Below are 144,179 nucleotides of genomic sequence, written 5' to 3'. Positions count from 1 at the left end.
CTGAACACATATGCACACATTTCAACATATATACACCATCTGACATGTGTATCTTCTCACATGTGAACACACATACATACTACATTTGAGAATATAAATAAATAAAATATTCTCTCCTGACTCATACACTGTAAGAGTTTTAAAACATTGTTAAGCCAAAAAAAAAAAAAAAAAAAAAAAAAAAAAACCAATTAGAGCTAAAAGTTCAAGTCTACACGATACTTACCTAAAAACTCTCCCATAATTCCCATGTACTTTATATACACCATAGAGTCGATCAGCTACTCTCTGAAATATTTAAAAGAAATTGGCATTAGGTTGAAGTTACATACAATTAACGTTTTAAAAGTCCATAAGTCCATATATATTTTTAAGAGCCATGGAAAAAACCCAATAATTATACTCAGTATAATAGACCAATAAAATATAAAAGAGAAAAATACCCTTCAAATCACATCATAAACACAGAACTAGTGCAGCCTGACATGTTTACTGTGCTTACACAGTTCTTTTTAGCAGTTTTTTGGTTTGCTTTTTCATTTTGTTTTGTTTTTTTTTTGAGACAAAGTTTCTGTGTAGTTTTGGAGTCTGTCCTGGCACTAGCTCTGTAGACCAGGCTGTCCTCAAATTCACAGAGATCCACAGGTATGTATGTTCGTGTGTGTGTGTGCGCGCGCGTGCACACGTGCGCACACACACATACAGCCTTTTCATGAGAACTATGAGAGTTCTGATGCAGAGCAGCAGTACTTTGTGTAGCAGTTGACACTAGCTTTAATCACAGCACATGAGGTAGCTGTACAGTCATGGAGTCCACTGGCTCCCTTTCCAGGATCATAATGCTGCAGAAGCATCTCCAAGAGGCAGGCTGTCTGCTTCAGATTGTTTCCTTATGAGAAAGTCTGCAACAGAAGAAATCTAATGGCACCATTCTGATCACCCTCCCCGCCTGCTGCAGGGCTGAAATACAGATAACCTTATTGAAGTGACGACACTGGAGAAGGACAGAGTCTATGACACACTATTAGATGATGAACTTTAAAGATCTGAATATTCACAGCTTTTTCTCTTTTGAGTCTCCTAACAGATGTCAAAGATTTTAGCTGGGCCCTACACATGCCTCTAACACCAGAACTAGAGGAGTAGAGGTAAGTGCATCTCGGTGAATTCAACGACAGTCTAGTCTACAAAGTGAGCCCTAGCACAGCTAAGTCTACATAGTGAGGCCCTGTCACAAAAAAGGAAGACTCCTGATATAAGTGGTTTCCAAAAGAGTGTGTGTGTTCTCTCCTGACACCCTCTCTGACTGCGCTGCAAACACCAGACATGACAATATTTATAGACAACTACACAATAAATGTTAGGCATGGTGTCAGTAACTATAATTTGCATCTTTAGAATTTTAGCAAGGTAAATATGTTTTTAGTATATTAACAAGGTTGCATTAAAGATGTGATTCTGCCTGGAGAAGAGGAGATAGAAATATGTAGTTGAGTTCAATTTCTTTCCTTGTTTAAACGATTTATTTAGAGGCTGGAGAGATGGCTCAGAGGTTAAGAGCACTGGTTGCTCTTTCAGAGGCCCTGAGTTTGATTCCCAACAACCACATGGTACCTCACAACCATCTATAATGAGAACTGGTGCCCTCTCCTGGCATAAAGGCATACATGCAGATAGTGCACTCATCTGTAAATATAATTTTAAAACTCCGATTTACTTTTAGTTACATGTACATGTGTTTGCCTGATGTATGCCTGTGCATCAGTGTGTGCAGTACAGAAGAGGGCACTGGTTCCTCTGGTTATGAAGCATCCTTTGGGTGCTGGGACTGAGCCTGGTCTTTCACTACAGCACCAGGTGCTCTTGACCTGACCCATCTCTCCAGCCCCACGAGTGCAGCTGTTATGTAGAGCTGTAAGACTAGAGTACTCCAAATCTTTATGCTGTGTCTTTCAGATAAGGACATGACCTCCATCAGGTGACTGTGCCAACCAGGGCAACTCACTGAGTGTCCATTTTATTCTCAACCTTTGTCCATGTGGATCTGTAGGTGGCTAAGAGCATAGGCTCCTGAGGCAGATTTATGGTCTCATTCTGGATCCCCTTATCTGTCTACTGGGTGCTATTATAGCATATTAACTTCATTCGCCTGTTTCATACTGTATAAAATGGAGTGAAAGGACTGTCCCCACAGGGTCATTAAGTGAGGCTATCCTAACATGTTTAGCATCACAGTACATAAAAAATGGTCAAGAAAAAGTGTTACCTTTAATGTCTTTTGCTTTAGCTCACAACAAAGACTACCTTACTGGAGTCTCATTACTGAAAGGCACTCATCCACATAACAAGACTTAGTTCCTACCATGTGACAGGCATGCACCGGTCTCCTTTTTTAGAAAGAAATTCTGAAAGATGTGAACAGCAGAGACCAGTTTCAAACTCACCCCTTCTTGGCCCTAAGGCCACTTTCTCTGCCTAGTAGTTCTGTCTGACTTAAGTGTTTAACTAAGCCCCAGCTGTAATATCACCTTTACCTTTACACGGCTTTAAAAGTTTTCCTCAACAGAGAAGCTAGTATTTCCATTCATTTCTTCATAACTTACCATGTGTCTTAAACAGCATCTGAGCTATCTTCTACAGCTGACCCTGGGAATTAGGAAAAGGCCCATGGAGCTTTCTGTGTGATGGGTCTTTAACCTCTCATCCATATGTCCTGTTTTCTGCTGTTACTGTCCATATTCATGACCTTTCTCTTAATTTCAGAATGCTACTTTAAAGCCCAAGTTAGTCAGAAGGTATTACATGGTTCTACTGATAAAGTCAGAACTTCAACTTGACTCATACTCAACATGTGGAAATTTCAAGGAAATGAAAGATCTAGATTTCACCCAAAACCCTTTCTAATATTCAGTTCTTGCTCCCAAGTAAGGGGATAACAGGGACAGTCACCTACCAAAGTTGACTTTCTTTTTGTTTGTTTGAGATGGGATGTCTCTGTGTAATAGTTTTGGCTATCCAGGAACTCCATATGTAGACCAGGCTGGTCTCAAACTCAGGAGATCCGCCTGCCTCTCCCTCTCGAGTGCTGGCATTAAAGGTATGCAGCACTCCTGGACTCAGTTTAACTTTGTTTACTTGGCTTTTACTGTTTCGTGAAGGAGTCTATTATGGTTTGGTAGTTCCTATATGGCTTTGAGTGTTGGAATCTTGGTCTTTAGCCAAATGTGTAATTTAAAGAGGTGAGGGTTAGTGAGAAGCATTTGAATCACTAGGGACATTAACTCTAAAAGGCTTTAATTACCATGGGATCCTAGCAAACATCGGTTAAGAATGAACTGTCAAAAACTGAGCAAGGTGGATCTCTCCCCAGCCTCTGGCTTCCTAGGATCTCTCCCTTTAACACTGACACATGCTCACACCATGATGTCATCTGTCTGTGCTAACTCAGCCAGAGGAACCTTCGCCAGAGACATATAAAACTATGAGCCACAAAACCTCTTTTCTTAATAACGGTAAAGGCATTTTGTCATACCAACCAAAAGCAGACAACACAGGGCTGAAACAGCCCAACAACTCAGCCCACGTGAGGAAAGGTTTTCATATTTATCCAGCCTTCTTCCCTCCCTTCCTTGTGCATGGCGCACACCCACAGTGTATATATACTGCACGTGTAAGAGAAAGCCAGAGAAAACACCGAGTGTGCTCTGCCACTTCAACCTAATTCCTTTGGGACAGGGTCTCTTGCTGAATCTGAAGCTCGTTGTTTTGGCTAGGCTAGCTGGCCAATGAGCTCCCAAAATCTGCCTATCTCTGCTCCTCCCCAGTGCTGGGATTGCAGACACACACAGGGCCATATCTGGCTATTATGAGGATGCTGAGGATTCAAACTCAGGACATCATGTTTGCAGAGCGTATGCTTTACCACTGAACTGTCTCTACACCCGTAGTCTATCTTATTGTGTGTGTATTGTACATGCTGGTCATATACTTTACCATGCAGCTATACCCCCAGTTCTATATTTCTATACTATCGTGGAAAATTTCAAATATACAGAAGTATAGATAGAATAGGGTAGTTCAGAGGTAGAGTACTTGTCTGGTGTTCACGAGGCCGTTTGTTTGTCTCCTATGACTGAGACAAAGAAAGAATATAGAGAGGGACTGGAGAGAGGGCTCCATAGTTAAGAGCACTGGGTGCACCCACTGGGAAAAACTCACGACCATCTATAACTCCAGGTCAAGAAGATTCAACACATGAAAAAAAAAATGTGTGTGTGTGTGTGTGTGTGTGTGTGTTTAAATGTATAGTGAGCAAGAGTATTCCTCCATCTCTGATAGAGAACAAAAGAGTGCACATGTACTACCTGGCACCCAGCTTCAGTAATTATTATACGCCCAACCTAGCTCCACCCTGCCCCCATGCCCCAGTCTTCACTGGTGGACACTCTTACTCAGTGTATTCTCCCGATACAGGGTTTCAGCCGACATGATCTGACCCTACACCTGGTAATCCTGCCTCAGGTTCTAAGGTCTCTGGGAAGATTAAATGACAAACTTCCAGGTACTCTATTTACTGAAAAAATATTTTCCCCCACATTCATGTGCAAGTACAATACTTGTCCCTCCTCCCTGATTCATGGCCTTAAGTAAGTTTACTCAGTGGGATTTAGGAGCACAGCCACAGAACCAGGTGTGCTGCCCTACATACAGGGAAGTCTCTGAAAGGACCACAGACACAAGACGTCCTAACATACATAATTTATCCCACAAAGCTTCAAAAAACTCCAAAGGCTGAGGCCTGATTCCACAGAGTTTAAAATCCTACATTATTTACATTGCACTCTGAAATGGCAGGCCTTTTGATAAGCTATCAAGTCAACTACAGCATTACACATCAGAAGAAAACAATGGGCTCAAATTCTCCAAGCTGTTTCTAACAGAAAATCCTTCCTACTTCTCTTATTACGCAGTTTGGTTATACACATACTAGATTTAAATGTAAAATCAGTATCCATCATAAATGCCACCCACTGCCTAGCAGCATGGTAACTCGGTGACAAGCACTGTCCTTAGGACAAGCTCTGGGTCACTTACAGCTCTGACTCGAAGAAGATGTGAGATGACGGACTGCAACTCATCACTGTAGTGCTTCAGCTCAGTAAATCTCCTGAAACAGGAAACAAAACAACACTCAAGAAAACAAGCAGCCAAAGTTTGTGTGCAAAATGGAAATTCCTGAAAATAATGAAACACATTCTATTTAACCACATTCTGTCCCTGAACATTACAAACCAATATAAACAAAAATACTCTAAAATTCAAGCAGTACACACACACATACCGAAAGACAAGGAGAGATGCAAACTTCTTAATTTACACCATGGGACTAAGGTAGAGACAAAATCTGTAGGGAAAATTGTTTTGAAAAAAAAAAAAAAAAAACCAGGAAAACATTTATGATGCTGAAAAAAATATATTGCAACTTAATTGCAGTCTCTAACATTCTTAATGAGTCTTAGTAACCTTTGTTGCCCATTTTCCACAAAGACCCAAAACTTTACTCCCTAAAGACACCATGGATGTCATGGATGTCCTAGAACTCACTCTGTAGGCCAGGCTGGCCTCAAACGCTCAGAGATCCACCTGCCTCTGCCTCCCAAGCTCTGAGATTAAAGGCATGCACCACCATATAGATTTATAATTTTATGTGAATGTTGATGTACAACTTGCACTTTCAGTGCCCATGGAGGTCAGGAGAGAATGTCAGATGCCCTGGTACTGGTTTTACAGTTGGTTATAAAACATCAAATGGGTGCTAGGAATTTAACCTGGATCCTCTGAAAGAGCAATGAGGGTTCTAAGCCACTGAACCATCTTTCCAGCTCAAGACACCAAGATTCTTATGTCACTGCACAGACAACAGAAGACAGCAGGTAGGAAGGACCTCACTTTCACTTCTGCCAATCAATTTAAAGCTCTCTCAAATCTACATTTCATCCTTTCCTTTAGAATTAGTTTCCACCCTGTGCTCTAGATTCTACGCTTTGTATTATTTCCCAGTTTCTTTTCACCAGGTAACCCATGCCTCTTACTCTCTAGTCACCCTTGAAGTTCTTCCTCCTGTAGTACTCACTTTCTTCACTTGTATCTAAATGTTGAAGAATTCCTAAAATGTCTTTATAAAAAAAAAAAAAAAAAAAAAGCCTACTGAGAGGGGCTGGGGAGATGATTCAAAAGGTTAAGAGAGTTTGCCAGGAAAGCAAGAGGACCTGAGTTCAAGTCTCCAGCACCCACATAAAAGTCAGACATGGCCATGTTTTTAACTCCAGCAACTCAGCAACTGCAGGTTGTCTATGGATGGATCCTGGGAACACACTGGCCAGCTAGGCTACCCAAATGGCGAGCTTTAGATTCAGTGAGAGACACTGTCTCAAAATATTAAGGTGAAGAGCACTAGAGGAACACCAATGTCCCCTTCTAGAACCTGCACACATATATTCACAAATACCATGTATACACACACACACACACAGACAAGGAGGGAGGGAGGGAAGGAGGGAAGGAGGGAAGGGGAGAGAGAGAGAGAGAGGGAGAGAGAGAGAGAGAGAACAAACTAGGCTGATGGTTTACATTTATAATCTCTCAGCACTTGGGAAGCTAAGACAGGTGGCTCACTGTGAATTTGAGGCCAGCAAGGATTACAGACTAAGGTCCTAGCTTTAAAACAATAACATTGAAAACCCAAGCCAAGCCCATTACTGAGGAGTCTCACTGGGGAGGCAGGCCCATGGCATGCAGGGTCTCTCTCACCCAGGGTGTCAGGGGCTGGATACCCTCAGGTTACACTCTTGGAAATGCTCAGGTTGTGAGTGTTCTTCAGATGTGAGTCCTAGACTCTCAGCCATTTTCTCATCAGTCTTTCAATAAATACATTCATCCCATGGCTTGTTTGTAAGGCTTCATGTTATGATTATGAATGGCATGCCACCATATTCAAAATTCTTACCTCCAATCCAGAACTACACCCTAGATTTATGCCAGTCTCTGAAGAGAGCACACTTATAGTTACTTTCATATCCAAAGCTAGACACTCCTTTCCTTTCCCTACCTCACCCCAAATCCTTACCCATGATCCACAGCAGTCTTACAGCATGATGCCTGAGAGCTACCTGTATTTTGTCCTTGTCTCCTTCACCCCATACCTCTTCTATATGCCCAGCTTGTCTGTTCTACCTCTTAAATATTGCCCAGATCTGTTATGTTGATCTGCCCTTTCTGCTGGTACCTTAAGTCAATATTAGCACCATCACCTCTCACCTGGAATTCTCTTCCTGACCAGAATGGTCTTCTAGTCCACCTCACATACTCTAATCTATTGCCCACTCTGCTTGGACAATCTAAAGTCAAAGCCTACACAATTCCTCTGTTTTTAAGCAGGTTTCTTCCTGGTTCAGGATAGCTACTGATCCTTAGACAAAACCTAAATTCATTTTTTAAGATTTATTGTAATTGTGTGTGCATGAGACTGAAGAGGTCGTAGCTGTTGATTACCTCTGGAACTGGAGTTACAGGTGGCTGTAAGTCCCTCGATATAGCTGCTGGGACCCTAACTCAGGACCTCTGGAGACAGTAAACAACTGCTGAACCATCTCTCCAGCCACAAAGTCTAAATCCTTTAAAGCAGCAGCTTAGGAAGCTGCGGAACTCCTGCAGATGCTAAGGATCATCTAATCAGAAGCTGCTGGCCAGCCTCAGGGAATCGCCTCTACTACACTCACTCCTCTTAAGACAGTGTTTCTCATCTAAGAAACAATTCAGGCACTAAAGGGCCGGCAAGCACGACTGTCATTAAGAGTCAATCCCTACTGGAAAGAAAGGTTTTCATCCCAGCAGAGAGGCAGACTCTTTAATGCTGCTTACATTTGTAGACTAAAAATCTAAAGACTGTTGAGGTATCAAACTCTGGGGAAGAAAGTGAGAATAGACAGACAGACAGACACAAAGTGAGACTTTTCATTTATAATATTCATATAGCAACCTACATATATACCTGACAAGTTATTAGAGTATAGTATATAGTCAAGCAATTTTAGATGTTTAAATTACAATTTAAAAAAAAAAGAATATTATCCTTAACAATTGTGAACGGCTTTCTTTATACAGAGCCAATGTCTGGCTGGTAGCATTTTTCTGCAGAAGCTTATATTTACACTGAATCATTAAACCTTGCCAGTCCTTTATCAAATCTTAATTATCTGTTTTTTGTTTGGATTTTTTGTTGTTTTTTGTTTTTGAGACAGGATTTCACTACACAACCACAGCTGGTCTGGAACCCAAGATGAAAGATGTGCACTATTTTTCCCCCCTCGTTTTTCAAGACAGGGCTTTTCTATGTAACAGCCCTGGCTGTTCTAGAACTTTCTTTGTAAGCCAAGCTGGCCTCAAACTCAGAGATCCACCTGCCTCTGCCTTCTGGGTGCTGGGATTAAAGGTATGCGCAATCACTATTATTTACGTATAGCCTCTACCAAATTGTGTACTGGGACAAGGAGTCAGAAATTCCTTACAGGTTTCCTCTGGAGTCTCTAGGCCTGGCTCCCTATGGGCCTTTTTCCTTTAGAGCAAGTGTGACTATAAAATGTCACAGAGGGTTATGAAAAATTTCAGAAGACTATAAAACAGTTGAAGATGCAGCTCACTAAGTTAACTGAACCAGAGGTCCGTACATCTCAGTGACAGAATGCGCAAGGCACACCGCTGTTTCACCGTCTGCTTTCTCTTAAACAGGTGGATAAGGAAGGGAACAGGATCCCCGTGGGATCAGTCATAGCACCAGAGTCAGAGTGAAGACTCTAAACACCCACAGTACTGTTCAGCCGAACCCTGCATCTTTGGAGAAATGAGATACTGGGGAATGGGGAGGTTTAATGGTGAAAACTGAAGAATCCATCAAGCCTTAAACAGCAGGTAAGAAATGGAGGCATGGATTTCCCAGAAATGAGGTCTAGATCCCTTGCCAAAATCAAAATCCACCATGGTTTGCATATAAAAATAAGGACGGTTGACTCTTAATGACCTGCATGACAAAGTATTGTTACAAAAACTAAAGAAGCATACACAATGTCAGACCTGTCCTCTCCCAACACTAACCCTTCAATCCCTGATCAGAAGCCAAGCAAACAGATTCCAACATAAGCCTGAGGCTGTCTAAACCAGTGCAGCCTACTAGAGCTTCTATTCCTTTCCAAAGAGTCCCATTGTCATTACAGTCCCAGGCTGCCTTTCATCTTCCCAATCTCTGCATTCTCTGGTTTGTGATTACTGTACCCTCTCAACCTGGACAGATGCTCCCCTGACCTAGCAAATCTCATTCACTATTCAAAACTCAACTGGAAAATGACCTCCCCACAGGCTTTTTCTGAATGTTTCTACTCAATATGAGAGATCTAAGGCACAAACACAGTTTGGAGTCAACTGTTGTGGATTTCATGTTGTTCCCTTATTTTCTTACACTTAAAAGTCCTATCACACTTAAAAGTGTTAAGTCATACAAATTCTCTTAAACATTTTTAAAGTTTTATTTAAAAAACAAAACAAAAACCACCACCACCAACAACAACAATAAAACAGGCATAGTAGAGCACCCCTTTAATCCCAGAACTTGGTAGGCAGACAGCAAGTGGATTCAAGAACAGCCTGGTTTACTCAGTGAGTTCTAAAATAGCCAGATACAGTGAAACCCTGCCTCCCCAACACACACACACCAAAACAAAACAAAAAAGTTTAACGAATTATCCATTTATTTGTTTATTTGTTAGTTTGTTTATTATTTCGTGTTACAAGAGATTCTTTGTCCCAGCTTAGGTCCTGCTGCTGCTTCAGCCCCAAATAAACACACAATGATATATTAATTATAAAACTGTTGGCTGGTGACTAGGGCCTCTTATTGACTAGCTCTGTCTTAATTATTAACCCATTTCTATTAATCTATGTATTTTTACATGGCCTTATCTTACCAGAGAACACCTGGACGTCCTACCCTCCCAGGCTCCACATGGCGACTCCTTCTGCCTATATTTCACAGAATTCGCCTGGTCTCCTAGCCCTGCCTATCTCCTGCCTGGCCAATCAATATTTTATTCATTAACCAATAAGAGAAACATATATACAGAAGGCATCCCCATCAATTTTGTTTATTTATTTTGGTGTTTTGAAGCAGGGTTTCTCTGTGAAACTGTTCTGGCTGTCCTGGAACTCACTCTGTAGATCAGGATAACCTCAAACTCAGAGATCTGCCTGCCTCTGCCTCCTGAGTGCTGGGATTAAAGGCGTGCCCCCCCCCACCTGGCTTTATTCACTTTATTTTGCTTGCATGTATCTATTTATACCATGTGTGTGCTTAGTGCTCACACAGTCAGGTCAGAGGAGGGTGTAGGATCCCCTGGAACTGCAGTTACAGATGTTTGTGAGCCACCATATGGGAGCCTGGGTACTAAGCCCAAGTCCTCTGCAAGAGTAACAAGAACTCTTCCCCACAGAGTCATCTCTACAGGCACCACTTTCACCTTTTGTATAATCTGCATGATCAGCCATCGCCTACAATAAACCCCAAAGAAAAGGAGTTCACTATACTGAGTCTGTGTGACTACAGGAAATCACACATGTCAGCTCCCAACCTTCCTCTTCCAGATCTGCATTTCCAGTTCCTACTGCCCTGCCTATCTAGAGAGCTGTTGCTTGATTTTTAATTTTTTTCTGTTTATTATTACTGTGTGTTTGAGTGAATGTGAGCATGGCTGTGCTATGGCATACATATGAAGGTCAAAGTACAACTTCCAGGGCTTAGATCTTTCCTTTTGTCAAGACTAGCTAGCTGTGAATTTCTGCGAGATTCTCCTAATTCCACCAGCCATCTTACCATAAAAGTGCTGGGGTTACAGGTGTACACCATCACATCTGGCATTTATTTATTTAACTTTATTTTATGTGCTTTGGTGTGAAGGTTTCAGATCCCCTCCCCACAATGTGGCTTTTTAACATGGATTCACAGATTAAAGTAAGTTGTCAGGCCTATGTGGCAATCATTTTACCCACTCAACTATACTGCAAGCCCCTGACCTGAGCTGCTTAAAGAAAATTCCAACTCTATACTAATTCCTATCCATACTTACTGCTCCAATTAATCTGGAAACTCAAAGCACCTAAGAAAATCTTAATTAAATATCTGACCATGTGGTTTGTTTTCCTTGAAAAAAAAAAAAAAGATGGTTTTATATGTGATTTAACTGGTCAATATGTGTTTTATCAGAGGAGAAAGATTTGCAATTAAAGCCACAGTAAGTGAAACTTCCGGGCAAGGTTATGATGGGCACAAGATTAGAACTGTTTATTTATACAAAACCAAACAAACTAGTAGATTTAAAAATAATTAGATAGGGCTGGAGGGATATAGCTCAGCTGTTAAAGGCTAGGCTCACAACCATAAATATAAAAATAACTAAATAAAGAACATGTAACTCATGTAATCTGGCTGATTTATCCTCTAGATTCTGTTTTAATGTATTTGGTTTATTTGCAACACGATACAAGCAGGCAATGAGTGTCCACAAATCAACCTTAGGTATGTCAGAACAAGGCAAATGACATTTACAGGGTCCCTAAGGCAGCAACCCCTGGAGGTGTCAAAAAACCATTTCACAGGGTCGCCCAAGATCATCAGAAGACACAGACATTTACATTACAATTTATTATAGTAGCAAAATTACAGTTATGAAGTAACAATGCTAATTTTATGGTTGGAGGCTCCCACAACATGAGGAACTGACTGTATCAGGATAGGAAGGTTGGGACTAAGGTCAAGTAAACACAATACTCCAGGTCTCCTTTCCTGCTATTTTAATAGTCAAGACAGTCTGGGAGAAAGTACACTTGCATGAAGCAACCAGAAGCACATTTTGGTCGTCTCTCTGAAATAATATTCTGGCTTGGGGGAATTTAGGGATTTAGGGGAAAAGAATAAAACTTTTTTGTGATGCATACTATTTTAATAATGGCATGATTATTTTTAATTATTATTAATTTGTTGGGCCAATCAGACCTAGAACAGGGAATTTATATATTAAGAATATTTTAAAATGAAACTTAAGGCAAATATATTTCCTTACAACTAGACACTGATTTTATACTTTGACAATATTACTGACCATAGTCCATCTAAAATTCTAAAAACATACAAACAATATGGATAAATAAAATCCAGTAATTCAAATAACTTTGTAAACCCCCAAAATGAAGAAATTCAATTGACAAAATCTTTTTGAATATACTGATAAACATTTAATAATTAAAGTACCAATAAAAATAACAGATCCTGTCAGGGATATATATCTACCAATGTCACAAACTTGTTTGTTTCTTTTAGAGTAACTTATAATTTTAGTTCTAATCTACAAAACACCTACTATTTACCATGCATTTCATTATCATACTTATAAAAAAAAAAATCTCACTGGGATCTGAAGGAAAGTAGCCAATTTGAAAGGCTACCTATTACTTGGTATGACATCCTTAAAAAGGGAAAACTAGCCAGGCAGTGGTGGTACACACCTTTAATCCCAGTACTCAGGAGGCAAAAACAAGAGAGTCTCTGAGTTCAAATCCAGCCTGGTCTAGTGAGAGAGTTCCATGACAGCCAGGGTTACACAGAGAAACTCTATCTTGAAACAAACAAAAAATTGTAGAAACAGTAAGAATAAAAAGTTACTTGAGCTGGGAGGAGGTCATTAGAACATCTACCTGTTACAACTATTGTACATGATATTACAACAGTAGACACACTCATCTCAAATCACACACTGTCCAGAGAGCCACAGTGAACTAGTATACCAATAATAAACTCCGTCTACCCAGTGTTCTGCTGTGAGAGGCAGAGACTGACAGTCTGAGGAGGAAATGGAGGGTTCTTCTATACTTTATGCTCAATGTTGCTGTAAACTTAAACTTGCTCTATAAAATAATGTCATAAACAACCAACAACAAACAAGCAAAACTTGAAGGGATATAATGACATAAATATGTAATCCCAGCACTCAGAAGGTACAGACAGGAGGACCAGGAGTTTGGGCCACATGGGTTCTCAAATATAGCTAAGTATGGTTGCTGATCCTAGCACTCAGACATACACATACAAATAATTAAAAATAAAAATAAAAACAATAGAAACAAAAGCTCAGTGGTTATCATTACTATTCCTAATTACTAAAATCTTAAAAATACTCATTTATATTTTATATTTAAAGTTTATGATAAACTGGGCTGTGGTGGTGAACACCATTAATCCCAGGAAGTAGAGGCAGGTGGATTTCTGTGAGTTTGAGACCAGCCTGGTTTACAGAGCATGTTCCAGAACAGCTAGGGCTGTTATACAGAGAATCCCTGTCTCAAAAAACTTAAAAGTCAAGAAGGTCAACAGATTTAACTTGGTGGCATGCAAGGTAACTTGCCTAGCATGCAAGAGGCCCTGAGTTCTATCCCTATCACAAAACAAGCAAATCAGAGACATTATTGCTAATAATGTCAGTTTATAAATTACAGTTAGATGTGACAAGTTATTAAAATATGCAAATCTGGGTTTCACTTGATAAGAATTTAGCTTACAGAGAAATTTGTGCTGAAGGACTCACTAGAGAAACCTTAACCCATCTGTATCTATCTAAAGAGGTGCAACTACAAACCATCTGTAGCAGAAGCATGCTTCCTGTGAAGGGGCACGTAAGGAAGAGGCACATAAGATTCAGAGTGAGGAAATCCTAAATCTCCAGTACCTGTCTTATCCCAAGAAGTAATGTTGCAAACTCCACATGTAGTACAGAAAAGCTCTCAAGAACACCAGTCTGCCAGTCTGGTTGAGGACTTATATAAACACAGCACCTCAGGACCCTTACACTGTGCATTTATCCTCAGTTAGTTTTAGCATACAAACTAGACTGTTTTCATATATAAATCATGTAATTTTCTTAAGCTGTTTACAATGATAAGCAATCACACAAGAAAAACGATAGGAAATTACTTTTCTCAATTTTTCTGGTATCATCAACATTTAATGAATCTTTCTAGAAGAAAAAGCAATGATCTAATTTTCTATAACTTCAGATACAACCTTAAACTCAAATTACCAAATTTCAAAATCAGTTTTAGACTTTAAAAAGGTTTCACTAGATGTAAATAATTATTCAAACTATCTAGCAAACTAAGTGCATACATTCAGAAATGAAAAATTAAACAGATTGATAGGCACCATTCAAAACAACATTGTAAACTGTTATTAAAGCAAAGCCTTACTTGTCTGGGTTTTTCACTCTGAATGTTGCATTAAGCGCTTTTAACCTGGAGTCTGCCTGGAAAAAATAATTTGTTGACTTAATACAATTACATTTCAGGGTATAAAATTCAAACAGTTTTACTTTCCTTTCAGAATTAAAGTGCTCAAATATATGTTTTTTAAAATCATTTCTTGTAAGCACATTAAGCATATTGAAAAAGAATCACTTTTTTGAGTATACGACATAAGCATGCTATAAATCAGAATGAAAATGTGACCTTCAGTGATTCCAAATAAACCACCACAAACACCAATGCACCAGTAATAGCAACAGCTCTGCATTATCTCTAAGCTAAGAAAAGTGATGACCCGCCTAGGCGGCTGTGAACCTGATGCTTTATAGAGATCCTGTGTGATCTGAATGAACTTCTCAGGTAGAATCCAAACCAAAAAATAGGCCTTCCTTTTTCTTGTTATCATAATCAATGTCTCAGAAAAAGAAAAATAAGTAACTATATTAAAGTAATGCTATGCTAAATAAAGCAAGCTAGATGGCAACATGTTAGCTAGTTCAGTGTTAAAGACATCCTTTTCTTTTTAGTTTTTGAGACAGGGTCTCATGTAACCCAAGCTGGCCCTAAACTCCTCCTCTTAGCTGTGATTCCCTGCACTAAGATTTCAGGTGTGAGACAGTGTGGTGCCTGGCTTACAAAACAACACATCTCCTTACCTTTACTTATGTCTAGATAATTGTTCTCTGAGAAGAGACCCAGAGGTGAATACTAAATATGAATTTCATTGCATGAGATGTATACTTAATATATTCAAATCCTAATTTTTTACTTGAAAAGAAAAGGAAAATTGAGCCAAGCTAGTGGTGCACTCCTTTAGTCCCAGCACTTGGAAAGTAGAAGCAGATCAACCTCTGTGAGTTCTAAGCCAACCTAGTCTAGATAGTGAGTTCCAGGGCAGCTAGTGAGGACTATGTAGAGAGATCTTGTCTCAAAAACAAAACAAAGGGTGGTGGTGCACAACTTTAATCCCAGCAGTTGGGAGGCAGAGGCAGGTGGATCTCTGAGACCAGCCTGGTCTACAGAACAAGTTCCAGGTAAGGCAGAACTACACAGCTTGTCTCCAAAAAACAAAAACAAATAAACCCCCACAAATCAAAACCAACCCAAACAAATAAAGAAAAACCCAAAACCAGGATGTGGTAGAGACAGCTTAGCAGTTAAGAGCACTTGCTGTCCTTGTAAAGGGTCTGGGTTCAGTTCCCCGCACCCACAAGGCAGCTCAAAACTGCCTATAACTCCAATTCCAGAGGTGCTCATGTCCTCTTCTAGGCACCATGGGCTCTAGGCATGTATGTGGTGTACATACATACAAAATACAAGCACAAATCTTAAAAAAAGTAAATCTTTTAAAAAAATATTAAACTTTTTTTTTTTTGGCCTGAGGCACAGGAATTATTGATCATCAAAAAAAGTAATTCAATTATAAATCAATATCAAAATGTAGTTTGGCTTTTTAAAAATATCCCTATCCTCTCTATTCCAATTTCCAGCCCACAATTACAAATACCCTCAATTAACACAACAAAGTAAACCAAAACCACCAGGATATCCCAGTTACTTGGCTAAGAAAACAGGAACAAATAACAAATGAGCTCTCCACACACTCAGTGCTCACAACTCCAGAGGCCAGAGATCTGCACAGCTAGCCAATGAATACTGAAAAAGCTGTGTTTAACTCCTTTTATTTCATGTGTATGAGTGTTGTGCCTGTGTGAATGCATGTATACCACATGCATATTTGGTGCCCAAAAGCAGAAGACTAAACTGGAGTTACGTGTGTAGGTGCTGGAAAAAGAACCCAGGTCCTCTGCAAAAGTAGCAAGTGCTCTTAATTGCTAAGCCATCTCTTCAACCTCAAATCTTACTTTAACATAAATAAATACATTTATTACTTTATTCATGCTGGGGGGATGCTCTGCCTACATGTATGTCTGGCACATCTGTGCACCATATACATGTTTGGTGCCTGTGGAGGCTGGAAGGGAGCACTGGATCTCCTGGGATTGGTTAAAGATGGTTGTGAGCTACCACTGAGTCCTCTTTGAGAACATCGAAACTCTTAATCACTGAGCTATCTCAGTTCTCTCAAACCTCACTTTTGTCTGTGTGGTTTTTTAAGACAGGGTTTCTCTCTGCAGCCCTGGCTGTCCTGGAACTAGCTCTGTAGAACAGGCTGACCTCGAACTCACAAAGATCCACCTACCTCTGCTTCCTGAATGCTGGGATTACCATGCCAAGCTTCAAATCCCCTCCCTCCCTCCCTTCCTTTTTCTTTCCTCTTCTATTAAGATAGATCTATTTATCTATTATGTATACAATAGTGCTCTGCCTGCATGTATGCCTGAATGCCAGAAGAGGGCACCAGATATCATCATAGATGGCTATAAGCCACCTTGAGGTTGCTGGGAATTGAACTCAGGACCTGTGGAAGAACAGCCATGCTCCCAACCTCTGAGTTATATCCCCAAATCTCACTTTTTATCCTACATTTTTTTTTCTTTTTTCTTATTTCTAAACCTTCCTTACCAAACATGTCAGGCAGACCAGGTTCATCCCCATTGCTCATTTTAAGATCACCAAACCAGAGATTTCTCTGAAGGTAACTCTCTGGGGTTTCCTAGCCCACTGCAAAGTCAGGTTATTTTGCATCTACCCAGATGCTCTCTACTGATCATCAAAAATGTCCCTGCCTTACTAGGTAGGGCATTATCTGAAATCACGCATGTATGTGCTTCTTGACTGTCCATTTTTGTTTCAGAAAAAGCATAATTTGCATGCACATTTGACTCTGGAGCTGTTTCACCATGTTCTCCTAAATCATGAAAGAAAACTACCCATCTTGGGCTTCTCTCTAACTGTTCTTTTCTGACCTTAAGGCTGGCACCACTGCAGATCTCATCATTCAGATCTTAACTCAAAAATCATCTGTTCAGTCAGTTTGCCCAAAACAGTCCTAATCTGTGCCTCTTGCCCTTGTCTTAGTAACAGAACCCTCTATATTGTATACCCAAATACCCTACACTATACAAAGGGCCCATCTGGGTAATAAACTCTGCACACTTTTCTTGACTCAGGGTCTCCTCATATATACAGCCTGGAGTGGTTTGGAACTTGTGATTCCCCCTGCCTCAGCCTCACAAATGCTGGGATGACAGCTGTGAGCCATGAGAGTTGAAGATCCATGGTGGGAAATTTCCAGGTCTATGTTGAAGATTATGCAAATTGATGGAAACTTCATGAGTGTACAGCTGGAATGTTCCAGGTTGACAGCCAAAATGGTGTTGGACTTTTAGTCCCTTAGCTAGCCCTTTATTACCAGCTGGGGTAACTGACCTAACTTCTGACTGTCAGGAAGAGCCCTTGGAATAGATTCTTAGCAGACCTCTAACTTCTACCCACCCGAAGGCTAACAATGCCATGGAAAAGCACCTGAGCCCTACTGCAGCACTCGCCTGGCTTTGCTGTAACCTGCCCACCTGCTGTCCCCACCCACATTTTGCAAAGGCACTAAGGTGAGACTGTTGTTCTGTGACAAAGTTCATGCACCCTCCACAGCACAACCTGAGTCTGTGTCCCAGCCAGGCTTGCTCACCTGTACCTTAGAAGAGTTTCTTATTATTCCCTTTTGGAAGATGTGTGTTGTGTTGCTAGCAAATGCCTGGTTTACACTCATCTTAAAGTAATTCCAGAAAACAAACCCTACTGTTTCATTAACAACAATCATAGTCTACTTCTCCTTTGCTGCTTTTCACTATCCAAACTATTTTCCTTCTGTTTTTTCATAGGGTTTCTATGTGTAACCATCCTGGAAGTCCAGGAACTCACTCTATATTGCAGGCAGGCCATGAACTCACAGAGATCTGCCTGCCTCTGCCTCCCGAGTGCTGGGATTAAGGGAGTATACTACCTTGTGACCCGGCTTCAAAATACCTTTTTAAATGACTTACCCTCTCTTATAACTACATTACACACTCCTTAAGAACATGCCAGTCTCGGCCTGTACAGCACTTAGAGGAGTGAGTCCCTTACATTCTGAAGGTACCCAGGCTGTGGAATCAGAGATGAACTGAGGCCTAAACCTTGTCTCTGACATCCCTTCTTCCAAGCAAGAGGAAGGTTCCAGATTTCCTGAAACAGCCTCTACTTGGTAAGACCTGGGCACACACACTAGTGAGCATTCTCATGACTTAACTTAATGAAAACTATTTTATTTTGTGCTGAACTACTTTATGTGCTCATTACTCCAGGGACAAACCCTCTGCTCTCCTTCCACAGAATTACATACCATGAGTATTAATATAAATACTCAAAACATGAAGCAGGGCTTGAGAGGACTAAAATTATTTCTAAAAGTATAGCAGAAAACCATGTTACATCCATCTGAACATTGCAAACTCAGTGTTGCCTGGTTGTAGCTTTCAGTGATCAGTTGAACCATAATTGCTAGATATACAACCTTCATATAAATTAAATGTGTCCGTGTGACTGTGTGTCCGTGTCAGACTATTATTTTAAGGTGTGTGACTTTTGTTTATGCTGCATTTGTTTAACTCTGTGAAGCTGTGTTACTGTGCCTGTCTAAAACACCTGGTGGTCCTAATAAAGAGCTGACGGCCAATAGCAAGGCAGAAACAAGGAAAGGTGGAGCTGGCAGGCGAAGAGGATAAACAGAAGGAGAACTGAGGAAGAGTAAGAGCAAGAGAACAAGGAGAAGAGGAGGACATCAGGGGCCAGCCACACAGCCAGCCATGGAGAAAGAGTGAAAGTAAGATTTACAGAAGAGAAAGATAAAAGCCCAGAGGCAAAAGATAGATGGGATAAGTTAAGAAAAGCTGGCAAGAAACAAGCCAAGCTAAGGCTGGGAATCCATAACTTTGTAAGGAATAAGCCTCCATGTGTGATTTATTTGGGAGCTGGGTAGTGGGCACCTCAAATAGACAAAAGAGTAAAAAACATCACACTGTGTGTGTGTATGAGTACACTCCTATCAATATATGTATACAGTATCATATATGAATGCATGTGTGTATACTTGTGCATTATGAGGTTGTCCAAAAAGATCTCATTTCCTTCATGGAAGAAAGACTTGAAACAGAAAGAATTTGCCAGGTGTTGGTGGCGCATGTCTTTAATGCTAGCATTCAGGAGGCAGGTGGATCTTGTGAGTTCCAGGCCAGCCTGGTCTATAGCTAGTTCCAGGACAGGCTCCAAAGCAATAAAGAGAAACCCTGTCTCAAAAAGCAAAAAAAAAAAAAAAAAAAAAAAAAAAAAAAAGAAAGAAAGAAAGAAAAAAAAAAAAAAAAAGAAAAAGAAAAAAGAAGAAAAACAGAAAGAATTTATAATAAAACAAGCAATAAATAAGTTTCTAAAATATCTTTCAACATGTGACTTTTTGATTAATTTTATATGTTATACTAAGAATTACCTTTCAAATATTTTATAAAAGTAAAACTCAAGCTTTAAACCACAAGGCTATGCAAACAAAAACCATACAAGTGCTTTAAAAGCCACCTGCCCACAAGATTTAAAGAACCCTGTAAACAGCACATTCTGTAATAACATACAAACTTGGATGTTTTCTCAACATCACCACACTGGGGACAAAACTGAGTACAAGAACAGATAAATAAAGTGACTAATAGCCAAACCAGTGATTTAATATCGTCTCATATAACTTGATGTTAGTCTCATCTTTCCTTATTCACTTATAAGATATCTTAGAATATTTGTCAGGAAACCCTCTAAAAATATAAGTTTTTATAAAAGTTTTGAATTATTTCAAATCCATCCCTAAACTAAAATTACAATTTCCCTCTAAGCATTACCAGCTGCTGAATTAACAAACAAGAAATTGATGTCTGCCAATAAAATACTCAACTAGTTAAGAGTCAGTTCATGACAGAATCAGACACATGTTTACATTTCCTATTTATTTTGTGTGAATTTCAAATTCCTATATGCCAATGTCTGAAGCTCCAGGAGTTGTTATGTTTTTTTGTTTGGCTGGTTTGCTTTTTTAATGATGAGTTTCAGGTAGCCCAGGCTATTCTCAAATTTGCTACATAGCTCAGGATGACCTTCAACTTCCAATCCTCCTGCCTCCAACTCCCAAGGGATTTCACTACTTACCACCAAGCCTCACCTGAGGTGTTTTTAAATTACTGAACATAGTTTGTTGTTCTTGTCTGGGTGTACTGTGCTGAAATGATTCATCATTTACCATTTTTTATGAGGGTCTCACTATGTAGCTCTGGCGATCTTGGAACTCACTATGAAGGCCAGGCCTCCACAGATACCAACCTGCCTCTGCATCCCATGTTGGGATTAAAGGTGTGTGCCAGACTCCTGGCTATCATTTACTATCTTGTATTAAAGACAGGTCCAGCATCTCTTATCTAAAATGCTCGGGTCTTTACAATGTCTTCAGACTTTGCCAGCTGAGTGAGTATCCCTTCAAGTAAAATCTGAAATACAAAATATTCTAAGTCTAAAACTGAATTATACCATTAAATTGTTTTAAATTCTGAAATATTTAGTATTTCATAATATTTCAAATTTCAGATTTCCATCTAGAAATAGTTATCCTGTATTTTACAAACTTATGCTATATTTGTCTACCCCACCCACACGATTTACAGCAGACAATTCCTTTTAAGTCTGTAATAACCTGAGCTAGTTGTCCTTCACAAAGATCTGGAGAGCTCCATTTCTTCATCATGAACTCCTCAATCTCCAGGCAACATTATCTTTTGCAAACACCAATGTTAATGACTACGAACCTGCATCACTAGCAGAGACAATTTCACCACAACTCCTACTTCATTTCAAATCAGTTACCAGGTCTCACGCTCCAGAAGCATAACAAAGGTCTCACCCTACTCTACCAATGTTGGAAAAACCAAGTGTGGGTTTCCCTAAGTGTCTTGTTTCACAGAGTAAGCAAATGTGGGATTCAGAGAACAAGTGAAGTAATCAGGTAATGACAACGTAGATGTTCTAATATACTGCAAGAAAATTTACAGATTGAATCCAAACTACTGATTTAAAATATTTTCTGGTAGGATTTAGAAACTGCCCATTATAGCCCAACACTAAAATTACACAAATCAAGGTGTGTTTTGGAAAAGCCAGCCAATGATGCAAATGAAAAGCTGACTCCCACCATTTGCTCAAACAGCTGTGTCTCCATTAAGTGCATGCTGGGGCCTGGAAGCAGATGTGGAGAGTTAACTCTTGTGAACATCCTTACCTTCAGCTGAAATCCAGTCTCATTCACAGTCTCCTTCCAGTTGCCTTCCTAAAAACCAAAGTCAGTTTTAGAGATCATCACTGCAAAGTCAACCAGCCAACACAGAATTTTCTACATGAAATAAACTGAGTATCTATCATGCTGATCTTAATTCAAGCAGTATGGGAGAGGCTAAAACTAAACATACAATGCAAACGCCAAAAGTTTGAAAAAAACACACAAGATTTTAGATAACCAGCCTCCTAACACTGAAGATTAATTTTAAGTTTTCATTTAGGTAATTCTAACAGACATAAAGTCATAGTATCTTTAAGTGTAAAACTCTTAGCTCTGATGGGGCTGGAGAGATGGTTTGGTAGTAAATAAAGAAAAGTTACTGCTCTTGCAGAAGACCCAGCCAGGTTTAGTTTCCAATCCCCACAATGTGGTTCACAACCACATGTGATTCCAGTTCCCAAGATCCAAGGCTGCTTCTCACCTCCATGGTCTCCTGCACCCAAGTTGTGCAGATACATGCACTCAGGCACACATATACACATAAAATCAAATAGATAATTTTTTTTTTCTTGAAACAGAGTCTCTGGCTGTCCTAGAACTCACTCTGTAGACCAGACTCGCCTCAAACTTACAGAGATCCACCTGCCTCTGCCTCCCAAATGCTGGGATTAAAGGCAGGTGCTACCACCACCTGGCTATAAATAGATTTTTTAAAAGCTTACCCACTTATGGGGTGGTGAGATGGCTCAGTATTTAATAAAGCATTTGCTGGCATCTAGGATGAATTCCCAGAACCCATGTAACAGTAAAGGAGAGACAGACTCTACAATACTATCTTCTGATCTCCACGTGTGCCATGACAGGCGTGTCCCCTCCCCATCACACACACACACACACACACACACACACACACACACACACACACACTCTCTCTCTCTCTCTCTCTCTCTCTCTCACACACACACACACTAAAAAGAAAAAAAAAAAACAAAAAAACAACTCAGCTAATGACAGAATCCAATAGCTCCAAATTAAAACTAACCAAGCACAATAAACTCCGTACCAAAAGCTAATTTAAATGAGTCTCAAGAATCAGAATTTTATAATTTTTTAAAAGCCTAACTCAAATGAATATTTTTTTTAAAGACTAATAAAAAGAAAAATACCTGTGTTAAAAACAAATAGAAGATTTTGTCTCTACAAAGGACAGGATGTGAGGCAACCCTCAAGAGAAAGTTTTCTAAGCCTATCCGTCGGCGCTCCACAAAGTCTGGATCCATGTTGTCAGCAGAGAGTTTATGCCACACGAACTCTGCCTGGGTAAACAAAGAAACCATTAGGAACAGGCTCAACCACATGTAAATACAGCTCTTACCCTCTGTCTTAGCTAGGATTACTATCACTGTGACAAAACACCACAGCCACAGCAACTTGGGAGGGAAGGGTTTATTTAGCTAACACTCCCAAATTACTTCATCGTCAAAGGAAGTGAAAACAGGGACTCAAACATGGCAGGAACCTGGAGGCAAGAGTTGAGGCAGAGACCATGGAGGAGAGCTGCTTACTGGCCTGTTCCTTGTGGCTTGCTCAGCCTGCTTTCTTATAGAACCCAGGACCAGCAGCCCAGGGATAGCACCACCCACAACGGGGGGCCCTAACATCTCAATCCCACATTCAAGTAATAACTAAGAAAATGTCCCACAGGCTTGTGTGCATAGAGCTCAATTTTCTCAACGGAGACTCCCTCCCCTCAGATGACTCTGGCTTGTGTCAAGTTGATATCAAACTATGCAGCACACACTCATAAAAAGAAACTTCTCTTTAGAAAAGAAGATGGTTAAGGGAAACCACACTGATGAATATGCAGAGACAAGTGACCCCATAGTGCCCAGCCCCAACTGATGCATCTACAACACATCTCTTGCACCTGAGGCTCAGGGACTATGTTGAATAGGGGTGCAAAGACTGTGACAGCCAGAGGACCAGGAAGTCTGCTGTGAGATTACACCTCCTGGGAATGACAGGGAAGCTATACCTATGAACGAACACAGCTGCCTAAACAAGACCTGCACAAGGACATCACTAATACACATGCAAGCATGGGAGAAGGACATCTTTCTGTTGTTTTCAAAAAACACATCATTCATTCATTCATTCATTCAATTCATTTTTTTGAGGCAGGGTTTCTCTGTGTAGTCTTGGCTGTCCTGGAACTCACTCTGTAAATCAGGCTGGCTTCAAACTCAGAGATCCGCCTCTGCTTCCCGTGTGCTGAGAATTAATATATGGGAGGCAGAGGCAGGTGGATCTCTAAGTTCGTGGCCATCCTGGTCTACAAAACAAGTTCTAGGATGGTCAGGATTAATACACAAAGAGGCCCTGTCTCAAAAAGCAAAATCAAAAAAGGAAAAAGGAAAGCAAGTAAGTTAATGGGCTCAATTCCTACTGCTCTATCTTACCCGCTTTTCTGGAAGAGGTGGCACAACAACATGGGGGTAGTAAACTAAAAGGTAGTTTCTCAACAACTCGAACTCACTGTACCGCCTCCATAGTGAGTCTGTGAGGACACTCTGACCGTCAGCATGCTCAACTGACCTGAAAAGGAGTCAAAGAATATTTCCATTCAAAAACAGAACATATAATACCACCTCCTTTAAAACATTATAACCCTGGAAAGCAGATTTCCTGTGCCCATTTTACAAATGGGGATGCAACTATGCTCTGCCTACAAATACACACTCTGTGTTGTGCACTCAGATCCATTCGAGTCCAAAGCTCTCACCTGAGTACTTTCCTTCTGTTATAGAAAACCCATCTGAACTCATGAGAAGTCACTATATTAGAAACATTCTAGCTGGAGAGATGACTCAGCGGTTAAGAGCATTGACTGCTCTTCCAGATGTCCTAAGTTCAATTCCTGGCAATCACACGGTGGCTCACAACCATCTATAATGAGATCTGGTGCCCTCTTCTGACATGCAGGCATAACAATGTATACATAATAAATAAACATTTAAAAAGATGTACTTTATTATTCCTAACTATATGTGTCTTTTTGTGTAGCTGTCATGTGAGTGCAGGTGTCCTCAGAGGCTGGAGTTACAGGCAATTGTGAGATGCCTGATGTGGATGCTGGCAATTAAACTCTAGGTCCTCTGCAAGAGTACTATATGCTCTTAACTATGAGGCCATCTCTCTAGCCCCTACATACTGGTCTTAGCAATCACTGTTTTCACTATTATCATTTTGAGACAGGGTCTTACTATATAGCCTAGGCTGACCTTAAACTCTTGATCCCCCTGCTCTTAATGCTAGTGTTACAGTTGTGAACTACCATGGCCTACACATAAGTAGTAAATAGATATATAAGGCTGGGCATGGTGGCACAGATGCAGATCAGAGATGGTAGATCTCTGTGAGTTCCAAGACAGCCAGGGCTACAGAGAGACCCTGTCCCAAAAAGCAATAAACAAACAAACAAACAAATAAATAAATAAATAAATCATATTAAGCTTGCCACTAAACTTATTAATTACATATTCATAAAAAGGAAATACAATATGAAATATAAAACACAAAAGTTCCCATGGCAAAAACACAAGAATATTGGATCATAGTCCAATTTAGAGAGGCATTAATCAACTATGTCTAAAAACAACTTCAGATTCTCAACTTCAACGTGAAACATTAATTTTATCCTAACTTACAAATGTTTCCATTGGCCTTGTCTTCCAAACTAGACAAATAATATACTGCATCCCAAGATATCACTACATGTTCTAAAGACAAATTCCCATACTCTCATCTTGAGATGGACCCCAGGCTGCTGAAGGAATTTAGCAGCCCAACCTCCCTCTATTGAACAAGGGCTGCCAGAAAGCCCTTCCCACCTAAAGTGAAGCCCACCCTGCGACCCACCTCGTCTCAATGAGGTAAGCAGTGTACGTTTCTTGCATGTTCACAGCGTTTCTTCCAGTTCTCTTTTCTGCTTCAGAAACACTGATCTCTATTTTCTTCAACCAAAAATCATTTCCTGTCATCTAGACAAAAATAAATGGAACAATGCAGCCTTTAGATGGTACTGATAAGTGAGGGTAATAGGAGGATGAATATGATCAAAAGACACTATAGTCATGCATGACAATATAACAAAATCTATTAGTTTGTGCAATTAATATATGCTAGTGAAAATGGTATTGGAAAGCCCATAAGCATACTAATAAAACCCAGCCCTAATAAGTATTTCAAGATGGTTTGGAAGCTCAATGGGTAAAGTGCTTGCCATGCAGGCATGAGGACTTAAGTTTGAATGCCCAGGTCCTCTGTGAGCAGCATACATCTTTAACTCCAATGTCCCTTCTATGGTACCACAGGAGGCCGTGATAAAAGAACTCCCAGACACTCATGGGAAAACTGGCCCAGCCTATGCAATGGAGAACTGTAAGACACCCTATTTCAAACAAGATAGGATGGCAACCAAGGTTATATTCTAACCTCTACACACAGGCACACCACACAAACAAAAACATATTTTCCAAGTTGTCATGGGTTACTAAATGACAACAAGTGATACCTCTCTTTATCAACACAGTATAGTACATCAACTTCTTGAAAGGTATTTTAATAGGTACCTTACACTTAATTATTACAATTCCAACATTTTGTGTAAGCAACTTAACCAGGAATGACATACTGTTAATTATCATTTTGATAATCCTTGTTGTCATTTTGATAAGTCTTGGTTTCTCTTTTAAAAAGTTGTTTGGGCCAGGCAGTGGTAGTGCACACCTTTATTTCCAGCACTTGGGAGGCAGAGGCAGGCGGATTTCTGTGAGTCTAAAGCCAGCTTGGTCTACACATCAAGTTCCAGGACATCTAGGGCTGTCTCAAAAAAAAAAAAAAAATTGGTTGATATGAGTGCCAAGATACCTTAATATATCCAGTAATCTTACAGGAATTGCCAAATGACACAGGCTCTGTAAGAGCTGACTGAACTCCTGTGGCAATGTTAGATTTAAAGAGATCCAAGGAAACAATGCTCTCGTTTGGCATACATTCACCATTTGTAAAGCAGACGTTAAACAAAGAGTCAACTTGTAATAGAATTAACTCTAAAGACTGGAGAGACTTGGTTACAGCAGTCTGGGAGCCTGGCCCACAATTACAATGGAGGAAAGAGGCTAAGACCATTGAACAATGGAACAGAAACAGAGGTATGAAACTCTCCCAAGATCAACTTCTTGGAGAAAGAGATTATGCTAGAATAGAAAGGCAATGCCTCCGGGCGGTGGTGGTGCATGCCTTTAATCCCAGCACTTGGGAGGCAGAGGCAGGCAAATCTCTGTGCGTTCGAGACCAGCCTGGTCTACAAGAGCTAGTTCCAGGACAGTCTCTAAAGCCACAAAGAAACCATCTCAAAAAATCCAAAACAACAGCAACAACAAGGCAATGCCTACATAATGGCCACATCCTGGCTTTATCCTATGCAGCAGATTTGAATGTCTGGGACAGAATTGAAGAAGTAGGAAAGAAGACTGAGTCATTTACTAAAATCATACAGGGCCCAAAAGAAACTTTTACTGATTTCTTACAAAGAATGGCATCAGCAGTAAATAAAATAATACTAAATTCAGAAGCTGTACAAATGATAATTGAATCTCTAGCTTTTGAATACTAATTCACAATGCAAATGAATAATTAGGCCTTCAAAACCAAGGTCAGCATCCTTGGACACATGCCTTTAATCCCAGCATTCAGGAAGAAAAGACAGGTGGATCTCTGTGCGTTGGAGGCCAGCCTGGTCTACAAGAGTGAGTTTCAGGACACCCAGGGCTACACAGAAAAATCCTATCTCAAAAAAGGGGTGGGGGAGGGATTCATAAATAGGATAAAAGGGTAGATTATTGAATCTGAAAAACAGGGGATGATATAGATATAAGATAAAAAGGTAGATTATTGAATCTACTTTTAAAAAGCAACTACTACTTTAAATACTTTACATTGGATTGATTTTTGTATATTGTATACAAATTTTATATATTGATACAAATTTGAGATTAATTTTGTTAAAACATACTGTACATACATTTCTAATCTTGTTCAAGGTATTGTACTTATACTGCTCATTTAACAATGTAATGCAAATTTCTAGTCCTTGAAAGTTTTTATTACCAACAGTATAATAAGGAAATGCAGGTTAGTAATTAGTCACCTATTATAATTCAACTTGTAGTCATAGTAGGTATGTTTTCAAGGTCAAAAGAGACATATTTGAGATAGACAGGTCACCTTCAAATACTTCAGAGATCTATAGAATATGGCATTTAAAGTGTTTTAATAATATAGGTTCTTTTGGTTTTTTTCTTATGAAAATGAGATGTGACTGCTCCTGGCAGCACCAACCTACTTCAGAGAAGATGGTGAGCATCAAAGAAACTCCACAAAGGGTTTACTTTCTCTGTGACAAAAATAAGCCCCTGGGCAAGAAAGTGTCCTTGCCTTGACTGCTGACAGTGTGCTGTCCAAATTGGACAAGCAGGACACAAAAGAGAGTGACTGCCAAACCTTACCAAGGCAAGGCAGGACAGTCCTTCAAAAGTTCTGCTTCACAGAAAAGTCTGTCAGATATTCTAGGCCTTTATTTAGGCCAAAGACAGATGCCCCAACGTTGCAGAGGAGACTTGGGTGACTGTCTAGGCAGCCGGCTATTTCTGTCATTTCTCACATTTTTTGGAATTCGCTTGCTCACACTTCCTGTTTACTCAGTTAATATTATTTCCTTCTTGGGTCTCTGAGGGAGTTGAAGATTAGATAGTAACTGTCATAATTTTCTTTGTTTACCAAACTCAGAAAAGAAACTCACTGAAGAGTTATAAAGTGTATAAGGTTGAGAAACATTAAAAGATAGTTTTGGTAATGCAAATTAAACTAGAAAGTGAATTAGGTACAACCTTTTAAACTCATCAAGACAGGATAGATATGGAGTATTACCTCTGAATTTGTCGACTGCTAATAGATTAGACATTGTTGTACTTATTGCCTATATATATTATACAGTTATTGTACTTATTGTATAGGTTTTCTTATATCAGTTATAAACTTTTTAAATTTTAGACAAATGGGGAAATAATCTAACAAATACAGCTTGTCTAAGGATCAGAGCACAGAGCTAGCCACACTAGTTAGCCAGAGGCCAGGCAGTGGTAGCCCACACCTTTAATCCCAGCACTGAGGAGGGGAGACAGACGCATGTTTGTGTGCGTGTACAGGACACCTGATGTTCTCCTTTGTTTCTGTGCACATGGGGGCATACCCCCACCACCACACACACACACAAAGCAGATCCTTCATATAAAGGAGAGACTGCAGGGAAGGGGTATATGTAAGCATACACATGGAAACCTACCATAATGAAACTCATTATTTTGCTCATTTGTTCACTTTCAAAGTAACACATAAAAAGAGATATTTTTGCTGTGCTGTTTAAAAAATAAAGAATTCTGGCTGGGCGTTGGTGGTGCTCGCCTTTAATCCCAGCACTCGGGAGGCAGAGGCAGGAGGAGCTCTGTAAGTTTGAGACCAGCCTGGTCTACAAGAGCTAGTTCCAGGACAGTCTCCAAAGCTACACAGAGAAACCCTGTCTCGAAAAAAACAAAAACAAAAACAAAACAAGAAAGAAAGAAAGAAAGAAAGAAAGAAAGAAAGAAAGAAAGAAAGGAAGGAAGGAAGGAAGGAAGGAAAAATGAATTCTGAACTAGGCATGGTGGTACATGGCTACAATGCCAAGGAGAGACAGTGGTAGGAAACCATGAAGTTCAAGGCTAGCCTGGACTGCACTGTACAAAAACAAACACATACAAAGAATTGTATTGCCTGGCACACAACAAAAGCTCACTAGTATCTATTACCCAGTATTTGTAGGTTTAGGTTTTTATGATGATGATGATGATGATGAAAACTAATGCATACTTACCACATAAGCATTTAAAAATTAAGTAACCTACCACAGCTGAAACTAATCACTGTGCTTTTATTCATCTGTGTGCATGACATACTCTTCTTTCTGGGGAGATATCTCTGTGACTGAAATGGGTTCCTTGGAGCTACAACTACACTGATCAGAAATGGACTAGTGTTAGCAAACTCCTAAGAAAATCAACATACAGCCTGGCATTGGTGCCGCACATCTTTAGTCCCAGCACTTGGGAGGCGAAGGCAGAGGCAGGTAGATCTCTGTAAGTCTGAGGCCAGCCTGGTCTACAGAGTGAGTTCCTGGACAGGCTCCAAAGCTACAGAGAAACCATGACTCCATGGGGGCAAGGGGTGGTGGTGGGGTGTTTAATCAACATACAAAAAGGTTTATTTTGGAAATTCTAGTCCCTGACTGACTGTACTGTTTCTGTCCCATAACAAGGAAGTACACTGTAGTGAGGGAGCTGTAGTCCAACACTATCATTTACCTCAGGGCTGGGACGTGAAAGAGTAGTAAACACTTCTCACTGAGGTTCCAAAATCCTCTCAAGGGCTCAAAACTACTGACTTGAAGATGCACATGCACACACTACATCCCACCTCTAATGGAAATCTCTGCCACATTCCAATAGTACCTAAGACTTCAACAACTGGACTTTTGACAACAACTGCAGTGGTTCTGGGTTCAAAAATGGTATGCTATGTGAGACTGAATAGTGAAAGCTATAGCTAACAGGATTGGTTCAGTTTGGTACTACTAGCTACCAGAAGTTGAAGGCCCACAATGTAAGTTTATTGCAAAGTCTCAGACTCTGGGAAGTACAGGATCAAGGTAGTGGGAGATTTGGTGTTTGGTGAGAGCCTGCTGCCTGCTTCATGGACAGACCTATTTCACTGTGTCCTTTATCACATAGCAGAAGAAAGGGAGCTCTAAAAGCCAGCTGAGTGCTAGAACACCTATCCCTTGTTTCCTGTCTGCCAACCTGTGAGGTGCAGCCCCCACCATAAGCTCCTACAGCCCTGATATTCTGCCCTGCACACAGGGTCAAGCAACCATGGATTGAACCCTCTAAAACTAGAGCTAGGACAAATATTTCCTCCCTTAAAAGTCAAATGAGTCAGGAAAAGCAGAAAAGTATCTCTAAAATCCCTTCTGTAAAGTCACTAATCCTACTCATGAGGACTTCTAGCTTGATCAAGGCACTTCTCAAAGGCCCTATCATAAAAAGCCACCACCTTGGGGATTAGGTTCCAATCTACGAATTTGGGGAGGAAAGACATATCCAGCCAACAACAACAACTTAAGGAAAAACGAGGTTATAAACTGGGCATGATGATACACACCTGTAATCCCAGCACCAGGGTGGTAGAGGAAGGACAGATCAGGAGTTCAATGTCACCTTGAGCTACATTGTGAGTTTGAGGTAAGTCTGGATTACCTGAAACCATCTTTTAAAAAAAAAAAAAAAAGGCTGGGCAGTGGTGGCACACCTTTGATCGCAGCACTCAGGAGGCAGAGGCAGGCAGATCTCTAATCTGAGTCCTACAGAGTGAGTTCTGGGACAACCAGGGATATACAGAAAAATCCTGACTTGAAAATAAATAAATAATAAGAAATTGAAAAAGGATTATAATATATTTTCTCCCTTGATAACAAATCTTTGTTTTTGTTTTTTTGAATCAGGGTTTTACTATGTAGTGTTGGCTGGCTTGCAACTTGCCACACAAACTAGGCTGATCTCAAATTTATAGAGATCTGCCTGCCTGTGCCTCCTGACTTCTGGGCTTAGAGGCATAAGCCATCATGCCTAGCCAGATACAAGTGTGTTAAGGGCTGGAATAAAGCTTAGTAGTATAGCACTTGTCTAGAATGCACAGGGTCCTGATTCCAAATCCCAGCAATACCCACACACAGCTGGATGATCTGAATTTCTGATTTCCCTTTCTCCATATTCTGAACGCTGGGATTATACACATGTACAAGCATGTCTACTTTACAGGATACTACAGAACAAATCCAAGGCTTCATGCATGCTGCACAAGCACTCTATAAATCAGCTATATTCCCAACCCCTAAAAAGTATCAATTGTAGCTTAACTAGTATTAGTCAGCATTTTGTCACTAAAAAATAAATATCGGAGGGGTCAATGTAAAAGAATTTATTTTGGCTCACAGTTTTAGAGGATTCAAACTATTAAGCTTGTTCTTGCTTTGGAACTGTAGCAAGCCACAATATATTGGCTGGGGGGGGGATGCTCACTTCATAATAAGAGTAGAGGGATGAGATAAAGGGTAGTAGGGTACTGTGGTAACTGAATGACAAATGTCCTGGCCCCAGTTGGTGGCATGTATGGGAGGTTATAGGACCTTCAGGAGGTGGAACCTTTGGAGGAAGCCCATCACTCAGGTGGACTTTGAAAGGATGTATATATAGCCTCATCCTACTTCCGTTCTCTCTGCGCTCTTCCTTGTATGAAAATCTGATCAGCCAGCTTCCTGCTCCTGCTACTATGCCATACCGTTCCTGACATAATAGACTCTTAACTCTGGAAATATGAGCCAACATATATTCTTCCTTAGGTTGTTTTGGCCATGGTATTTCATCATTGAAATAAAAAAATAACAAAAACAGGTGTCAATGTTGCCTTCAAGGGCATAGCCTCAGTGAGTTAACTTTATCTAGCTATTCCTTTCAGGTTCTACCACCTCCAACCAGTGCCACACACTCAGGAACAGACTTCTAATACATGTCCACTTGGGAGACAATCAAAGTCCAAGCTGTAACACTGTGCCTGTAAAATGTCTCTTCCTGGTCACCTCCCTGAGGAGGACACCCAGGGCCAGGAAGACTCGGGGTCATGCCTTGGGCCAATGCTGCGGTCCCTGGCAGGCGGGAGCAGGCGCTGACCCCCTCCCTGGCCACCATCCACCTTGCCAGGGTAGGTGGAAGATGCCAGTGAAGAAGAAAAGAAGAGCCCCGGGAATGGCAGCGGTGGTCGCAGAAGACGCCGACCTCAAAAAGTGTAAAATCTCCAGCTACTGCAGATCCCAGCCTCTTGCTAGACTCATCAGTGGAGAGAAAGATTTTCCAAGAAAGAAGTGCCTGGCCTGGTTTTATGAATATGCAGGTCCAGATGAAGTTGTAGGGCCAGAAGAAATGGAAAAATTTTGTGAAGATGTTGTTGAACCTGAAAATATTATTATGTTAGTTTTAGCATGGAAATTGGAGGCTGAAAAAATGGGATTTTTTTACCAAGGAAGAATGGTTAAAGGGAATGACCTCATTTCAGTGACTGCACAGAAAAGTTACAGAGCAGATTTTATTTTCTGCACTCACAACTGAATGACATCTCATCGTTTAAAAATATCTACAAATAATGCCTTTGATTTTGCAAGGGATAAAGATCAGAGAAGCCTTGATATTGATATTGCTAAGTCTATGTTAGTGCTGCTGCTTGTGAGAACATGGCCACTCTTTTTAGTATTTTATCAGTACCTGGAGCAGTCAGTTGGTAGTACAACGTATTAGAATTCAGCAGAACAGTTTATGTCGATCTTAGTAATTACCATGAAGATGGTGCTTGTTTCAGAGGGCCTGTTCTAGTTGGTGAATTTGTTGAGTGGCAAAAAAATCTGTCCAACATCATAGCAAGAAGATGCAGAAAGAGAGAAGATATACAGGGTGAACTTTCACTTACGAAAGACTTCTCATAGTACTTATTTCCTTTTTTAAAGGAAGTTTTCTTGTTACATATGATGGGTACTGAGCCACACATCTTCTGAGACTGAATACTGACGTTTTTTGTTTCAAGTTACGTTTTTAACATTTATTTCATAACAATAAAGATTCAGATTTGTGACAAAAAAAAAGTCTCTTCCTTTTTCCATTATCCTCATCTGCAGAGCTCTACTTAAATCTGCCCTCAATCAGGGAAGGTGCTAATTTTGCAGGAGAATGTTAGTGCTGGTTGAACAAACTCTCTTGGTTCTGCCAGCACTCCCAAGCTTAGGGCCCTTTCCTTTAAAACAAGCACTTAAGACTTCCTCAGGCAGTGAGTGATGCCCAGTGAACACAAGCCCCTGTGCCAGACTCTTAACTCACTAAAAGCTTTGAACCTAGAAAAGGAGTGTTATAACCTCCATCCTCTCCAGCTTCCCTTCCCTTCTGCTGTGATATACACTACTTTTCTTATAGATTAGGTTCCTCTCCTGTTTCTTTCTTTTTCTAAATTATTGTTATTGTTTGTTTGGAGATTTTTTGTTTTGTTATGTTTTTATTTTTGTTTCTTGTTTGAAACTCACTCTGTAGACCAGGCTGACCTCAAACTCAGAGATCCACCTGTCTCTGCTTCCTGACTGCTGGGATTGACTGCAGTATTTTGTCTTTTTTGTTTTTTTGTTTTAATAAATGTGTTCTTCCTTAATAGGTGAGAATAGAAAAGGAACTGAGATTTCTTATTAGATAATGAAAAGGGACCAAAGAATCACAGGTGGAAAAACAAAAGATACACACACACAGCACATACAAACACATGTGTATGTCCCTATAAATGAACGTGTACACACAAATTAACATAAACAAATATATTTTTGATTCTATATCGCAAGTTCATATTAATATCTAAGTATGCTCACAAAATAATAAAATTTTATCATCATGATCACAATTAAAGTTCTTATGAAGCAGCCAAAAGACACAAGGCTGTGTGCAGTTCTGTAGTACAGCATTTGCCTGGCATGTGTGAGGCTCTGGGGTAGAGGTGGAGGCATAACCACAAGCTTGGAAAACATTTTTAAAAGACTTATTTATTTCTTTTATGTATATGAATGCTCTATCTGCATGTACACCTTTATGCCAGAAAAGGGCATCAGATCCTGCTATAGAAGGTTGTGAGATGCCATGTAAAAATTGAACTCAAGACCTCTGGAAGAACAGCCAGTGCTCTTAACTGCTGAGCCATCTCTCCAGCCCCTGCTTGGAAAACATATTAAACCCTGAAAATATTCAATGTTCATAAAGACACATCTGGCACTGCTGGTGGCACATAAATTGAAAAAACACTTTGGAAACAATCTAGCACTAACTGCTAGGGCTAAACAAACTGCCACCCTGTAATCCTGCAAATCCACTGTTAAATTTAGAACAAAATCTTGGACACTTTGCAATAAGAGATATTTAAGAGGGAGTTTGTGGTAATAATAACTCTTAAAAACAGTGAAATTTTCATTATACAACTATCCACAAACAGAAGAGATAAACCAATTGTAGACTACATAGAAAAACAACAAAAAACAAAAAACAGATGATATGAAAATAAATGAGCTAATTTTTGAGATAATTCCTAAAAGAAACAATACAGAAAATATTTCATTTATGAAACTTCAGAATCAGGTAAAACTAAGGGATGCACTATTTCAGAGATACTTAAAAGTCACATCACCAAGTAAAATGAAGTTTCAGCAGCTCATACCACCGCTTGGGAGGATGGAGAAGCCTGCAAAACTTCAGGGCCATTCCTGTTTACAATTCAAGGTCAGGAGTTCCAGCCACCCCTGGAACTACATGAAACCTTGTCAAAATACAAACAAGCACACATGAGAATAGTCTAAATCTGGGCTGGAAAGATGGCTCGGTGATTAACAACATTAGGTGGTCTTGCAGAGGACCCAGGTTCTATTCCCAGCATCCACATGGTAACTCACAGCCACCCCCATCTCCACTTCCTCTTCTGACCTCCACAGACTGGCACATGGTGTATATTTACATGTGCACACACATGAATTCAATACCCATGTCAGGCAGCTCCAGTTACTATACCTCCAGAAAGCCACACCCACTCACACTCCCACACAGAGACACATATAATAAAAAAGAAGCTAGCCAGGCAGCACTCTAGAGGCAGAGACAGGAGGATCTCTGTGAGTTCAAGGCCAGCCTGGTCTACAGAGTGAGTTTCAGGATAGGTTCCAAAGCCACAGAGAAACCCTGTCTCAAAAAAAAAAAAAAAAAAAAAAAAAGAGAAAAAAAATTAAGAGCCTAATATCAAAACTATGTATTAGCCAAGCATGGTGGCCCATGCCTTTAATTTTGAGAGACAGATCTCTATGCATTCCAGGTCAGCTATGGCTACAAACGAGACAAAGCTTAAAAGAAAAAGAAAAACTATATAACATTATATGATTGCAACTATATGACACTCCTGAAGAGGAAAACAATGGAAATGATGAAAAGCAAAAGAAAAATACCAATGGGCGAGGGAGTGAAGAGCAAGCAAAACATGAGATTTTAGGCGAGTGACGAGTTTGTATGATAGTATATGATGGATCATGCCATTATACGTATTCCCAAACCCACAGAATGTTGGAGTGAAGAGCAAGCAAAACACGAGATTTTAGGCGAGTGAAGATATACAATAGTATATGATGGATCATGCCATTATACGTATTCCCAAACCCACAGAATGTTGGTCACCAAGAGTGAACTATGGACTTTGGGTGCCAATCTGGGCTCATCGAGTGTAACATAAACCACTGTTGATAAGGCAGGTCTGAATGTGAGAGCAGAGACTATGGTATAACCTTCCCGCTTCCCTTTCTATTTTATGGTGAACTTAAAACTGTTTAAAATTTTAAAGTTTTTAACTCATCAGTATACAGAAACTGTTACGTAGTCAAAACCTCCAACTGCTGAGAAATGCATGGTTAGCTCGTCTCGAAACTTAGTCCTTCCCAGAAATGCATCATTCATAAAAATGCACTGGGTACATTTGCATGGACACCTGTTTGGGCGGGGGATGTTAAAAAAAAAAAAAAAAAAAAGGAAGAGACAGGAAAAGGACCAGCAGCAGCAATATGGCTGGACAGGCCATGCACAGAGGGCGGAGCCTCGGGGCGGTGAGTTCTAGTAAGGGGCGCTACAATCAGCTTCCTAAACGCTTGCATATCAGAGTTTACAAATCTGTGAAGGCCTTTTAATTTGAGAAGGATGCACTCACAAAAATACAACGCCACACTCCCCACTTTCCTCAAACAGTTAAAAGGCACAGGTACCAAAGGGGACTTCCAAAGCTATGACTTGGGCGGGGGTGGGGGGTTTAGATCCGTATCCAAGGGAAAACATGGCACTAATCCCAAATAACGAAATGACGGCCAAGTAAAGAGTGCAACAAATGTTTCTTTGGCTGTCCCTTCTCCAACGTGACGCTGACAGGGCACCAGGCCAAGCCCCCGACACTGCGCACACTCCCCGCTCACCCTGGGTGTAGCCACCTCCCGGCGACCCCCTGGGCCCGCCGGAAACAGCGGCGAGCCTCTCGGTGGCCAGATCCCGGGCGACGCGCCCACTGACAACCCGCGGGCCGCGCCCACGCGGCCCTCCCGTACGCCGCGCCTGTGGCTCCATTTCCACTCAGCTCCGGGTCATCCTCCGGCCGCGGGGGCCGCGCCCACCAGCCCCAGCCAGGGCAGCCCGGCCCGGCCCGCTAGGCCCGGCCCCAGGCCCGAAGCCTCTGCCGCGCCTCTCCTCACCGTGTCGACCCCTGCGCTGTCTTCCCGGGTGCCCTCGGCCTCCTCACTGACCGCGGCTTCCAGCACAGCGCCAGGGCCCCCCAGCGGCTCCAGAGGCGCAGGCTGCAATTGCCTCTCCGGGTCTGGAGGTGCCTGCTCCATGGCTGCAGTTCGGCACCGCGACTCCAGTGCGCCTGCGCCTTGCCTGGCCCGCGGCCGCCCCGCCCCTCGCTGTCGGTAGTCCCTCCCCTGCCCACAGAAGCTCCTCCCAGGCAGCGGAGAATGCCGAAGGCTGGACCAGCAGACAGGATTTGAGATTGGGAAAAGTAAGGGAAAGCAAACCAGGAATCCACAGAGGGACTGGTCAGATACGAAACTGGGAATCTGGGAGAACCTGTGAAGACATTAAAAAAAGAGAGAGAGAGAAATGATGCTCAAGTGAATTCAAGAAATAAGTGCTGAAATCATAGCTGGGCTGTGGCGGCTCATGCCTTTAATCGCAGCACTCTGGAGCCAGAGGCAGGCAGATCTCAGAGTTTGGCGCTGTTCTGGTCTACAGAGCAAGACCCGGGGCAGCCAGGGCTACACAGAGAAACCCTGTCTCGAATAACCAAAAAGAAAGGAAGAAATAAATAAATAAGTAAGTAATTTGTTAAGAGTAGGGATCCCTTCGAGTAAATGTGTCATTCAAAAGAAAGGAAGAGCCATCTCCTGGGCCATTTTCCCATGCAAAGACAAGAGCAGCAACAATGATTAACTTTCAGAGGGTTGAGTAACACACTCAGCAAAAGATAACGCTTGAGGGTTTGAGGAAGGTGAAGACAGGCTACACAGGGCGGAGAGTCCTGCCTTACGTGTTTAAACCTCAGACACAGAAGCGCTGGAGAACAGTTCATTTTCTTCAAAAGTCTCCTGTGATTTCCTGAGCCTACCTCTTGACAAGATTCACTGCTGTGACCTAAAGGGAAAAATGCTCACTGGCTGTAGCCAAAACAAAATATAGGACCTTCGGGTAGGTGTTTTTGTATAAAATCTGGTCTCAACTTTTCAAGAACCCAAATGATCTTTCTGGCGAAACAGAAACAGCCTTTCTCAAGTTGTGAAATGCAATTTCCTCCTCCTGGAATGTTTCTCTCTCTCTCTCTCTCTCTCTCTCTCTCTCTCTCTCTCTCTCTCTCTCTCTCTCTGGGTTGCTGGCAAAGTTCAATTCATACTCAAAGCCTTTTTCAAGTTTTTTTGTTTGTTTGTTTGTTTTTTACAATTTGTTTTCATGTCCTCCCTCAGCTAGACTTTGGACTCCTTTAAAAGCAGTGACCCGACCCAATCATCTCCCCCTCTCTCCCCCACAAAGCCTAAAGTATTTAGGTTTGAAGGTATTTTCTTGTTTACCAGGGATTAGTAATACCAGGCAAACTCCTGGGAAACATACTTTCAAATCAGAAGACTCGTATTAATCACAGGAGGGATAGATTTGTTCTCAGTACCCATACTCCTTTCCCAGCCTGTGATTTCAGAAAACTGGATCCTAAAGGCAGCGGGATGATTGCCCTGCACCCCGGTTTCTCCCAATGGGAGCAAGGAAAGGCACCTGACTTTGTGAGGCAGTCTCTGAAGGAGGTCATGGTACTGTGTACTGTTTTGTTTAAATAATAAAAAACCAGCCTGGAGATGGTGATGCACGTCTTTAGTCCCAGCACTCTGGAAGCAGAGGCAGGCGGATCTCTGAGTTCGAGGCCAGCCTGGTCTACATGGTGAGTTTCAGGAGAGCCAGGGCTACATAGAAAAACCCTGTCTGGAAATAAATAAATAAAACTACAACCTAGTAGATTTCTTGTATACCTTATATCTTCATTCCTTCATACCCCTTTGTGTGTGAAAAACAATTTCAGGACTGGGGATGTAGCATTTGAAATGAATACGAATTTCCTTGTGTTGTCTAACTGATGTTCCCACCAAAATATGTTCATAGTGTCTTTACTTAAGACTGTCTTCTGTTCTGTAATATAAAAGCGTCATGACCAGGGCAGCACGGTGGTAAAGTGCTTGCCTAATATCCCCAAGGCCCTATTGCGCCTATTATGTACAAGGCTCTGGTTCCAATCACCAGAATGAGAGAAAGGCAGGCAGGGAGGGGGTGCCACTCAAAAGGGTGTTGGTTTGGTTGTGCTCTTGTTTGGTAGAATTTGTTTTGAGACAGGGTCTCATTATGTAGTTCTGGCTGTTTTTCAGCTCACAGAGACATGCCTGGTCAAAGGGGTCCTTGAAGAATCTAATACACTGGGCGTTGGTAGGGTGGTAGTACATGCATTTAATCCCAGCACTCAGGAGGCAGAGGCAGGTGGATCTCTGTGAGTTCAAGGCCAGCCTGGTCTACAGAGTGAGTTCCAGGGCAGCCAAGGCTGTCTTACAGAGAAAACCTGTCTTGAAAAACCAAAAAAGAAAAAGAAAAAAAAGAAAGAGCAAAAGGAGCACCCTATGGTTGTACATACCTATAATTCTATAATTCTAGCACTTGGGAACCACAGACAAAAGAATGGCAAGTTTGGGGCTAGTTTGGGCTACAAAGTGAGACCCTGTCTCCAAATAAGTAAAGATTTCAAATTAGAAAATACAGCTTTGGGCTGAGAAGTGGCTCAGCAGTTAGGAGCACTTGCTGCTTTTGCAGAGAACTTGTAGCAGGCTCCCAGACTCTGCAGTCCGCTTGACCTTAGCACAAGCAATACCGTGATGAAGGGACCGTTCAGGCCATAAAACTCAGCACGCAGATGGCACCGCACCACCTGCCAAGACCTAATCCATCATAGTCCATAGTTCTGGGAAAGTCTCTAAATGTACTAATCTTGCTTTTGTCTTCTATAGTTCTGCTTCTGGCTAATGACTGTTGTTTACTGAAGTGTGTCAACCCAAGATGTGGTTTTGTGCCTAAAAACTCACTCCAAGACAGGGTTGGAGCTACACTGGTATCCCACCCATTGTAGTCACCAGATGGTTAAGAAATACATTCTGTTGACTTAAACCCATGCCCAGGTAGTCTTCTCTGGTGGATGCCCCACAAAAGACCTAGGTTTGGTTCCCAGCACCCATATAAGACTATTGTAACAACCTTCTGAAATTCCAGTTCATGAGGATTTTGCCCTCTTCTGGCCACCTTGAGTACTGCATGCATATAATGTATATATACTCCTGCAGGCACTTTCTGACCTGGCCATGGTTTGCTTGGGCAGAATCTCAGAAAGCAAGTTGTAAATAGATCTATTACTACATGATGGCATGTAGAAATCTATAATGAAAAGCTACCAAAATTTAGATGGACATGATAGTTCCCATCCTTTTCTTCTGGTCCTGGTAGCTATTTGCTGTGAGTCTGAAGAAGTAATGAATTGGTATGTGGGAACAAGGAGGGAGGGGTGGGGTGGGGAGGGGAGAGGAACAGAGGGGACCAGAGGAAACAAGTACACAAATAATAACAAGTCCCAGGTTCTTTTGTTTATGTGTTTGTTTTGTATTGTTTTTTATCAAAGCCAGCTAGTCAAGAGAGCCAGCTACACAGCTTCAGGCCATGTTAGAGCTTTCATGGTCCCACCCAGGCCACGAATGTAGAAGTCAGAAGACAGCAATGGGAGCATGTCCTTACCTTCCACCCTGTGGGTCACAGGGATTGAACTAAGATTGTCAGGCTTAGAACCAAGTGCCCTCAACCCTGAGCTATCCTACCCGGCTTAAGTTGATTATTTTAAAGTCCACCGAATGCAAGTTCCTAAAAGCAAGTGAAGCTAGATCATTCGTTGATATTTCCCCTGGTTTCATCATGTAATGGAAGGTTCTGAACCACCTTGCCATTTTCCCTTTGGTCAGACAGCAGAGCTCTGAGTCAGCTGATAAACTCTAGGAACCACAGGCCTCAGGTCCCAAGGGAACGGTAATGGAGGGTGGTTTTTATGTGTTTGTTTTTTCCTTCTGTGGATACATCGGGTATTACCTAATCTAACCTCTCATTTTGCAGGCATGGAGAGAGAATTTTGGCTCTAGTCACTACAAACAGCTTGTTATTACCAGATCAGACAGAGCTCTGATTCCCACAGTATGCTAGAAGGGCTGGGGGGGGGGGGCATCCCACCCAGAGCCATCTGAGCCTCCTTGAAGCATGCATGTCTTTTTCTACAGGAGGCTGAGGTCTGGCCAAATGAGTGAACAGAGCCCCAGCAGCCAGCTAGTCCCAAAAGTGGGTAGGGAACTCTGAACAGTGTAGCCACGCCCAGGCCAGGAGGTGTCAACAGGTGCAGCAGTGTGGTGGGCGGGCATACTTCCCCAGTAAAGGAGAAAGGTTTGGCTTAAGATTCCTGGGAAAAGGAAGAGATGCATGGGTGGCTGAGGGCTGACAGTTCCTAGCAGAAAACTGCAAAGTCCTTCTGTCCTTCCTTCCTCCCCTCTCTTGTCCCTCCCAGGGGTTCACCATGTAATCAGGGCTGGCTTCAAACAGCTGAGTGCTACCACACCACACCTAGGTAGAAACTGTCTACCTAGAAGTACATTCTAGAAAATTCCTGTCTTGTTCAGAGAAAGGCTTCCTGGAAGGGAAGGACCACTCAGTCTTGAGAGCATGATTCGGCCTAGAAGCAATTATTTTGAAAACCTGAGAGTGGGTTTGGATTTTACTCCACTGGAAACCAGGATTGGCTCACACACTCAGCCTCTGCCATGACCAGCCCTTTGCAGCACCGGATGCAGGGGGGAAGGAGGTGACTCTGGCAAGGACAGCAAGCATGTCATGTCTTTGTAACCCACCACATACACGTATGTGCACACATGTTAAAGGGGTGGAAAAGAAAGCTAGAGGGGCTCTGGACAAACTGCTGTTCTAGGGAAGTGACACATGGGCTTTCATTTGTGAGAGCCCTGTCTGTGTCTTCTATGACCCCTCCGCACAAGTCAGCTTTACAGCAGGCAGGGAAAAACAATCAGGGTGAGGTAAAACCCAAACTTTCAGGTGGACATAGGTAACCAGCACTGGGCCAAGACTTCTTGGAGTCTGACCCAGATCATGTTAGTTTTGCCATATTTAAGAACAGTACAATTTGGAAAGATGATTTTAAGACATGTTTACATTGAGATTCTTTACAAGCATTTGGCTTCTTTGACAAGAATGAATACTGTTGACTCAGAGCCCAGGATTGTGGAGATTGACTGAGGTAAAGATAATACCTGTGGGGGCCAGGGTTAGCCTGGCTCTGAAGTAGCATAGAAGTCACTTAGGCTGTTGTAAAGTACAAGTGGCATCACTTAAAAGCATGAGTTTTATGGACTAGAGGGGAAAGGGTCTGGGATTAGTAAAGCATAAATTCTTGGGGCAGAGCTGGGCTCATCAGCCAGCTGAGGATCACAGGATGTAAATTACATCCATTCCCAGCACTCCAGAAAGAGCAGTTATGCACCTCATTTCCACGGAAGAGGGAAGCTGTGTGTTAGCGTTCCTGGCCTCTCCAGCACTTACCTGTGTGCAAAGGATCTTTTGCCCTCTACAGCTTCTGTGCTTGGAATTTTGTCCAGGAGAAAAAGAACTCAAGTACTGCTGGGCAGCTTTTCTCATTCTCTTTGAGAAGTCCTGGGGATTGAACCCAGGGCCTATGGACACTTGAGGCAAGCGCTCTACCCCTGCATTATATCTCCTGGAGTAAGTTTTCCCTAGGTTGCAGTATAAATTCAGCAAGTAGAGTGCTTGCCTGGAATGAGCAAGTGCCTGGGTTTGATCCCCAGAATGGGGTGGGGACCTTTACATACTCTTTCCTTCCATGAAAAAAGTCATCCAGTGGTGTCATTTGAAGTGGGTATGGTGGTCAGGAGGGAGGAAAGGTCTGTCTGTCTGTGTCTCTTATTTGATCTTCTTGGTGCTTGCTGGGTTTGTTTTTTTGTTTGTTTGTTTATTTCTTGAGACAGAGAACCCTGTAGCAGATGACTTTAAACTCCTTCCTGATCCTCCTGCCTCCGCCTCCCAAGTGCTGGAATTACAAGTGTGCACACCCCCCCATGCCTGGCTCAGTAGTGCAACTTTAATTTCCTTCTCTTTTAAATCTTAATTAAACTTTCAGAAACATTAATGCATACCCTAGGGACAGAGGTAGAGTGGTACAGAATACAATAAGGAACAAACCATCCTCTGAGCCAATTACTATAGGATTTTTCTAGAAACAAAGGTATTTGATCTTAGAACTATTGCATACTAGCCAGCCAATAGCTTTTCAGTCTGGTTATGAGGACTTCATAGAGTCTTCTTGGTTCAAAGGCCAATTTATAAGCTAAGTTTAGGGGCTGTAGAGATGGCTCAGAGGTAAAGAGCACTGATTTTTCTTCTAGAGGTCCTGAGTTCAATTCCCAGCAACCACATGATGGCTCACAACCATCTGTAATGGGATCTGATGCCCTCTCCTGGCCTGCAGGTATGCAGAAAGGACACTGTATACATAAATAAATCTTAAAAAAAAAAAAAAAAAAAAGCCAAGTTCAGAGGGAGAGACTCTAACCAGAATAAATACCCCACATTTAGCTAAATTGAGACATTTACATTTCCAGCTCTCATGATAGTTACAGCTATTTTTAACCAATGAAATTATATATGGCCCAGACCTTGTACCTGAATGCTTACTCACAGTCACAGAAAGGAGTTCCAACCAGAGATTTGTAACTCCCTACTTGCATGCTTGGCCTTTTGCAACTGAAGACTCCCAGATAGAATTGGCATTAACATGAACGGATGTCATTACTAGCTGTGCTCTGATATGGTCAAGAGGGGTGAATACTAGATTCACAGCACGACTGAATCAGATCTTACCTAAAACAGCAGAAGAAAAAGTATGTTCTGTATGATTTCATCATACTAAGTTTACAATAATATTCTGTGACTGAACTGAGAGTAGCTGCCTTCAGGACAGTGGGAGGGAAAGCTAGGTGTGACAGATGCCTGTAATCCCGGCCCTTGGATGGCAGTGAAAGACCTGCAGATCGTGAACCTTCGCACTCCCACTCAGGAAAGGCGACACCCAAATCACTCATGAGAAGCGGTCTTATGAAAATAGCATGAGGAATTTTTATTCCAAGTGCACTGGGTCCACAGTCATACGTCATGCGGGGGGGTGGTGGTGGGGAGGACTGAGGACCCCGAGGGCAGAATTGAGATAGCTTTCATAGGATTTACATCAAAGCTAACAAGGCCAGTTTCAAAGCTATCCTAAAAGCAAGTAAGCAAGGTTGTGGACAGTTCAAAACTTGGATGGTTAATAAGGTTTCCAAGGTTACAGAGATTTCATAGAGTACACTGTTTTTACAAGGCGGGATTGTTTAGCGCACCTGCAAGGTTAGGGGGTTTTCTTTCTCTAGGACCGGCGGGCTCAGTGGCCTTGTCCTTAAGATAATGGGGGCAGGGAGAATGTACTCTCCAGTCAGGGAGTTATCTGTATCTATTGGCAGAGGCACTTGTTCTTTCTAGTTTTCCCTTTTTGCCATAAGTCTCATATCTTTTAGTTATTAATTTTCTTTGTGGACAGGATGACCCGTAACAATTCCCAGACTGTTGTGGATAACAACATTCTTCAGAAACTAGGTGGTTATGAATAATAATAATAATTTCCAGAAACCAGTCATCGTGACCAAGCTATTTCATGTTTTTTCTTTTTCCTGAGCTTTGCATGTAGTTAGGGTGATTTTTAAATACATGCTGGTGGATATCTTTAAATTTCTAACTTTTAGTGGTCATTAGAGAGTTAGGCTGTATTTTCATCCTTTCAGTAGAAGACATGGGAGTTCAGGGCCATCCTGGGCTACTTGAGATCCTGCCTCTGTTTCTCTCACAGATGAGCATGTGAGCCCCCTCCCACTCCCACCCCTAAAACACAACAGTAAAAATTCCTGCAGGAGTCCCGGCGTGGTGGCTCATGCCTTTAATTCCAGCCCTTGGGAGGCAGAGGAAGGCAAATCTCTGAGTTCCAGAACATCCAGGGCCATGCATAGGAATGCTGTCTCAAAAACCAAAAATAAAATTGGATAAGGAGAGTAAGTACTCTGTTTATTCAGACAACTATCATCTATCTAGAAAATAGGATCTATAGGAAACCTACCTGAAGTAATTAAGCTGCAGGATACCAGTAAAATATAAATAAATCAAATTGAACTTTTAAAAAGATTTACTTTTAAAATCTTTTTAAAAGATTTACTTTTAAATAAGACTTATTTATTTGGTATGATCTGTGTTGTCAATATATTGTCTGTATGTGTGTTACTGTTCTGTTGCTGTGAAGAGACACCACGACCAAGGCAACTCTTATAAAAGAAAGCAATTAACTGAGGGCTGGCTTACAGTTCAAGATGTAGTTCATTATCATCATGGCAGGGAGCATGGTGGTGTGCAGGCAGACATGGTACTGAACATCCACTAACCAAGAGAGAGACTCTGGGCTTGGCATGAGTTTTTGAAACTTCAAGGCCCACTCAGTGATACACTTCCTCCAACAAAGCCACACCCCCTAATCCTTTCCAACAGCCTGTCCCTGGTGACCAAGCACTCAAAGCTATGATCCTATGGGGGCATTCTAATTCAAACCATCACAGTGTGAGTAGGTACCCACCCTTATGCAGTGGTGGTCTCCTCTGTCACTGCTCATTCCTATGACACAAGGTTTCTCCCTGAACCTGGGACTTGGTTTTTTTGTTTTTGAACTCAGCTAGCCTCAAAGTCACAGACATCTTAAAGACATGTGTGCCACCATGCCCATCTTGTTCTGTATTTTTGATTTCTTAGTCTGTATTTATAGCACAGAAAACACAGTGTGGAAAAGGACTGAGGGGAACCCTTATAGTCGACAGAGAAGCCACTTTACTGTCCCCAACTGGCCCAGAACAGCACTCCCAGATGTGATCAACCTGTACCCACATGTTGCTTCCAGTATTTACGAATAATTTTTGCTTAAGGTTGCTTTCAACCTACTGACTGCTTTCAGCAAATGATTACCACAACATACACACAAATTGTTCTGGGCCAGGAGCACAGAAGAGATCATAGTTTAAAGCTATGTATTTATTTTAGGAATTGGTTAGGAAATCCAAGGCATCGCAAATTTGGTTCCCCCCCCCCCCCCCAGGATAGGCTTTCTCTGTGTTTAACAGCCTTTGCTGTCCCGGAACTCTCTCTGTAAACCAGGCTGATCTTGAACTGTTTGAGGGCCTGGTACCCAACTCCCAAATAAATCACACATAGTCTTATTATTACTTAGGAATGCCCGGCCTTAGCCTGACTTATTTCTAGTCAGCTTTTCTTAAGTTAACCTGCCTATCTTTTCCCTCTGGGCTTTTATCTTTCTTCCTTCTGTATATCTTGCTTTGCTTTCCTTCTTTCTCCATGGCTGGCTGGCTCCTAACCTTCTCTTCTCCTTTCTTCTTGTTCATCTTCCTGGGTCTTCTATTTATCCTCTCTGCCCGTCAGCCCCACCTATCCTTCCTCCTGCCTCGCAAAGAATCACAGCTTCACAGAGTTAAAGCAAATTCAGAGTAAACAAAAGTCACACACCTTAAAATAATATTCTACCACACTGCCTAAAAGCATACCATGCTTAGGCAAAAACCCAGCTTATAGAGGACACTTCATCCCCCTCTCCTCTACAGGTCTACAGGGTATTTAAGCCCCTTCCTTTAGATCAATCATGTGATTCCCTCCCCTCCCCATCTCTGGGGGGCTGGAGGAGTCACTCAAGAGTTGTTTGCTCACAACTGTATGTTTTTTGATTTTCCAGAATGTTACAGTTAATGAGATTGTCTTGGGTCTCAGAAGAAACTTTCACAGACTATGGGGACTTCTGAAGGTGGACTGATGCATTTTTACATTATGATATGGTTACAAACCTATGGGAGCCAGGTAGTGGAATGTGACAGTTCAAGAAAGAATGGCCCACAGACTTGTATATTTGAATGTTTAGTGAAGGGCTCTAATAGATCTGGGCATGGAAAACACGGCTCTTGTACATCACTATCTTTGCCACCATGATAATCCACTAAACCTTTGAAACTCAAAGCAAGCCCCAATTAAATGCTTTCTAAGAGTTGCCTTAGTCACGGTGTCTCTTCACAGAAATGGACAGTGACTAAGACAGCTTCATTCATCTTCAGCTGGAGCAGTTTGACCTGTGTCAGGGCCCAGAGGCACCAGCCTCTATCAAGCTTTCAATGTGGATGGACACTAGCACCCTCCAGGAACTGCTATGCCATCAGGTGCCCTGGGGCTGCATCTCTGGTTCCTCTAACCTGAGGTTTCCAGCTTCTTGGACTGGTGCAGAGGTCAGAGAATACCTTGCAGAAGTCTTTCTCTCCTTCCATCATGTAGGTACCGGAGATAAAATTGAGGCTGTCAGGCTGAGTCCAGACTGGCCTGAGCTCGAGATTCCCCTACTTCAGTTTCATACATCCTTGGATTATAACATATTCTCATATTCAAGTTAATTGCATTATTATTTTATTTAGTTGCCACGTTTAGAGCTCTTTGAATGTAACTGGCCTCCATAATCTCCTAGTGAATGGCACTACTAGGAGGTGTGGCCTTGTTGGAGGAAGTGTCACTATGGGAGCGGGCTTTGAGATCTCTTTTGCCCAAGCTTCCCTTAGTGTGACTTTCTGTGGCCTTCCAGTCAAGATATAACCAGTACATCTGCATACCGCCATGCTTCCTGTCATGATGATGGACTGAAGCTCTGAAAGTGTAAGGCACCCCAATTAAATGTTTTCTTTATAAGAGCTGCTGCGGTCATGGTGTCTTTTCACAGCAATAAAAAAAACCCTTAAGACATCAACAAAACTGATAAAGTATGTGAAATTGGCTTCCAAAGTATACTCCAGGCACTCTTGTTTCTGTACATTAATAGTTATTTATTTATTTATTTTTTTAAGACAAGTTTTCTCTGTGTAACAGCTTTCCTGGAACTGAACTTTGTTGACCAGTCTGGCCTTGAAAAAACAGAGATCCAGATCTACCTGCCTCTACCTCCCGAGTGCTTGGATTAAAGGTGTGCCACCACTGCCAGGTACAATAATAGTTAAAAGTGTGACCCTTAAAAGATCATTAAATATTGGTGCTCTTCCATAGGTCCTGAGTTCAATTCCCAGCAACCACATGGTGGCTCACAGCCATCTATTATGAGATCTGGTGCCCTCTTCTGGCCTGCAGGCAGAGCACAGTATACAATAATAAATGAATCTTAAAAAGGAAAACAAACAGGCATCCAAGGAGTTATAATAAAATACAATACAATAAGCCAGAAGGTAGCAGCATACCATTTATTTATTTATTTATTTATTGACAGGATTTCTCTGTATTGCCTTGGATCCTGTTCTGGAACTCTGTAGACCAGGCTGGCCTTAGACTCACAGAGATCTGCCCGCCTCTGCCTCCCAAGTGCTGGGACTAAGGTGGTGGCACTCCTTTAGTTCCAATACTTGGGAGGCAGAGGCAGGCAGATCTCTGTGAGTCTAAGGCCAGCCTGATCTAAAGAGCTACTTCTAGGTTAGCAAGGGCTACACAGAGAAAATCCTGCCTCAAACCCCTCCCCAGAAAACAAGCACAAATAACACAATAAATCAAAAACAAACAAATTGGATAAAACAATCAAATAAGAAAAGGAGCCAAAGAAAAATCACAAGAAATACATACAGATACAGAGATGCATTTAGGAATCCCATAAAAACACAAAACCAAAGATGGCCCTGAGTTAACTGTGCTGGCCACCTGGCTATGGGGTCTGCCCGAAGAGTGGTTTGTTCCCCAGTAGACTTCCCAGGAAAGAACCAACTTTTCATTTTTGAGTGGCTATCAGCTGGAGATAGTTCATGGGTGGGGGGTGGGGTATGTATCACAAACAAACTTTTATTTCCACTCATAAAGCAGACGACAAAACTGCTGTTCTCTATTTTTATTTTTTTCAATTTTTCCAACACATGAACTATATAGCTCATTTTCAGAATTTTTTTTTTCAGTGCACTTCACAGCAGAAATGAAAAGGGAATCATGAAAATGGTTATACACAAACCAATCCTTTCACTTTACAATGTGCTGAAAAACCATTGCTGATGTTTTTACCCTTCTAAGACAAGAGTTCCTCAGAGCACAGTCCGCCGCCTGGCAGGCACGGCCACTGAGGGACAGGGCGCGTGGCTCACCGCCTGGAAGACCGTGGTCAGGACTGGGTAAGGCACCACGCTGGGACAGAGAAGGTAGCTTGCGGTAACAAGGGTCAGCACCACGAGCGGGTGCTCAGGAAACACTCAGATAAATGAAAACCATAATTAGCACTGTTCTGTTCATTGCCAGCAACTCTTCAACCCCAATAAAATACCGATTAGAAAAACCAATTTGCACTTGAATGCAAATTCCTGCTTTTTATTTCATACCCTTTCTTCAGCATTTAAATTTCCTTGAAAATAAAATAAAACCATACTTTATGTGCACTCAGTCACAGACATAATTGAATTACCGACAGACATGAACAGGTTTTAGTTTTAACTTTTGAGTAAACAGAGGTCAGATAAAGCAAACTTACTCAGGATAGCACATAATACTGGATATGAACCTACAAATGAAAATAGGTAAGGAAAAAGTAACAGCTGTGTTTTTTAATATTTGCTATTTTTTTAATGCCTCAGTTCTTGAGAAAGGCCAAAATCTCATATTGACATGAACACATTTTTAAAAAATCGTCTCTTAAGTGTAATATTTAATAAAACTAGGTATTGAAAAATGTTCTGAAATTTTTCAAGTCAATTCTGTTTTCAAGTATATTAAAATGCTCAGAAGAAAAAATCCCTCCATGGTTACAATCTAATTATAAATAGACTTTTAAAAGAGAGTTCCAGCAGAGCAGGTGGTGGGCTTCCTTGGTGCAGACACGGCCTCCGGAGGGAAAGAGGCCTCGTGATGCGTCAACACCGACTTCAGGCACGATGGCTGAATCCACTTGTAGGTCACCTTCGTCTCCCTCTTGGTTGGTTTAGAAGAGCAGTGAATACTTCAGAAATGGACAGAAAGCAAAAAACTCTGCAAGAGACTTTAGTTTTCAATACAAAGGAACCACAGTCACCGAGTTAGTTCTCGCTGCTGTCATCTGTTGCCCCCATACAAACCAGGGGCTCGAGCAGCTTTCCGACCATGGACCAGATAAAAGACAACACATGTACTGGTGGGGTGGGAGGCTTAAGATGGTATTGCTCACGTTGGTGAACAGGCTGTCAGAGGCCCATCACGCATCCTTTGGTCTTGCTGCAGGGTGATGGGCTCGAGTAGGTACATTCGTGTTCAGCTAGTTTCAGGCTGTACAATTAGGAGGCAGGTCATTCAGTGCAATGACTTCATCTGAGAGGGCTTAGGGTACACAGAGGAGAACCTCATTTGGTCCAGTCTTAGAAAGCATGTGTCACTCTGCTGGTTGTGATGGGATTACTTTCCAAAGGGGTTTGTGATAAACCCAGCCATCTCCCTGAAACAAGTAAAAGGGATTAAAGCAGCACTCTGCCAGCATCTCCAGTCAGAAACCTAGCCAGGAGCAACAGCAAAATGGAGCTTCCCAGAGACCCAGACCATGCCTGCAGCTTATGGGGACACTCCAGTTTGAATGTAAATGGTCCCTACATTCTGATGGTGGTTAAAGGGGTTCAGCAACCTTTCACAGGGGGCAGTGAGCCACTGGAGGACTTCAGGTCTGTGGGGGATTCTGCCCAGCTCTGCCTTCTAACGACCTGACTGACAAGATGACAGACACAATTAGCCTTGTCAGGTGCCCAGCATGCCCCTGCCAGCCACCAAAACAGACTACAGCCCTAAATAGTGAGCCAGAATGCAACCCTCCCCCAATTCAGTGTAAGGGACTTTGTCAGAGACAAAACGAAAGTAACTGCTGTGTGGAAATACCACTTCTGACTGTTGGACACGTAATTCTACAGAGGTCACCTATAGCAATCCTGTGGTGATGATGCAGAAAAGCAGACTGCAGCAGACAGACGATCAGGAATGTGGCAGTGCAGGCCAGGGAATGAGGACTGCAGGCCTGTGTTCACATGAGCTAGGTAAAGTCAGGCCTGAACTGTCTTTATTCCTCACCTCTCTTTCAATTTACAAATAATTTAACAGAGCCAGTCAGGCACTGGACATGTTTTGAGTAAGCTGTGTCTTTGACCGCTGGGCCCTGTTTTAGCAATGAATCCCAAAGATGGGTTTATGCATATTTACCAAACTTAACCCCACCCCCCTGGTCATTTGTACCCATTCTTTCACACTGCCTTGTGCCTAGAAATCCCTGCTTGTTGACATCAAATTCAACACTGGGTTTACTCTCTGCAACTGGTTTTACTGGGACATCCCTTCATGTCACCATATGAAACCATCTGGTCTAGAGACCTCAGTATGTACACTGTTCTTTGTCTGCTAACCACATTATATAAAGTCATATGAAACACTGATCACATGCTACCCAATCACCTTACTTTATACACAAAACAGGCTTTGAACTTCTGGTTGGTGGCACACAGCTATAATTCCAGCAATTGTAGGTTGAGGCAGGAGGATTGAGTTTGAGTCTAGCAGAGAGGAAATGGAGGCTGTGAGAAGTGAAAGTTCTCACACAATATTTACCAAGCATCTGTGATATGCTAAGCTCTGTGGAGAATAGGGGGGACACAGCAATGTCTCTATACCCTAGGAGCAAAGAGCCCGCATGAGGACACAGCTCACAATTTAGGGCTGGCAACCAGCTTCTCGTGTGTGACCACACATCACCATCTAGTCACACACAGAGCAAGGACAGGCGCCCACACCAGACAACTCTACCCTGTCTGCTGCACTTGTGTCAAGCCTAGAACATGCAAGGGAAACAACAAAGGGACCCGGATCTGAGTCTCTATTTCTAAACTATGATTCCAGTGACAGTTACCAAAGAACATCATCTAGGCTAGGACAAACACATATTTCATTAAACTTGTTATCATTTTTTTTCATCTGCCTACCATCCCAGTGTGTGGGAATAAAGGGTCTGGCAAATGGTTTAGCAGTTAAGAGCACTTGCTGCTCTTGCAGTGGACCCATGTTTAGTTCCCAGTACCCTCACGGGTAGTTTACAAGTGTAACTCCAATTCAAGGAGCTCTGACACCCTCTTCCGGCTTCCTCAGGCACTAGGCACATATGTGGTATACATGTACACATGCAGATAAACACTCATACACATAAAATAAACCTTTAAAAGATTATGAGGTAGGTTCTCAGTATCCCATACAAATAATAAATGGTAGTTTGGATGAAAATGGCCCCCAAAAGTTCAAAGGGAATGGCACTATTAAGAAGACGAGGTGTGGCCTTACTGGAGTAGGTGTGGAGGAAGTGTGTCCCTGGGGGTGGGCTTCAGGTTTCGGAAGCTCAAGCCAGGCCCAGTGCCACTGTCTTCTTACTGCCTTCTGACCTTCTCCAGCACCATGTCTACTTGTATGTGGCCATGCTTCCTAATGTGAGGATAATGGACTAAATCTCTGAAACTGTAAGCCAGCCCCAATTAAAAGCTTTCTTGGAATCAACATGTTAAAAGGAAAGGAACAACTTCATGTTGGTTCCAGGAAGGTTACCTACCAGGTTAAGTGACAAATGACTTTACCTACTAAGCTATCTCACTAGCCTCATCTCTACTTTTTTATATGAACAAATAAACATTTGTAATTGCTACTCAAAATTACATCCAGGTAACCTGGGTTAAAGAAATAAGAACAACAGGAACATATCTATCTATTGTTAAAGAGTAGCTCTGGGCTGAGCAGGGAGTTCCTGTAAAACAGGACCTAAAGGGTAGCCCTAATCCACTGATCCACCCACTCTCCCATCGACCCATTCATTCTTCCTCCATTGATTTTTTGAGAAAGGTTTTCACAGATTATCCCTAGCTGGCCTGGAAGTCTGTACCAAGCAGGTTAGCCTAGAAATCACAGAGATCTGTCAGTGTATCCTTCTGCCTCCTAAGTGTGTGCCTTAAAGCATGCACCATCATGTCCAGTAGTACCCTGACATTCTTGCTACTAACATGACATGTGCCATATTACCTTCATATTAGCGCATGTGAACCCCTCTGCTCACAAAAAAAAAAAAAAAAAAAAAAAAGAGAGAGAGGAAAGAAAAGGAAATATAAAAAAATAGCTGGTAAAAATTTAGAAAAAAGGTACAGAAGCTATTAAAATGTATTATGGAATTTAAAAAACAAAACCTTTTATTACTGTATGTGTAAATGTCCAGTCACGTGTGTGCAACAAGGCACATATGTCAGAGCACAACCTTTGAGAGCATGCAGGTGGAACAGGAGTTATAGGTAGTGTAACTAAGAATAGTCGTCCACAAGGGTAATAGTGCTCATAAATACAGTTACCTCTCCACTCCTAATGATGGATTGATTTTTTTTTTGTTTTGTTTTTGTTTTTTCAGACAGGGTCTCTCTATATAACTTTAGAACCTGTCCTGGAACCAGCTCTGTAGACCAGGCTGGCCTCGAACTCACAGAGATCCACCTGGCTCTGCCTCCAGAGTGCTGGGACTACAGGTGTGCACTACCACCTCCCAGTGTGTTTTTGATTGTTATACAGTGTCTGCTGATGTTTGCAAGACTTGTTTGGTGGTAATTTGGGCTCTAGTCAAATATTTGAACTTTTTGGTTCTGGTGATCAAACCCAGAGCTTTTTAAAATGCCAAGTGAATACTGTACCACTGAGCTTTTCTTGCAGCCCCTCATAAACATTTCTGTGCAGCAAGCCCATATACTGTAAAGAAACTTATGATAATGCATTACTGGCTTTCTTTCTTTATGCCAATTATCACTACATCTAACCACTTCACAACTTCTGCATGGCCAATAATGTTTCTCCTGTCACCCTTAAAATGTTATTTGAGAAGTGAACAGAGCTTAAGATGTGATGCAAAAGATAGTCAACTATATTCTGCACCTCCTACTATTAAACATTAGGTTAGCATTTTAATTTGTGGCCCACTTTAATCTCCATATATTTCGCTGATCTGTGGGAAAGCTGTATTACTTGGATAAATCATGGAAGGCTCATGAGAATGCTCCTAGTTAAGCTAAACTGTGTGTGTGTGTCCCTGTTTTAAAAATTGCATGTATTTATTATTTTGTGTGTGTGTGTGTGTGTGTGTGTCTGTGTCTGTGTGTCTGTGTGTATAGGTCAACTCTGGGAGTCTGTCCTCTTCTTCCACCCTGTTGATCCCAACCAACAACTCAGATCAGTGGTCTTGGTGACAAGTGCCTTACCCACTGGGCCACCTTGAGGGCCATCTACCTTATTTTTGAGGCAGGGTCTCTCACTGAAGTTGGAGCTCTCCGATTCACTGGATTGGTTGGCCAGCTCTGGAACCACAGCTCTTTATGTGGGTTGTGGGGGTCTGGACTCAGGTCCTCATGTTTACACAGCAAGGTCTTTGCTGTCTGGCCACCACCCCAGCCCCTAGCTAGACTGCTTTAGAAACAAAGATGTACAGGAGCCAGTGACTCAACATGACTTAGGTAAGCCAGAGTTCTGTCCGAACGCATGCAGAACATACCTCTTTAATAAAATATTTGGTTTTCCAGGGTGTGCCTGTTTCAGTCCGATGTCTTTCTTCAGTTCTCTGGCGTTCTTCCAAGGTACGTTTGTGTTCTGTGGCCTTGTCAATTTCAGATTCCCTCAGAGAATCTGTTACATTTTTCCACAATCGTCTACAATTAAAAGTGGCCTATATTACAAGCATTCTTTTAAAAGGGATAATTTAAAAATCCCAGTAATTTCTTCCTTCTTTTTTCTTTATTTATTCTGACCACAGTTTCCCCTTCCTCCTCTCCTTCCAGCAGCCTCCCCCTAGTAATTTCTAAACTACAGATCTACATCTCACAGCTGTGAGTTTCAAGAGCAGACAGGGCCCTATTGTTGACACCCAGACTGATGCAACTGCTGATGGATTCTAAATGAACAAGTTCAGTTAAGAAGCACTTCCTCAAGTTTCCTAAAAACAAGATAGCTGTTCTTAGGAAACTTACAAAAATTAACAAGTGACATATTTTTTAAAAGGGTGAAATGTATGAGGCTGAAGATATGGCTTGCCCAACACATGTGGTGCCTTCAGTTCCCAGCTGCACATAACACCAGGCATGGTGGCGCACCCTTTAATCCCAGTGCTTAGGAGGTAGAGGCATGAGAATGAAAAGGCTATACAGAGAGTCTATGGCCAGCCTGAAGCACAAAGAACCCCCACAACACAAAGAGAAGACAAATAGTCCAATAAAAGACAGTATAACCACTAGTGCTCCATACCTATTAGAATATAGGAGACACACAGTGGGGGCTGTGAAGAGACTGGAAGTGGAATTCAATACCAATGGGAATGTAAAACAGAACTCTAACTTTGGAAAATAGCAATTTTGGATATTTACCCAGGAAAATGAAAATGCATGCCCACACAAAAGCTGGTCATAAAATGTTCACTTTTATGATCCATCATAGCTTCAAACTAGTAATGTGTATCAGCTACAGAATGGATTTACATACCCACAATGGAATACTATTCAGCAATTAAAATAAAGAAACTGACTACTGATACATGCTGTGTGATAGCTAAGGGAAGAAAATGGACACAAGGGCCATATATTATATGATTCCACATATAGAAGATACCCAGAAAAGGCACAGACAAAAAGTAGATTGTAGATCTCTGGGCTATGAGTGGGAGTAGGAAGTCGTTGTGAATAGAACAGCTTTCAAGTTTTGGACAACAGAGGCTGTTTCAAAAACACAAAGTAATGGGATACAAGTAAAACAGCCTTTAAAGGAAAAACATACTGTATTAAACATTTCGGGAAACAAACAAACAAACAAAAAAAAAAAAAAACATGCTGATCTAAATCAGGAGTTACACTGTGGCCACTGGTCATTTTTGTCCCCCCCCCCCCAAAAAAAAAAAAAAACAAAAAACAAAAAACAAAAAACCTTACAACAATGTCCAGCTATTTACTAACAACATGTTCATGGCTCTCTTGTTACAATGGTAGAATCAAGCAGTTGTACCATCTGCCCCATTAAGCCTCAATAAGTCTCTGCCCAGGCATAGACACTCACAGCACATGCCACGTGAATTTGATCCTCAGAACCAGGGGGACGAGATGGGGTAGGGGGCACCACCCAACACAGGAGGGGGAGTGTGCACACACTGCTAAAAAAGTCTCTGACTCAAGTGTTTCCTTTAACATTACTAGGAAAAGAGATTTAAAAATGACGACAAAATAGAAAAACAGCACTATAAAGAATAGAAAACATTTAAAAAAGAAATCATTTTTGTTTAAAAAAAAAAAAATCAATGAAACCAAAAGATGGTTGAGTATAATTAAATCTTTAATCACACTGATCAAGGGGGGGAGATCTAGTATAAAGAATGAATCTGGGGGCTAGATCAATGGCTCAGTGGTTAAGAGCACTGGCTGTTCTTCCAGGGGACCTGGGTTCAATTCCCAGCACCCACATGGCAGCTCACAACTGTCTATAACTACAGTTCCAGGTAATGAGTCTGGGACATCACTACATATCCTATATAGATCCATAGAGGTAATAAATACTAGTAACTGCCAATAAAATGATAAATTAGATGAACCAATTTCTTTAAAGATACAAATTAGCACACCCTTAATCCCAGACTCAAGTAGATCTCTGTAAATTCCAGACCAGCCAAGGCCATGCTCTAGTGAGACCCTGACTCAAAAAAAGATGGGTAACTGTGAAAGCCCTATACACTGAAGATAAAAATTAAACTTTCCTCCAAAGGAAACTACTGGTAGACAGCTTCAAAAGACAAATACAAAATTAGGAAATACCATTCAGCAGTGTCTCTTCAATGTCAGTTTGATAACAGTGTCTGTTTCTACATTCAGTCTACTGTGATAGTTACTTTAGTGGAAGCAGACAAAGAAAAACAGGCTTAGAAAGACCCAGTTGCAAAAGAGTTTTTCTTTTTTTTTTAATTTTTCTCAAGACAGGGTTTCTTGTGTAGCTCTGGCTGTCCTGGAACTAGTTCTGTAGACCAGGCTGGTCTCAAACTCACAAAGATCTGCCTGCACTACCACCTCCCAGGCTTGCAAAAGAGTATTTTAATGAAATTGTCAAGTAATTCAGATCTTTGGCGTTACGTGAAAACATGGCCAGTGGCGGTGTGCTTTTGGAATATTTAATTTGTTACTGGGGGAGGGAGTCACACAGTGTGCTGTGGGGGTTAGAGGACAGCCTTGTGGAGTTAGTGCTTTCCTTCCACCTTTTACATGGGTTCTGAGGGTCAAACTCAGGTTGTCAGCTGTGCATGGCAAGTGCCTTTACCCTCAGAGCCATCTTAGGCAACTAGGAGCTTTCCAGGTTAGTTTAATGTAAGAGACAAAATCTTGCCAATTACTTTTCATACTTGTTATTATATACCATACAATGTCATACTGGCAGGAGTTTTCAAATTAAATAAATCAGACCGACTTGTTCATTTTATAGATGGCAAAGCTCATACAAACTGCAGCGTGACTCGTGAAGTGGCGTAACTAGACTGCACAGCGCTCCCGATCTTCCTGCCTGGGCGAGGGGTGACCTACCTGGATTCAAATGGAGCCTGCTTCTCCAGAGGCCTTACTCTCTTCTTTGTCACAGCCAGTTTAGTCAGGTCCACGGACTTGGTCTCCCCGCTGCTGTAGGTGAACTCCAGAGTGCTGTTCCACTCCCCCTGTGCCCTGCACACCACAGTGTTGGTGACATTGTGCTTCACTTCAGCGGTGACTCTAAAGCGGTGGCAAGCAAAGGACACAGCTCAAAAACCCACTTTAAATTAGCTACTGAGCACATTTCAACCTGTCAGCCCCTAAGTCAGTGAAAGCAGTCCTGTGCCAGGTCCCTTGATGGCTGTTCAGGCTCATGGGTTTTATTCTACAGAAAGAATATTAGGCATCAGACTGGACTTCGTTAGCATAAATGGAAAATCATGCCTAATGTGCTACTAGAGTCTAGAAAATGTGACAGCACTATAATCTAGCTCTCTCCCACTGGCCCATCAACCCAAAACATTTACAATTCTAGAGATCAAGCACCCAATACTCAAAAGTGGTTAAAGGCAAAGCATGTGCCACCATGCCAAGCCCAAAAAAACTATTTTAACTTCAATAAAAAACCTGGGTGAGTCATTGAGAGTTAGAAAAATATGAAATACAATTAAGATTATAAGTTCCATGGGTAAAAGAGAAAAGTGAGGAGTAGCAATCTATGAATGTATATGTAGTTCATATGTATGAATGGAGTCATCCAGCTGCCAACAGACAGCTGTGCTGAGGCGGCTCAGGGGCTCAGGAGGAAGGCACAAAGAGAAATGGCTCTTTTGTTTTACAAGACAGGATTTTTCTATATTGCCTTGGAAGCTGTCCTGGAACTAGCTCTTGTAGACCAGGTTGGCCTCGAACTCATAGAGATCTGCATGCCTCTACCTCCCAAGTGCTAGGAATCAAAGGCATGTGCTACCACGACCCAGCCAAAAAAAAAAAACCCAACCAGCTCAAACATGTTTAATGAAGTGTATGTTTCCTATAGAACAAAGGTAAGTTCAGAAAGTCAGGGAGAGGGTAGAGGTTAAAGGTCAAGGTATAATGAATGTCTAGAGCCTGTGATTTATTTCAGTCCAAAAGAGAACTTGGAAGACTCAAGGAATGAGGTGGCATTTGCCATGTGTGTACAAGGCAGGAAGCCAGGAAGGAAGGAAGTGAGCTGTAAACTTGGAGCTCAAAGCAGGTTGGCAAAGAGCCCAATAAAGGAAGGGCCTGTGAGCCAGATCTTGGGGGCCAAGGTGAATGATGGTTTGGAGTGAAGAACAAACATTCAAAATAGCAAGTTAGATATGGCTTACATACATATCACCAGGCATACACACACGTGTGCATGTCATGTGTGTGCTTGCACACAAACACACACACAAAATAAAAGTAAAAATTATTACTAGTGGCCTAGTACACAATGGGAAACAGGCCTTGGTAAAGAGAAAAAAAACTCTGCAAGTATACATGGGAAAATCTCTAAAATCTAACATTGAACAAAATAAGCAGGGTATAAAAGACAACATATGTATGATATAATTTATACGGGGTTTAAAACTATGTGTGGTGTTAGCAACCAGCACAGTGGCTACCCAAAGTGGGAGGGTGGCAATGGTTAGCCCAAGAGAGGAGGGAGAAACTAACAATCAAGAAAAAGTCCTCGGGGATGTTAGGAATTTACTACAGTGAGGTAAAGCTTTCCAGTCTGAAAATTCATGACTTTGTATGTTCCTGTATGGATGCTATTTTTAAATAAAGAATTTATAGGAAAACTACCCCATGCTTCCAGAACAGCCAAAGGCGTGAGGAAAGAGTGGGGAGTCTCAAGATCCTATCAGACACACTTGTTTGTGCGTCTGAGTGATCTGCAAAAGTGCTGCAGACAGAGGCTGACCTGCAGGAGAGGACACAGTGGAGAGGACACAGTGGCTGATTCCCAGAAGAAATCAGAGTCCACTGAGGACCGGCCGCTGGACGCGCACTTCCAACTTGTGTTACCTTACATTTAGACATATTTCTACCTATTTCTACCCTAGCTTGTAGTAGTGGCCTCCTTCACTGAGCTTGGAATCTGACTCTGAATTCCTTTGGTGTGAACTGTGGCACAGACCACATACTGGTTTGTTAGAAATTCTAGTTTACATGTTGTTAACAACATCACAGGAAAATAGGAAAACATTACATGAGTTGGCATGTTAACATTACTGTTTTAAAACTAGATCACAATTTCCAGAGTGCTTTTTTCCCTTTTGTGTGTGTGTCCATTTGTGGTTGTTAGCTGGGTATGGTGGCACATATCTGTGAGTTCAGGGAAAGACTCTTCTCTAAAACAAGTTCCAGGACAGCTAGAGCTACACAGAGAATCCATGTCTTAAAACACAAACCCAAGCCCAAACCATGTGTACTGCACATCTGTGTGCGTGTGTAAGCCCAAGGCTGTAGTTAGGAATCCTCTTCTGGTGCTTTTCCACCTTATCCTCTGAGGCAGAGCCTCAAAATCAGAGCTAAAGCTCTAATCAGTTTACTATAGGGATCCCCTCACCCTGCCTAAGGCTAGAGTTACAGGAAAGTCAACACACCCACCAGTATATGTAGGGTCTAAGGCTCTGAACTCCAGTCATCTTGCTTGTGTGGTAAGACTGTAACAGTTTTGCACACATGCGCGCACGTGCACACACACATACACCTCCATCTCCTCCACAGAAGACAAGGCAGAAAAAGAACAAGCAGTTACAATACAAGATCAAAGAGCAGAGCAAGAACCAGACACTACTAAAGCATTCTTACCGGTGCAGTTTGCCGCCATAAAACGGCTTAGTGTGAAAAGTGATGCTGGCTGAGTAGCCTGTTTTTGCACAGTTGACACCAACTTTGCCACCTAGTTCCACCCAAGGAACAGTGAGAATGGACCGGGCATATGCACAAGGCAGGGAAAACGTGTACTCTTCTCCATGCTCCAACAAACTAAGGATACCTGGATGTAAAAGTATGAGACTGGTTAATGTGTCTCCCAAAAAACATCCTTTTTCCTATCTGGAATAATAACAGACATTATTAACATTATTATTTTGTACTCTATCTTTTGATAGTATTGACTGCATTTAGTGGCATATCCAGTTTAGATACTGAATCACGGCTACTTTCATTGTGACCTTCCTGTTGCTCTTGTGTTTGTGGGACCTGTAACTGTTAAAGTGCAAGCTGTCACACAAAGCCCTGGGCTGGGGGGAGCTGCTGTGCAGCATCATGCTGAGACCAGCAGCTTGGCTGTCACTCATTCTGGTCAACATATGTTACAGACCCAAATATAATCTTTTCCTCGAGAACTATCATCATCCCAAGTTTTAATTGCCAAACTCTAAAGCTACTAGAGGTATAAGAGATCAAAATTGCAATTTTCAAACAAATATTCTGTTGGGGGCTTCTGTATCAATAATGTTATATTAAAGTAGCTAAAACATATAGAAAGGACTTATAATAGTAAATAACTGATCTGTATAAGATGAGACACACTAAGTATACCCAAGCTATGCCGCTACCTTCAATTTTATCTATTGTATTTCATTTAAGTGTAAGTATGTGTATACAAAGGCCAGAAGACAACCTTCGGTGTTGTTCCTCATCCACCTTTTGTTTTGGAGACAGGGACTTTTACTACCCTAGAACTCATCATGAAAGCATGGGTGACTACCCAGTGAGTCCTCGATCCACTTGTCCTTACCTCCCCGGCAATGGAATCACAAACTAGGGCCTTATTCTTTTTTTTGTTTTTGTTTTTCTTTGGGTTTTTCAAGACAGGATTTCTAGTTGTAGTCCTGGCTGTCCTGGAACTTGCTCTGTGGACCAGGCTGGCTTTGAACTCACAGAGATCTGCCTTTGAGTGCTATTATTAAAGGTGTGCATCACCACCACCCAGCCCTAGGTGGCTTATTCTTATAAGTTACAATATTGAAAAGTTTAGAATAATCAAAAATAAATGGAACTGGTTGTGGTGGCACACAGGAAACAGAGGCAGAAGGATTTCTGTGAGTTTAGGGCCATCCTGGTCTATATAGTGAGTAGTAGGCCAGTCAGGGTTACACAAAGACCCTGTTTCAACCAGGCTTGAATAAATATAGGGGAAGTAAGATAACAGAATACTAAAATCTCAGTAATTAAATTGATTTCCCTCTAATATTAAAGATCATAAATAACAAAAGCAAAATGAATGATCATAAAGCCCATTGCGATTGTATGTATGTGGGGGGTGCGTACATATCTGTGCTTTCATGTGCGCATGTGCATGAGGCTAGAGGCTAACACCCAGCGTCTTCCTGTAACAAGGCTGATCCTAAAATCGGAGCTCTGCTGGCCTCTGCCTTGGAGTGCTTCAGGTAAGCAGTGCCTACCACGCCCAGCTCCTACCTTCTTTTTAGGTCAGGTCTCTTACCTACCCATTGCCATGCCTGGCTTTCCTGTCATTGGTGCTAGGACCTGAACTTAGGTGCTCATGTTTGCAAGGCAAGCACCTAACAGACCAAGCATCTCATCATTTCTCCATTCCTTCATTTTATTTACTTGTTGCTAAGGGTAACAGATGGCAGTTTAATTTCCAAAAAGCTATGCCTGAATTCACGAAAGCATTAGATAATGAAGTTACTGTATCTCCCCTCACGATTCAAAGAGTTGAAACAGCACATGCTCCTCCTTACGTATTTGAGAAGCAGAGGCTATACTGCCAGATTATTCTGTTAAAAACTAGTAAGAACAGTTCTCTCCTCTTCTGGGAGCTCATGACAAAGGATGAGGTTCTATATATGCCCAACCTTCACAGGCCCATGTCCCATCACCTCTAGATTTCAACTAATCCTAATCTTAAGAATTAAAATTGAATATACAGGAACAGGAAAAACTATTAAAAGCCACTTCTAATTATCTGTCTCTGGATTAGTGGGCTAGTGATTCTTTTATTTCCTCCTCTGAATTTGTTTGTTTGTTTGAAACAGGGTTCCACTCTGGCTGGCCTGGAACTCACTATGTAAATCAGACATCTTTCCTGCTTTTGTCTCAGGAGTGCTATGACTAAAGGCATGAACCACCACGCTGCAATGTTTCTACAATAAAAATATTTTACAGGTGTGGTGTGCACACTTTTAATTTCAGTAAATTTGAGGCTGGTCTGGTCTTTAGAGTACCAGGCCAGCCAAAGCTACACACAGTGAGACCCTGTCTAAAAACAAACAAACAATCCAAAAATCTTTAAAATTTTAAAATATAATTTAAAGGAGAATTTCTATTTGTCCATAGTAATAGCATATGATTCTGGTATGTCCCAAGACACATTTTGGAGCAAACTAGAGCAAAAAAAAAAAAAAAAAAAAAAAAGTAGTACATGTAACATTTAAAATCTCTAACTAGGAGCTGAGCGTTGGTGGTACATGCCTTTGATCCCAGCACTCAGGAGGCAGAGACAGGCGGATCTCTGTGAGTTCGAGAGCAGCCTGGTCTACAGAGCTAGTTCCAGGACAGGCTCCAAAGCAATGCAGAGAAACCCTGTCTTGAAAAACCAAAAATCTCTAAACTAGGGCTGGAGAGAGAACTCAGCAGTTACAAGGATTGGATGCTCTTGCAGAAGACTTAAGAGGTTCAATTCCCAGTTCTCAACATGGTAGCTCACTGCCTGTAACTCCAGCTGTGGTTACTGCATGCACCAGGTGTACTTACATATTTCACACATGTAGGCAAAATACTCATATACATACAAACAAATCTCAGAAACCCTACAACTAATACCTATACAACCTTTCCAAATTAAACAAGTCCGATATAAAAACTGGGGAACAGTTTTCTACTCACCTTCTCCAACCATTGTTACACCTATTGACATGCCTAAGAATTTGCTTTTAGTCCAGACATGTGCATTTACACACATCTTCCTTTCTGTACATTCTGCATAAAACCCTGAGACTGGAGGATGATGGGAAACCTGCTCAGCAACAAATCTGACAGTGTAACAGTCTGAGGCCCCCTGGGTGAGAGCACCCTCCTGCAGGGGAGCATTATTTGTGAAGGCCGGGGTGGAAGAGCTGCCACTCAAACTGGATGCCATTTCGCTCCTGGGTATCCTCCAGGAGCAGTGGAAAGTTTCCCCAATGATGGGATTGTACGGCTTCTTAGCAATGGCTCCTTTTCGACCTTCATGAAATGAGGTAAGGTAGTACTCAACAAAGCGAATCATTCGGTCCTCAGGTGTGGCTCCATTGGTGATACTTATGAACAAGTCTGGATGAGACATGAAATCTGCATACATCTCCAATAACGAACGCTTCTCCAGGATAAATGTAGGAAGCACCACCTGCAACATCAATGCAAACCAATTATGAAGGAGAATTAATCAGCAAATATATCTGCAGATAATTATCTCTATCATCTAAGAGCATTTCATTGCAAACAAAAGGACTAGTCTTGTAACAAAAGACAAAAATAAAATGAAAACTAAAGCATGTTTAAAAGGAGATGAGACTCCACTAGCATGGTTAAGATTAAATATAAATTCAAGACAAAAAGACTGTTACACAGAAGGACTGACATATTCCAGAGCAGTATGGAATACTCAGGGGTCATGCTCTTGGGTTTCCACACTGCATGAATATTGTATTGGAACCGAAAGTATTGTATGAGACATGCCTTTCTCCTTTAGATTTAATGTTATTATTTTTAATTATCTGTGCATGTGTAGGTATGAATAAATGAGTATGGGTACAGTGGAAGCCAGAAGAGGATGCCAAGTTTCCCTTAATTACAGGTAGTTGTAAGGGCCCAATGAATGTTCTGGAAACCAAACTTAGGTCCTCTGCAAGAGCAGTACTTGCTCTTTACAGCTAAGCCATTCTCTGCAGTTCCCATATCCCTTTCTTCTAAAATATAAACTGTGGGAAGCTGAGCGTGGCAGCAAATGCCGATGATGTCAGCACTTGCATCACGAGGCAGGTCCCTTCAAATGTGAGGCCAACCAGCATGTGCTAGTTAGTTTTTGTAAACAGGACACAAAGCAGGATTTTTTGGGAAGAAGGGAGCTCAAGACACAAGAAAACTGTGTCTATTTGCTTGGTCTGAAGGCAAGTCTGTAGAGCATTCTCTTGATAGTGATTGATGTGGGAGGGCCTAGGCCATTGTGGGTGGTGCCACCCCTGGACTGTAAGCCCTGGATGATATAAAAAAAGAAGGCTGAGCAAGACACAGGGAATAAGTCAGTAAGCAGCATCCTCCATGGTCTCTGCTCTAGTTCCTGTCTCCAGACTCCACCCCCACCCCAAAGCACTGTGTGTCCTAGAACTCTTTGTAGACCAGGCTGGATTCAAAGGGATCCACCTGTCTCTGCCTGAGTGTACCAGCACTGCCCAGCCCTGTCTCCAGGTTTCTAGCCTGACTTCATGACAAACTGTGAGTTGTAAACTGAAACAAACTCTTTTTTTCCTCCAAGTTGTTTTCAGTCAGTGCTTTATTTATCACAGAGACAGAGGAGCAAACTAAGATACAGAGCTACACAAGACACTATGTTAATAAAACAAAGCAAACAAAGAACTGTAGGTGACAGACTAGCCCCACACACAGAGGCATTTGCTGCTCTTACAGAGGATCCAGTTTGGTTCCTAAGACCCATATGATGGCTCAGAACCGCCTGTAACTTCAGTTTCAAGGGGTCCGCTGCACTCTTCCGACTCCTATGCTGTCACTCACGCACATGGTGCACACATATCTCACGTGGTACACATATATATAGGTGAAACACTCAAATCATAAAATTAAATAAATAAATCTAATTTTTAAAAATTCCATTTCTAGCCAGGCATTGGTGGCACACACCTTTAGTCCCAGCACTCAGGAGGCAGAGGCAGGAGGATCTCTGAGTTCGAGACCAACCTGCTTTTCAGAGCTAGTTCCAGGACAGGCTTCAAAGCAATACAAAGAAACCCTGTCTCGAAAATCCAAAACCAAAATCCATTTCCTGAGAATGAGAAGGTCAAGGGTTGGGATGTAGCTCAGTGGGCAGAGTGCTTGCCTAGCACGGACAAGACCCAGGTTCACACAGGACCTGAGTTCATTGCCTAACATCACATAAAACTGGGCCCACACTGGTAATCTAAACACTTGGGAGGTGGAGGCAGGAGGACTCCAAGTTCAAGTTTTTAGTTAATAAAGAACAAGTAAGGACAAGTACATAATAGCCACTTGTCACAAAAGAGAGCTTTTCCACCTGAGTTACTAGAACACTTTTAGTAGGTGTTCTTATGTTTCATAAACCTCACTGCTGCTTTATGCCTTTTCAACCTAAAATCTAGTAAGGGACAGAAAACATCATACTTACAAATACCAGATAATCCCTCACCAGACTAGAATTACAACCACAACTAGAACCACAGCTGGCGAAATAAATATCTCTTCTGGACTGCTAATATGAAAACATTTTTGAGAGAATATTACCAACTAAAGTCTGAAGTGAAAGATTAATAGTCTCATTAGTTCCTAAATGCTGCCCCTTGGTGGAATCCTGATGGAACCCAATCCCCTTTGAAGTCTTTCATCAGGGGCTGTTAGATGGCTCAGTAGGTAGAGGGACTTGCATTGCAAGCCCGACGACCTGAGTTTGATCCCTGGGACCTATGATTAAAGGAAAGAATTGACTCTTGCCTGCACATATCATATAAATATACATAGCTTAAAAAAGGAAAAGCTCCTATAAAGCACATTAAATCTAAGTTAAAACAAACAACCTCCCCAAAACCAAACATATAAAAAAGAACAGTGTTTTTATCTTTCCAGTGATGAAAAATCAATTCTAAAGGCAAAAAGCTTTTGATTTAAAGTTCCATAACAAATGTGCATGGGAAACAATCTTTCATCTCTACATTTACAGCCTGCAATGGAACCCAAATGTCAATTTGTAGAGACATCTAAGTAGCCCAGGCTAGTCATGAGCTCCCCATCCTCCTGTTTCGATTTCTCCTGTCAAGGATTGCAGATGTGAAGCTCTACGCTGGGCTGTCTATTGTCAGCAGAGAGGCACACGAAACAGCCCTGGCCTCCCAGGCACCTGACCTGGAACTTACTCTCGTTAAATCCATGCCCAGCTTGAGCTGTGACAAGAGATGCAGGATAACACTGCGCTGCTCCTCCACGGCCCCCAGGTCATCTTCCTTGTTGTCATAGGTATCCTCTATTTCATCATCTGCATCAATCTCTTCAGGTTCCTTAATATGGAAGAGAGCAGAATCCAGTATTTAACATTTACTAAGAAAAAACCAGTTCAGCCTTGATGACATTTATACTAAGTCTAAACAAATCAGTGTGGGCAAAACCCTTCTGAAAATACAACTCCCATCATCAAGCCAGGAAAAACATTTCCTTTGAAGAGACCATAACTGCTGGTACAGAACAGATGGTGCTCATGTGACTTTTTTTTCCTCTCCCTCCTTGAGACATAGTCTGTGTAACCATAGTTAGTATGTATCAAAACTGGCCTCAAACTTATGGCAATTCTCCTGTCTTAGCCTGAGTACTGAGATCACAAGAATATGCTGACATGCCCAGCTAAAATATATTAATTTTGCAGAAACAATATTTTTCAAAAAGAGCAAAGAATGTCCCCTGAATAAACTCAGCTTTGACCCTAATCTGGAATCCACTATATCTTTTAAAGTGATTTTTGTCTGTTTTGAGAAAAAGTCACTTACTACAGAAGGCAAGCTGGCCTTGAACTCAGCCTCTCAAGTCTTGGAATTACAGGCATAAGTCACCAAACCTGGTTAAATTCAGGAGGTTTTGTTTTAAATTTTTATTTATTAATTAAAAAACCTATATCTTTTATCTGTGTGTGTGTGTGTGTGCGTGACAGGCGCGCACACACACACACACACACACACAGGTGCCAGCAAAGGCCAGAGGCCGCAGATTCCCTGAATCTGGAACTGTGAGTCACCCAATTTGAGTGCTATGACTACACTCAGGTCCTTTCAAGTACAGTATGACCTCTTAACTACTGAGCATTTCCCCAACCCTAAACTGAAGAGTTTTAAGGATAAATATTTGTCCTTGTTTAAGCTAAAGCTATAAAGCAAAATATAAGTGAACGCACACACGTCAACTCTAACTATTGCAAACCTTATTTTGCTATTCACTCATGACGGAAAAGGTTTGTGATTGAAGAGATTCCAGATTCACATAAAAACTCTGTGGCCTGTCAGGCAGTCACAATGCCAACAAAAGTCCTTCATGAGGAGTTTTAATCAATGATCCCTTAGACAACTGAAAATGTATACATCCATCTCACTAGCTCCTAATGACTAAACAATTGCTTATTTAAATTTTTTAGGGTTTTTTGTTGAAGGTGAGGTTAGGGCTTCACTATGTAGTCAAAGTTAGCCTTACTGCTCAGTATTTTGTTTGTTTGTTCGTAAACAGTTTCAAATGGCCCAGGTTGGTCTTGAACTTCATATGTCTTTGAACTCCTGATTGTCTTGCATTCACTTCCCACATGCTCAAATTACAGACATGCATCCACTTGGGTTCTGACTGTGTGTGTGTGTGTGTGTGTGTGTGTGTGTGTGTGTGTGTGTGTGTGTGCGCACGCGCGCATGCGCGCGCGCCTGTCTGTCTATCTGTCAGTGTGTCTGTGTGTCTGTGTGAAGGCCAGGGGTTGATGTCAGAGATTTTCCTCTACGGCTTTTCACTTTACTTTTTCAGACTAGATCTCTCAATGACCTGGAGTTTACGGATTCTTCTAGGCTAGCTGGTCAGTGAGCTCCAGGTACCTGCCTATCTCCATCTCCCTACTCCTGTTCCCCAGCACTGCAGTTAAAGATGCATGGCTGCTGGGGAATCCAAACTCAGAGTTTCATACTTGCATAACAGAAACTGCCAAATGGGCCATTTTCCCAACCTTGCTGGCTTTTAGTTTTTTGCCAGAGTCTCACTCTGTATGTAGGTAGGCTAGCTTGGAAACTCACTTTGTAGTCCAGACTAGCTTTGAACTTGTGGTAATTCTCCTGCCTCAGCCTTTAGAGTGCTTGATTAAAGGCTGGGGCTACCATGCCTGTTCTGTGTAGCTAGACCAAAATCAAACCAAGCACACACAGACATGGACACAGACACACTGAAAAATCTCAAACACGCCAGGTGTAGTGGTGCAGGCCTTTAGTCCCAGCACTTGGGAGGCAGAAGCAGGTGGATCTCTGTGAGTTCAAGACCAGCTTGATCTACAGAATGAGTTCCAAGACAGGACTATTACACAGAAAAACCCTGTCTTGAAAAAACCAAACCAACCAACCAACCAAACAAACAAAAAACCCCAAAGACCAATCTCACTCAGGTACCAAAAAAAAAAAAAAAAAAAAAATTAAGAAAAACAACTATGAAGTTACAAGACAGTGAATTCTAACTGTTACTCTGTTTCATTATTATTATTAGTGTGTATGCTGTGAGTGCAGGTACACATGCGCAGGTCACAGGACAGTTTTGGGAGCCAGTTCTCCTCTTCCTAGGTCCCAGGTGCCAAACTCAGGGCATGAGGCTCACGAAGCAAGCTCTCACCAGCTGCACATCTCTCTGGCCAGGGTTGTCAGCATCCTTTTGCTGTAATTTTCTCCTTTTTCTCTATTTCTTTCCTTCAAAAAGTCTATAAACTCACATTCTGACAAGTCAATTATGGTCTGGTTTACCTCCTATGTTAAGACTGCATAGATATAGCCAGGCATTAGTGTTCCACACCTTTATTCCCCAGCACTTGGAGACAGAGGCAGGTGGGTCTCTGTATAAGGCCAGCCTGGTCTACAGAGCAAGTTCCAAGGCAGCAAAATAAATAAAATAAAATACTGCATCGACAAATTTTGTGTATTTACAGCAGAGAACCTTCTGTTTTTATGACTTGAGGAGCAATGCCAAGACTTTATGTCCCTCTTTTGATGAAGAAGCAGCCTGGAAGGAAGCAGCTACTGCTCTGGAGCCGAGATCCGCTGCACTCTACTTGAACTTTGCTCACTTTTTTTTTGTAAACAGTGGTTAGATGGCATGAAGTAGGTGGCAATGCCTTAACCATATGCATGTTGCTAGGCCCAAGGGCCTCTTCCATCCTTGTCAAGGAGAGTGCTAACCTTCTCTCCTTTCATACAACACAACTTTGTTCACTCTTAAAACAGGTGGAACTGACAGCCCTCTCCACACATGGACCAAATAAAACCATTATGTAAGGTTAAATAATTACAGGAGACCTCAGAGGAAACCCTTCTAGGTCATGATTAGGAATGCTCTGACATTCTGAAAGGTACCATTACATGAGGATGGAACTTGGGCTACAGATTAATAATGCAAACACAACTTCAGAGGATGGGTATCACTCAGAAGGAGCACATGCTCAGTTACCTGAGACCCTAGCACACTCAATCTCAGCACCAAAAACAAAACAGTAACGGTAACAACAGAACCCAGTTACTTTACAGACTTATCCTTCCCTACTGGAAAAAAACATTAAAGGAAAGCAACCAGGTAGAATACCTGTACAAGAATACAGTTTTCCATGTTTAAAGAAATGATTGCATTTATTTACTTACTTTGTATGTGTGGAGAAGTTGTGTATGTGTGGGCACATGTAGGGTATGGCATACACATGGAAGTCAGAGGACAACATGAGGGTGTCCTGAGTCACAGGGATTGAACTCAGGCTGTCAGACTTGACAGCAAGTGCCTTAACTTAGTGAGCATCTCACTGGCTCAATTTTCTTTGTTTTAAAACAAACAAATAATTTATTAGAATAGGAAAAAGGGGGATTTTATTTAATTTTTTTGAGAGGGGAACCTGCTATGTAGACCAGACTGGTCTGGACCTCAGAGACCAGTCTGCCTCTGCCTCCTGAGACTGGGATTAAAGGTGTGTGCCACCACTGCCCAGTGAATTAATTTTTTCTTATTTATATAATGGTACATATGTGTTTATATGTGTGTGGGTGTGCAAGTGCCATGGCACACATGCGGAGGTTGGAGGACAGCTGGTTCTTTCCACCCACCACTTGGGCTCTGTAAACAGAACTTGGGTCATGAGGCTCTGCAGCGAGTACCCTTATCCAGTGAGCCATCTTACCAGCTCAGGCTCCATGGCTTTAGTCAGGTTTGACTGAGGTTTACCCTCTCCCTTAGCTGACAGAAACTGTTTACTATACTACAGGCCTCTCGCTTGCATTCTCTGATACAGAATACACCTGTGGAACTTCTGGACAATAAAGGTCTATTCTGGTATGCTTGAGCAGCATCTAAGGGCTTTGACAATAACAACGGTCTGTGCTATTTTCTGTCTGTACTAGGTCATTTAGTCACCACTAGAAAGATTTGGAAATCTGGCACTCTCCTCCCAGATCCTGTGCCCTATCCCTTACAAGTCTCATTTTGATCCCAATATGCTCTTGGTTCTCATTTGGAATAACATGCTGGCCTATCTAACCTTTAGTTCATGGTCTGTCACTAGGTAATCTCATCTCTAGTCTGGCCCAGTCTCTCCAAAGCTATGGTTCCCTCACCTTAAGTGTTCTTCAGAAACATTACATAACCCCTCCTGTAACATTCAACATGCTCAGAGTCACAATAAACCTTGCTCAGAATCAGCTTTCTGACTAACAACACAATTTCCTGGAACTAGCTCCATAGCCCAGGCTGGCCTTGAACTCACAGAGATCTGCCTGCCTCTGCCTCCCGAGTGCTGGAATTATGTTGTTTAATCACATTTTAATTCCAAGTCATATCATGTAGTGACATAGTCCTTCTGTATCACTGACCACGCCCATTGGGGGGTGGAGCGATGGGTGGAGGTGACCTGAGGAAGGAGGTCGGAGGGGGCCAGGAAGGCGCTCTCTCTTTCTGGCGTGACTCGGACAGGAGAGGATCGGGTTGAATTCCCTGGTGTTCATCTGTCTAGGTTGTAAGTTATTTCTCCCTGAATAAACATCTATTCGGCCTATTTGTTTATCCTGATCCTTATTTACCGCAATAATATCATATGCCAATCTTCCATATATCCCTCTCCCAGGCACATAACCCTACTGTCTCTCACATTAAGACTAAGTCCTGCCTATTTCTTTGGGAGCATGGATCACACCACATGTGTGATCTCCATGGAATAATGCTGCAGGAAATACGACTCTACATTGAGTACATGACTAAAGTACATGACAATCCTGAGATTGGCTATTACAACGTAACTCTGCTAAGATAACTTTATCCTTATGACAGGCTCACAAGGCATTATCATCACGACTTTACAGGTGAGGAAGCTGAAAGCCCAACTTTAAAGATTTGTCTCCAAAGCATTTCTCTTCTGCATCACTCAGTATTTTTTTTTCCCTTTCTCTGGGGAAGAAATCACAAGAGTGTAAATCATATTAATGAAGGGAAATATTTTATCCTATCACCTGCTTGTTTTAGTGCACAGAAGTTGTGGCTGCATACAGATTCCACGCCTCTTCAATGAAATAACGATGCCTTCTCGTTTATGTATCTCCTCTAATTCCAGACAGCTTGGTAACTACAAGTGTGTGTCACTGAATGTTATTTACTTATTTATCCTGCTTTTCTGATTTTCAGCTCTCTGGCTCTAGCACCTTTTCATAAATTCAAAGTCTGTGCCAGGTTTGGACTAGTGTCTTATCTCTTAAGAAAAAACTTGCTGGTGTACAAATATTCATAAAGTCTGCATTATTCCTGACTTATTAATTCTATTTGGGACATAATGTAAAGAAATAATAAAAAATTGGGAAGGGAAATAATACTTAACAATAGTGTTATTTAGGGGAGAGGGAGTTAGAAGAAAAGGGCAGAAGAGGAGGGGAGAGGTGGGCATGATGGAGCAGAAAGACTGAGACAGGGGAAGAATAGAGGAGAGCAAGAAAAAGAGATAGCATAATAGAGGGAGCCATTATAGGTTTAAGGAGAAATCTGGCACTAGGGAAATGACCAGAGATCTACAAGGATGACCCCAATTAAGAATCTAAGCACTGTGGAGAGGCTGCCTTAAGTGCCCTTCCCCGATAGTGAGATTGATGGCTACCTTATATGCCATCCTAGAACCTTCATCTAGTAGCTGATGGAAGCAGAAGCAGACACCCACAGCTAAACACTAGCCGAACTCCTGGAATCCAGTTACAGAGAGGGAGGAGTGATGAGCAAAGGGGTCAAGACCAGGCTGGAGAAACCCACAGGAACAGCTGACCTGAACAAGGGGGAGCTCATGGATCCCAGTCTGATAGCTGGGCAATCAGCATGGGACTGGGGGTATTAGTTAGGAGGATGGGCAGTCAGTGGGGCCTCTAACGATGGATCAGTATTTATCCCTAGTATACGAATGGACTTTGGGAGCCCATCCCACAAAGAGGGATACTCTCTCAGCCTAGACAATGGGAAAGGGTCTAGGCCCTGTCCAAAATGATATGACACTTTGAAGACTCCCCATGGAAGGCCTCACCCTCCCTGGGGAGCAGAACGGGGATGGGCTGGGGTTTGGTGGAGGTGACAGGGGAGGATGGGAGGATGGAAGGTGAGGGAACTGGGATTGACATGTAAAACAACCTTGTTTCAAATTTAAATTAAAAAAGTAAAAAAAAAAAGTAAAGATATAATCGTGTTATTGCTAATAATAGGAAGAACAAGTCAGACATTCAACAACAGGGACATTAACTCAGTATCTTATTTTGACTTTCAAACATTAATTATATAGGCCAGACCAAAAGACAGAAAACAGCTTTTCAATTATCTATGTAATTATAGTAGGCATAAAAATTGCAGACTTGAACATAAAAGGCAAAGCAAACAAAACAAAAAAAAAAAGGACATAATTTTTAATAGAATGTCTACAGCAGAATACAACACTGTAGCTCATGGAAACACAAATTGAGCACCACTTTATTTAACTATTAAAGCCCTAGGTCAAGTGACACAGTAGCATCTGCAACAACTGCACTGGAAACCTTTCCCTATAGTCAGCGGTTTACAATCTCAACAACTGCACTGGAAACCTTTCCCTATAGTCAGCGGTTTACAATCTCAACAACTGCACTGGAAACCTCTCCCTACAGTCAGTGGTTTATAATCTCAACTGCACCGGAAACCTCTCCCTACAGTCAGCGGTTTACAATCTCAACAACTGCACTGGAAACCCCTCCCTACAGTCAGCGGTTTACAATCTCAACAACTGCACTGGAAACCTCTCCCTACAGTCAGCGGTTTACAATCTCAACAACTGCACTGGAAACCTCTCCCTACAGTCAGCAGTTTACAATCTCAACATCTGCACTGGAAACCTCTCTCTACAGTCAGCAGTTTACAATCTCAACTGCACCAGAAGCCGCTCCCTATAGTCAACAGATTACAATCTGAACAATTGCACTGGAAACCACTCCCTACACTCAGCAGTTTACAATCTCAACGCCATTTTAAACTTGTAAATGTAATAGCAAATACTAATAAATAAAGTTAAACTCACAGTGTAGTGTGGACCCATGTCTTTAATCTCAGCATTCAGGAGGCAGAGGCAGGTGAATCTCTAAATTCAAGGTCAGCCTGGTCTAAAGAGAGAGTTCTAGGATGGCCAGGGCTATTCCTGTCTCAAAAAAAAAAAAAAAAAAAACCCACCACAAAAAAACAAACAAACAAACAAACAAAACACAAAAACAACAAAAACAAGATAATAGGAAGCTGGGTGTGGTAGTGCCTGTGGAATGAGGCAGGAGGACTACTGATAGTTAAAGGCCAACTAGGGCTCTACAATTAAGTTCTAGGCCAGCCAAGGATAGTGAGTCTCTTCTTTAAAAAAAAAAAAAAAAAAAAAAAAAAAAAAATCAAACAAACAACTATCTGTATCAGACAAAGTAAAAACTAAAAGTGGGACATCATTAGACCTGGAAAATCCATGTTCAAGTTCAATTAAGAGCTTTTCCATAGCAAATGGCTTTCAAGTAGAACAACATTTAGAAGCTGTAAGAATGTTACTCTAGTATTCTATGGACACAAACGCCTTAACAATAAAAACAGCACTGTCCCTTTTCAAGGATTCCTCATTTCTTCCATCAAAACCAAGTTTTCATATTCCCTTACCCTTGCTAATACTCCAGACTCTGCAACAGACTGTGCTTCCGGGACTGCCATGGGCTTGCTGGGCTCAGTTGCAAAGGGCTGCTCAGCTCCATTTTTATAGTGGTTTGATAAAGGTATCTTTGGCTCCAACCACTCAATTGTCGGTCCTGATGAAGTAAGAGAAAAGTCTTGCTGAGACTCACTCATAATCTGGGAAGTTCAGCAGATCTAGATGTCATTAAACAATTTTGTTTTGACCCTATGAAACTAAAGCACTCCAACCCTCACTGAAAGGAGACAGCTTGCTCGACCTCATTAGCATGAGCACCATGATTGGGTACTTCACAACAGCGCAACTTGAAATGAGACACTAGGTGAAAGCAGTCTACCCTGAACAGGGCTGATCTTGCTTCTTAGACAAGCCTGTGAATCATGGAGTGAGCTCCCAAACAAAGGATTAGCCAGTGGTATTGATTATGTCCCTCTAATAACCAAAATGTATATAATTAGACCTTAGTGGGAGTCACTTCAGGAACCTGACATGGTAAACCAACATAATTTGTTTAAACTAAAGATTGCACTTTTCCAAACTAATCAAAATAATTCATTGGCTCTAATTTAAATAACATACACACAAACACCTTTTATTTAAATCATGAACAGCCCAACATAACTTTTAAACTGAAAACCTTTTCTACTGAATAGAGTTGACCTAGTAAAAGTCAGTGTCACATTTAGAGACCTGTCACCTTCTCAGTTAATGAGTCAATGGTCTCTTGTTACCCTCAACTAGTTTAACAAAGTAGATTCTATGCCTAATCAATAATGGAAATGTTCCATTTGATTTCAGAGGCTGATCTGGGTTTCACAGAAGCTAGGTTATGGAGTACAAGAATAAGGAATGCTGCTCAGACTACTAAAACAGAAATTAAAAACAGTAAGGCATTTACTAAGGACAGACTTTAGAAGAAAAAGAAATGACAAATTACCCAATAGGCACTAGGGGCTTTAAGATTGGAGGAATGTCCTGGCTAAGGTCATGGGCCTATTTTAAAGAAATGAAAATGTTCTCCTTCTACCGTAAAATAACTATTTTTAGTATCACCATACAGATTTTTTTCTAAAAATAAGACACGTGAGCACTAATTAAAAGGTCCAGTTTAGTGGCTACTTGGCTAACTAGGAACTATAATAAGATTCATTAAATCAGTCATCTGGTCACAAGGTCCCTCCAAATCAACACATAGACAATTGAGTCTTTAGATAACATATATTCAATCTTTATGGTCTAGACACAGTACTACACATTTGTCATCCTAGTGCTTAAAAAGCACATGCAGCATGGGATGGAGAGACTGCTCAGGAGTTAAGAGCACTGGTTGCTGTTCCAGAGGTCCTGAGTTCAATTCCCAGCAAGTACATAGGGGCTCACAACCATCTAATAAGGGGATCTGATGCCCTCTTCTGGCCTGCAGGTATACATGCAGAGCACTCATACACAAAATATAAATAAATGAAACTAACTAAAAAAAAAAAAAAAAAAAAAAATCAAGGAAGCAGGAGTAGCTGAGGTCAGCCTGGAATACATAATGAGTTTACAGCCAGCTTAGGCTAGATAGCAATATCTTATCCATGAATGATGTAACAAAAATATGACCTCACTTTTTCATGTCATTGGAGAGTTTGAATGGAAAGATAACTGTTTGCCCAAGTTATATTTTCATTCTGACGTGATTTTAAAATAAATTCTTACATGCCCAATTTGGAAAGGATGGCAGCTATGGTGAGAGCCACTAATGACAATGGATTAATTCCTCCAACTATCTATAAATCTAGTCTACAAAAAGTCAAACATTCACTTTAAAACTTCAAAACTTTGGTGATTAATGCAAATTTACGCATACCTCTTTTCTTAGTCATGAAGAAAACATAAAAAGTAACACTGTATTAATTTAAACTATACAAAAGTTTCACAATTGTTTTAAAAGATATATTATTCAATGAAGTATTTATTTAGCATTTAATCTAGTAACCAGCACCAGAGCTACCTGATAGACTTTTAAATAGTACAGACTAAAAATAAGATGTTTTGTTTTCCTAACAAACTAACTAAAATTAATTCACATTTCTTACATCAGGGTAACTTATCTAATGTTCAACTTAGGGGAATAACTTGAAGAAATCAAAGCACTCACCTAAGCGTGTAATACCACCCCAAAATTCCCCTATCACAGGAATGTAACTTGGAAAGTATTCTTGACATTTAGTAAAAACACATGATATAACAGAATACAGTACAATACTAAAGAGCAAATGAGCAGTGGACAGAGTTGGGAGTCAGGACACGCCCCCAGTGATCCTACCTTGATTACCTAGATACAAGAATTGAGAGGAATGCCAATATTTTAACAGAAACTGAGCTCTCCATTTACTTTCTGCCATGTTAAGTTTGAGGTCTAGAAAGGTATATTCAAAGATGTTAAACATTAGACCTAAAATTATTCTGAATTCCCAAACAGGACACATTCAGGAAGTTTGAATCAATGTATCACACTAGTGTGCTAAATAAAAACTGATTTTTTTTTCATTTTCAAAAAATGTTTTTCTAGCATTAGAATGATAATAAATACATTCTTTTCCATGTTTTGGCCAATGTTACTCCTACCTTTAATCTATGACTTACCTGAGGGCAGTGAGCCCTTCTGATGTGATGCATGCTGCAACTGGAGAATGTGAAAGCAGTCGTTTAAGCAGTTCATAGTTGCCATGGAAGTAGCTTTGAGCATCAAGAGGTCCTGGTCCAAAGAACTAAGAAGGCCAGAAGCAGGAAGGCATTCGATCCGTCTAATCAGGTCTCGCTGTTGTCCTTCAGCATGAGACATCATCTAAGGAGACAAGAGTCCTGTGGGTCTCACTCACATGACACAACAATGTCTGCTAGTCATTTAAATCATTCTATTCATTCTTTGAAGCATTTTCCAAGTATAGTAGTAAGACTTGGAAATTTATCTGAAATTTGCTAGGCTATTTTCTTGCTTAAAAAAAAGTATTTTGTGTTAATGGGTGTTTTTTGTCTGCATATATAAGTGTACCACATGTATACAATGCTCCCAGAGCATCAGATCCTTTGGAACTGGAGTTAAAGACAAGTGTGTGCCACCATGTGGGTGCTAGAGACTGAACGAGGTTCTCTGGAAGAGCAGCCAGTGCTCCTAATCACTCTAGTACCTGTTGGGCTATTTTCAATTAAATACTTACAGTATTTAACAGTGTTTATCAACGGAAAATTGTGACCTCTAATGACTACACTTTTTCTCTGGAGGCAATAAAGTACAAAATGCTTGCCACTTTCTGTTAGCAATATTAATCTAGCCAAGTTACCAGAAAGAACATTGCCAACAGCAGTACTGGATTTTTAGTTCCACAGCTAAAATTAATTTCCAGTCTGTGCCCTCAATCACTTTCCTCTTACACTTTAGTCAGGCTTGATGTGAACAACCGTGAAAGCATGATGCTCACCTGCCTCATCCCGCACCTAACTTCCTAGTCAGCGTATCTTGATTTGTTGTTGCTGTTAGGTACATACTAGATTATAAGTTTTCCAGGAAAAAAAGACTTAATTAAGACATTCTTTGACTAGGAGGCTATCCAACACCACCATAACCCCCTTCATGTAGCCTTAGCTGTTCTGAACCTACTATGTAGACCAGGCAGGCCTTAAACTCACAGAGATCCACCTGCCTTTGCCTCCTGAGTCCTGGAATCAAATGTGTGTGCCACCACACTAAGTTCCTATCCACTTCTAACAGAGCTAATGGATAACAATTAATGAACAATGTAGTATTTGGAGAGGAAAACAATTGGTGATACTTTCAAGTGTAAGCAGAAGGCTCTCAGATTGCTTATCCTTGGAAGCTGTTAATTCACACACAAACTCTGTAATGGAAGATCTAGTGTTTAGAAGTTTTACTCTCTCCCCCTCTGTATGTGTGTGAGCGTGCACGTGTGTGTGCATAAGTGTGTGAGTGCCCACTCAAGGGCCAGAGGTTATAAAGTCAGGTGTTCCCTCCACTGCTCTCCACCTCATACCCTGGAGGCAGGGTCTCTCTCTGAACCTGGAGCTCCCTGTTTTTGTTCTCTGGCTTGACTACTGGCCAGAAAGTGATGCTTCTGTCTCTGCCTGTAGGTGTCAGGGCAGCATGCACAAAGAGCTGGCTCTTTGTGTGAGTTCAAGTGATCCAAACTCAGGTCCCCATGCTTGTAGAGCAGTGCTTTACCCTCTGAGCCACCTCCCCAGCCCATGTCCCGAATTGATACTCATAGTTTATCAGGGAGTTGGTGAAAGTAGAATGCACAATGGCCCTATGAAGCAAATCAAGTGTATTACATGAAACAGTTCCTAAAAACCCGAGCCAATGTCAAAGGTTTAAACACCTTTCCCAGAACAAAACAAACCACAAAAACTTCAAAATGAGAAACTGGACATAAAGATGTCTATACAAGCACATCTGTAAATGTAAAAGTACAGATGATCCAGGTACCTATGTTTTAAATGATCTATTAATTTGTTGAAATAGGTTTTCCTTTGTAATAGGTGACTGCCTGGAATTCACTATGTAGTAACCCAGGTTGTCCCCCAAACTTGTTGCAATTAGGGCTGAAGAGATGGCTCAGTAGGTAAAGGCACTGGCCAGCAAGGCTGGCAACCAGAGTTTGATGCCTAGAACACACATAAAAGTAGAAGTCAAAAATCTACTCATGAAAGTTGTCCTCTGACCTCCACATGTGCAGTGACATAGGAACATGCACACAAATATATAGTAGTTTTTTTTAAAGAAAGAAAGACAGGTTGGCAAGACATCTCAGCTATTAAGAGCACTTGCTGAACTTTCAGAAACCTGGGCTCAATTCCCAGTGCCCACAGTTACATGTAACTCCAGGGAATCCAATACCCTTTTTTGGCCTCTTCCAATACTGCATTTATGTGGTTCACATACATACAAACAGGTACACACATCCACATAAATAAGAATAAAATGGTAAAACTTTCACTTAAAAACAAACAAAAAAGTTTGTGATAATTTCCTGTCTCAGCTTCCCAAGCACAGAGATTACAGACATGAGCAACCATGCCTCGCTATGTCTTTGTATATAAACTTGGGAACTAATGGGGTTAAGTAGCAGAGAGTTTGCCTAACACAAGTCCTGTGTTCAGTTCCTAGTACTACAATACATACAAACACAAACACACATGTAGTGAGAGACTAATTCCCAAATAATCCAAGTGTATGAAGTACAACCACTTTGGAATACAGTTTTGTGCTATATAACAGAGCTAAGCAAATAAAACCAGGATTTAACAATTATTCTCAAGTACACAACAGAGGCATAGAGTTGTTCACCAACTCAAACATCCATCAATACTATATTATAGCAATGAAGAGACAGAAACAGCTAACATAGCAGATAGCAAATACCCACTGTGAACACAAAGACTGCTCCAAAGGAGTACTTACTGCGTAATTCTAGTTTGGGAAGTTTCTGGTGTTTGATCAGCGAGGAGAGGAACAGTGGTAGACATGAAAGAGCCTGCTAGTGGACTGATAATCCATTGTGTTGTTTGCTTTTGAGACAGAGAGTAGAGGCCACTGGAGTCAGTAACCCTGCCTCTGTGATGAGAAATGAAGGTTGAGGAAGTAGTTTCCAAGGGGGATGTGGGTCTGAAAGATTCTTCCAGTTCCCCTCCAGCACAGAAGTTAGTGTTCAGACTTCTCTCACTCCAGAGACACTAAGGGGAGAAGTATAGCTTGGACATTCACTTTATGCCTGGGTAAACTGACCAGAAGCCTCCAACATGACTTTACACCCAAAGGAGGCTCAGTAATAAGGGGCTGCCACTGCCCTGACACTGCCCTTGCCCACATGTTCCCTGGATCTGTGTGACAAGCATCTGCCCACCCTGGGCAGCCTATAACTTGACAAAGCTTGGTGGGAGAGAATACTCTTTAAGAGTCCAACATTTTCTATGCCTCATGTGCTTAATAAAAGTGTTAGGAGAGAATACAGTCTGGATGAGTCAACATTTCCTTACTAGTCCAATGGAAAAAAATGTAGGGTGTGCCCTTCATATGCTCCAACTTGTTTGCTGGAAGCCAAGAGAGATCAACAGGCTTTCATCTGTGACTCATTACACCCTGCTAGTCTTGGCACCTAGGAATAGCAGATGCTCTTCAAGTACCTCAGCTAGGAAGATTTGACAATTCTTTACAAACTATCTTTTCTTCCGTTTAAAAATTTTAATATCTATTCTTTATTTTGAGACAAAGTCTTACTATGTAGCTCTGGCTGTGCTAGAACTTACTATATAGACTAGGCTGGACTTAAACTTACAAAATCTACCTGTCTTAGCTTCCTAAATGCTGGCATTAAAGGTAATTTTAACCACAAAAGACCTTCCTGTTGACTTTTCTTAAAAAAATTAAACTTACTTAATTTTATGTGCCAGTGTTTTGCCTGCACATATATATGTGTAACACATGCATGCTTGATGCCTGAGAACATCAGAAGATGGCGCTGAACTCCCCGAAACTGAAGTTACAGATGGCTGTGAGCCACTGTGTAGATGCTAGGAATTGAAGCCTTGTCTTCTGCAATAGCAACAAGTGCTCCTAACTACTCAGGCCACCACTGTCTTTTAAAAAATTAAAGTTTATTACTTTCTAAGCTTATTCTATATCATTGTTATCCCTTTCCCCCCCTATGGTTGTGTGTAGTAAGATATCCACCCCAGCCACCCCTGTTGTACTGACCATGCCCACTGGGGTTTGGGGATAGGGATGGGTGTGACCCGTGAAGTCTAGGTCTGGGTCCAGATCTGGATGCTCTCACTTCTGGGTCAGAGACAAGAGAGGATCAGAGGACATCCTTGGAGTAGGAAGCCATGGAGGTCGTCTGTTTCTTGTGTAAGTGAATTCTCCCCAATAAACCTTAATCAGCCTGTATTGTGTCCCAGAATCTTACTGCCCACTTTAGTTGTGTGTTGCGTGTTATCCTTGAGCAGAGTTTCTTTAGTGCATTTCTCTATCTGGTTTATCTTATGTTGTTGTTGTTGTTGTTGTTACCAGTTTCTCTTTTTCAGCATGCTGGAAACTAAGCTCAGCACCTTTAGTGAGTGCTTTGCCATCCAGCTACACCTTTGAACTAACTGAGACACTAAACTTTAAGCCAACCATGGCCTAGTCCTGACTGACCTTCAGTGGAAGCTTCACCATAGAGAACAAGAGAGACAAAAGACCAGGGTCAGCAACCTAAATCCAAGTAGGCATATCTAAGCCCCACTGCCGGACATTAACCTCTATAGCAACTGCAAAGAATACAAGTGCTGTAGACACTGCAACTCTATACACAACACACTGTCAAGAGAGAGCCTCTTACAAAAGTCTTCATGACAGCTGAAGAGACTACTATCCTAACAGGCAATTCCAACCATAGAACACAAGAACACAGCAACGTCATATCACCTGAAGTCCGTAACTCTCCAGTACAAGATTCCAAAAACACAAAGAATTCAAAAGAATGAGTTTTTAAAAGACGAATGAAGCTGGGCCAGAGGTAGCACACATCCTTAGTCCCAGCACTCAAGGCAGAGGCAGGCAGATCCCTGTGTTTGAGGATAGCCTGGTTCTACAGAGAGAATTCCAGAACACTCAGGGTTACACACAGAAACCCTGTCTCAAGGAGAAAAAACAAACAAACAAAAAGTGAATTCCAAGAGAACGCAAGTTAAGAAGTGAGTCAGTCAGGGAAGACAACACAGGCTATGAAGAGAAGTTCAGTGAAGGCGTAGAGATTCTGAAAAGGAACCAAACAGAAATCTCAAAAATGAAAAGCTCAGCTGAACTCGCACCAATAAACTATATCAAGTGAAACAATACCAAGGTTAATGAATAATCACACTGGGATTTGTGGTGGCCCCCAAAGACCGTGGCTCTATTAGGAGGTGTGGCCTTGTTGGAGGAGTGTGCCACTGTGGGGGTGGGTTTGATATCTCATATATGCTCAAGCTACTCCCAGTGACTCAGTTCATTTCCTGTTCCTTTGGAACAAGAAGTAGAATTCTCCAGCACCATGTCTACCTGCTTGCCACCAGGCTCCTGAAAGCCACATATGAGATTTCCTGTAAAATCATGCTAATATTGGAGCAATAAAAAAGTGTTTCCTGAGGCATGGCTGAGAATTGCACATTATTCTTAGAGGTCATGTTACAACTTGTTAATATCCACTACTTAGAACATGGTTTTCAAAATGAATTTTGGTATTTGCTATTGTAAGAGTGAAGTCAGAGGTGGGCATGGTGGCTCACACCTTTAATCCCAGCACTCAGGAGACAGATGGATCTCTGAGTTTGAGACCAGCCTAATCTACAGTAAAACCCTGTCTCAAAAAAAAAAAAAAAAAAAAAAAAAAAAAGACTGAAATTAGGAAAAACTTGGGAGCAACCAAAACTCAAACAAACAATGAAAAGTGAATTCTTTAACATGTATTTATTTGTTTGTTTTTGCCATAGGTCTATGTGGCCCAGGCCTGACCCTGCCTCTGTCTTGATGTGCCATCACATCCAGCTTTCAGTCCCTTATTGATGGCAGCTGACTTAACAGTGTCTGACTTGCAGGCTCATACATTATTAGTTTATGAAGAAGGTAATGGTATTTCAATAGTCAGCAATCTTAACTTTAAGGTTTTTATAACTTTTGCCATATAAATTTTAATACCTAAAATCTAAAAGTTGAATTTTTGGATTATGTATGTATGAATTTTGACTATATGTATAAACTGATGTCCTATACCAAGTAGAGATGTCCTATACCAAGGTTTTAAAAATATTTTTTAACATTTATTTTTGTGTTTGAGGATGTATGTCTGAGCATAATATGCCATGCATATGTGTGGCAAACAGAAAACAACTTGTGGGAATCGGTTCTCTCCGCCACCATATGGGTTCTGGGGACCAAGCTCTGGTCATCAGGCTTCAGGGGCAAGCACCTTACATTCTGAGCTATCTTTCAGAACTTCGAATAGTTCCTTGGTGGTGGTGGGGGGGGGGATCATTTGTTGTTTGTTTGATTGATTGGTTGATTGATGGATGGATGGATTGATTGATTCTTTGAGGCAAGGTTTCACTGTGTAGTCCTGGCTTACCTGGAGCTCACTATGTAGACCAGGGTGAGCTCAAACTCACCTCTGCCTCCTCCTCCCAAGTGCTGGGACTAAAGACATTCACCTCACACCTGGCCTAAACTTTAAACTTAAAACCTCATTTGTAGAGCAAACTCTCAAGAAGGACGATTTAAAAAAAAGAAAAGGATTTGCATACTGCCTTTTATGAAAAAGATGTTTATGACATAAGCTGTTTGTGTAACAGGGCTACCAAGCGGTTGTCTTGTGAGTCTCCGAGCACATTACTCCACCTCCCGAAACTCCCATTTTTCTATCCACAAACAGTACAATACATCTTGACAGAGGGCACTTCTCCCCAGCCTTCTGCTTTGAAACAATTGAGTGATTTACAGTATTATTTCCACAACCCACTTCTTAGTCACCTAGAAGCTCTACCAATTTTAACTTAGCAAGCAATGTCTGAAATAGTTACAAACTGGCAAACTGCACCCTTTAGTAACTAGAGTTAAAAAGAGAAAACTCACCAGAGAAGGCAATATCTGAATGAACTCTACTTTTGTGTGTGACACATTTTTGTGTGTCTGTCTGGTCTTTGTGTTTTGGTTCTTCAGCTTGAGCACAGGGCCACGTGCACATACTGGCCATGTTCTCTACTACTGAACTCAAACCTTCAGCCCTATATATAGAACACGGTTGTTGTTGTTGTTGAAGAAGAGTCTCTAGATAGGCTATATATCCTTCCCAGTAGGCTTAAAGGCTCTCTGATTTTTTGAGACAGGATCTCACACTGTAGCCCATGCTGGCAATTCTCCTACCTTGGCATTCCAAGTGCTGAGATTACATGCCCAGCCTAACGACTCTTTTGATCATAAATTTTACATCAAAGGAACCTGTAGTTTTACTTGAAAACTAAGACAGATTTTTGACAGGAAAACTAAAATAGATGTAGATTCTTAGAAAATGCCGGCATCCAAGCACACAGTTGTGAGATATAAAGAATTCAGTCTATCTGCAATCTTACTATCTCTATCACTTAACAGAATGGATAAGAAACACCGAAGGCCCACAGACACACACAGATTACAACACAGTGAGAAAACCAGGCACACTGCTGTTGTGTACCTTACCTGCCTTCAACTCATACTTACTTCTCTGACTTCCACAAGATGGTCTGGATGCAAGTGAGCTCTTTTGTTCACCGACTGCAGTTTGGAATGTCCAACATTAAAAAATGAAATGGCAGTCTGACTTGGTCTTCTCTGGGATATGGGAGAGTTACCACTAGATGCAAGGGAGAAGCTCCGTGACTTCAGGGGAGGATTGTTCTGTCAGAAAAAGAAAATCAGTACACTTTTGCTTTTTAAATTTTTGGCTCTCTTGCCACCAAATTAACATATACCTCAGGCTTTATACATGTAGCATTTTGAGACTATATTAACATCAGATTTGACTTAGGCAAATTTCTGAAGACTTTATGCTATTCAAAGTTTAGAAAATTGAAATTTCCAGTTTGACATTCTCAAAGAATTTTTATATATTTTTTGAAAGTCTATTAGAAGAACAAGATTTTCCTGATTTCTTATTTTAATCATTGCAGCACGTGTGTGTGTGTGTGTATGTGTGTGTGTGTATAGGAATATACGCATTCTATATGCAGTGATATATCTCCTAAAGAAACAATCAGGCATCCTTTAGAACAGTCTGGCACTTCCTGCTCACTCTCACTGACTAGGAGTTTGCACCATGAATAAACTATTACATTGTATTTCCTGGAGACTAGGCATCAGACCTAAATACAATGTTTTGTTTGATTTATTTTGAAGAAGGGTCTATATAGTCCAGGCTAGCTTCAAACTCACAATCCTGCCTTAGCTTCCAAAATGTTATTATTGAAGGTCCACCATTCCCAGACCTAAATTATAATTCAAAAAAAATTAACTGGTGGGAAAAATAGAAAGTGAAAAATTGTGAAAACATGAGGTTATTCTCAGATACAAAATCCTTAGAATGAGCTACTCATGTATCACTTTTTAGACATCCCCAGATGTCCACAATGTAGACCCTCCTTCACATTAAAACAAAACAAAACTAAAAACAATCCAGAGAGCCAGGCATAGTAAACAAACAAACAATGCCTGGCACACTTCCAAAAAAGAGACATAATTAATGGGCTAGCATGAAGATTCAGTGAATAAAGGCATTTAATACAAAGCCTGACAACCTGAGTTCAATCCCTGGAGCCCGTACAAAAGGAGGAAACTTACTCGTAAGTGTCCTTTGCCCTCAACAAACATGGGGGGGGATGCAAATGTACCCACACGTACATACATAAGATCAAGACTTCTTAAAAAGATACACAAATTCTCAGCTAATGAAAGGTATTCAACATGGTCCATCATTTGAGAAATGAAATGAAAATCATGAGTTCACTGGAGAATATAGAAAAACCAGGGGCCAGCAGAACAACTCAGTTGTTAAAGAACTTAAGCATAAGCATAAAGAGTTGATTTCCGATGGCCAGTACCCACAGAAAAAGCTTGGTGTGACACTGAGTGTCTCAAGTCCCAGCACTGGGGACACAGGGACAGGTGGACCCCTAGGGTTCAATGGCCTGCCAGTCTATCCTAGTTAGTGAGTTAGGCTCAGTTCAAGACCCTGCCTAAAAACTATGGAAGGAAGCGACTCATGTTGACCTATAGTCTCCATGTGCGCGCACACACACACATAAACATAAACCACCACACAACCCAGGAATTCCGTAACTACATTCATACTTCCAAGAAATGAAATGAGGGGCTGGGAAGATAGCTCAGTTGGTAAAGTGCTTGCCACAAAACATAAGGACCTGAATTTGCCTCTCAGCTGACTCGTTAAATAAGCAGGCATCGTGGTAAGTCTGTAATCCAGAGTTATGTCCTGTGGATCACTGCCCTTTTGTCTAGGCAAAGCAGTGAGCTCCAGGCTCAGTGAGAGGCCAGTTTCAAAACACAAGATGGAGAGTAACTGGAGAAGACACTGACATTGAACTCTGGCTTCTGCCTGTACGTGCACGCACGCAAGTACTCATGCATGCACACACACCTGAAATAATATATTTGTCCAAAAACTTAAACCCAAACGTCTATAGTTCACATCGTTCATAGCATCTATAAAATAAAAATAATAAACCAGCTTGGGGAGCTCACACATGTAACCCTATCACTTAGAAGGCTGAGGCAAGAAGGGCAGGCAAATGGCTGTTGGTTAAGCATTTGCTGCTGAGTATGAGGGCTAGAATTCAGATCCCCTGAACCAGCATAAAATGGCTAGGCTTGGTGGGCCATTCTGTCACCTAAATGCCAAGGAAGAAAAGACAGATGGGTCACTGGAACTTACTGGCTAAGTAGCCTACCCAGATTAGCAGCTGTTTCTGGCCAAAAAAGGAAAAAGTACAGAGGGATTGAGAAAGATAAACATGTAAAGATACTACATAAACACTCTTGAGTGTGCATGTGCATGAGTAAGTATGCGTGCGCGTGCGGACACACAGAGAGAGAGGGAGGGAGAGAGGGAGGGAGGGAGGAAGGCTGAAAGAGGAAGAGTGCTGGGGATATGGCTTAACTGGTGCTTGTCTAACAAGCACAAAGCCCTGGATTTGACTCCTAGTATCATATAAAGCCAAAGTGCTTATATCCTAGCACTTGGAAGGTAGAGGAAGGAAAGTGGAAATTCAAGGTCACTCTCATCTACAATGCAAGGGCAGCATGAGATACATGAGAATTTGTCTCAAAAAAAAAGGGGTGGGAGTTGAGGAGGGAGAATTATCAAGAGTTTAAGGTTTAAGGCCACCACGGGGTATGTGGCAAATTCTAGGCCAGTCTGAATTAGAGTGAGATTCTGTCTCAAAAAAATAAATTGAAAGAAAGTGTAAGAAAGTAAGAGAATCACTAGCCTGACACAGTGGCCTATACCTATAACCCAGAACTTGGAAAGCTCAGGCAAATGGGTAGTTTTCAAGGCCAGCCACCAGGGGCACAGTAGACAGACGCTGTCAGAGAGGGGGCTGAGGGAGGGCTGGTTTTTATAAGTGTAGGTGAGCCTTGAAGTGGAAAAGCTGACACAATAAACCACGCTTGTAAGTCCAAGCAAACAAGAGTGCAGATTAAGTGTTCACCCAGGGTTTGGGAAGGAGGGAGAGAAGTGGCTGTTGACTCTGTGTAGTCACATGGCTGCCAAGGTCCCACAATCTTATAGCTACCCTAACACCATGAGTCCATGGTATTAGTATAGTTATACTCTTTAAAGGAGCAAACTTACAGTATACAAATGTAATCTCAATGTACTTTTTAAACATTCATTTATTTTGTACATATATGTGTGTGAACATCATCAGAGCACACAGGTGAAAATGAGGTTTTCTTTCAACCCTGTGCGTCTCAGGGATCAGACTGAGGTTGTCAAACCTGGTGGCAATCACTCCATCTCACTGGCTCTGGGTTCTAAATGTAAAAGTATAGCTGGGTGTTGGTGGCGCACGCCTTTAATTCCAGCACTCGGGAGGCAGAGGCAGGTGGATCTTTGAGTTCAAGTTCTCTTACAGAGAAAGTTCCAGAATAGCCAAGCTACACAGAGAAGCCGTGCCTGAGAAAAAAGTATAAAGCACACATCTCCCCACTCTGTGTACTGGTACTGTGTGCAAACTCACATACCTTCCCGATGGCTTCCGTGTGGTGCTGCGTGCATATCTGGAGTCTGCTCACCCAGTGCTGCCGCTCTTTAGCATCTGTGGCTGATAAAAGAGCAGACACGTTATCTACTTTTGTATTTATCTGAGGAACACAATTAATTGTTCACATCACAAAAGATGGATGAGTAATGAGCAAATGCTAGTTTTACTTTCCTTACAGAAAATGTCACTGACTGGAGGGAGAGCAGGAAAGACTGAAGTGTTGCCCTCGATAGGAGTGGAAATTGCCTAATGTAGCCAGGTGAGGACATGAGGCAACAGGTCTTAAGTTCCTAATGGTGGGATGCCCCTGTTTGTTTATTTGTATATGTATTCTAATTTTCCAAGATAGGTTTTTACGTGTAGCCCTGGCTGGTCTGAAACTCACTCTGTAGACCAGGCTGGCCTCAAACTCAAGTGATCCACCTGCTTCTGCCTCCTGAGAGCTGGGATTAAAGGCGTGCCCAGTGGAAATGTCCCTATTTAAATAAACTAACCCGAGTTAGAATCTGGAGAGATGGCCCAGTGGGTAAAAACGCTGACTCTTCTTCTAGAGAACTCAGGGTTAGTCCCCAGCACCCACATGGCAGCTCCCAACTGTCTGTAACTCCAGTTCCAGGGCTACCCTCACACAGACACCCAGGCGGGCAAAATAACATTAAATGAACATTAAATAAAAATAAATTAAAAAAAAAAAGAGAGAATCTGAAGTAATGAGTTAGGATTGCTACTATACGTGTATTTCTTAAATAAAACCACACATTTCTTCATAATTTAATTTAGGTGTAAGCAAGGTGTGGCAGCACAAGCTTGTAATTTTAGTATTCAGAGGTAGAGGGCAAGCGTTTGAAGCCAGCCTGGGCTGAACAGCAAGACCCTGTCTGTCTAAAGAAGCCCAAACGATGGTCACATTACCCTGAACACTCCTGAAAAACCAATATGAACACCCAACACCAAGAACAAACCCAGGAAGTTATACTGTGTCTTAATGAATATTGACTTTCTTGTTTGTTTTTTGTTTTCAAATCAGGGTTTCTCTAGACTGTCATGGTCTGTAGACCATGGACTGTAGGCCTCAAACTCAAGAGATCTACCTGCCACTGGTTCCCGAGTGCCCCACTACCCAACAAATATAGACATTTTAACAAACCCCAATAGTTTACTTACTAAAAGATGTCAAGAGGACAATGGGCAAAAAAGAAAAATTCCCTGTAGCAGACATAAAACTATTATTTAAGCAAGTCTAACTTTTACAGTTCTCAGTAATCAGGGTTTCATCTACAAAATAAATCCTTTCTAGAAGGCCCAACACTAAACAGACTCATGCATTGACCAACTTGAAAACAATTATTAAAACAGATTTTATAAACCCTCAGAGCAATTCTGAGATGCGGTGTGGCATGTCAGCAGTGACAGCAGCTCCTGTCCGCAAGCGCATAGGACAGGAGCTAGGGAGGGGACCCCAGGGCTAGGTCGGCCTACCTCTGAGTTTATACTGCTCCCCGCTGGCAGCATTCACTGTGAAGGTGTGGGAGTCTTCATCACTGGGGGAGATCACAGCACCCGCAAGCTGTAAAGTACCTCTGGGTTTCTGATTTCTAGACTGTTCATTCACAAAGTACTCCAACAGCCCAGCTTCATTGTTTAAAACAAAAAACCTGCAATGATTTTAACAAAGTTGTGATTTTTAAACATTTGCTTAGTCAAACTAAAGCAATGCAAGCTTCAATAGTTTAAAAACTATACTGAATTTTTACCGGAAAATAAAACAAAACAAAAAAACTAAAACTAAAGCATGCCAAGAAGTAAACCCAGAAACACTACACCAAATTTCCTACGACAAAGACTACTTCAAAACTGAATATATTTAACACAAGGCATGAGTCACTGAGCCAAGGGAGCAGCATTTATTTTAAATAATTCCTGTGGCCCTGGAGATCAAACCAGGGCCTTCAAAACCCTGGGCAGACACTACACCCAAGCTCCATCTTTAGTCCCAGAAGAAGTACTTCTCAGGGAAGAACACAGTAAGTAGAGAAGGAGACAAGGCACACACTCCTTTAGAGAAAACTCTCCTGATAAACTGCAGGCAAGGGCAGGAAGAACTCTAGGCTGGTGTGATGCCTGGTAAAAATGAATACTAGAGTTGCAAAGATGATCCTGTGGTTAAGAGCACTTACTGCTCTTACAGATGACCTGAGTTTGGTTCTCAACATCCATTCTGGGTGGCTTAAAGTCACCTAAAACTCCAGCTTCAGTGGGATCCAATGCCCTTTTTTGTCTCTACAGTTACCTACACACACACATGCATGCATGCACACACACAAAAGAATAATAAATCTTAAAAAAAATACCCTCAGTAATCAATATGAATTTTTAAAGAAATAAATATGACCCAAGACCAGTGACATATACTGAGAATGTCAGCACAGAAAGATGTTGTGACTCTACTTTAGATAGGTCACAAGTGAAGGTCACTTACCTTGTTTAAAAATGAAAAGACTGCAATTGGAGTCACAGAAACATAGGGAACTTGAGACTAAATAATGAAATACTGATATACCTTGGCGAAGAATTTGATGGAACACTGGTAGACTTTGGAAAATAATTTGATGTTCTGATTCAGTTATAGACTAGATAGTTTAGGATACATCAGATCCCAATTTAAGTAGCACAATAGTGCTTTCCTTTAAAAGTTTGAATTTCTCAAATTTATGTTTGGGTTTCCAAAGGGCTTTTTTTTTTTTTTTTCATTCAAAAGCCAACTTCATAACAGAAGCCAGTGTTCAGTGTGACCCAGTCAAGAGTCAGGAAGATTGCTCAATGTCTCAAATGACACCGAAATGACCATATCAAAGAGAGAAGGGAATTAGCCTTCTGTTCAGGAAAAGAAGGAGATGGGGGAAAAGGGAGGTGATGGGGGAAACAAGATTAAATTTTCCCAAAAGACAGGAAAAACTCTTGGCTCTTCTTCCAAGGTTTGCTGTTGCTGTTGGGTTTCTCTACATAGCCCTAGCTATCCTAACATAGGCCAGGATGGCCTTGACAAACACATCTGCCTAGGATTAAAGGCGGGTGCTACCACACCCAGATCTCTCTTAAGCTTTTAATGTACTTTGGAGTTTGGAAAAGTCTGTTCACATAGTTTGATAAAAATTTCATCTTAATTAATTTTGCAGCTTTTCTTTTCTTTGGTTTTGTTGCTGTTTTTCTGTGGCAAGATCTCACATAGCTTTAGGCTAGCCCCAAACTTTCTATGTAGTCAAAGATGACTTCAAATTCTGATTTCCTTTCCTCTATGTCCAGAGTGCTGGGCTTGCCAGGTATACCACACAGCTCAGTGTGGCTATGAGACCAAACTCAGAGCCCTACACATGCTAGGCAAACACTCTACCAACCACACTCACATTTTTGTAATTCTTTGGTTTGGCTTTGTTTTGTTTTTCAAGACAGAGATTCCTGGCTGTCCTGGAACTCAATTTGCAGACCAGACTGGCCTCAGACTCATTTCACCTGCCTCTGCACTCCCAGTGCTGGAATTAAAGGTGAGTGCCACCACTGCCCGGCTATATTTTTGTAATTTTAAAACTCACATTTCATTATAGTTGGAGTTAGAGGTCTCTTCATGTGTTTGTGGAACATTGTTAACTGCCACTCACATTACTGCTCATTTTTAAAAGTTATTTTCTGAAGACTTCAAGGGATTATTTGAATTAACATAAAGCAGCCAGGGATGAGATCTTAGATTTCTAAACCTGTCTTTACTAAAATGTCTATACAAATCTTCCATGCAAAAAAAAAAAAAGAGAGAACCCAAGCCCAGAATGGCAATGCTCAGCAGGAGGAAACCATGAGCTCCAGACCAGCAGGACCACATAGAGAATCCTAAGACATTCTGGGTTACAAAGTGAAATCTTGTTTTTTAAAACAAAAATAACAACAAAAACAAACCAACCAAACACAGGAACTGTTCTGTTAGCAATAAAATAAATAATTTATTGCATAAAAACCAAACCCTCTAAAGTTGTATGCTTTAGATGAGTGAACCACACTGTAAATGAATCCCTTCTCAATAAAGATGCTAACATGCAGAATGGGGAGCTCAGAGACAGCGAAGAGCACCTGCTGCTCTCAAAGGACCTAAGTTTGGTTCCTAGCACCCATATGGTGGCTCCTATTGCCAATAACCACAGTTCCAGGGCACCTGATGCCTTCTTCCGGTCTTCATGGGCTCCTGTGTGCAGTGTAAAGTCACAGGCTCATACTTTGGTCATCTGAAGATAAATGGCCCCCGTAGACTCATGTTTGACCCACTATTAGGAGGTGTGGCCTTACTGGAAGAAGTGTGTCATTGTAGGGGTGGGCCCAGGGTGGGACACAAGTCTTCATTCTGATGCCTGCAGATCAAGATATAGAACTCTCAGCTACCTCTCCAGCACCATGTCTGCCTGCAGGCTGCCTTGCTTCCTGCCATGATAATGGACTAAGTCAGACTCAATTAAATGTTTTCCTTTATATAGCTGCCATGGCATCTTTTCACAGCAACAGAAACCCAAACTCACACGCAAATAAATAAACAAATAAATAATACTTTCAAAAAGAATAATGTTTCTTGAGAAATTAAAGGACAATCACTACTGGTCCAAGCAAGAATAATACTATATTTCAAAATGGAAAAGAAAAATGACTAGTCTGTTCTCTTAAAAATAGCCAAAGACAATTTAAAATATAACATCATTCAGGGCCAGGAAGATGGCTCAGTGAGTAAGGGCAAAGCCTAACCACTTGAGTTCCTAGAGCCTACATGGTAGAAGAGAGCCAACACCAGCATGCTGCACTCTAGCCCACAGGTGTGTCGACACACATGCACACACAGAACACAACACTAACATTATTTGGAATCTTATTTGTTATGACCATATATTACTTATTCCAAAGGTGTTATTATAGATACACAACATAGGAGGAACTCATCCAGATATCAGAAGAACAGAGAAGTGCCTGGCAAAAGGAGGTAACAAGTCAGTAACTGATTATCTTCCCAACCCCAACATGACAGGAGGATCTAACAGAGCACTCTGGGCTGTTCTCAAGAAAGATGACAGGACAGATTAGCCGGGACTGCTGGTCAGTCAGCCTGCAATCCAGCTAGGGGGACACTGAGGCAGGATTCTAACTAAGCCCAAAGACAGTCTAGGCAACTCACTGAGATTCCTGGAGCCAGGCTCAGTGGAGGGGTGCTTCTTTAGCACACGAAGGCCCCTGGTTCAACCCCAGTATTGACAGAAAAAGAAGTGTGTGGATTATAGAGGTGACCCACGTAGCTTTCCTTGGGGCACTAGACTCTTATATTTTTGGTTGTGAGCCTAGCCTTTAATAGCTGAGCCATCTCTCCAGCCCGGCACTAGACTCTTGATGAAAATATTTTTAGTAACTCAGACTAAACAATAAACTAGGAAGATATGAATAACTGCTGAGTATATTGGAAAATTTAACATTCAACACAATCCTTCACAGTAGAAAACTCACCTTTTTTTTTCTTTTTTTCTTTTTTTTTTTTTTTTTTTTTTGCCAATTTTAGTGTTATTATTTAAAGAATGGTTAAGGGCTAAGAAGATGTTTCCATGGGTAAGGGCATGTGCTTGCAAGCATGAGGACCTGAGTCCAAACCACCAGCAACCACATAAAAAGTCTAACACACCTCTTGGGCCTTTTGCTGGTCAGAGTAAAAGTGTACAACCAGGCACAAGGGACATCTGTAGTTCCAGCTGCTCCAGATGCTAAGGCTCAAGAGCTTAGACTCAGCCTGAGCCACATAAAAAAGCTCATCTATTTTATTTTATTTTGATCTTTTGAGATAGGGTCTGTTTATATGGCCTGGCTGTCTGTCCTGGAACTCGCTGTGTAGTAGACCAAGCTGGCCTCTAATTCACAGAAATCTGCTTGCCTCTGCCTCCCGAATGCTGGAATTAAAGTTGTGTGTCCAGTTGTTGCTCATTTCTTTTAAAAAACCACACACTGACCTGTATCATCTATCAGTTCTACTTCCTGACATAGACACAAAGAGTTCTACTTCCTGACATAGACACAAAGATGTAGACTTGAAAACGTTCACAGCAGCATTATTTTCAATGGCCAAAGGTAGAAACAACTCAAATGCCCATAATAGATGAATAAATAAACAAAGGTTTTATATACACATACTGGAATATTGCTAGTCTTTAAATAGTAGTGTGAACCAAAGAAATGGCTGACTGGGTGAAGGCACTTCTGCCAGTATAATGCCCTAAATTAAATCCCAGGACCTGATGATGGAAGGAGAGAACTGATTAATTCAGGGTCTCTTCTTTTTTTAAAATTGATTTGTAAACCAGCTTTCAATCTTTTTTTTTTTTTTTTTTTTAAAGATTTATTTATTTATTTTGTGCACAGTGTTCTGCAGGACAGGAGAGGGCACCAGATCTCATTACAGATGATTTTGAGCCACCATGTGGTTGCTGGGAATTAAACTCAGGACCTCTGGAAAAGCAGCCAGAGCTCTTAATCTCTGAGCCATCTCTCCAGCCTGTAAGGTCTCTCCTCTTACTACCATACACATGGTTTGGAACACGCTCGCTTGTGTGCGCACACATGTGCACATGGGCACACACACACTAATTAATCAATGTAATTTTTGTAAATTGGGCCAACAAAATGGCTCAGTGGATGAGGGAGTGCTGCCAGGCCTGAAGACCTCAGTTCAATCCCTGGGAACCACATGATGGAAACAGAATTGACTCTGATCTCCACATGCTCATTGTAACACTCAGGCACACAGGGGTGTACTCATGCACACACCCAGACATTTAAATATAAAAATAAAAAGCCACCAAAGAGCTGGGCTGTAGTGGCCCATGCCTGTAATCTTAACACTACAGAGGCAGAGGCAGGCAGATCTCTGAGTAGAAGACAGCCATGCTACACAGAAAAACCCTGTCTCAGAAAAAACAAATAACAACAAAACCCCCAAAGTTGTGATATAAGTCTACAGTCATACAGATAAATCCTAAATTATGCAGAGTGAAATCAAAAGCCACATGTTATATGCTCCACGGACACGAGGCAGAAGGAATATTGAAGGAAGAGGCCAGAGTTTCAGCTTGAGAGGTTGAGGAAAGTTCTGGAGATGGGTAGTTGGTTATGGCAGCTGTACAAAATGGTGACTACATTTAATAACACTGAGTTAGATGCATTAAATCCTGTGTATTTAATTTCACTTTAAAAAGAAAAGGCTTAGAGCCTCTGCCTGCAACTGGCAAGTGCACACTTCCCTGCTCACCCACGGTGGTGTGGCTGTAGGCTGCTTAGTTAACCCTCCAAGGTCACAGAGCTTTGAGAGTCAAGCCCGTATACCCATTTTCCTCACCTCTGCACACAGTAAAAGCACATGGCTAGGGAACACAGCACTCTATTCCTAATCATATTTCTGGGAGTTAGAAGCTGTCACTTGGATATATGCAACCCCTCCAACTAAGGAGAAACCCACCCCACGTGTAGGAGAGATGTGGTAGACCCTCCTCTAAAAGGCTCCCCGCTATTTGTACTGATGTCTGCATATAACACATCAGCTCCACATTCCCAACCTCTTAGGAGGCTGACATGATAGGACAGTCAACTTACCTGTACTGCCACCCGGTGACGAGGTTGGTGTACTTCATTAAATAGCCATAAACATTTTCCATATGATCACTGTTTCAAAAAGAACAGAAAGTTGAAGTTGGTGAAAAATGGTTGAAATTCCAGATAGGCAATTGCACAGGTTTGAAAACAGCTGCACAGACTTAACTCATCAAATTAGCCAGGCATGGTCATGCATGCCTTTAGTCTCTGCCCTCAGGAAAGCAGAGGCAGAGTGTTGACCCACTCTGGTCAACATACAAAATGACAGGCCAGGCAGGGTTACAAAGAGACCTTATGTCACCCCCCCACTCCCCATGAAAAAGTGAAACTCTTCAGAAGAAAAAGAATCACTGAGGTACCTGAACCCCTCCCCCTTGATTTTATTTACAGGATTTTAATTTACCAAACTTCTTCAAAACAAGTACAATACTCCACTTATTGTTAATATTTCAAATATAGTCATTATGTGATTATAAAACTGCATAAATATAAAACAAATACACTCTAAGTGTTGTACTTAAAACAACTAAACAACTACCCCAAAACAATTTCCTAGAGTCCTTCCTCTGCTTTGGGCACTTAACACATGCCCTCCCCACACAAACACACACACAAAACCGTTTCTGTCCTTCTTTGTCCAGCCCTGGGGCTCCATGACCTGACCTGTACAGAAGTTACTTCTACAAAGGACTTGGCATAAGCAGCAAAAAACCACAGGGCTCTTTTAAGAAGCCCTGCTAACAATTCAATGGTGTGTATGAGAGCTGGCAGTGGCAGTGACCACATCTCTAAGCCAGCAGTATGCTGCTTGATGACAGCATAGACCAAGGCGGTGAGCAGAGCTCTCAGTGCTGGTGGTAAATGTACCCCTGCCATATTGGAAAGCAATGTTGTTATTTAGCAGACAAAAGACTCGTGGCCAGAAAAAGATAAAGATTTACAGTAAGGACAGATTAAGATGAAGAAGCTCTAAAGGTTTACAGTTTGTTTTAAAATATACATAGGTTTGGGAGAGAAAAAGAAACAGGATAAAGTGGTTTTAAAAAAATAGAAAGAGAGTAGCTGGGTATAGTGGCACACACCTTTAATTCCAGCACTCGGGAGCCAGAGGCAAGCAAACCTCTGCGATTTCAAAGTGAACCTGGTGTACAGAGTGAATTGCAGGGCAGCCAAAGTTACACAGTGAAACCCTGTCTCAATTTAAAAAAAAAAAAAATAGAAGTAAAAGAAACAGAATAATAAAAAAGCCACATAAAAACAGAAAATACAAAGAGTCTGGATACTGTATGGTATTGTGTTGTCTTTGAATTGCTCAATTACTAAGGAAGGAACAACAACTGCTAAAATACACTTGATTATCAATGATGCTGAATTAATCCAATTTATATATTTTAAAAATGCTTTGACTTCAAAATTTAAGACAGGTTACTGGGGAAAAGAATTTCTATTTTTGTTTCCAAAGAAAATGGAAAGCTGTGGATTCCTTCCAGACTAACATGGTTTGATCAAGCAAGACCCCTGAAACAGTGTCCCAGGTGACCCAACATTCAAAACAGCTGGGACAAGGCAGCCTTGCAGACCACTACAGCCAGGATTTCTGCATCTTCATAGGATCCCCCAAGACAGTGCCCCCAACAGCAGGAAGCAGTTTGGAAAGAACAACGCCCAAATTCCCAAATATTGTCTACAAATGTTTGTTTTCATCTAAATGGGGTTGGTTATAAATGGTTAATGATCACAACCAATCTCTTTTTAAAGGTAAAAAGGGGATTATGGCTAAGAAATGAATACTTTGTTTTGGAATGGATTTGTATTGATACAAATTTAAGGTCAATTTTGTGGTATATTTCTCCTCTTGTTTAAGTATTGTGTTTATATAGGTCATTTTAAAATGTAATGTATAATTTAGTACAGATAATAGTTACCTATAGTAGTCAAAATTTATAGTTAAGTTAGTTAGGTTTTCTGGATATACAGAGATATATTTCAAATGGATAGGCATTCTTCAAACCTTTCAAAGACCTACAGAATATGGCATTTAAAATGGTTTAGGGTTTTTCTTAACAGTGAGGCACAACTGTTGCTGGCAACATCTTCATCAGAAAGGAAGATGGACATGGAAGAAACTCATTATGGAGTTTACTTCCAGTATGGCAAGACTAGCCATTTGGGCAAGATACTGCTCTTGTTTGGACTATTTGACTCTATGCTGTATAAACTGGACATGCAGGACCCACAGAAAAGTGACTGCTGAAACAAGATGGACAGTGCTACAGGGTTTCTGCTTCATGGAAGAGTCTGCCAGACATTCTGTAGAACACAGAGAAAAGTGACTGACAAACTTCCAACACAGGTGGACAGTTTAAAGTTTCCCACTTTGCTGAGAAGTCTGCCAGATACACTATGGCCCATGGGTCGAAGATGGATGCGCCAATTTACAGAAGAATTTCGGATGACTGTCCAGGCAACAAGATGTCTCTGTCATTTCTAGAGTTTCTATATTATCCTTCTGTGTTTTTTAATGGAGTTGAAGACAGATAGCTATGGTTATAGTTTTCCTTAGTTAGGATTAAAGATAAGTTACTTATAAGACTTTAGAATCCCAAAGATAGGATAGATGATGGAATACTTTCTTTAAATCTTGCTAAATGTTAATGAACTAAATATTGCAATTATAGTTCTTGCTTAATAACTGTTTTGTTATATGTAATTTTACTATGTTAAAGTTAAAACCCTTCTTTTTATTTAGACAGAAAAGAGGAGATGATGGGGAATGTTCTTCTGTAAATATGTTTGTCTCATTGGTTGATGAATAAAACACTGATTGGCCAGGCAGGAAGTGTCATAACATGGCAGATACTGCCACTAGCTAACCATAGAGGTCTGGAGGTTTGTACAGACAGGCAGGAAGTGATGTAGCTGGGCAGAATCAGAATATAAGAGGAACAAACAGGAAATAGCTCTCTTCTCTGCAGAGATGTAGCAGGCAAAGGAGATGCAGGGCTGGCCATGTAAGCCAAGACCACTGTGGAAATACTTAGACTGATAGAAATGGGTTAATATTTAAGACAGAGCTAGCCAATTAAGAAATGCTAGTAACCAGCCAACAGTTTCATAACTGATACAGAGTCTCTGTGTGCTATTTGGGGCTGACGTGATTCTGGGACCAGGATGGGAAACTGCTTTTTAGTCAGGTTCTCCACACCAAGCCTCTGCCTGTAGAAGGTGTCCTCCCTACCTGGTGGCATGTCATTAAAGCACTGCAGCTGAGCATGTCCTACAAGAACTGGACTTCTGGGACTATCTACATGTGGATTATGAGGAGAAACTTTCCTAAAATCTTAAGTGTACTAGCTAGCCAGGGTGGTCTTGGACTCCGAGGTCCACCTGCCTTTCGCCACTTTCACCACTGCCTGACCTCCATAGCTTGAGGCTGGCTTTGCTTTCTCAATCCTCAGGCAAGCATTAATAAATCATAAATAATAAATCACCACACTCCTCTGTTCAGAAAGGGGCAGGTCTTTCAAGGTAACTTTTAAACCAGGTGTAGTGGCATATTCCTGTGATCCCTGTAGTCAGGAGGCAAAAGAATCAGGAGTTCAGCTGGGCGATGGCCCACACCTTTAATCCCAGCACTCGGGAGGCAGAAGCAGGATCTCTGTGTGTTCAAGGCCAGCCTGGTCTACAGAGTGAGTTCCAGGACAGCCAGGACTGTTACACATTTCTGTGCCCAAGAACTAGTTAACACAGTCAACAAATGTGGAACCACTGTGCCCCCTGGTGGCCATCAAAAGATGCTGTGGGACTCAATGTTTTGTTTTGGGAGACATGGTCTCCTGGGAGCCCAGACTGGTTTCAAAGCCACTATGCAGCCAAGGATGACTGACCTTAGACTCCCCTGCCTCTGCCTCCAAAGTGCTGGGATGATGGCATACAGCACAACTCTGGGCTGGACCCGAACATCTTTTGTTCACTTTTTTCTCTATCTCCTTATACAAAACTTCCAAATCCAAAGGGACTAAGGGATGTCACCAGTAAAGCCACAAGCATACACCAAAATCTGAAAACCCCCAACCTGAAACATTCCTGGTCTCAAGAATCTCTTTCTGATGAAAGCCTGTGACAGTGTGTGTGATCCTCCAGCGCTCATGCTCCATTCCCATTACAAGTGTATACATTTTTGTATACACTTAATGAACCTTCAATATTAAGACAACCTGGTTGTTAAAACTGAGGAAAACACTACATGCCTGATTTTATCATGCTATTTCATGTTCTCCAAACCAGGTGATTAAAAACAAGACCCTGTAAACTAAACTACAAAGAAGTTGTCTTCAGTGCTGCAATAACCCACTGATCTCAATGTGCCATTTACTTGGAACTGGTCCTGGAAGCTGTCTATGAAAACTGCTCAAAAAGGGGCTGGAGAGATGGCTTGATGGATAAGAGTACCTACTGCTCTCCCAGAGGTTCTGAGTTCTGTTCCTAGCACCCAGCAACTGTGGCTCACAATTGCTTTTAACTCTAGTCTAAGGGGATCAATGCCTCTGGCTTTCTCAGATGCCAGCACACATGTGCACATAACATACTCCATATGTATTCATAATAAATTAATATGTATTTTAAAATATTAAAATTAAAACAGTGTTAGTGTATATATAAACAAATGTACACGTAGGCACAGTATAACATGAAGAAAACAACAAGAAAGGCTAAATTATAAGGATATAAGGAAGGACTGAATGCAGGTGATGTTATGGAAGAGGATACAAAATTAATTGTTTTTCCAGTTCTAAAACTGTCATGAGCTTTTTTTTTAAATGTGGATAAGTATATCAGATATATTCTATATTTAAAATGTAAAAATTAGAAGCCAGGCAGTGGTGGCACATGCCTTTAATCCCAGCACTCTGTAGATGGAGGCAGGCGGATCTCTGTGAGTCTGAGGTCAGCCTGGTCTACAAAGCAAGTTCCAAGACAGCCAAAGCTACACAGAGAAACCTGGTCTAAGGGTAAAACACACACACACACACACACACACACACACACACACACACACACACACACAAAATTTAATGTAAAGTTCCATGACTTCCATCCCCAGCCTATGTAAACTGTACAGAAGTTGGCTGTAGAAAGAGACTGGGCCTCATTATTGTGTGATGCTTTATTTATTTACAAATTTTTTATAATAACATTTATAAAAATTTTAAGGGGCTGCTGAATTGAACTGTCAAGTGGTATTAGTATGTTTTGTCTGGTACTCCCTCCTAGACACCAACTGTTTCAATTCTGAATTTTCATTACTACTACACACTTCTTTTTTATTTGTTTTAGTTTTGAGTCAGTCTTGTTATGCAGCCTAGGCTGGCCGTGAATGTGTGATCCCTCCTGCTTCAACTCCCTGAAGGCTAGGGTCATGGGTGTTAGGCTCCAATGCTGACTAACACAGTAACTGTTAACCTTTCAGACTTAAGAGACATAAATATGTTTAAAATTAAGCTTGCTTTTAAATACTCTCAGATCCTTTCAGTTAGGAACAAATGATTCACCAGGCAGTGGTGGCACATGCCTTTAATCCTAGCACTCAGGAGGCAGAGAGGTGGGTATCTGAGTTTGAGGCCAGCCTGGTTAATACAGCGAGCTCCAGGATAGCCAGAACTAAACGAAGAAACCATTCCTTGAACCACCACCCCCCCACCAAAAAATAATAATAATAGTAATAATAATAATAATAATAATAATAAATGATTCTTACTAAACACAAAGTACTCTGGAAACCCACTAAAAAGAGATATTTAAAAGGCAATATCTTTCCATCTGAAATTTGTAATTATCCCCAGGAGAAACACATCTCCACAGAGAGAAAACACAGTAGCAAGGGTCTCTACACAGTAATGAGAGCATCCAAATTCTTTTAAAAAACACTTGCCTTTTCTTTCATTTTTTTTAAGATAGGGTTTCTCTGTGTAGCCACAGCTGCCCTGGAATTCACTCTGTGGACCATGTTGGCCTCAATCTCAAAGACCTGCCTGCCTCTGCCTGGCAAACAGGTGTCTCCTCCCACTCCCACCTCCTGGCTATCTCGGAACTCGCTCTGTAGACCAGGCTGGCCTCAAACTCACAGAGATCCGCCTGCCTCTGCTTTCCAAGGGCTAGAATTAAAGGCGCATACAGCCACTGCCAGCTCTACTTTCACTTTTTAAGTTTCGTTTAAGTTTTATTAAGTTGAGCACACCCTCTCCGTTTCCCCACCAATCAGTCCCCTTTGTCCCCTAGACAGTTTTGCTTCTACTTTCACATTCACGTGCCTAATTTTATGTATCTATACACAACCTAGGAACCACAAATGAGAGAATACATGATGCTTATCTAAAAAGAATATGTCATCTGGGCAGTGGTGGCACACACCTTAGTCCCAGCACTCAGAAGGTAGAGGCAGGTAGATCTCTGTGAGTTCGAGGCCAGCCTGGTCTATAGAGCTACACTGAGAAACCATGTTCTGAAAAAAAAAGGTATGTCATTAAAATACAGGACTATATGATAACAGGTTGGGGTGATAGAGCCTGGTGACTGATTAGGTATGAAATGAGAAAGGGACAGAAGAGTGAGAGAAAAGACACAAAAGCAGCAGCTAGATGCCAGCTGCATTTTCTGGTAACTTACACACGGCCTTAAGGACCTGCAAGGGGTACAGAGGAAGGTATCTGGCATGACTGAGATACAGAGACTGGGCAATGCACTTGGCATATGTGAAGACATGGTTGTAAACAGGATTACTCAAGGTACATAAATGATAAGAGGTGGACAGGGTCTGGAAGAGAACTCTAAGGAAAAGTTACTGAAGGAGTTATCAGCAACAGAGAAGCAGGGTAGCAGTGAGTGAGCCAGCAATGCTCAGTGCCATCCGAGGCTGCAGTTTCTATCAGATTGATAACCAAGAGGAGCAGGTGAGTGTGTGACAAGGGCGGGGCCAGGAGGCAGCACTGAAGAGTACAGAGCCTGCCTGGCACTTGGACCACAGCTCAGAGTTCAGCTGGAGGTCATCAGGTCCCTTAAATGCTGTCTTCAAGAGAAAACCTTTATGAACAAAAACATTGAAAGAGTCTGATAAAGCACAGGAGAAACTTACAATCCATAACTTTGAGGAAGAATGAAATCAGGGCACGCTATGGTACTGAATCACAGGGGGGTGAATTCTTAAGTCTTGGCTAACAGCCTGTGTGTTTAGTTCTTTTCAGCTCAGGAGCTGAATGTGTGGAATGTGTGTGAAACTTAGGAGCTAAAGGCAAAATTTTGTGGAAGATGTATTTATCATGAAAAATGACCACATCCATGAAATACAAATATTGTAATATGTGGTTATGTATATTTAACTACTGATTTGGCTGGGGACATAGCTCGTTGGTAGAGAACTTACCCAGCAAGATCAAGACCATTGGTTTGACTCTAGCACCAAACCTAATCATTTTTATTATTGTGTTATTCTCCAGTAGATATTTTGTTAGAAGCCATAAAGGGTTTGAGAATCACTCTACTCAGAAGCTAGAAAATTAGCATGCTTCAATCTCATAGAGAGTAGCAGAAGAGTCCTAGTGTGAAATGACAGACTTCAGTTCTCAGAGCTACGGCTGCACAGATTTCCAGCCAAATCCCACCGGGCCACATAGAGGGCAAGAGACGCCTACACATAGGACAGATAGACTGTGTTAAAGGGCAGAACCTCCTTGCTCCAACACACATTCCATTAAAAGCAGTGAGTAGTACTACTGACTCTACTAAAGCAGGACTGTATTTCATCACACAACAGCAAAAACATAGGACAAATGACAGACATGATCTCTATCTTCCAAGGTATGTTTATGAGCAGAGGTTCTGACCTCCCTTTGTTCCAGACATTTTCTAGGCTATATAATGGCCTGGAAGATGAACACACTCGAAGACGCCCACCTTCCGAAAAGCACAATCACTTGCTAATTCAGAGCCTGTTAGTTAATCATGGTTAGCTGGTGGAGAGCCTAACATCAAAATTTTTACATGTTTGAAATTTTTGAAAAGGCAGTCCCTACCATACAGGCCCTAGCTTGCCTTTTAACACTTCCTTTGGTTCACTCCTTTCTGTCCACCTCAATAAACAGAAAGTGTAGTTATGGATTTGTAAACTTCCCTTGAAGCTGACACGGAAAAAAATAAAGGGGAAAATTCATTTATGAACTGTTAATATTCACTGTGAAAACGGAAGGATGGAGAATTAAGAAATCTATTCCTGCCTGCAAATGGTAAAATCCATATGTGAATATAAATGACTCTAAAAGGCAATTTAAGGCTAATGGAATAAATTCAACCAACTTTTTCTTATGTCATCAAGGGACAGTGTGCAAATACTGCTGCGGCCCTTTCTTCTCATTTTTTCAATGGTGCTGAAAACGAAGCCCAGGAGCTCCCAAGCCCCGCTCTTCTGGGTGTGCACACAAGCGGGAATTGAGTAACAGAGAGGCTCACACACTGAAGAGGCTCAAAAGTATTTGTTATGAGTTAGAACCCTAGAAAAACATGAGACAAACATGTATTAAACTAGTTGTTATCAATTATGTACATTCATAACAGCCTATCTTCTTTTAATACCTCTATGCAATAACTACCTAGAAGTAAAAATTCTTCCAATTACTAGTTATAGAATCCTGAGCAACCCATTTCAACTTCCATCTTCTTCCACTACAGAACAGAGACGATGCTCTGAGAACTGTGAGGGTTAAATGTGGTGAGAGACCAGGAAGACCATCACCTACACTTCTCACCCCTTCATCCTGAAGCTAGCTGAATATGACCTGCAAATACGTGGACATATTGAGCTGGACACATCTAAAGCCAAATGCATAATCTGACTGCCCCAAATTCATTTCTCCTCTAGATTTTCAGAATTTTAAATATGGGTGATGACTGGGGTCAATTTGCATTTCCTCCTCTCATCACCACCTCTCATCCATGCTCCTTTAAGCTTACTGTTGTGTGTCCAGGTCACTGAGGCTCTTTCCTACCACTATTAGGTGATCATCCATACTCCATTGCATTACTAACTATGGTAGACATTTTCTGGCATGTACCCAAAAATCCAGACAGCTGGTGTGCAAGCCATGTGTAAGACAGGCTTCTAATGCCTAGAGAAAAATGATAAGCTGTCACTTACATGCTTAGGTTAGAAAAACTGTAACTGAGAGCTGTAAGTCTGGCTCTCTATTCCTGCCTCTGCTGAATTATACCACCCAGCTATAGAATAATTTGTGGAAACGTCCCCATGGCCAGGAACCAGCTAGGTCTCCAACCAGCAGGCGTGAGGACCTGAGGAACTGAATTATGCCATGAGCCCAAGGGAGAGGTAAGAAGCAAAGCCTTCCTATCTGAATTCAAGCTTCTGGCTAATGACTGTAGCTTCATGAAGAACACAGAGACAGGACACAGCTAGCTGAAATACCAACCCATACACTGTGAAGTAATTAATGCTCCTGTTTTACCTGGGTGTCTTGGAAGGCTGAGGCAGGAAGTTCTGGGGTCTGGGCTAGCCTAAGCAACAAGGCGACCTGGTCACCTTGCCACCTGCCTCAAAGACACAAAGGTGCTGCTTTAGTAAATTGAGTCCCTGAACTTGGGGGTAATTTGTAACAGTAACCCTTGTCTCACCTACATCTCTTTGTTGTAGGATATCTGTACACTGTGTGAAGATGTATTGCTGTGACTAGAGTAATAAAAAGCTAAACAGCTAATAACTAGGCAGGAGGGATAGGTGGAACTTTGGGGCAGAGAGAGAGACTGGAAGGAAGTATCTAGGAGCACGATTTTGTCAGCTGACTCTGAGCAAGTCTGAGTTGCTGTACTAAGAGGTAACCAAGTCATGTGGCAGAACACAGATTGGCAAAAGCAGGTAACTTTAAGTTATAAGAGCTAGTGGGAAAAGCCTAAGCTAAGGCCAAGCTTTCATAGTTAATATGTCTCTGGGTCATTATTTGAGGGCTGGTGTATTGGTGTATAAAGACAGTCTGACAAGAAAGCTTGCTATATTGCTTTCTCCCCCCCTTCCTGGATTTTTTAAAGACAGGGGTTCTCTGTGTAGCCTTGGCTGTTTTGGAACTCGCTCTATAGACCAGGCTATCTTGAATTTAGAGATCCACCTGCCTCTGCCTCCCTAGCGCTGGGATTATAGGCAGGTGTGTGCCACCACTGCCTGGCTTGTTTCAAGATATAGTCCTGGTCATCCTGGAATTTACCATGTAACCAGGTTGGCTTTAAACTCAGAGAAATTCACCTGCCTCTGGTTCCTAAGTGCTGAGATTAAAGGTGTGCACCACCAAACTCACTTTACCTACATTTTGAAACGAGTCATTAAAAAACTACATTATTAAAAACATGAGTAAGAATTGCTGGGTGGTGGTGGCATATGCCCTTAATCCTGGTACTCAGGAGGCAAAGCTTGAGGCCAGCCTGGTCTACAAGTGAGTTCCAGGGAAGCCAGGGCTACACAGAGTAATCCCAGCAACCTGGAATGCTGAGACAAAGGATGGCAAGTTCAAGAACAACCTGAAGCGAGTTCGAGGCCAGCCTGATGATCAATTTAGTGAAAACTTGTCTCAGGATACAATTCTCTCAGTGGCAGAGCATGTACCAAGCACGTGTAAGGCCTTGACGCTCATCTCTTCCATCACTTTTAAAAAAGGTGGGGAGGTCCTGAGAGTAAGGTCCTAGCACCACATACAATTGGGCACAGCAGTGTGAAGCTGTATTTCCAGTGTCGGGGAGGCAAAGAAAGGAGGATCTCTGGATTTAGTGAGAGACCCTGTTCAAAAAGAAAGGGGGAGAGGGCTGGTGAGAAAGCTCCACAAGCACTTGCCACAAGCCTGGCAACCCTAGTTTAACCTCTGCAATGCACAGTGGAGGGAGAACATCAACCTCCACACAGGCTTCCGACCGTCACACGGGCACCATGGCACACCAACACTCACACACAGAGAATGACAAAAGTTCTTCTTCTGCCTCCCTAGTGCTGGGATTAAAGGCATATGCCATCACTGCCCGGCTAATTTTTAAAAACTTAAAATAAAAATAAAGTGGAAAACAACTGAGAAAGATGCTGGCAACCTCCAGTGTCGAATTGCACCCACCACACACAACAGTCCTCTCCCTGTCACACAAAATGCACTAAGGGACCAGTGACATGGCTCAGCGGGGAAAGGCACTCACTGCCAACCCTAACGAACCCTGGGAACCCACACAGAAGGAGGAGAGAACTGACTCCTGAGGGCTATGCTCTAGCCTCCATATGCACACTGTGGCACACGCATACCTACACACACAGCTAAAATGCCTACATGTCTATATACTTGCAAAGTTTGAGGTTTGACTCTCTATACTGCTACAAATAAATAATAATAATATTGAATATAAACAAGCACTTAGTAAATAATGAAATAATACAACTTTATCTGGCACTACAGTAAGAAACCAGAAATAGGGCTATCTGGAGGGACAGGCATGGTGATGGAAGATATCATCCTGTAAATATGTTTCTCTAATTGATTAGTGAATAAAGCCCTGTTGGCCAGTAGGAAAGCAAGATAGGTGAGATTAGGAGGCAAGGAGGATTCTGGGAGATGTAGTAGTGAGGAGTCAAGACGTAGGGTGTGACAGAAGTCCGGAATGCCTCTCCGGTAAGATAAGGCCATGTGGAAACACTCAGAATGATAGAAATAAGTTAATACTTAAGACAGAGCTAGCCAATAAGAAGCTCTAGCCATTGTCCAACAGCTTTATAACTGATAAGAGTCTCTGTGTGTTATTTTGGGACTGACGAGGCACCAGGACCAGGCTGGCAGGCAAGTGCTCATAACAGGCATGGTGCTGTACTCCTTTAATCCCAGCACTGGAGAGGCAGAAGCAGAGATCTCTGTGAGTTTGAGACCAGCTTAGTCTACCTAACAAGTTCAGGCCAGCGAAGGTTACATAGTAAGACCCTGTCTCAAATAAGATGGGGTGGTAGAGGTAAGGGGCGGGAACTGGAAATGGGTAAGAGGTTAGAATCAATTGTTGCACAATCATGAGGGCTGGAGTTCCAACCCCAACACCCACTTAACAATCCAGATGTCTCACAAGTACCTGTAACTCCAATTCTGAGGAACCCAATGACTTGTTCTGGGCTCCATGTGCTCACAAGCATGCATACCTGCACTCACATGAGGACATGCCTATAAAAACATGGACACATGTGTAAGAGAGAGGAAGGAAGGGTATGACAGAGGCAAGCAGACTTCCGGGAGTTTGAGGCTAGTCTGGTATACAGAGTGGATCCTAAGACACCCAGGACTATATACAGAACCCTGTCTCAAAAAAACAAAAGGGGCTGGAGAGATGGTTCACAGGTTAAGAGCACTGACTGCTCTTCCGGGGACCTGGGTTCAGTACCCAGCACCCACATGGCAGCTAACAACCGTATGTAACTCCAAAATCTGACACTCTCACACAGACATACACGAAGGCAAAACACCAATGCAAATAAAATAAAAATAAATTATTTTTTTAAAAAGAAAAGAAAAAAAAGGAGCCAGGCATTAGTAGCACTTGCCTTTAGTCCCATCACTTGGGAGGCAGAGGCAGGTAGATCTCAGTGAGTACAGAGCCAGCCTGGTCCACAAAGCAAGTTCCAGGATAGCCAGGCCTGTCATACAGAAAAACTGTCTAAAAACCAAACAAATAAAAAAAAAAAATCAGTAAAAATAGTTTCTCTAGGCAGAGAAACTGGGTGATTGGGGACAAGTACGTAAGACAAATATTTCACATATGTAATCCTTCTATAAGATGTTTTAGATACGATATTAATTAACACTTTAAAAGTGTTAATTCACATCTTAAGCCTACCTATAATCCCAATGCTTTGGAGGCAGAAAGATCAGTAGTTCAGTGTCCTCCTCAGCTACATAGCAAACTCAGGGCAAGCCTGGGCTACATGAGGTCCTATCTCAAAACATACACACACACACACACACACACACACACACACACACAGTATACCCAACAATGTACATTTTCAAAATGGAGATAGCATTAAATTATTGTAGAGATCAAAGTTACTGATGAGCTCTGTAATGGTCAGATAGGCAGTTAGTTGACTACGAGGCTCTAGAGTTCCTGAAGTTTTCCTGACTCAGACTCCATCAGATGAAGTCAGAAAGATAAAGAGCCCACAGCACAAGAGAATAAAGCCAGCCTGGAGAAGGACAAAGAAAAGCCAACCAATGCAACCTTGACAGGGACAAACAAGAGAAAGTAAGGTCAGGAAGTCAAGAAAATGGGACGAGGGTGCAGCTGTGGCTCGGGGATAAGTAGTCAGGAAAATCTTCCAATGGCATGTATACTGACAGGGAACTCAGGTGGAACAGCACTGTTCCTTGGTAAAGGCAGAGCAAACGGCACAGGCTGCTTAGTAAATGAGAGAGGCAGAAAGTGTAAACTGCCTTCCAGGGCAAAGGGTTAGGTCACATTTTATAATTGTTACTATTTTGTTTTAAACATCTCTAGACTGAACCTGGGGGAAAAGTCAAGAAAAGGAGACCACAAGCTGAGCTCTGAGTAAAATTTCCACTTTAATTCAGAGTGATTTCAGGAACTAGGGTTCAATTACCAGCACCCATGTGGTGGCTCATATCTGTCTCTAACTCCAGTTCCCTCGGATCTAACACCCTCGCACAGACATACACGCAGACAAAACACCAACGAATATAAAATAGTGGTTTTCAGAATTAAGACTATCAGAAGACTGGGTTCTGGGTATCTTGAACTTTACCTTATTTCCTTTAATGATATCAAAATATCCCCACAAGAAGAATTTTCTAATGGTTCATCCTAACTCATAAAGGGAAAGGGCGGGAGAGATGGCTCGGTAGTGAAGAACACTGGCTGCTCTTGCAGAGGACCGGGGTTTGGTGCCCAGCACCCATATATCAGCTCACAACTGACTATAGCAACAGCTGCAGAGGATTTAATGCCCTCTTCTGGTCTCAACAACCAAAGCACACGTGCAAACACACATAGATACATACATACATGTGGGCAAATACTCATACACATAAAAAAATAAAATGAAGAAAATCACAAAGGGTGAGAGACTATCATACTGACTTTAGTTCAATCCCCACTTGCCAACTAATTAAAGCTACCTACTCTCCTCATTCCTGTAAAGTCATGCCATGCATATTTCACACACACACATATTTGCATATTAGGTGGTTTGGTTTGGTCCTGGTGGGGGTGTTGATATAGGGCTCTCTATGTAGTCCAGGCTACCCTGGAACTCACCATACAGATCAGGCTGGCCTGAAAGTCACAGATATCCTCCTGCCTAAGCCTCCAGTGTGGTGGGATTAAGGAGTGCCACCACACTCAGCCCATATTTGTATATTGTAATACATGAACACTTCACGTAATAGTACTCATGATAAATATTCATCTTTCACAAAATGAAACACACAGACAGACAGACAGACACACACACACACACACGTTTCACAAGTGCAGTCACAGAGCTTAAAAGAAAAAACCCTAGAGTTAAACACACAGGTAATTAACCAAAACTTAAGTATCATCACTGTAGGTTCCAGCATCACAGGAAGCCCTGATTCTGTTTATTCTTAGAATTAGAGATAGCAATCTCTCCCTACACTTCACATACAGAAAACACAAAAGTGAAACTTTGGTTGTTTCTCCAGGAACTCTTGCTCCTTAAATTTTTCATTTATATTGACGAAAACTGTCTACACTCTATTGTCTCTTTGCCTCTGAAGCCTAAGTATTAAAGTCCCTCCATCACAAGCACCCAAAGGGTAAGATACTTTCCTTACTCCTATCGTCCCAAACTTTGGAGCACCCCGCATTTGCTAGCCGCTGAAAGTGCTGAGCTCAACAGCTTCTTCTCTAACAGCCATTCAGGCTTACTTGTAAACAAATTACAACAGAGGCAAAAACAGAAGTGAGTACAGAAATAAATCAGAGGAGGAACACACCCTTGGGCAGTAGAAGAAATTCTGGGGTACATTTATGAATTCCTCAAAAGGCCTTCAACAGATACCTGTTGAATGAACTGGATGAAGTGAATCCTGTTAATGGAAACAGGGGTTCTAGGTCCAAGAAAGATTATCAGCTGCTTCGGAAGTGGCCTCCCAACTGCAACATGTGGACCCCCAAACACTCACTTCCACCCCAGAACGTCACTTTGGAGGACTATACCTGTACTGCCAGCCTTTCGTACTGCCACCGCGACTGCTGTTGCTGCTGCTACTGCTGATTGCACCCCCACAGCTGCTGTTGCTGCTGTTCTTGTTCGGGGTCACCGCTGTGGCCAGGCCCTCCAGCTTCCCTTCACTCTCCGAGACTTTCAGGACCGACGCCGGCTCACCTCCCTGCATCTTAACTCCAAAGTTCATCTGCCCTTCTCGGGCGGGAGAGAACAACTGCAGAGGGGTCTTGTAGGTACTTTTCCCCTTCTCTCTTGCTTTTACTGTGGATGTGATATCAGACCACGGCTAGAGTGGAAACCGTCAGTGGTCCAGAAAACGAGGACACGCATTTCCACTTCGGTTAAAACTTTTAAGAGCACAGGTATCCTTCAGAAAGATGCCTCTCCTGAACAAAAACAAGCAGGACCAATCACCCCGCCAGAGGGCTCAGTGCCACACTCCGAGGAGCAGCCGGGCGGCGCCGGCGAGGTCGCGGATCCTCCGGCCGGGAACGCGGGGCAAGGACGGGGGACCACGGCCGGAGAGCCCCAGAGCCCGCGGCCTGACCTCGGGGCTCCGGGGCGGGCCGGCCGCGCTGCCTCTTCTCCTCGGCCGGGTCCTCAGAAGAAAGGGCCCGTCCAGCCAGTTCGGCGGTTCCCGCCTCAGCCCCAAACTGAGCCGGGCGGTCGCGCGCAGCCCGCGGAGGGTCGGGCAGACGCCGCCCGGCGGGACGCGGGCTCCGCCGAGGCCGCTTCAGCTGCGGCCGGAGGAGAGAGAGGTTCGCGGCGGCCTCTTCCGACACCCCTATCCCTGATGCTCCGCGCACTACACCGGACTGGACCGGTCCCTGGAGCCTCCCCAGCCCCAAACGTAAAGCAAGGGCCCCGGCCACCGCCCCACCCACAGCCGGTCACCCACCCGCCTGCTAGCTTTCCCCGCCTTCCTTTCCGGTGTCGTGTGAGCTCATTTCCGCCAGAGCTGAAGCGCCGGCGCCATATTTGTTTGGGGCAGCCGAGCCCGAAAAGAGGCGGTGACAGGGAGTCCTTAGAGAGAGGAGGAGTCGAACGAAGCCACAGCAGGAGAGAGAAACAAAGGGAATGAAATGGCCTTGCTGAACAGGTCCTATACTCTCTTGTAGAACTCCATTCCATGTCTTGTTAAGGAAACCTAAAAAAATAAATAAAATAAAAATAAGAAATTACGGAGCAAAAGGGAAAAACACCTATTCAATCATTTTGGGGAAAAAAACCCAACCCAACATATTTGAAGTAGTGAGATTGATGCTCTAAAGGATAACAATAAACATGCTTAGGAAATATTAAGTTATACAAAGTAGCATTTAGCTAAGGGATCGCTGCCCAAGCTAAATGTACACAACTGGAAGAAAAGTAGTGTACAACCAGGCTAGCTGCAAACCGTAAGAAAGAAAATTTTGTGCCATGATTAAAGTTTAGGGTCCTAAGGAAGTTTTTGTTAATGTTTATTCACTGACCTCCAGTTAGACTCCATCTCATAAAAGGAGTCTATAATCAGCCATTAAGTCCACACCATATCAAAGATTGTGCCTCTAAGAGACCACTCAAGGGGCAGAGCAGGGAGCAGGGCCACAACCATCCCTAAGGCCTGACCTGCCATTGACTCTGTCTCTTCATAGGAAAAATAATTCTGCCAGGTGGGTAAGGTGAACCTGGGTGACAACTATTTGAAAAGAAAAACACAGGTATACTTAAGAATAATCCTGACAATATCTTTGCTGTGTCAATCTCCTACCTGCCTAGACTTGCTGTCTATTATCTCCATTTAAAGTGTTCAAGATGTAACCTGAAAAGGGTTTAAGGATGATGGCCTATGTGGAATATCAGCGTAAGATATTTTACATTCATCTATGCTGTGGAACATTTGTTTAATGATGCAAAGATGTGTTGCATTCTTTTATGATGGGTTTGTTTAACTCTGTGAAACTGTGTTACTTTGCCTGCTTAAAACACCTGATTGGCCTAATAAAGAGCTGAACGGCCAATAGGTAGGCAGGAGAGAGAAAAGTAGGTGGGGCTGGCGGGCAGAAAGAATAAATAGAAGAGAGAAAAGGAAGGAGGAGAGTGTACACCAGGGGTCAGCTAGCCAGCCGGCTGCAGAGCTAGCTACAGAGTCAGAAGTAAAGAAAGGTATACAGAATAAAGAAAGGTATAAGCACAAAGGTAGATGAGATAAAGGAAGAAAAGCTAGCTAGAAATAAGCTAATCTAAGACTGGGCATCCATAAGAAAGAATAAGTCACTGTGTGTTTATTTTGGAGCTGGGTGTCAGGGCCCCAAAGAACAAAGAGAAAAGACAAACGAAAAACAACTACAGACTGTTGGGATGCATAAGTCTAAGATATGTAAGTTAGTAGAATTTTTTACTGAAGACGGTCTTCTCTTGGAGCAGGAGCCAGAGGTGGATGAACACTGTTATTAAGGAGTGCTTTTTTATATTGATCTCTGAGTGTGGTGATTCTCACTGGGAAGGAGATATGATAATTCTATAACAATGTAGTGTAGCATTGTTATGACATTATATTAATTCTATAACACTGGTACTAGAGAAAGGCACTCTTCTTGGCTGCAGACAAATCTTTCACTCTCTTTAAACCTTGATTTTGTGTTTGTACAATAAGAATGATTCTGTTAATCCCACCACTACCATATTTGTACCAAATTTGAAGCAAGTTTGATTTTTACTGGGGTGCATCTAAGAGCTGGCCAGCAAATTTCCCATCAGGTCCAATCGGGGGCAATGATATATCCTGACCTATTTCCTGCTCCTGAGCCTCCTGCCCACCCATGTGTGATCAAGCACATCTAGTGCAGATGAATCAAACAAATTTGTCTAGGGGAGTGGAAACACGTGGCTTGTTATTGTCCATAAACAATAGCCTCCAGCTTTGGGCAAGGGGCTTGCAGATCAGAGGCATTTTTGTTTCATGGATCTCCTAGGCATAGCAAATAAAACTTAAAATATAACTTTGGCTCCCATAGTTGTTTAGGAGATTTCTACAGTCCCTACTAAATATAAACTCTAACTCCTAACAACAAGACCAGTGAACTGAATGTATATATTATGCTAATCCCACTGGTCGAGAATAAAACCACTACAACAGTTTAAAGCCAAGTTTGAAGCAAGCTTTAATTAAATACCAGCTAGATGGATGGGCTCTAGCCAGGTCCATTTCAGAGTTCCCAGAGAAATGGCCACAAGTCATGCCTTGAGAAGCCTAAAAAAAGCAACCCCACAAGGTCTTCGCATTTCCCATCAGGTCCAATGAGGGGCAAGCACATGCCCTGATGTATTTCCTGCCTGTGTGTCTCCCTGTGCCCCCTGTGCCCTTTCTCCCCACACAAATACCTCCAGCCCTCCTGTGCTCAAGCACAAGTGCAGCTACAGATGGTTCAAACAAACTCGTTTAGGGAATGAAAATACAAATAGCTTCCAGCATTTAACTTCAGTGCTCACAAAAGCTCTAAGCAGCCTGCAGTGCAGGCCCCTTGTATTTTGCTTATTGTCTTTGCTGTCATTATTCTTTCAAAACAAGACTTCTCTGTATAACAGTTCTGGCTATCCTGGAACTGGCTTTGTAGATCAGGCTGGCCTGGCCTCGAACTCACAGACATCTGCCTGCCTGAATCTCCACATTCAGGCAGGCAGATGTCTTTTGTTACCATACCTGGCTAACAAAAGTTGTACTTATTTTGCTGAGGATCATCACACAATGTTCACACTCTTGAATCCCTAAAATGGCCCTAAGCATATCTCCCCAAAGCTGTTCACCTGTGTGGTGTGTCTTAGCAGAAGGTCAGGCCCAGTCTCTCATGTAGTGTCTAGTTGTAGGGTCAGGACCCTGGGAGAAACACTCCAGCCCCAGGGCAAATTAAGGCTGAGTTCTCTCCAACGTCCACAGCAGTCCTGATGCTGTGTAAAGCAAATATTCTGTGTCTGCATATACACTGTGCCAAATGGGCATCCTGGAGTTCTCTGCATATGTACTTGTGTCTGCTTATCTTGAGTGAATGATGTCACTGGATTCTGGTTATCTGATACAGTCTTGGCTGTAATGGAGTTCCCAACAAAGCTATTTCTGTATGTCTAAAAGGCATGTCTACCACATGGAACAACATAGAAGTAAACAACTAAATTAAGATAAATAAATAAAAGATTTGGAGGATGAAACAGAAATCAATGAGATGAAATGAAGTACCTGATTTAGGGCAAGAGAAACATGTATAAAAGGATGTTTTATAAGATGTCGTTCAAGCCAGGCTCACACCTTTAGGCCCAGCACTTGGAAAGCAGAGGCAGGCAGTGAGTTCGAGGCCAGCCTGGTCTACAAAGCAAGTTTCAGGACAGCCAGGACTGTTACACAGAGAGACCCTGTCTCTAACAAAGCAAAACAAAACAAAAACATCATTTAAAATGAGATGATGAAAGACAAGGAAGCAGGGAAGAACCACCTGTACTCATTCTGAGAACTGACAGGAAGTGGTTTGAAATGAGAGTTAAGAAAGGCAGAGAAATTTGGATCTTATTGTAAATGCAACAGTGTTAGAAATAATAATAATAGAAGGAGAAAGAGAAAGAGCAGCAGGTTCAGGAAAGGAGGGAACACAACATCTCCTTTCAGGAGAGACAGCCTCACAGTTGGAGGAGGTGATAGGCAACCTCACAGCTGGGGGAGGTTGATGGGGGATGCCCTTCTATATGCTGTGAATATATGTTTATATTATTGGTTCATGAAAAAAGCTGTTTTGGGCAATGGACAGGCAGGATGTAGCCAGGCAGGAAGTATAGGCAGGGCTACCAGTCTGGGAGAATTCTGGGAAGAAGAAGGCAGAGAGGAGCCTCAGAAGAGATGTTATGTAGCTACTGGGAAGATAGGACAGCCAGTATTCTCCAGTAAACCAAAAGTAGAAATACACAGATTAATAGAAATGTGTTAATAATTGAGAGAGCTAGCCAATAAGAAGTCTGAGCCATAGGTCAAACAGTTTATACTTAGTGCAAGTCTATGTGTGTTTATTTGGGACTAAACAGCTGCAGGACCAGGCAGGACAGAAACTTCCATCCACGGGTGGGGAGAGACAGTCTCACAGCTCGGGGGAGGGGGGGTTGTGTCTGGGCCTTGAAGGGAAGAGCAATAGAAGAAATGGAGGCAATGGAGGATCATTCCAGAGACTGCATGATGGAGCCCTGTAGTGGAAAGAAACAGGGAGGAGCTGCATTAGAAGAGAGAGTTCCTACATAAAACATGATGGAGGCCCTGAAGAAAAGCATTCAAATCCCAGAATGAAGGAGGTTTTTGACTTTTACAGGGAGCTGGCAGGATTTCCACACCATATGACAGCCTGACCTAGCCTACTTGACTCCTGAAACAGAGGCAGGCACCAGGTAGGACCATGAACATATTTTTAGTTTCCAGAAAAACTGGACTTGCTCTTCCAGGCACAGCTAGAGCCTGTCGGTTCTTTATCTCAAGGACAGACTTAAGGGGAACATGGCCTGATTTTCCCCCATGGCTGTCATATCTGTAGGTTACTAAGATCTAGCAAGTAGAATGTCATAGAAGGATTTAACTGGAAGGCCTATGACCTGACTAACAGTTTTTAAAGCTATACTCTTTTCAAAACGTGTGTCCTACAACAATTGGATGACTACAAGCTGGACTTCTCTGCCTCATAAAATATACATAAATTAACTCAAAATGGACAAAAACATACATTTAAAAGCTGAAACTGTAAAACATAAGAAAATGAATAAATCTCCATAGTCTGCCATTAAACAGTTTTGGGGTTTGTTTTTGGTGCAACATCAAAACACAAAAGAACAAATCATTAAAAATAGGCTTTATGGCTGCTCTTCCAGAAGACCCAGCTTCAATTCCCAGCACCCACATGGCAGCTCAGTACTGTCTATAACTCCAATTCCAGGGGGTCTGACACCCTCACCCTGACATGAATGCAGGCATCAATAAAATAAAAGTGGAAAAAATAGACTTCATTAAAAAATTAAACTTTTGTTCTTCAAATCATACCATGAAGAAAATGAAAAAATAATCCATAGCGTGGAGAAAATAGAGGCTGGAAAGATGGCTTCATGGTTAAGAGCACTGTCTGCTCTTCCAGAGGACCTGGGTTCAATTCCCAGCACCCACGGGGCAGAGCCCAAATGTCTATAACTCCAGTTCCAAGGGATCCTATATACAGATGTACATGCAGGCAAAACACCAATGCACATAAAATAAAAATAAATAATTTTTAAAATGGAGAAAATATTTGCAAACCATATATAAAGGAATTATATTCAAAATATGTAGAAAGCTCTTATAGCTCAGATATAAGCAATTAAAAACTCAGGGCTACAGAGAAAGCTGAACAGTGAAGACTGCTCACTGCTCTTGCAAAGGGCTGATTTGGTTCCTAGCACACATATTAGGTGGCTGGAAACCAACAAATCCTCCAGTTCCAGAGGACGTGCTGCCCCCCTTTGGCCTCTAAGAGCATCTGCACACATGTAGCAGATATAAACACACATATACACAATTATCCAACATTAAATATGGGCAAAAGATCTACATAGGCATTTCTCTGAAGAATGTTTTGGGTTAATTTTTCTGTATTCTGAGAATATGTGTTGCTCTCATTGGTTGATAATAAAAGCAAATTTCTCCTACAGCAAGACAAGGCTAGGCAGGAAAGCCAGATGGAGATATAGGGAGAAAGAAGGGCAGAGTCACGGGAGATGCAAGCCAGCCACCAGGGGAACAAGATGAACTAGAGAACAGGTAAAGCCATGAAGCCATGTGGCAAAATGCAGATTAATAGAAATGGCTTAATTTAAGTTGTAAGAGCTAGTTAATAATAAGCCTGAGCTATAGGCCAAGCATTCTGCAATTAATGTAAGCTTTTGTGTGTTTATTTGAGTCTGGTTGGTTGGCACAAAAAAAAAAAAGCACTGCCTCCCATTTACAAAAGAATAAATACAAGAGTCTATAATTACACTGTGATTCCCAACATCATCAGTCATCAAGGAAATATAAGTAAAAAACATAGCCAGGAACGGTAGCCCTTGCTATCAATCCCAGTATTTGGGAAGTTGAGGCAGGAGAGTTGAAAGTTCAAGGTCATTCTTAGATATATAACAAGATCAAGACCAGCCTAAGATATCTGAAATTCTGTACCAAAACACACACGCACACACAAACAAACAAACAAACAAAAAACAAAACCAAGCTGGGCATGGTGGTGCGCACACCTTTAATCCCAGCGCTTGGGAAGCAGAGGCAGATCTCTTGGAGTTCAAGCCAGTCTGGTCTAAATCATGAATTCTAGGATAGCCAGGGCTGTATGGTGAGTCCCTTTCTATTCATTAACTAATTTGTTAATTAATAACCAGTGTTTAGGATGTGGAGAAATTGGTGACTTATATTGTCATTGAAAATGGAAAATGTAGCCAGGCATTGGTGGTGCACACATTTAATCCCAGCACTTGGGAGGCAGAGGCAGATAGATCTCTGTGAGTTTGAGTCCAGCCTGGTCTACAGAGATACAGAGCATACCCTGTCTTGAAAAACAAAACAAAACAAAACATAAAGAAAGAAAGAAAATGGAAAATGTTCTATATGGTGGAACATTTTTAACCATTTAAAAAAGGATGGCGGCTGGAGATGCAGCTCAATGGTTAAGATCGAAACTGCTCTTGCAGAGGACCAGAGTTGGCTTCCCAGGACCCATGTCACATTGCTCAAACTACCTCTAACTCAAGCTCCAAGAGAATCTGATTCCTCTGTCCTTTGAGGTCACCTGCATTCATGTGCACATTCCCACACTCAGACAAACAGGCATACACATTTTTATTATTATTAGTAGTAAGTGAAAAAAACCTTCTAATGGAGAAGGCCTGGTACATGCTACAATATAGATGGGCACTGACCATGTTTATTATTCTCAGTGAAAGACTACACAAAGAGGTCACATACTGTGTGCTTCATTCATAGGAAATGTCCAGAATAAAGAAACCCCAGAGGACAACATGTAGATACTAGTCGCCAAGTGCTAAGAAAGTGGGGGAGGGCTCTATAGATGCTCAGGATTGAGAGTACCTCCTGCTCTTGCCGAAGACTCCAGTTCCTCAACTCCAGCTCCAGGGGATCCAGTGCCCTCTTCTGGCCTCTCTAGGCACCTGCATACATGTGTCATACACATACACAGATGTACACATAATTTTTTTCTTTTTTTTTTTTTTTGTTTTTTGTCTTTTCTTGTTTATTTTTTTGTTTGTTTGTTTGTTTGTTTGTTTTTTCGAGACAGCGTTTCTCTGTGGTTTTGGAGCCTGTCCTGGAACTTGCTCTTGTAGACCAGGCTGGTCTCAAACTCACAGAGATCTGCCTGCCTCTACCTCCCCAGTGCTGGGACTAAAAGTGTGGGCCACCACCACCTGGCCACATATACATAATTTAAAAGAATACAAATAATCTTTTAAAAGGGGATGGTTGAGTATGAAGAGGCTGTTGGGTGTGGGGTACTTTTGTTGTATGTATGTGTGATAATGACATCTTCTTAAAGTTAGGTAGTGGCAAACGAAGGTCACCCAACCTTGTGAAATACTCAAGCCATTTAGTTGTATACTGTATACTTTAGAAGGGTAAGTTTACTGTAGATGAACTGTAGTCAGTTAAGCCATTGTTTACATTGTTCATGCAGTGGATGGAGCTCAGTTAGTAATGTGCTTGCCTAACCAGCCCTGGGTTCCCTCCTCAGCATCACATTACCAGGCACAGTTCTCTCCTCAGCACCACATACACCCAGCACAGCTGGGAGGTGGAGGCTCCAAGTTGACCTTAGCCACATAGCCAGTTTGAGGCTGGGTGACATTGTCTGACAGAAAAACAAACTCTGAGTGCATTGAGAGTTGACTTTAATGAAAGAGAAAGGGGAACCAGTTATTAATAGTGGTAATTAGACAAAATTAGGTCAGAAATGATAGTAGAGGGACAGCAGGTGTGATGAAGACCATTCCAATGGAGGGTTGAAGGATAACATGGACCTTTCAACTCTAGAGTTCCTGAAACTATTGGTCAAGACTTCCAGTGGTAACAAGATTCAAGGGCTGGCTCTGGTTAGCCAGTCACCATGGTATGCAGCTACTGGGAAACAGGTGACAATAATGGACAACAGAGGCCGGGATACTGCTCTTTGAACGTTGTCACTACATTGTTTTGTGTAAGAAACTTACCAGGGTAAGTTATGACCAGACTTCCATGGAATCAGAACCAGAGAAACTATTTGCATGGATTTGGGGTTGCTTTTGCTCTGCTGTAGTACTGGGAATTGAACCCAAGACCTCAGACATACTAAGCAATTGCTCTACCACTGAGCTGTATTCTCAACCTCTTTTTCCTTTTTATTTTAAGACAGGGTCTTAGGTTGCCTGAGCTAGCCTTGAGCTTGTGATTTCTGGCGTCAGAAATCCATAGCTGGGATGACAAGCCTGTGCCACCAGGTTCAGCTGTATAGTTGTTTTGTTTTGTTCCCTTGAGTAACGTTTTTTGGGTAACTTTTGTTACTATATATTAGGGTTTTAAATCTGACCTTTACTCAGTGTCCAAGGAGAATGGAAACAATGATGTGTACATTTTTCTGAACCCTTGGAAGGGATGCATATGGCGTCACAGTTGGTTGAACCTTCCCTAGAACTCCTGGTGGCCAGCAGATCTGAGTTACCTTTTCCATGGGAGAGGCTTCATAGTGGTCTAGATCATGAAGTAAAACCAGCAGCAGATTCTGATGCATGTGATTTTGGACAAGTGACCCAGTCAAACTCCTTGCAACTGTTTTTCCTCACCTGTCAAGTAATAACATCTCTGCAAAGGACTGAAGTATGTGTTCATTCCCATAGAATGGTGAAGCCCTAACTCTCCACTCAGTGAGATGGCATTTGGAGACCGGACCTTTGAAAGATCATTACAGTTAAATAAAGTTAATGTGGATTAGTGTGTATAGCTAGATGAGTTAATGTGTAGGAAGAGACTGAGGAAGCTCCTCCCATCTGAGAACACACAAGGAAGACAGTTATCCATATGCTAACAAGAGTGCTCACACCAGAAAGCCAGAAGGCTCACACCAGAAAGCAAGAGGGCTCACACCAGAAAGCCAGAGCGCTCACACCAAAAAGTAAGAACAGTTTACCTAGATCTTGGACTTCCAGCCTCCAGAACCATGAGGAAACCCATTCCTGTTGTTTGAACCATCCGGTATTTGATTATGGCAGCCCAAGCTGACTAAGACAATGTCCTTTTGGAGGATTTGGCGCCATTAGATGGGATGATGCCTTTTAAGCACTTTAGCTTGTGTCTAACACACACTATGCCCGGTACTACAATTGCTGACTGTTGCTATTAGAAGGATAGAGTTTGGGGCTGGAGAGATGGCTCAGAGGTTAAGAGCACAAGCTGCTCCTCCAGAGATCTTGAGTTCAATTTCCAGCACCCATATGCTGGTTTACAACCATCCATAATGAAATCTGGTGCCCTCTTCTGGCCTACAAGGATACATGCAAGAGGAACAATGTATACCTAATAAAACAAAACAAAAAGAAGGATAGAGTTTGCTTGCCAAATAGAATGAACAATGGTGTGTGGGGGTGTGTGTGTGTGAGGAAAGCCAATTTCTGTTGGTCAGCTCTGCAAACAAACTGGGTTTTTTTTGGGGGGGTGGAGAGGGTGGGGGGTTGTTTGTTTTGTTTTGGAAGAGGCCCACTTTGCCCTGAAAATGAAATGGAGTTTTCTAGCCATATCCTGATTTTACAACTAGACCTGTCTGAGTGTTTCTGTATATGCAAAATCCTAATAACAGTATCTGGGTCACCAGAATGTAGGGGCACAGCTCAAGGTCACCTTAGCTTCAAGGTCACCCATCTCCTCTTACAGGCTTCCCCTGGCCACTCTAGCATTGTTGTTATAAAATACTTATTCACTCTGTGTTTGTGTGTGTGTGTGCGCGCGCGCGCGTGCGTGCGTGCGCGCGCACTGTCTCACAGGACAACTTGCAGGAGTTGATCTTCTTCATCTACCATGTGTGTCCTGGGACTGAAGCCTCTACCCACTGAGCCACCTTGCTGGCGGCCCCTTCCCTGGTCATGCTTCACGGAGCAACAGTTCTTATTCTTCTTTATCTTGTCTTGTTTGGTTCAGTTTTGTTGCATCTCCAAAAGTGAACGCATGTATATGGCATGTGCATGTTTATGGTTCTGGAGATTGAAACAAGAGCCTGGACATGCAAGTCAAGAGCGGTACCACTGAGCTACACCCAACATTTTAGTTTTCTTCATGGCATCTCATTATGTGTTGCCTAGCATAAGTGAAACCTTGAATTCAATTCCAACACCAAAAGAAAAAATAAAACCATGCACTTTGGCCTCAGACTTCAAATCCTGGTGACACTGTCCCTTACTGTGTATGATTTCAGTAAATGATTTTGGCAAGCCTCAGTTTCTTCATCTGAGAAAACAGGAAAATTTGTATAAAATGTATACTACCAAGGGCTGGAAGGATGGATGGCCCAGTACCTAAGAGCGCTTGGTGCTTTTGCTGTGTAGCTGAATTCGGTTCCCAGCGCAACATCATGGCTTACAACTATCTGTAACTCCAGCTTTAGGGGACCGACACCCACTTCTGGTCTCTTAGGACACCCACACTCACATGGCATACATTTACACAGACAGACACTGTGTTAGTTTGCTTTCTATTGCTACGATGGACCATGATCAAAAGGAGCTTGGGAAGAACAGAGTTATCTGCTTACACATCCTCCACCACTGAGGAAGTCAGGCAGGAAATAAAGGCAGGAACCTAGAAGCAGAAACTGAAAGAGGCCATGGAGGAGTGGTGCTTGCTGAGGGCTCACAGGCTTTCTAATTCACGCCAGGAAAATGTGCTCCAGGATGACACCACCCACAGTAGGCTGGGCCTTCCCACATGAATCATTAATTTTACAGATGTCCCCATAGCCTCGCCTGCAGCTCAATCTGGCAAGGCATTTACTCATTTGAGGTTCCCTCTTTCCAGAAGACTCTTAGCTTGTGTCAAGTTGACAAAAAACAAACAAAAAATGACCAGTATAGTTACCCATGCATAAACATAAAATCTTTCTTAAAACACTGTGGTTGTCACAGTGCCTGTACCTATTAACACCAGGCAATGTTGGGTAACTCTGTGCTCTCTTCCAACTGTGACAAGCGCAGCAAGGAAAGGAAGGATGCGTCATTAGTCACAGCATAAGAACGCCTGCTTTCTCTGTTAGCTTAAAACTATGGCAGCGTGAAACCTGGAGAGAAGGTAAAGAAAGGCTAGAGAGGAACTGAGGCAGAGGGGCAGGAGCAGAGAGAGGTTCTGGGAAACAAAATGGGTCTCCTGACAGACAGGAAGGCAGCAACTGAAGAAGGAGCGTGGGAGACAACATCACGTTGGCATTCATAAAACTGGTACTCCTTTAGCAAAACAACTGCCGTTCATCCCAAGCCCTCACTCTATGGCTCGCTCCTCCCTGTCCATGAGGGCAGAAACTCTAGCAATTTCCCAGCCCAGGGGCCATGATTCGGCTGCCCTGGAAGAACCTCTGCCAAGCTCCAACCTTGTTGTGAGAGTTAAAGAAACAGACAGCTGCTGCTTGGGTTTGGAAGGGGAAGGGAAGATATGGGGTTAAAAAGGAGCTGCTGCGGTGCTCACATTTGAGTGAAATGAGATGTCTTGAAGCATCCGTCTGTCTGTCTCAACACCTTTGTGCTGGATGCCTATTCAACCTAAAAAATGTGTCCCTAAACACCCAGTAGACAGCACCATTAGCTTTCCAAAACTGCACTGGAAAAGGGAACAAAGCCCGCTGTGACAGCTCACGGCCATTTTTAGACTTTTTGGCTAGTAGTACAGGTAGGATTTTGCTCACCAAGCCTGAAGTCACATGACTTCAGGCAAGTGTCAAATGCCAGGGGGTTATCTCTTGAAAGCAGAGACAGGAGAAGCAACTGATGTCCATTAGCATAAGATTACAGGGTATACTTGTGGGTCTGCCTCCAAGGCAGCATGCGAATTTATTGTCCCCAGGAAATGAATCAGGAGGCAGGAGAGTGCTGGCTTACTTAGGGAAATCTGTGCCCAGATCCCTTCTGAAAAGAGCTTCATCCTCTCACATAAGCCAAACAGAAAGCAGAGGGCAGATGGTTCCATTTGCTGTCTGCACAAAAGTAGGTGGCAACGGCTGGGCATTGGTGGCACACACCTTTAGTCCCAGCACTCTGGAGGCAGAGGCAGGTGGATCTCTATGAGTTTGAGGCCATCCTGGTCTACAGAGTAGGTTCTATCTACAGAGTGGGTTCCAGGACAGCCAGAGCTACCCAGAGAAACCCTCTTTTGAAAAAACAAACAAAAACAAAACAGAAAATAATAGGCGGCAACAGATTTTAAAACTTTCTTGCAGTGATTAGACACTTTTTAAGAGACTCTGGTCAACCTGAACATGACAAGCATGGCTCTGGCAGGCCTTGCCCACCCCCATCCCATTCCCTCTGCACTGCTAAAAACCATTAGATTACATCCCTAAAGCTAGCCATCAAGGTCTATTCCCTTATTTGGTCACTTCCTCCTTCTGAACCTGACTGCCAAGGTCCAGCTACCAAAGTACTGAAGTCCAGCAATTAATAGCCCTCTTTGGCTCATCTAATTAACATGCCCAATTAAAGTCAATAACATCCTAGCAAACCTTAAAAGGTTTCCCCTTTATAGACCACCATTTTCCTATGGGCCACATTTGTCTCCTCTCTACCCAGAGACAGCCCTTTGTCCCTCCAGGACAAATATCCCTTGTTCCCCTCCCTTCTCCCTAGTCTTCTGCCTTCTTCTGCCTTTGTCTCATATTCCTTACCCTCTGACCCTCAGGGGCAAATAAATCTCCTTTGTGCTGAGAACTTGGTCTTGGTATGTCCTGAGCCCATACCAATCTCTTAGACATTTGAAAATACTTAATTTTTTAAATAAAAAAAACCCTAAAAATGGTTTTTATTATTGTATAACCCTTAGAGGAGTTACTAGACAAGGCTTCACAAGGGAGCTAAGAGACTGAGTCTATAAAGTCTCTGGGGGCCAGGTATGGCGATCTTAAACCTATGATCACAGCACACATTAGTTTGAAGCCAGTCTGGGCTAAACAGCCAGTTTCATGCCAGCCTGGGCTACAGCATGAGACCTTGTGTCAAAACAAACAACAGACAGAGAATAAATGACAGCTGAGGAGACCAAAAGCAATGACAAGCTACTGGTGTTCTCATCGGGGATTGCAATCTAATAACATGAACCTGTGCAGAGGGAAAGAGAGCCCAACAGAATTCTGTTTTGTAATTCCACATCTCAATCTTAGACTATTTGAGAGGCCAGTGATTTATTGGCATGCTAAGCATCGAGAAAGGTTTGGCCCAGAAGAGGACAGATGCTGAGACACTCCCCACCTCCTTCGTCCTCCACCTTGCCACAAATCAACTCCACTCAAGGGGAAGAGAGTCAGGATGATGAGATCCTGGAACACGGTGACAGGAAGGGGCTAGGGCTACCAGACATTGGCAGCCTAAGCATCAGCGAATTGAAAGCACATAGATATTGTGGTTGGCATGTTGCCTAGTTGATGATTCGCCTTGAGCCATCTATTAACCTCCCCTTTTCTGTGGGATGCTGGATAGCATCTCCTAGGGGTTCTGTGCTTAAAGCCTGTGTCTTCTGTGATGGCTGTTTGTGCTTGCATCAATTAAACTTTGATAACACAGATCAGGAGTGAGCCTTCACAGAACAACTTCTCCCTTCCTACTTCTGCCCGGGCTGTGAGCAGGCTTTCAGATCCACGTGTCATGTGAACCCCAACATGTAGCCTGGCACAGTGGCCCTCTGTAAGTGCTTGTGGAGTAAAAGAATGACGGAGACCTTTCAGAAGGGAAAATTCTCCCTCCTTCCTGGCCTGGCATCTTCCCACAGCAGGCCAGAACTCTGCAGTCCATTGACTCTCAGATGAATGTTAATTTCTGCAGTGGCTCTTAGGGTAGGCTGCTTTGTCCCAGAAGCCAATTGTGTGGTGGCCTTTATGACACAGTGACACAGGGCCAGAGGATCAAGCTATCTCACACCCTCTCATATCAGCCATAGCCCTCCATGAAATCAAATTTTTCTTTTTAAAATGATTTTTTTTTTTATTTTTATGTGCATTGGTGTTTGGCCTGCACGTATTTCTGTTGAGGATGTCAGGGTCCCTGGAGTTGGAGTTACACACAGTTGGGAGCTGTCATATGGGTGCTAGGAATTGTACTCAGGTCCTCTGGAAGAGCAGCCAGTGCTCTTAACACTGAGTCATCTCTCCAACCCCAAGAGTTTTCCAAATACCCAAATAGATGTGATGGTTTAAATAAGAATGACTCCCATAGGTTCATATTTTTAAGTTTTGTTCCCCACGTAGACAAACTATTTGAGAAGGATTCAAAGATATGATCTTGTTGGAGCTGTGTCACCAAGGGTGATCTCTGAGGTCAAAAGACTCATGCAAAAGATTCTCAGTGCACTCTCTCTGCCTCCTGGTTGTGGATCAAGATGTGAGCTCTCAGAGGCTCCTGCTGCCATGCCCTTGCTCTGCCATCATGGACTCCAACCCTCTGAAACTGTGAGCCCAAATTAAACACTTTCCTTTCTATTGCTGTGATAAGACACCACGATCAAGGCAACTTATAAAAGTAACTAAGGTACTAGAGACCAGGAGGAAGCTGAGCACAGTACATGTCTGTAATCTCAGCCCTTGACAGGTAGAGGCAAGCCTCGGCTACACAGCAAACTCAAAGCCAGTCTGGGTTACCTGAGACCCTGCTGAGAGGGAAAGAGGGTGGGGGGGAGGGAGAGAGAGAAATGGAAATTAATGTCCACAGGAAAACAATCCACTTGTAGCCCAAAGGGAAGCCAGAGATGGCTGAGTTTGTCAGAGCAGGAGATACAGAGGGAACATCAAATGATTAACAATGCCAAAGGCAACTTTCTACAAAAAGAAAATTGTAAAATGCTACAGGTATGATGACATGCAGACGTAGTTAAGAAATAGGTAAGATTACCCAGGAGAATGAGCATAAGATTAAATCAGACTTGCCAGAGGATGTCTAGATGGGGCCTACGGATTAAACATCCAGAGGAGGTATTTCCTTTACTCAGGGAGTGTAGTCATCATCTCTCTGGTCTTAGAGGATTCTGGTTCATCTTTCTGAACTAAAAGAGGAAAGTTGGGCTCAGATTGTCAAAACCAGGAAAGCTATTTCTCATTCTCTGAAAACCTTTGCTGCAGTCATTGACTGAACCAATGTTCAAAAAGATTTCAATGCATTTATTTTATTTTATATGTATGAGTGTTTTACTTGTGTGTATGTTTATGCACCACATATGTGGTTGGTGCCAGCAGAGGCCAGAAAGAGGGCATTGGATGGATCCCCTGGAACTGGAGTTATGGATGGTTGTGAGCCATCATGTGGGATCTGGGATGTGAACCCAGGTCCTGTGTAAAAACAACAAGTGTTCTACTGCTGAGCCATTTCTACAGCCCCATGAAAAAAATAAATGTTTCTCACAAGTGGATAAAATGCCAAGCACTTTGCTATTTCCAAAGGATGCAATCATAAACTACAAGTCGACAGGCAGTGGTGGCGCACACCTTTAGTCCCAGCACTCAGGAGGCAGAAGCAGGCGGATCTCTGTGAGTTCAAGGCCAGGCTGGTCTACAGAGTGAGTTCCAGGACAGGCTCCAAAGCCACAAAGAAACCCTGTCTCGAAAAACCAAAGTAAATAAATAAATAATAAACTAAATGTCATATCTGCCTTCAGATTTGAGGTACAGAACAAGTGATTCAGGTACTAAATAAGAAAAAAATTCTAATGAGAGGACTAGAGATATATTTCTGTGACATAAGACCTATTTAGAATGCATAAAGCCCAAGTTTAATCTATAACAATGCAAAAAGTAAATAAAGGAAAAGGAGGAATAGATGAGTCATAAGACACACTAGGTCAAGAAATTCAAACTTTTTCCTAAATGCAAATAGTGACCTTAATCATTCCAAGCAAATGAATGAATTACATGATGGCATGTGAGTCATTTAGTGTAGAAAGACATTTGGAGGCTTGAGAGATGTCTCAGTCGTTAAAAGCATGTACTGCTCCTGCAGAGGACTGGGTTTCAGTTCCCAGCACTCACAATGGGTGGCTCATAAGCTCTAATAACTGCAACTCCAGGGGATCAAATGCCCTCTTCTGGCCTCTGCCCTGACTTGCACTGACAGACACAAACACACATAATTAAAAAACAAAATATGTAAGGAGGGAAGGAAGATGGATGAATGGATGGATGGATAGGTCAGGCCCCCCAAAAATGCCTTTACTTTGGATTTGGCTCCTGGATTTACTTTCCTTTTCACTTTCTGGATTTCATGTCAGGTCCTGAAAGCCATATACTACACAGAGATGCTTCCAGCAAGAAAGTCTTCCTCAGATTGCAGTAAGCAAGTGAGTGGTGATCTTACAGGACCTGGATTCCCCAATCCTATGTGGCTAGAAAGAAGCTCAAGATAAAGTAAAAGTAGACCATCTTCTGCTGTGTAAAAAGTTGCTCAGTACAATGGAAATGGCCTAAAGGGTACAGACTTTAGATGGGCATTGGTGGCTCATGCCTTTAGTCCCAGCACTCAGAAGGCAGAGGCAGGCGGATCTCTGTGAGTTCAAGGCCAGCCAGGTCTACAGAGCTAGTTCCAGGACAGACTTCAACAGAATACAGAGAAACCCTGTCTCAGAAAACAAACAAACAAAAAAAAAGGGTACAAACTTTGTCCTTCCTTCTTTTGAGGCAGCTTGACTTCACCACAAGCAGCTTTTTATAGCAGTTAGAGTTGTTCACATCTTGCAAAACATAGCTCATGACTGAAACACAGTAACGTCAACCCACTCCAGCTCTTCCCGGACACTCTGTTTTTCTTCTTTTAAATTTTATGTGCACATTTGTCTGTGAGAGGATTGGAGTTACAGACAGCTATAAGAGACTAATGGGTGCTGGGAATTAAATCCAGGTCCTCTGGAATAAGTGCCCCTGGTTTTGTTAATTTTTAAAGCAGACTTTTTGTTTTATTCTAGGTGTGTGAATGTTTTGCTTGCATGTATGCCCACACACCACACGTGTACCTTGTGCTCATGGAGGAACTGGGGTTATGGTGTGAGCTACCATACAGGTGCGGAGAACTGAATCTAAGTACTCAAAAACTATGTTTTGAGGCAATCCCGGCAGACTCTCTAAACTCTGGAAAGAACGTCTTTATTGCTGGTTAGTGGCTTCACAGGGAATTTGCCCAAATCGTGCAGCCCTGAGCCTTACAGCCCTTTTTTGTTTATGCACTAAAACCACATCTTGGTTGTCACACTTTCAGTTAGCAAGAAGTGGGACTACAGAAGTTAAAAAGCAAGGGTAGTAGGTTTCAGAACTTTCCTAAAACTATGGACTAGATCTTTGGAGGTTTTTGTTCCCATTTTGGCAGGTGTCAGGCCTACATGCTGGGTTTTAAGGTCAGAATGCCACCTCTAACATGGCATTGGTTGTGCTAAGGTCTGGGGCCCTGCTACAAGGGCAGATGCTCTCAACCACTGAGCCCTTTCTCTAGCCCCATGTTTTAGAATTTAACTCACCATCATGTTTTAACTGAATATTCATATATTCCAGGAAGGTTCATCTCAGAGAAGCAGAGCCTGTGCTCTGGTCCTGCATGATGTCTGATTCACCGTGCTTCCGACCCTGGGGAACTTGAAATCATTTCCATGCTGACTTTTGGCAAATGCAGTCTTGTCTGCATGCCAGGCAGCTAATAACTTAGAGCAGCTTGGTTGCCCGAGGCCAAATTCAGCTCACCCTCTGGCTTCCAGTCTTCAGTCTCCCCAAGCTGAGTGTCCTACACTCCAGTGACCTCTCTCCTCCTTATCACACTCCCAGGCTTTTGTGTCCCAAGAACAAATGTGGTGTTGGTTTTTCCAGCAGAATAAGATATAAAAGAAACATTAGCTGTATCTTGTGAGAAGTCTGATGCCCTCCTGAAGGGTGATGGTTAACATATTTGGGACCCTTTTAGTTGACAAGAATCACCTGTACAGTTGGTGAATGGGGTTAAATAAAGGACTACAGAAAGCGTGATGGGCCAGCTAGATGTGTGTGTGTGTGTGTATGTGTGTGTGTGCGCGCGCGCGCACATGGGTGTGCGCGTGCCTGAGTTGCATCATAGGAAGAAAGGAACAATCTATAAGGCTGGATTTAACCAGAAAGCCCAAAGGTTTTCAGTGTTCACCACCATTCTCTAAGTTAAATAGTGTGGGGACCCAAACAAAGAATGTTGGTGGCAAGACCCCACAGTACCAGTTCAGAATCACTAATCCAAAATTCATTTGTTTTGGGTGTGAAAGGCATGTTATACAGGTTGTTGTTGTTGTTGTTATTATTGGATACAGTGACTCGTATACCCTAAATTGGACTCCCGATCCTCCTACCTCCACTGGCAAGTGGTGATATTATATACATATGCACCATGCACAGCTTTGAGTCTGTTTTTATTATAAAAATTTTTTACTACTTCAATAGTTCCTAAATCTCCCTCCCTTCCTTCCTGTCTCTCTCTGGTATCACTATATTATACAATCCTCCCTCAGCCTCCCCATAGCTGGGTTACAGCTGTGAGATAGGTGCCACTACGGCAAATTTCAAATTTTTTCTTTAGTTTTGAAAATTCCATTCATATATCTAATAAAATATGACTATATCTATCCCCATTCCCTCCTCCATCTCCCCCATCTCCTCCCCAATATGCTTTTCCTTCTAAATTCATGTCTTTTTTTGATAGTTTATTAAGTCCAGTTAGAGTTGCACATATATTCATTCAGACCTTGTCTCATGGGCCTAGGATGGCCCTGAACTCATTATGTGGAGGATGACCTTTAACTGCTCATCCCCCTGCCTCTACCCCCCAAGTACTGGTATTAAAGGCAAGCAACATCATATCTGCTTTATTATACTCAGTTCTTATTGTAAATCATCACTCGGAGGTAAAATACATATTTTAAGAAGGTTTGATAAAATATAAGCATGCATCTTAGTAGGGTTTTTATGACGGGGCCCTTTGAGAATATTTTTTGTCTTTTTTTGCAGTGTTAGGATGGAACCTAGGGCCTTGCACATGCTTGGCAAGCACTGTACCCCTCAGCTACACCCCCGAGTTTTGGAAAAGCATTTTATGAATAAAACATTTCCATTCCTACTTTACCAGCCATATGTAGGGCAAAGGGAGAGGTGGAAATGCAAGCATAGTAATTTGCTACCATTATGATAGCGAAGTGCTAGAGGCTGCGTGGCTTAAACCGCAACCATTTGCTTTCTCATCAGCCTGGGATGGAGACACACGCAAGGTCTCTTTTAGGGTCTCTCTTATCAGTTACCTGTCTCAGCGTTGCGATGACACTAACAAATCAACCAGCGGATTTCCTTTGGTTCCCAGTCCTGAAGTACTGTTCATCAGACTTACTGTTCTATATAAAAATTCTAGGTCCTAGTGTTGGGGTTGTGACTCGGCGGTAGAGCATTTGTCTAGCAGGTACAAGGCCCTGAGTTCAAACCGTGAAACCCATTCCAAGAAAGAAATTCTCATCCCCAAAGTCCTCAGTTCCCTCAGCCCCTCCCTTTACATTTAGAGGTAGGGCACACTTTCTTTGGGCCAAGGTCTCAGGTAGCCTAGGCTGGCCTTAAACTCACTGTGTACAGAGGCTGGCTTTGACTGCTTTGATCTTCTTGTGTGTGCCTCCTCAGTGCTGAGATTACAAGCGTGTGTCACCATGTCCAGGTAACCGTTCTTTTTAAACTGTGATTTCAAGCAAGCATTTACTTTGTGACTGATAAAATATGACAAGAAGGGGACCTTGGCAGATCCCATGGTGGGTGAGTGACAAACACATCTTCTATAGACTAGGCTGGCCTAGAACTCACAGAGATCTACCTGCTTGTGCCTCCTGAGTGCTGGGATTAAAGGCGTGCACCAGCAACAACCTGGAAGTCACCCCCCCCAAACAGTGCTCAGTATCGATTCCAATATCACAGCCGACCCCCTCCCCTCTCTCACAAAAGTCTAAACAGGATGGAGCACACACTCCGTGCCCTGTGCTGGCTGGTTGTGTGTCATCTTGACACAGCTAGAGTCATCTGAAAGGGGGGAATCTCAATTGAGAAAATGCCTCCAGGAGATCCGGCTGCAGGGTATTCTCTTAATTAGTGATTGAAGGGGGAGAGTCACCCTGGCCATGGGTTCTATAAGGAAGCAGTCTGAGTGCCAGGCATTGGTGGCCCATACCTTTGGTCCCAGCACTCGGGAGGCAGAGGCAGGCGGATCTCTGAGTTCAAGGCCAGCCTGGTCTACAGAGGTAGTTTCAGGACAGGCTCCAAAGCCACAGAGAAACCCTGTCTCAAAAAAAAAAAAAAACAACAACAAAAAGGAAAAAAGAAAGAAGGAAGGAAGGAAACAAAAGGAAAGGAAAGGTAAGGAAAGAGAAAAGAAAGCAGTCTGAGCAAGCTAGGAGGTACAAGACAGTAAGCAGCACCCTCCATCAGCTCCTCCAGGTTCCTGCCCTGTCTGAGTTCCTGCCCTGACTTCCTTCAGTGACAGACTATGGATGTGGAAGTGTAAGCCAAATAAACCCTTCCCTTCCCAACTTGCTTTTGTTCTTGGTGTTTCATCACAGCAACAATAACCCTAACGGAGACCGACTGCTTGTGAAAGTATTTGCAGGCTCTGAGGTCAGTCTTGGGGGAAAGAGAAATTCTTCATTCCTGGAGGGTTTTAGGGGAAAAACTGCTCAGAACCATGTCTACCACGGGGTTGAAATAGAAGCCAAGAGAGGCGTGACAGCAGGCAAATCTGACTCAGGAACTAAGTCTCTGCTGTTTCACAGATGAAAGCTGCCACAGGGAAAGGAATGTGTGGTGCCGTTATCCCAGGCCTGCTATAGGTAGTGGTGTTCCAGGACTGGTGGCTGCCAGCCAGTGTGCTTCACGGGATCCTGGCCTCGAGTGCCCCCGCCAGCCGCTCCCTGCACTGAATTGCTGTGACAAGCTTTCTACTTGGCCTTGTTTCCCCCTGTCATTAGTTTTCTCTTTCCATCAGCACTGTACACACAACATACAACACGTTGTCATCTCTCCAAACTCAGAGGCTCTTCCTGAGAGCCAGGGTCCCCTTTCTGGCTGGATTCTGGCAGAACAAATGCACTCTGTGGTTTTGAGCTGAGTCCTGTTGTCCCAACATTAACTGAGTCTGAAGTAATTTGGGGTTATTGCTATTATTACTATTGAGACAGGCTCTTATTATGTAGTCCTGGCTGATCTAAAATTTATTATGTAGACCAGGCTGGCCTTGAACTCACAGAGATCCACCTGTCTCTGCCTGTCTCTGGCTTGGGGTCAGGTATACAACTTTTGCCAACACAATGTGGAAGTATAAAACTATTCTAGGCATCATGAAAATTAATTCCTGTGGGATGTTCTGTCTGCATATGTGTGTGAACTTGTGTCAGGATTTGTTGCTGAAGTGGAGCAAAGGACTCAGCACTGTGTCCACAGGACACCCAGAGCCAGCTCTCCACAGCCCACAGCCCATAGGGTGGGTAGGCTCTCTTCAGTGCTTCCTCCTCCTTTTTTATCAGTTATCCAAGACAATTACCACGGACCTGCCCATAGGGTGACCCAATATAAGCCACCTCTCTTCCCAAGTGATCTAGGTTATGTCAAGCTGACAATTAAAGTTAACTATCCCAGGAGGGAAAGTGAACTAGCCTTTGATATTACCTTCCCACACCATTTTGGCTAACAAAATCCCGTCTAAGTATTAGGAGATGGAATTCATCTGACCCGTTATTGAGAGAGTATTGGAAGTTGGTTAAAAGCTGTGTATATGAAGGGCGCCCATCTGCCTGTAGGTTTCTACTTTCCTCTTGAAATGATATTCCAGATGAAAACTTCCCATGAGCACCTTCCCTTGTGGCTGCATATTGCGTTTACCTCGATAGTAACCCTATGCACGATACAGTGGAGCCTTGTCTGTCACTTGTTCCTTTGGAGGGGCATTTGGAGTGTGCTAGGTAGATTCCTGTTGCTGTGAAACAGTGACTGAAAGCAACTTGTGGTGGAAAAGGTTCCTTATACAAGTCACAGCCCATATCCAGGCGTAGCCGCAGCAGAAACTCAAGGCAGGAACTGAAGCAGAGACCATGTGCTTTGTGGCTTGCTCTTTGGCTTGCTCAGCCTGTCTTCTTTAATTTTTTTTCTGTTTTGGATTCATATTTATGAGTGTTTTGCCTGCATGTGTGTGCACTGTGTGTCTGCCTGGTGCCTGCAGAGTTCAGTCCCCTTGGACCTGGAATAACACATGGATGTGAGCCAGCGAGTGAATGCTGAGGACTGAACGCAGGTCCCCCTCGAGAGTAACAAGTGCTCTTAACCACTGCGCCATCTCTCCACCCCTTAGGCTGCTTTCTTACCCAGCTGCCCAGGGGTGGCAGCACCCACGGTGAGCTGGGCTTTCCCACATCAGTCCTTAATCAGGAAAATGCCCCCACAGACTTATCTACAAGAAAACTAATGGTGGCATTTTCCCTGCCGAGGTTCCTCCCCCCAGATAGCTCTAGCTGGTGTCAAGCTGACAAAGAACCAGGACAGGCAGCATCTCACTGTGTGCACGCAACACAAGCTGGCCTTAGGGTTTCCAAACTCCATCCCCAACTTCTTGCATACTAGGAAAACAGACTCACATTACCACACCCAGCCCTCTGGGTACTCTTGGTGAGACATGCTCTTAATTTCTCCTTGATTTTTTTGTTTTGTTGAGGCCGGGTTTCTCTGGTCACAGCCCTGGCTGTCTTGTAACTCTCTTGATAGGCCAGGCTAGCCTCAAATTCACAGAGATCCACCTGCCTCAGCCTCCTAAATGCTGGGATTAAAGGCGTGCGCCACCACCGGCCAGCAGTTTCCCCTTGATTTAATCCTAGAGATGATCAATCTGTGCTGTGGCAGTAAAAAGGAGAGAAGAGCCACTACGGGGAGCCCCACCCTGGACTGTGGTCCGACACACTCTTTCTGAAGTGCCTGCCACACGCAGCTCTGGCAGCCCTGGAGGTTCTGTTTGGCCCTGAACGAGCTGTCCTTACTTGGAAATATCCCGTGTGTTCTACAGTGCTTTCAAGGTCATCAGGTCACGCTGCCACCTTCCCACAGCCACCAGGTTCTCTCTGGCTATCCAGTCCAGAATGTTGCTAATCTGGTGTGCCGGGGCATGATTAGTTGCTTCCAGCAACTGTGTCTCCTCCCTTCAGAGCACTGTTTAGCGACTTCAGCAACCAAGGACATGGCTCTCATCCACTCTACTTGCCTGGGCCAACAGCCAGGGTTTGGGGCTGTGCCAGGAAAGGGATTGGGGACAAGGCAGATTATCCTGGAACCAGAAGTCTGACATCTGTCTAGACTTACTGCTCCCCACTCCCCCAACCTCTGATTTTGAATAAGGAATAAAAGATAGTAAATATGTTGTGTGTTGGTTTGTAGTTTACATGTGATACATTTTTATCCCCAGTAGCCTACTGTCTTATGTGGTACTCATAACTCCCTTGAGTTATTTTTGGGATTTTCATTTAACAGACAAGAAAAACAGAAGTGGAGAAATGAAAGTTGTTGTGTTTTCTGGTTTGTCTGTGTACCTGTGGCTTAGCATGTCCACAGAGAGAGAACTGGCCTAGCATGTACAGGGCTGCAGGTGGAGCAGGGGTTTTCATAGTCTCCTCCCATATCTGCCTGTACAGACTTTATTGAACAAATACCTACTTAGTGCTCATTAGGATCCTGATTCTACTCTCAAGAGTATTGCTAAGACCAGCATAGCCAAAATAGCCCACTCGTAACTTAAGATTGGAGTGGTTTTGTTTACTCATTTATTGTATATGGGTGTTGTGATACATGTATGTCTGTGTCACGTGCATGCCTGGTGCCTGAGGAAGCTGGAAGAGGGCGTCAGATCCCCTGGAAATGGAGTTACAGACAGCTGTGAGCTACCATGTAGGTGTTGGGAATTGAACCCAGGTCCTCTGAAAGAGCAGCCAGTGCTCTTAACTGTTGAGCCATCTCTCCAGGCCCTGAGTTCTCTTTTAAATGCTTATTTTATTTATTTTCAAAATTTATATGTTTATTTATTTATAGGCAGGGACTCAAGTATCCCAAGCTGGGCTCAAATTTGCTGTCTCTCCGAGAATAATCTAGAACTTCTTGGTCCTCTTGCCACTTCCCAGCTGCTGGCATTACAGGCCTTTGTCACCTGTCACCGCGCCTGGTTTTATCAGGTGTTGAGATCACCAAGGATTCTGTGCTTCTTGGGCAAACACCATTGACTCAGCTTTCTTTTCTTACTTCTCTCTCTTTCTTTCTCCTTTTGAAGTGGGAACTCACTATGTAGCCCTCCCTGACTGGCTTTGAATCTGAGCCTATCCTTCTGCTTCTGCCTCCCAAGACCTGGCTCACAGGTGTGTGCCACTGTGCCTGGCTTTGGATGGTGACATCAACATTTGTCACAGCCCAGAGAGGCCGGGGCTGCTTAGTCAAGTGATGGCTCAGTCTTGTTTCCTGGTGTCAGACAAGCCAGCCCTGTGAGTGAGTGACCCGACTCCAGGGACAATGAGGGAATGAAGAAATGACAAAGGCACACACAGACAGAAAAGCTGGGGTGGGACCCAATGGACTTCATGATAGAGAAACAGCAGAGCTCTGGAAGCTTAGAGGGAAGCTTTATTTATGCAACTGGAGAGGTAGGGTTATTGCATACAGCTGAACTAGGAGGCAGGGTTACTACAGCCATGCGATCAAGGAGGCAGAGGCAGGTTTAACCAATCTCCATGGCAGCAAGCAGCACACTTCAGGTTGTAAATGTAGAGGGGGAGCTATGGTAGACATTTTCTGCACACACTACCAACACTTACACAGGGACCAGAGGAAGGCTTTGCCATTTCCCTCCGATTCTCACCCCGCCCCCAGAGGTGTGGGGGAGAGCAGTTTGCCATTTCCCCATGGGTCTGAAGCCAGAGTCCTTAACATGACTGTGCTCATGTCAAACAGTCAGTCACAATTTCCCTCAGGACTCCACTCTCTCAGGGTTTCCTCTGCTCTGCTCCCGCAGTGGAGCAGAGTTTAAAAACCAGAAGTTTAAAATGTGACATCAGCTTTTATTTTTTTCAGGTCTATTTGCCATATTCTTTTTTTTAGCCATTAAACTCTTTAAAAAATAATTTATTTATTATTTGTGTGATACCTGTCTGTGTGATATTTCTGTATGTGAGAGCTGTGTGTGTGATCTCTCTCTCTCTCTCTCTCTCTCTCTCTCTCTCTCTCTCTCTCTCTCTCTCTCTGTGTGTGTGTGTGTGTGTGTGAGTGACACTTGTGCAGACCTCAGAGGACAGCTTTCATGTGTTGCTTGTTTCTCTCATTCAGTGTGACTGAACTGGGCTGTCAGGTTTGCAGAGCTTACACTTTTACTCAATGAACCATCTTGCCAACCCTTTTTTTCTAAAGATAGGGTGTTGCTCTATAGTCAAGGCTGTGTTATCCTGGAACTCAGTATGTACCTAAGTTTGTCCCCCAGTTTATGACAATCTTCTAGCTCTGCCTCCCGAGCACTGGGATTATGGCATGATCATACCACCTGTATAAACTTTCTTATTTTAAGACAAACATATAGCCTGTCTCCAGCAGGGATGGCATGTGTGTCTTCACAAGTCCTTCGCTGCACCCTGCCCCAGCTGACAATTCGAACAGGCAGAGTAGCTTAGAGGTTACCAGAGTGGGCTCTGAAAACCAGCCTCCTGCTTTGGATTCTGGCTTTGCTCTTTCTGTTTTGTGATCTTGGCCAAGTCCCTTGCCCTGACTGTGCCTCAGTTTCTCCACTGCAAAGTAAAGACATAAAGAGAACAGGTGTTGTATCTCACCAGTCTGTGGCCCTGACTTGTAGTAAAATGCTAGGCTCAAAGCAGCAAGACCTAGGCATGTAGGATGGGTCTCCCTGCTCTGGGTTTGGGGAAGCTTCCTTTAGTTCGCAAACTTCTACCCCTCGATGGGACCCAAGGAAGCTTGTGTGGCCCAATGTGAAGTCCCACATTTTACTGGAGTCTGTACAGAGAACCACAGTGCCCCCATCTTGGCTCTCTCTCTATGCTGAGTGACTTCCCCATACGAAGGTGAATATTGTCAGTCTTGACCACTGGCTCTGCTTCCCTCTGTCCCTGACCTTGCAGCGTAGAGACTAGCTGTTCAGGGAGTCTGGGGAGCAGACACTGGGAACTCTGCTCACTTGCTTGGAGGGGTCGAGGCAGAGCACAGCCTGGAGCCCCTGCCCCTGAGGTGTCTCAAAGCTGCCCTCTTCTTCCTTTTGTGGAGCAGGGGTTCAGCTGGAAGGGATTTCTGGGGGAGATGAGAGGAGAGGGCTACAACACACACACTCTTGAATCCACAAGGCCTGAGATCAGTTCCCAGCATGCACCTCAAGTGGCTTATAACCTCCTGTAACAGGGAGATCCATCAGCTCTGGCATCCAGAGGAAACCCCCAACCGTGCACGCATGCGCGTGCGCACACACACCACACACCTACAAATATAATTACAAATAAAATAAATTCCCCCTCTCAGTCCTCCTGCCCCTCCCCTCCCACCCCCATGGTATGAGTGCTTTGTCTGCATGTGTGACTGCAGCCAGAAGACGGCATCAGATCCCATTACAGATGGTTGTGAGCCACCATGTGACTGCTGGGAATTGAACTCTGAACCTCTGGAGGAGCAGCCAGTGCTCTTTACTGCTGAGCCATCTCTCCAGTCCCCCAAAATAAAATAACTCTTTTAAAAATTATTGCTTTCATGCCTATTGGGTGGCCCATAGTTTTAATCTCAGCACTCAGAAGCAGAGGCAGAGGAATCTCTGTGAGTTCCAGGCTAGCTAGGTCTACATAGTAAGACCCTGTTCTTGAATAAAATTAAATAAATATGTAAAATGCAATTGTAGGGAGTACGGTTTTTCCGCCTGCCGCTGCTGGTCTTGTCCCGCCGCCGCGCCAGCCCCAAATAATGCACAGAGACTCTGTATTTGATACAATGCTATTGGCCAGGTGCTAGTTTCTTATCGGCTAGCTCTGTCTTAATTATTAACCCATTTCTATGTATTTCCACGTGGTCTTACAGAGAGCAGAGGAATGGCAGTTCTGTTCTCTCCAGGCTCTCCATCCTGACTCCTCTTTCCTCCTTGTCTCCTAGTCCCGCCTATCTTACCAACAGTGCTTTATGCATTAACCAGTATGAGAAACATATACAGAATGACATCTCCCATCATCTCCTCTTTTCTGTCTAAAGTAAAAAGAAGGGTTTTAACCTTAACATGGCAAAATATATCACACAACAGTTATCAAATAAGAATCATAGTTAACAACATTTAGTCCATTAACATTTAGCAAGATTTGAAGAAAATATTCCATCATCTATCCTATCTTTGTGTGTCTAAAGTCCTACATGTAACTTATCTTTTAAGCCTAACTAAGGAAAACTATAACCATAACTATCTGTCTTCAACTCCATCAAAGACCACCAAAGGATAATATATAAATTCTAGAAATGACAGAGACAACTCACTGCCTGACAAGTCACTGGAAGTTCTGTAATGTTCCATCTTCAGCCCATAGGCCATAGTGTCTGGCAGACTCTTCAGCAAAGCAGGAAACTTTAAACTGTCTTCTTGTATTGGTAGTTTGTCAGTCACTTTTCTCTGTGTCCTGCAGACTGTCTGGCAGACTCTTCCATGAAGCAGGAACTCTGTAGCAATGTCCATCTTGAATCAGCAGTCACTTTTCTGTGGGTCCTGCATGTCCAGTTTATACAGCATAAAGTCAAACAGTCCAGACAAGAGCAGTATCTTGTCCAAATGGCTAGTCTTGCTATGTTGAAAACAAACTCCATAATGTGTTTCTTCGATGTCCATCTTCCTTTCTGACGTAGGTGGTGTTGGCAGGAGCAATTGTGCCTCGTTGTCAAGAAAAACCCTAAACCATTTTAAATGCCATATTCTGTAGGTCTTTGAAAGGTTTGAAGACTGCCTATCCATCTCTAATACATGTCTGTATATCTAGAAATCTTAACTAACTTAACTATAATATATTCCTTACAATACATTACATTTCTAAATGAGCAATATGCAGTGGCTGAGGAGGAAGCCATTGCACTCACAGGCTCACAGGCTAAAGACAAAGATGACATCCAGGACTGAGTGTACAGCTCCATTGTAAAGAACTTGTCTGGCCCTGGGCAGTGGTGGCGCACACCATTAATCCCAGCACTTGGGAGGTAGAGGCAGGTGGGACTCTGTGAGTTCAAGGCCAGCCTGGTCTACAGAGCTAATTCCAGGTCAGCCAGGATGGTTACACAGAGAAACCCTGTCTCTGAAAAATAACAAAAAGAAAACAAGGCCCTGGGTTTAATCCCATGAATCATAAACCAACAGTAAAATATGAATCCCTCTGATGGTAGATGTCATTCTGTAAATATGATTCTCCTGTTGGTTAATGAATAAAGCACTGTTGGCCAATAGGAAAGCAAGATAGGTGGGACTAGGAGACAAGGAGGAGAGAGGAAGTAGTAGGGAGGAGAGTGAAGATGTAGAGACAGAGAGAGCAGAATGCCAGCCCCTCTCCCCCGTAAGATGAGACCACGAGGAAATACTTAGATTAATGGAAATGGGTTAATATTTAAGACAGAGCTAGACAATAAGAAATGCTAGTAACAGGCCAACAGAATTATATGTAATACAGCATCTCTGTGTGTTATTTGGGGCTGGCACAGCAGAGGGACAAGACCAGAGGGAAAAACTACTTATAACATCCCTCCACAGATCTCATAATCTGTGTGGCAACTGTGGTTCAGGTGCTAACTATGAGCAAAGACAGCAGGAGACAGCATGGGTCATAGGACAGGACAGCTTGGAGTGAGATGTTTGGTGCCGGGAGGATGTGAGCCTTGAATAAATCTGAGGTGATAGATAGGACAGGCCAGTGAAGAAGCTGGGAAAGGGTTGTTCTGCACATGGAAGACAATGGTCCATCCATTCCTCTTCGGACAAGAGTCTTGGGTGAGAATGGGCTTCTGGGATAGAAAGAACGTTTAAAAGGAATGACCCTCTGGGGAGAGATGAGGCCCTGTTCCCACAAGCCAGTGAAGGTTTTCCTCTGATGAGCTCTAGGGCCATCAAGTTCTGCCCAAAATGACAGCTGAACAGGAAAATGAGGTCAGTGTGGGTCTGTGGGGATCCTCTGAGGCCCACAAGCCCTGCAGAGCTGTGGACTTTAACTCCCTGGTTCCCGAGCATTCTCCTGCTTCAGCTTTCCGTTTCCATCCTCCCCCAAACAGCCTACCTGCTTTGTGTCTTCCTTAGCCCCTCATCCTCTGAGGCTGCATAGGACGCTCCTCATCTCCAAGGTGAACCAAATGCCCAGAGCAGTCTCCTTAACTGTCTCCAGTGCCACTGACTCACTACCTTTAGTCAGGTCTATCCAGGCATCCATCCCCCTCAGCTGGGTTCAAAGCCCATCACACACAGACCTCTGCCTTCCACTCTGGGTTGCTGTTCACTTCCTGCCAACAAGACTCATGTGATCTCTCACTGCCTTGCCTATCTATCTATGTACACAAGTCTCTCCCATTCCAGAAAAGTATCAGTGAGTTGTTCTGCCCTCGACCCCATTCTCTAGGCCTGACTTCACTGTCTCTCTCCCCAAGACCTTTCATTTGCCTTGTGTGTGTGTCCCTGTTGTCTGTCATTGTGTCATCACTCCTTGTCTGCTTGGTTCACCTGCTAGACTGACTTTCTGGAGGATAAAGGCCTGTAACTCACCACAGAAACACAAGGGTGTGAAGCAAGGCTGAGTAGGCCTAAGTTCCAACCACAGATAGGTCAAGGTGATACTTCATATGTCAGAGAAGAGCCAACCGCCCATGTCCATCCTGTCCTGGACACAGTCCCCTCCACCCACCCCACAGACACCAGCACTTTGAGATCAACACAGATCATAGGAGGATGGCTTCCCATCTGGGGTCCTGCACCTTTGCAAGAGCAGTGGCTGGCTGTGTGAACGGTCAGGGTTCTGTGTGGGCAACCGACCTGTGCGGTACTCAACAGTAACTGGGCGGCACAGGGCCTTTCTGAAGAATCCTTTTTATCCTCTTCTGGAGAATGTACACAGATACAGGATTTTAAAAAAGAACGTGGTGAAATAGATTCTGGAAATTATGCGCTCTCTTAGAAGGACTCGTGTACATTAGCATGTTTGGTGCTAAAGCTGTTTGGGATGAGGTACAGCCTGGCACATGGGAGGACATTCTTGGGTGGAACACAGGGTTTGAAGTCTGAAGGTAAGAGTAGGGTTTGCATTTCCTCCCCAGCCAGAGTACAAATGTGTGGGCTTCAGGCACACTTCCCCTTCTGGAACCTTCGATTCCTCGTTTGTGAGTTGAAAGAACCGAAAACTGCCATCTAAGGACTCAGCATAGAGTGTTTGCTGCTCACGTGAGGCGCTGCATTCTGCCCTCTGCACTGAGTCTAAATGTCACGATTGGATTAGGTATTCTCCTGGTCTGCCTAATCCCCATTGTCTGTCCAGTGGAGCAGATGGACAGCTCTGGCTTTGAGCCCTTTGCTGGGCTTTTAGCTTCTAGGCTCCCATGAGGGGTGCTTAATGTGGCCTCACCTTTGCCCTCCCACTCAGGGACAGCTGGACGGCAGCATGTTCTCATTCTGCAACTAGGCTCCTCTGATGCTGGGTCAGGAGGATTCTTGGAAAGGTGTCAACCCTGCAACCTTTCATTTCCTGAAACTCAAAGTTCTTTCCTCACCTACACGGGATGAGCCTAGCACTTTAATCCCAGCACTTGGCAAGTAAAGCCTGACAGGGAAAGATGGTATGGTGGGGCTGGAGAGATGGCTCAGTGGTTAAGAGCACTGGCTGCTCTTGCAGAGGACCTGGGTTCAGTTCCCAGCACCATGCAGTGGCTCATAACCATCTGTAACTCTAGTTCCAGGGGATCTGATGCCCTTTTCTGGCCTCTGCAGACAACAAGCACACATGTGGTTCACAGACATATATACTACAGGCAAACACTAATACATAAAAGAAATACATCTTTTTTTAAGTATCATATCTTAAATTGTCCAACAAAACCATTGGGTAAAGTAAAACTATATATAGGTAAAGGAAGCTGGCTTCAAGGGGATGTGTGCTGTCAACAACTCCAGATACCCACAAAGAGCAAAGTGAGGCCTAAAGGTCCCATGGTCATGAGAGAAGATACTACAAGCCCCATTCCTTAAG

The 144,179-nt window shown here is 42.5% G+C and overlaps 2 protein-coding genes, 1 non-coding gene and 1 pseudogene across 3 annotated transcripts in view; 1 reads left to right on the top strand and 3 right to left on the bottom strand.

The window, feature by feature from the left end:
• The window catches only part of Snx4 (sorting nexin 4), a 50,897-nt gene extending 13,602 nt beyond the window's left edge, over window positions 1-37,295 (bottom strand). The window contains exons 1-8 of the mRNA XM_051191376.1: window positions 37,140-37,295; window positions 25,559-25,680; window positions 24,100-24,235; window positions 22,807-22,956; window positions 21,644-21,691; window positions 14,341-14,396; window positions 5,095-5,167; window positions 227-288 (exon numbers count right to left, since the gene is read on the bottom strand). Of these exons, the coding sequence (XP_051047333.1) occupies window positions 227-288; window positions 5,095-5,167; window positions 14,341-14,396; window positions 21,644-21,691; window positions 22,807-22,956; window positions 24,100-24,235; window positions 25,559-25,680; window positions 37,140-37,280 (788 nt within the window). The 5' untranslated portion in view covers window positions 37,281-37,295. The remainder of the gene's footprint in view (window positions 1-226; window positions 289-5,094; window positions 5,168-14,340; window positions 14,397-21,643; window positions 21,692-22,806; window positions 22,957-24,099; window positions 24,236-25,558; window positions 25,681-37,139) is intronic.
• Window positions 32,563-33,379, top strand: LOC127227097 (DCN1-like protein 5; annotated as a pseudogene).
• A 12,211-nt stretch (window positions 37,296-49,506) lies between the features above and the next one.
• Window positions 49,507-112,066, bottom strand: Osbpl11 (oxysterol binding protein like 11). Its single transcript, XM_051191375.1, has 13 exons — window positions 111,655-112,066; window positions 96,388-96,456; window positions 90,211-90,386; window positions 88,712-88,791; window positions 85,172-85,348; window positions 77,530-77,731; window positions 74,868-75,013; window positions 66,848-66,988; window positions 63,594-64,092; window positions 60,546-60,732; window positions 57,777-57,959; window positions 54,725-54,878; window positions 49,507-50,620 (listed from the first exon to the last, which is right to left on the bottom strand). Exons 1-13 carry the CDS (start codon window positions 111,849-111,851, stop codon window positions 50,558-50,560), a joined length of 2,274 nt encoding a protein of 757 aa, XP_051047332.1. The 5' UTR covers window positions 111,852-112,066; the 3' UTR covers window positions 49,507-50,557.
• LOC127227298 (U6atac minor spliceosomal RNA) lies at window positions 69,783-69,908 on the bottom strand. Its single transcript, XR_007834983.1, has one exon. It is a non-coding gene; the product is annotated as a U6atac minor spliceosomal RNA (small nuclear RNA).
• Window positions 112,067-144,179: the final 32,113 nt, after the last annotated feature.

Source organism: Phodopus roborovskii, unplaced genomic scaffold (genome assembly GCF_943737965.1).
Source record: "Phodopus roborovskii unplaced genomic scaffold, PHOROB, whole genome shotgun sequence".
Lineage (NCBI taxonomy): Eukaryota > Metazoa > Chordata > Mammalia > Rodentia > Cricetidae > Phodopus > Phodopus roborovskii.
This window is presented reverse-complemented; position numbering and strand designations above follow the sequence as displayed.

Coding starts and splice junctions, on each gene's coding strand:
- Osbpl11 (XM_051191375.1), bottom strand. CDS start 111,851: ATGAACTTTGGAGTTAAGATGCAGGGAGGTGAGCCGGCGTCGGTCCTG. Junction 60,733..63,593: donor TGTAACAATGGTTGGAGAAG/GTGAGTAGAAAA, acceptor TTTTACATCCAG/GTATCCTTAGTTTGTTGGAG. Junction 50,621..54,724: donor CCAAATATTTTATTAAAGAG/GTATGTTCTGCA, acceptor TACTTGTTTCAG/GGAGATGGCTGGGTTTATCA.